At 53.8% G+C, this 119,644-nt stretch overlaps 3 protein-coding genes across 10 annotated transcripts; 1 reads left to right on the top strand and 2 right to left on the bottom strand.

Moving 5' to 3' along the window:
- Positions 1-1,970: 1,970 nt before the first annotated feature.
- CPNE5 (copine 5) lies at positions 1,971-58,953 on the bottom strand. 2 transcript variants are annotated; one of them, XM_029069733.2, is made up of 21 exons: positions 58,607-58,953; positions 42,747-42,787; positions 40,585-40,631; positions 30,182-30,285; positions 25,786-25,825; positions 24,987-25,066; positions 23,916-23,975; positions 22,181-22,244; positions 19,677-19,780; positions 18,464-18,568; positions 14,195-14,236; positions 13,491-13,566; positions 11,863-11,916; positions 11,527-11,588; positions 11,129-11,175; positions 9,929-10,110; positions 8,396-8,523; positions 7,585-7,687; positions 6,042-6,099; positions 5,602-5,675; positions 1,971-5,249 (listed from the first exon to the last, which is right to left on the bottom strand). In XM_029069733.2, the coding sequence occupies exons 1-21, from the start codon at positions 58,699-58,701 to the stop codon at positions 5,064-5,066; spliced, it is 1,752 nt and encodes a 583-aa protein (XP_028925566.1). In that variant the 5' UTR covers positions 58,702-58,953; the 3' UTR covers positions 1,971-5,063. The 2 variants fall into 2 exon arrangements, with proteins under 2 accessions (XP_028925566.1, XP_028925567.1); XM_029069734.2 differs by having other exon boundaries at positions 24,987-25,063.
- A 13,788-nt stretch (positions 58,954-72,741) lies between these two features.
- PPIL1 (peptidylprolyl isomerase like 1) lies at positions 72,742-83,491 on the bottom strand. 3 transcript variants are annotated; one of them, XM_001509015.5, is made up of 4 exons: positions 83,385-83,491; positions 80,629-80,783; positions 76,697-76,765; positions 72,742-74,061 (listed from the first exon to the last, which is right to left on the bottom strand). In XM_001509015.5, the coding sequence occupies exons 1-4, from the start codon at positions 83,438-83,440 to the stop codon at positions 73,841-73,843; spliced, it is 501 nt and encodes a 166-aa protein (XP_001509065.1). In that variant the 5' UTR covers positions 83,441-83,491; the 3' UTR covers positions 72,742-73,840. The 3 variants fall into 3 exon arrangements, with proteins under 3 accessions (XP_001509065.1, XP_039768582.1, XP_007670057.1); XM_039912648.1 differs by having other exon boundaries at positions 80,629-80,934; positions 83,385-83,466; XM_007671867.4 differs by having other exon boundaries at positions 80,629-80,815; positions 83,385-83,435.
- Positions 83,492-88,202: 4,711 nt separating this feature from the next.
- Positions 88,203-119,050, top strand: C7H6orf89 (chromosome 7 C6orf89 homolog). Of its 5 annotated transcripts, none has more exons than XM_029069757.2 (9): positions 88,207-88,263; positions 94,962-95,138; positions 97,616-97,827; positions 98,633-98,798; positions 114,242-114,396; positions 114,516-114,655; positions 115,576-115,714; positions 116,712-116,835; positions 117,531-118,824. In XM_029069757.2, exons 3-9 carry the CDS (start codon positions 97,639-97,641, stop codon positions 117,788-117,790), a joined length of 1,173 nt encoding a protein of 390 aa, XP_028925590.1. In that variant the 5' UTR covers positions 88,207-88,263; positions 94,962-95,138; positions 97,616-97,638; the 3' UTR covers positions 117,791-118,824. The 5 variants fall into 5 exon arrangements, with proteins under 5 accessions (XP_028925593.1, XP_028925590.1, XP_007670058.1 ...); XM_007671868.3 differs by lacking the exon at positions 117,531-118,824 and adding an exon at positions 118,846-119,050 and having other exon boundaries at positions 88,218-88,263; XM_029069760.2 differs by lacking the exon at positions 94,962-95,138 and having other exon boundaries at positions 88,203-88,263.
- Positions 119,051-119,644: the final 594 nt, after the last annotated feature.

The following is a 119,644-nucleotide window of genomic DNA, read 5'->3' as shown; positions in this document are numbered from 1 at the left end:
GTAGTATTACTGGTAATATTTATATATGCATAGTTATATACAGCTAGTAATGTTATTTATAAATATTTATATATACTACAACTAGAGATATTAGTAATAGTTACTAGTAAATAATTATGGCATTTGGTTAGTAATAGTAATAGTAGTCTGTCTCCCCTCCTACACTGTAAGCTTCTTGAGGGCAGGGATGATGTCTACTAACTCTATTGTACTCTTCCAAGGACTTAGCCCAGTGCTCTGCAAAGAATAAGTGCTCGGTAAATATTATTGACTGACTGATTGATAATTGCTACAGTCCAGAGGCTGCTGATGGCCAAAGGGCCATTTACAAATTCCCAGGCAACAAACTGTTGCCTAGTTGAAAGGCAGCATCTCTCGGGAAGAAGCAACCTGGTGACCTCACGGGCAGCTGAGCCAGTGCTGGCCCAGGAAGTGGGCCTGGGGGTTAGGTCCTGGGAAAAGAGTCAATTGGAAGGGAGACAGGAAATTCAAGGCCGAGGAGAATTGCAGACAGGAGGAACCGGGGAGAGAAACCAGGGGAGAGGAGTCTGCCTGTGGAGAGAGAACAAATAGCAAAGCAGGAGGCCCTGAAGCTGAGAACCCGGCCAGCTGGGTGACCTTCAAAATCTTGGGGAGTCAACCTTGAGTCAGGAGAAGCCTAGGGCAGGGAACTGGTAGAACATGGGCCTGGGAGTCAGAGGACCTGGGTTCATAATCCCAGCTCTGCTACTTGTCTGCTGCGTGATCTTGGGAAAATCACTTCACTTCTCTGTGCCTCAGTTCCCTCATCTGTAAAATGGGGATTCAATTCCTGTTCTCCCTCCTATTTACACTGTGAGCCCTTTGTGGGACCTGATTGATTATCTACCCAAAAGCTTGGCACATACCAAGAGTTTAATGAATACAATTATTAGTATTATCATTACTCTGAGTCCCGGGCCCAGCTTCTCTCCACTGGGCCACACTACTTCTCTATGGAAACCCAGGGTGCTGCCTAAATCTTCCCCCCAGATCAGAACCACTAGGCAGGCAGATTGTTGGGCAGACAGAATACAGGGCCAGGCTTCATCTCCCCTGATCTGGGGACAGCTGTTCTCCGTCTGTCTTTGCACTCCCGTCATTCATCCCTTCATTCATCCAATCGTATTTATTAAGTGTTTACTGTATGCAGAGCCTTGTGCTAAGCTAAGCACTTAGGTCTTTCCCAGATCAGCACTTATGGAAGCCTAGGATCCACGGCCCCCACTGCCTCCCGGCTGACTCATAACCTAATAATAATAATATTAATAATAATTATGGTACTCATCAAGTGCTTACTACATGTCAAACACTATTCTAAGCACTGGGGTAGATATAAGTTAATCACGTTGGACAAAGTCCCTGTCCCTTATGGAGCTCACAGTCTTAAACCCATTTTATAGATGAGGTAACCGAGGCCCAGAGAAGTGAAGTGGCTCGTCCAAGATTATACAGCAGATATGTGGCAGAGCCGTAATTAGAACGCACACCCTTCTGACTCCCAGATCTGTGGTCTATCCACTAGGTCCCCAGCTGTTCCTCCTCCAGCCATACTCTGCTCAATTTATATCCCCCAGGCCATGGCTTCGATTTGCCAGTCCCTTCAGCTCCAGCATTTTTTATGTTTCTGCCAAGTGCCAACTATGTGCCAAACACTGTACTAAGTATTAGGGTAGATACAAGGTAGTCAAGTCAGATACAGTCCCAGTTCCACACGGGCCTCACAGTCTAAGGAGGAGAGAGAAACAGGTATTTCATGCCCATTTTACAGATGGGGAAACGAAGGTACGGAGAAGTAAAGTGACTTGCTCAAGGTCACGCAGCAGATGTGTGGTGGAGCCAGGATTAGAACCCAGATTCTCTAACTCCCAAATCCATACTCCTTCCATCAGGCCACACTGCTTCCCGCCTGGCTCACCGCCAAACCCGTGCCAAGAAATGACCGGCTCCTGGCTAGTAAAAGGGCAGGGTTTATTTCAGTTTAAGGCAAATCCAAGACAGAGCAACTCACGTCAGACACTCGGCACAAGACAGGAGCGTGAGATGCCATCATCATGCACATAAAAAACAGGGGGCGGAGGGGGTGCCTGGTTCAGGCCGGCTGCCTCAGGCGATGGCACCGGGGTCTGGGGCGCGGAGTCGGCCCCGGCAGGGGGGCTCGGTCCGTCTCCCCTCGGTGCCCCTCGGCCACATGCGACGGGACAGAACTGGCATGCATCACCCAATATCTATAGGGCTGGCCGCCCCAGTGGGCTCACAGACGGTGAGTCGGGGCACGGGCTCACGCTACTTCTGGGGGTGGGGGCCGAGCCAGGCCTGAGCAGCTCTGGCCTATGACTTCTGAGAGCTGGAGCGACCTGGCCCAAGGCGATCTCAGCCCCTCCTTGAGCAGGATGAGCAGCTCGCCTGGGGCCGGATCCCTCCCCAGCCCCAGACGTGGGTGAAGGCCTCCTGGACAGCCCCGGCCCCGGAGCCCAGGTGGTGCGCTCCAGGTGTGGGAGCCACGGGAAGACTTGCTCCAGGTCTGACGTCCTACCCGTCTGGGGTCAGCTCTCCCCAGAACCACTGTCCCGGCAGCTATGCCCCCGGGGCCGGGCACGCTCTCCAACGCCGGCCAAGTCTCCAGGCTGGGGATGCTCCGTAGCTACCTCACCCCAGGGCAGGGCACCTTCCCCAGCGGCTTCGCCCCAAGGAAAGGCACTCTCCTCAGCAAACTTGCCCCTGGCAAGGTACCCTCCCCAGCAGCCAGCCCTCAGGCTGGGCATTCTCCCCAAGCAGCCTTTGCCCTGGGGCCAGGCACCCTCCCCAGTAGCTTTACCCCCAGGAAAGGGCATTCTCCTTAGCAAACTTGCCCCTGGGCAGGGCACCCTTCCCAGCAGCCTCACCCTCAGGCATGGCACTCTCCTCAGCAACCCTGCCCCTCGGGGAAGGGCACCCTCCCCAGCAGGTAGCCCTGGGGCAGGGCACTCTCCCCAGCAGCCTCACCCCGGGACCGGGCACCATCCCTAGCAGCCAGCTTCTGGTCAGGGCATCCTCCCCAGCAGCTTCACCCTCAGGCCAAACAGTTCCTCAGCAGCCACGTCCAGACCCAAGTCCAAGCCCCCGCTCAGACCCGGAGGATTTCCCACAGGAGCCGAGGCCCGGGGGGAAGCCGAACGAGGGAGTGGCCTTTCCCAGGAAAGGCCATCTGGGGACCTCTGGCCATGGCCGCCGTGGCCTCCCCCTTTTCCCTGCTCTTTCCCACCTCGTGGCTCAGCTCCTATTTCCACAGGTAACCCAGCCTTGCCCAGGCCCACCTGGACCTTGGGACCAGATATACCCTGAAAGGGTCCTGAGCTGGTCATAGCGAGTCATGTTGGGCAGCCCTTGTCCTGGGCTGGTGAGTGAAGGTCGTGGTGGAGCGGGGATTTCTTTGTTATCGTAATTCCTGCCTTGGAAGTTATATAAGTTTAGAACCTAGGTCATTTCCACTGATAATCTTCAACGGCCTCTCCCCTCTACCTCAACCCGCCTTCCTTGCTTCCTACCAACCCCCTCCTCAGAGCAACAGAGACCGCAGCTCAGCTGAGGGCAGGGAGGTTGAGAGCTCCTTATCTACTCTTCTGGGGCCTCTTCCAAGCCCGAGGCGCCCCTGACCCCTAACTAACTAAATTGTCAGAACTGCAGAACCCTACCCATCTCTGCTCCTCCCACCTCCACTGGGGAGCTTTGGGCCAATCCCACTTCAGGATTGGCAGCGGGTGCCCCTGCATTCCCAGGGCCTCTTGAGGAGGTGAGGCTGAGCCCAGAACTGGACCTGAGCCATCCTGCCCCATCGGAAGAAGGGAGAGAGAGCCTGGGTGGTTGGGGGTACACCTGAATGGTTGGGGCTGCCCCTGCAGTCGAACCTCCTCCCTGCCTCCAGGGCAGAGTAACGTCAAAGCAGCCCCAAGACCCACCTGGAGGGACGAAGCCCCCGGACTGAGTGACCGTGGAAAGATGAGATACAGGCCAGGGCCGACACTGCCCACAGTTACCGCCCTTTCCAGAGCAGGGGTCTCTGGGTACGAGGGAGTGCTGTTGGTGGGGTGGGGAGGCCTGTGGTTGTGTGGGTGTGTGAATGTCGGGGGGTGCCTGTGTGTGTCTCGAGCGTTCAGGAGCCGTGAGTGTTGGGTGAATGCTCGTGTCTACGTGGGTGGGGAGGTGGCTATCTGTAGAGCCTGTGCGTGTTGTGTATACGGGCGCACACATGTGCCTGAGAAGCTGGGTGTCTCCGTTGGATGGATCGCATGTGTGACTGAGGGCGTGGGAGGCTGTGTGTGCACATATGTGTCTGCAAATAACTGTAGGTGTAAGTGCATCAGCGTGTCCGGGTGAGGAAGTGGTGTGTGAATATCTGTGTGTCTAAGGGGGAGGCCGTGTGTGTGAGTGATTGTTTGTTAGTTAGCCATGTGGGATAGGGGTGGGGTCAAGCCTGTGTTATTAGGGTCCAAAGAAAGGATCTGGGGCAGGGTCCCCCAAGGTCTCGCCAGATCCTTATGTTTCCCTTAACCTTCTCCCTGTTGGATGCCTATAACTTGGACATGCTCCATGCTGGCCTCTCCCCTCCTGCCCCAGGATCTGCCCTCTGGCCTGGCAGCTGGGCAGCCTGGGAGACTGTGGCATCAGGAGAGGGCCCAGCCAGAGACCCTCCCGGCCCTCTGGCACCTCCCATCTCAGCAGAAGCTGATCCCCTCTCCCTCACCTCCTCCCACCCTCCCTCTTCCCCTCCCTCTGTCCCCCAGACTGCCTCAGGTGCAGAGCTGCAGATCCCAGTGTCCTCAGCCTCCAGTCTCACCCCTGTGCCCTCCTGACCAGGCTCAGTCCCTGGCTCTTCTTCCTCCTCTTGCTCTTGGGGACATTTTCTCAGTCTAATCCTCCCCCAGTTGCCCCAGGCTCTTTAGTAATCCAGCCCTGGGGTCCTGCTACCCCTGGGGCCCTGGGCTGCGGAGAGGGTGGGTTGATGGGTCCCTGGAGCCTGGATTCCCTGCCCCCATCCCCAACACCCCAGGCCCAGGGCTCAGGGCTCAGATCTGCGTGTGCAGGGGAGGCGGTTGTGGGGGGCCCGGGGAGGCGGGACCCGGCCGGATCCCCCGCCCCTTCATGTAGGAGATGAGCTGGTCGGGGATCTCCGCCAGGACGTCCTTGGCCAGCCGCGCCATGCTCAGCACGTGGTTGCCCGTGCGGTCGATGTAGTCCCGGAAGGGCACGAACTGGAGTTCGGGAGGAGGGGAGAGGGATCAGAGGGATAGGGGAGAAAGACGGGAGCGGGGGAGACCCTGAGGGTGGGATGGAGGAGGGGTGAGGTACCCCAGGGGAGGATGCAGAGCCGGCTTTCCACCACACAACCTAGGGGAAAAGCCCTGCACTGGGCTCCCAAGGCAGCAGCTGGAACTGGATGGATTTGGCTGCTGTGTCGGCTCCACCTCAGCTCCCCCTCAGCTCCCGTGCTTCCCCATCCCTTCTTCCTCCCCAACTGGGCTGTTCCACATGCTTCTCCCCAATCTCTGCTCCCTACTAGTCCCCTCCCTGCTGGGGGATGGGGCAGAGGCAAGGGAGGCTCACCTGGACGATGTCCCGCTCTGCCAGCTTCCCCCGGGAGGAGATCCGGATATCATCGCCGTCCAGCTCCACCATGGCTGTGCAGGACAGACTGTGAGCTGGGGAGACCGAGCTGGGCCGGGGGAGACTGTGAGCCGGGGAGACCGAGCTGGGTGGGGGGAAACTGGGAGCTCGGGGGAAGACCAGGACCCGGAGAGAGACTGGGAGCTGGGCAGAGATAGGGACCTGGGGGTAGACTCGGAAGCTGGGGAGACTGTCATCACTGGGGAGCGGGGGTGGTCTTTCCCTGTCCTCGTGCTGCCCATCTCCTTTGTCTCCTCTCCCTTCTCCTACCCCTGATGTTTGGTCACCAATCAGGCCCTGAGCCCCCACTCAAGTGGGGACTACCGGGGGCAGGTAGGGGAGGAGCAGGAGGGCATGGGAGAATCTGGTGGGTGTCTTACCATCAAATTCAGCCTGCCCCACCCCCACGATAATGATGGACATGGGGAGCTTGGCGGCCTGAGGAGGAGCCGGGATTGGGGCCGCAGGGAGGGTGGCGAGGGAAAAGAAGCCAGGATGGGACAGGCAAGGTAAGAGAGGGGTTGAGGGAAAAGAGACAGAGGGACAGACAGAGAGAAAGAGAGAGCGTGTGTGAAAAGAGACTCAGAAGGAGGCTGGGTCATTGACAAAGCAAGGGGATGTTTGTGCTGGAATTTGAAAAGCTGAGGCCGCGTCAGCCCCTCGCTCCTGGCACTGTGGCCTCCTTTTTGCCCCTTCCCTAGGGTTCTCCCCTCCTCCCCCCGGCCCGACTCCAAGGATGAGAGGGGCGAAGGGAGGGAAACACGAGATTGATTGCCCAGGAAGCTGTGCTGTAGAGTTTGGACAGATCCCCAGACAAACAGTCTACAGTGAGTCCCTGGAGGAAAAGTTAGGGGAAGCAGTGTGTCCTAAGAGAAAGAGCATGGGCCTGGGAGTCAGAGGATCTGGTTCTAATCCCGGCTCTGCCAGTTGCTTGCTGGGTGACCTTAGGCCAGTCACTTGACTTCTCTGAGCCTCAGTTTCCCCAAATATAAAATGGGGATTCAGTGCCAGTCTCCCCCCTAATTATACCCCATTTAGGACAGGGTCTGTGTCCGACCTGATTAACTTGTATCTAGCCCAGTGCTTAGAACGGTACTTGACAAGGAGTAAGCACTTTACAAATATAATAATGATATTAATACTATTATTATCGATAATATTCAATTATCAAAAATAATAATAAAGATGGAAAAATTGGCTATGTGAGATGGAAAAATTGGGGATATGAGATGGTCTCCCTGATCCCCTGGTTCTCCAAGCGTCTCTCCCACCTCTGCCGGCAGAGACAGAACACTGGGCTGGATAGACTTGGGTATCGGATCTGATCTGCTTATGTCTACGGATCAGATCACGCTTGGGTATCAGAAGAGAGATACCCCCTGGGCAGGCCGGAGGAGGAGGGGTTGTCGGCCTCACATCTTCCCATCCCTCCCACCCTCCCAGAATCAGCCTCACCCTCTGGAGAGAGCAATTCAATCAATCAATCAAATCAATGGTATTTATTGAGCACTTACTGTGTGCAGAGCACTGTACTAAGTGCTTGGGAAAGTACAGTAAAATAGAATTGGGTGACGTGATCCCTGCCCACAGGATGAGCACCCCTCAGACTGGACTGTCCTGGATGCAGGGGGATGGATAGGATGACCTCCGTGGACCCCACCAGGCCGGGGAACACCACAATTCTACTTTGTGGGCAGAACTGGTGACACGAGGTAGTCTAGGGCGCAGACCGGGAACATCTGCTGCTGTATCCCAAGCCTCCCAACCTCATATGGTCTTGGCCCTACTCCCATCTCGGTTCCCACCCCCGCCCCTGCCTTCGGCTTCTCCCTAACCCTCTCCCCATCCTCATTTGGTCCCTCCCCGCTGCTCCTTCAACCCGACTCCACGTCCCAGCCTCCCCCAGCCCCCGACCCTGCTCACGTTGACGATGGCCTCCTTGGTCTGGGCCATGTCAGAGATGACCCCGTCGGTGATGATGAGCAGCACGTAGTACTGGGAGCCGTCCTGCACGGCCGCGGCATACCTGCGGAGGGGAGGCCTCTTGCCGAGCCCGTCGGGAGGGCACCCGAGCCCCGCTGACGCCCGGCTCCCCCCCGGCCAGTTGTGGGGGCCACAAAGAGGGCTCACCCCGGGGCTACATAATCTGCCCCTCCCAGAGAGATCTGGAAGTCCCCAGCAGGACGGCCCGAACCCTGACCGGCTGAGTCGTGGCTTGCTCCTCAGTCACCTCCCTCCCGGTGTAGGGACGATGAGCCCAGAGGCCTGGAAGCTGAGTTCTGACTGAGGATCAGCCCCTACCCCAGAATGTGGGCCAGGGGAAGGCAGGGGAGGTGCGGAGTGGCCAAGAGGAGGCTGGGAAGATGAGGGGCAGGGATCATTCATTCCCGAGGTCACAGTGAGGCCCGTGTCCGGAAATGGGGTGGAGATAAGAGGAGCGAGGAAGGAAGATTGGCGGGGGCCACAGAGACCAATGACCCATAGGATTATCGACTCCCCAAGGAATAAGGATAGGAGGGCCTTGGTCATGGATGAGAGCGGAGAGATGAACATACCAGAGGTGGTAGAACTGGGCTTGAGGTTTCTCCAGGGATGAGGGTCTGGGCTAGCCACCCCGTAACGGGGAGACCGAGGTTTTGGGTGTCCCACCAGAGTGGCGGTCCCCACACCACCATCCCCAGCTCCTCCCAAGGGCAGTGACCAGAATATCCCAAGGTGTCGGGCGACGGCTCACCGGGCCACGTGGCTGACCACAGGGGCGAAGTTTGTGGGGCCGTAGAGCTGGACGGTGCGCAGGCTGCGGTGATAGGCCTCCAGGATGCCCTCGATTCCATTGCACGATGGGTTCTCTGCATCCCCATTCTGGAAGGGAGTGGGCAGGGTGAACACAGAACCCTTCTTCACCAGGCCGTGGGGCCCCCGACGGAGCTTGGAGGTGGCGAGACCAAAATAAACAAGAAACACTTCTTTCCCTAACAGGTGGTAAGCATGTGGAATTTGCTCCCCCAGGAACCAAAGATAGCAGTAGGTTTGAGGGATTTGGATAAATTCCCGGACGAGCTAGCCATAATGTGTTTGTTACCAGAGGGATGTTACATAGAACATGCAGAACCAAAAGGATGGGTGTCCAGAGAAGCAGTGTGGCTTAGTGGAAAGAGCCAGGGCTTGGGAGGTAGAGGTCGTGGGTTCTAATCCTGGTTCCGCCACTTATCAGCTGTGTGACTTGGGCAAGTCACAACTTCTCTGTGCTTCAGTTACCTCATCTGTAAAATGAGGATTAAGACTGTGAGCCCCACATGGGACAACCTGATGACCTTGTATCTACCCCAGAGCTTAGAACAGTGCTTGGCACATAGTAAGCGCTTAAAAAATACCATCCTCATCATCAGAAGACAACCAGTTCCTGGTTCCTCCAAGCCTGGATCATTGGTGCCACTGCTGGACACAGAATCTTGAACTGGACAGACTCTCCACCTCTCTCAAAATGGTCCTGAAGATGGTTTTATGGAAGAGGAAGAAAGCTCAGAAAGGGGGCAAATTGGGGTGGGCATGAGGAGACGGGAGCATATTTCTGGGCAAACCAGAGTGGAGCTGATGTTCTAACTGGATCTAGAGTCAACTCAGTCTCCCTGTGGTCTCTCTGGTCCAGCCTTGCATTCCAAGGATAGATAGACCCCGCCCTGGCATCTGAGGACAAGACCCGAATGGCCATTTCTCTTTCTTTCTTTCTTTCTTTCTTTCTTTCTTTCTTTCTTTCTTTCTTTCTTTCTTTCTTTCTTTCTTTCTTTCTTTCTTTCTTTCTTTCTTTTTCTTTCTTTCTTCCTTCCTTCCTTTCTTTCTTCCTTTCTTTCTTCCTTTCTTTCTCTTCCTTTCTTTCACTCTCTCTTTTCTCATTCTTTCTCTTTTTCTTTCTTCCTTTCTTTCACTTTCTTTCTCTCTCTCTCTCCCTCTTTCTCTTTCTTTTTCTCTTTTTCTCTTTCTCTCTTCCTTTCTTACTCTCTCTTTCTCTCCTCCCTCTTTCTCTCATTCTTTCTCTCTTTCTCTCCTTCCTGCAAATCAGCCTGGTCACTGGGACCCTCTCAACCTCCCCTCAGCCCCCACCCAACCCTTCCACTCCTCCACCCTCCTTCCATCATCCTCCTACCACCCTTTGCTTCTTCCTCTTCTGCTCCTTCTGTCTACCTCTTGCCCTTCCCAGCTCCACCAGCCATCTCTTCTCCCAGGGAGATCTGCTGAGAGGCTGGGGATCCAGGCGGCGAATACTCACCAGGGGGAATTCATGGGACACTTTGCCATCTGGGGGAATCTTGGCCCCGAAGCCCAGTGCAGGGAACATCTTGTCACTGTCATAGTCCTGGATGATCTCACCCACGGCCTTGAGGGCCATGGCATAGGCGTTGAGCTGGTACGGATTCATGTAGTGCAGGGAGGTAGACTGCGAAGGATTCCCTGGTTGGGAAGAGATCAGGAGTCACTCTCTGTCCCTTTCCATCTCATCCCCAAGATGATCAGAGCAAGGGGACCCAGGTTCTGGAGCAGGGAGGGTCCTCAAGAGGTCATTTACTCCACACACACCCCCCCCCCCGCCTTCAGATGAAGCTCTAAATCATCCAGGTCAGCTGAAAATCCACCCTACTTCTAATGATGCTCAAGGATGCCCATTTCTCTCGGTTCATTCATTCAACCGTAGTTACTAAATGCTGTGTGCAGGGGATTGTATTAAGCAGTTCGGAGAGTACAATGGAACAATAAACAGACACATTCCCTTCCCACAACAAACTTACAGTCTAGAGGCGGGGAGACAGACATCAATACAAATGTGGGGCTGGGAGGTGGAAGAACAGCAAAGGGAGTGAGTCAGAGAGACACAGAAGGGACTGGGAGAAGACGAAAAGGTGGCCTGGTCTGGGAAGGCCTCTTGGAGATGCGCCTTCAATAAGGCTTTGAAGTGGGGGAGAGTCACTGTCTGTCGGATTTGAGGAGGGAGGGTGTTCCGGGCCAGAGACGGGACATGGGCGAGGGACCGGTGGCGAGATAAGTGAGATCGAGGCACAGTGAGAAAGTTAGCACTAGAGGAACGAAGTGTGTGGGTTGGGTTGTAGAAGGAGAATAGTGAGGTAAGGTAGGAGGAGGCGAGGTGGTGGAGTGCTTTAAAGCCAATGGTGAGGAGTTTTTTTTTATGTTGAGGTGGGTGGGCAACCACTGGAGTTTTTTGAGGAGCAGGGTGACATGTCCTGAATGATTCTGTAGAAAAATGATCCAGTCTGGACCGCTGGAACATGCCCAAGACAGGAAGCTACATTCAGCCTTCCAGACCCACCAGATGCCCTCGTTAGAGCTCAGGCTCTGGAAAGGGAGCAGAGCCCGCCCACCCTACCGACCCCCAGCAGTGGCCATCCCTTTAGCCATCTAAACCCATCCTGTACCCCTGGGGCCTTACCCTCTAGGTTCCCTCCCCAGTACTCACCGTTGGAGGCCGTGAAATCAATGGCCACTGTAAAGTTGATCTGGGTCCTTGAAGAGACGGAACAGTGCATGGGGTGAAGAGTCCTCTCTGACAGTCCCCCTCCTCTCCCCATCCCTAGCGGAGCCTGGCTTCAGCCCCGGGGGATGCCTGGCTTCCTCCGCTGAAACAAAGGGCTCCCAGCAGCCTCTGCTGCAAGAAGTCACTCAATCTTGAGTCTCTGCGAATAGGGGGACAAGAGACCCAGCCACATGGCAGATACTCCAGACTCCCGCACCACGGGCAGCAGCAACCCATCCTCCTTGGCCTTGGGCCAGGGATGAAAACCATGGCAATTCACTCCCCCGCGACCCAGTGGGGATCCTCCCCCTTTTGCCTCCCTACCACCTCCACCGTCTCACCCTCCTTTGATGTAGTCCAGGAAGGTGCTTTCAGACTCCACCGAGAAGGAAAGCAGTGTCACCTCAGGAACAAAAGAGAGACTGAAAATTACATTCTGCCCGTCTGGCCCAGCTAGCCCAGCCCTGGCCTTGCCCACGCTTTCATCCATAGGCAAGTCCCTAGGCCCTATTTAGCTAGCCCAAGGCTGCCAGCCCCCGGGCCTGCTGGGGTCTGACCCGAAGGAGAGGAGGGGCAAGGAGAGTGGTGAGGAGAGGGGTGGGTGAGACCCTGTTCAGCAATAAGCCTGCCCTCTTGGGGCCGGCCAGTCCCAGAAGCAGCTGCCCCCGACTACTTACTGTGCCAGAGTTGGCGTACTTCTTTTTCTTCATTTTCTTTTTCGGGTTAACCACCTGCAGGGAGGCCGAGGGGAAGAGGGAGGAAGAGGTCACAACATTCAGGTCTGTGGCCAGCAGCCCAGCCAGAGGAAATTGAGAGGTAGGGTAGGGGAAGGAATGATTGGCAGAGAGGAGGGATGGCTTCTGCCTCCTGATGTCACTTCAGGGTCTCTGTCCCTTCCCTCAGGCTGGGGTCCCTCTGTGGGAGACCAGCCCAAACAGGGAGTTGGGGGACGACTTGTCCGGCCCACCCATTCCAAAAGAGTATGAGGGAATCAGCTCCCCAATTGCGCACACGTACACGCACGTATAGACACATGCCTATATCCACAGCCATAAGGATACCCTAGTAGACACAAGACACTCCCCATGGAGACACCCCCAGACCCAGCCACCCATCACAGGCAGAGGAGTCGCTCTTTGGGGATGGTTCTAAGGCAGCACCCATTAAGATGGCGCTTTGCCACAGTCTGGCGGGCAGGAATCTGTCAGCCTCGATGGCTGATGCCCCTTCCAGGCTGGAGATGGGCAACTTTTTTTATGGTTTGTTAAGCGCTTACTATGTGCAAGGCACTCTTCTAAACACTGGAGTAGATACAAGCTAATCAATTTAGACACAGTACGTGCCCGAGTGGGACTCACAGCCTAAACCCCCATTTTACAGATGAGGTAACTGAGGCTCAGAGAAGTTAAATGATTTGCTCAAAGTCACATAGTGGACAAGTGGAGGATCTGGGATTAGAACCCAGATCCTTCTGATTCCCAGACCCATACTCTATCCACTAGGCCACGCTGCTTCCCAACATTTCACCTGCTCTTGATGGGAATTCCCTGCACAGCCAAGCAGCCTCAGGTCGTTCTCGCCACCGTGTGGCTTTGGCAGTGGTTCTGTCAGTGACCAGTACGGACAGTCTCCTCTGGTCCGCCCCCCCCGACCCCCAGTCCCATTATACTGACCCTTTGGGGCCATAACCTGAAGAGAGTGAGTTCTGCCAGGGCTGGGCCGCTTGGCTGCACCGGCCAGGAAGAGAAGATTGCTGGGGAGTCCACTCCTCCCAACCCCCTTCTCTTCTTTTCCTCTTTTTTCTCCTCCACTCTGGCTTCTCCCAACTTTTTCTTGCTCTTTTTTCTTTCTGCACTTCCCCTCAGCCTTCTTCACTTCACAGCCCTGGTGTAGTTCATGCTTTGTTATCACCCAATCATTTCATTTTTTACCCATCCCTCAACCACTCTAGAAGCCACCCCGGGAGGAGATCGCCACCCATCTCATCTCCGGTCACAGGAAACCTGGTCACGTTAACTCAACTCCCCACCCAGAGATGTGAACTCAGTCACACACCCACACCCAAACACCAGCTGACCCCAAGTACCCAGATCCACAATGACCCAAACCTTATATTTTCCCCAATATGCTGTTCCCAGCTCTCCTCTTCCCTCTATATGTGGAGAGATCTGGGGTCATTCATTCACTAGTATTTATTGAGCACTTACAATGTGCAGAGCACTGTACTAAGCACTTGGAAAGTACAATTCGGCAACAGATAGAGACAATCCCTGCCCAGTGACGGGCTCACAGGGCAGACCCTCACCTCATAGACGTTGAACTGGCTCTGGCCCCGGGCCAGCTCCCGGTAGCTGGTGGTGAACTCCCCAATGAAGTCGTGGCTGGAGGAGAAGGTGGGATGGTGAGACAAATGGAACTTCCAGCATCCCTCTCCCTGCCCTCCCATTCCTTGGCCTCCTCCATTCCCTCTCCCTCCTGGAGCCCCCTGGACAAGTCTGTCCTCCCCCTCTGGCACAGAGGTCAGCATAGAGTCATGAGACGGCAGATGGGCCGGGAGCAGGAACCTCGATGCCAGATCCAGACAGCAGAACCCAAGAACACTGGCCAAATAAGCCAGGAAGCCATAAAGGAAGGGGTCAGGGAGAGGCTGGGCCCTCGGCCATGGGCCAGTCTGCCACCCTCCTCCCGGGCTTCAAAGGCAGCCCCTCTGTGACCCAGATGGTGGGCCGGAGATGGGACACTGTCCACCCTTCTCTGGCAGATAGAGGACTCTCACCCTTCAGAGTCTCATATGGCCATTTCTCTCCCCTTTGATGCACCTGCCCCTACTACGCCCAGGAATGTCTCCTCATTGACTCAGAAATGAAAACTTGAGAGGAAATGGGGGTGAATGGGAGATGGGGACCAAAGCACCCTGAGGGTGTTTTGGGGAGCAAGGAAATAGGGATTTTCTTTCCCTCAAAGTTCCCCCTGCCAGATGCTCTTCTGCATCCCCAGAGTTCCCCTTACCTGCCATCCCGGTCCCAGTCATACACCTCCACCTTGATGGTCCTAGAAAGCCAAGAGTCACATGGGGCCTGGGCATGGCCCCTGGATGGACCCAGTATGGGTCTCCTGGGCCCCTCCCTCCATCCTCATCTGGGCTGGACAACTCCCAGGGGACCCTGGCAAACGCCTTGCAGGCTACAACCTTCTAGGCTAGGAAAGCTAGGTCAGGGTAGACCAACCCTTCTCACATATTTGGCAAAGGGGAAACCCCGGGTTTTGTTACTGTGGAGAGATGGGACTGTGGGTAGCGTATGGAGGGTCAGAGGGCTGGGAGGAGAGGAGGGAGAGGGGGATCAGATGTGGAAAAATGGGAAAACCCCAGCTTGAGATTTACTGAGACAGAGATGGATCCGGGAAGGGCATGGTGGGGACTGAGCGGGGATCAGATGATTCCCCAGGCAATCCCAGGGCTGGACTCTAGGACTCCCTAGTCACTAGGATTCCCCCTGCCCTCCCTGCTGCCCCCCTGGGCCCTCAGATCTTTCTTTGATGGGTGGCTCCTCATTAAGTCCAAACAAATTATTAAAACGAGCTGCTAATTATCATTACATTTTAGCACTGTGGCTTTAATTAGTTTGTTTTGACTTCTGTGTGGGGCGCTGTGCTTTTAGAGATGACATATTTTTAGCTGGGGTTTCCATGACAACCGAAAGTGCTGGGATGAGCCAGTTTGAGCATATCGGCCTGCCCCTCGGGGAGATGGGAAGGGCTCCTTGACCCTGGTGGCTTTGGGGATGTTTGCTTTTTCAGGTGTCAGGTCCCATCCTTCCCCGGAGGTCCACAAGGGAGGGGGAGGGGGTGGTGGCTTGCAGGCCGACGGGAGAAGCCCAAGTCCTGCTCTGGGGTGTCCTAAACCGGGATCCTGGGGTGATTTGGGCTTCTGTCCCGACTCTACAGGCCTCCTCAGCAGACAGTGGCCACCTCTGAGAAGCAACGTGGCTCAGTGGAAAGAGCTCGGGAGTCAGAGGTCATGGGTTCTAATCCCGGCTCCGCCACTTGCCAGCTGTGTGGCTTTGGGCAAGTCACTTCGCTTCTCTGTACCTCAGTTACCTCATCTGTAAAATGGGGGTGAAAACTGTGAGCCCCACGCGGGGCAACCTGATCACCTTATATCCCCCAGCGCTTAGAACAGTGCTTTGCACATAGTAAGCCTTAACAAATACCACCATTATCATCATCTCTCCCATGGCACTGGGGAGGAAGGGAGAGAGACCACTTCAGTACCACCACTGTTCCATCTTCCCTGGGTCTCTTGGAAGGCTCTTCCCAGAGCCTGTAATAATGGGGAAGTTCAGGGGCAGAAAAGGTGGCCCCATCTGGGAGGGCTGCACTGTGGGAATGGACAACCTAACTGTGTCATCGTGACGGGGATGCCGACAACTCTCATGGACCCAGCCGGGTCTCAACGCATGGTCTGTAACTTCTTCTGACCGAGCATCGGCATCAGTAAACAGCAGGAGCAGGGGTACCCACCGGACCACCGGAACCGATGCCGAATGCCCAGAGGGCTAGTCCCCACGGACACTGGACACGCCATCCAGACCCCAAGAGTTCTCCAGAGAAAACGCCTCCAGTGAGATCCAAGGAGCAAGAACCAGGGGCATGAAGAGGAGGAGGAGGGGATCACGGATGCCCTGGCACCAAGGAAGGGGGAGCCCAGTGTCCCGGTAGCTTGCAAACTCTGAGCCAGTCGGATCGCTCTCCCGGTTGGAAGTCCTGGAGTCTCTTTCCAGCTCTGCCCCAATTCCCAGAGGAGCTTGGTCTCTGCTCTCCGTATGGCTCCAGGGGATGTTCCGCCCCTGCCTCCCCGCTCAGCTCGGCTCCGGGACGGGCCCGAGTTGGAGGTTCCGGACCCATCAAGAACCTTGAGCAGCGGGCACTTCCCTGCTCTCTACTTTTGATGGGGAGAGAGGGGGCATTAGGGGTACAGTGACCTCTCAGGTCCTGGGTCTCCCGTGTTCAAGCAGCAGGTGGCTGGGTGTGCTGGCAAGGTTTGGGTGCGGGTGCACAGTAAAGTATTAGGGGAAGGGGCCGGCCTCACTGGGGGCCTCTCTGGGCCCCCTCTCTTGGGCGAAGGCAGCTGCCCGAGCCTTCCAGTGACCCGATGATTAATGCCGATCAGCCGGCAGGGCCTCTCTACCTCGAGTTTCTATTCCCGGGGGGGCGGGGCGAGGGGCAGGGGGAAGCCCCTGGAGTGGCTTCAGGGGAGGGATCGAGAAGGAGAGGCTGGAGGGAAGCCCGAGGGAGGGAGGCAGAACCGAAAGGAGATGCAATGAGGGGATAGAGAGTGCTGGAAAAAGCCCCGGAAAAAGACCGGAGGGAAACTCCGAGGGGGTCACTGATCCCCAGATGGAGAAGGAGGCTGTGACCCAGAGCTGCGCCTCCATCCCCGCCCCCGCAAACCCAAGCCACTCGGGAAATCTTGGAGCCAGAGGAGGGGCGGCCGGGCACGGGGTGCGAGGGCCCCAGGGGCAGGGGCCATCCCGCCGGGCGGCGGCCCGGCTCCGGCCGGGAAGGTCGCGGGGGAGGAGACGCTCCCCACTGAACCGCCCGGCCCCTCCCCGCGGCGGCCCGGCACCCAACGGGGCCTCCCGGGACGGGGAGGCGGGGGAGGAGGGGAGGCGGGGGAGGGGGAGGAGGGAGAGGGGACGGGGAGGGTGGAGAAGAGGGGAGGGGGAGGATGGAGAAGAGGGGAGGGGGAGGATGGAGAAGAGGGGAGGGGGAGGATGGAGAAGAGGGGAGGGGAGGAGGGAGAGAAGGGGAGGGGGAGGTTGGAGAGAAGGGGAGGGGGAGGATGGGGAGGGGACGGTGAGGGTGGAGAGGAGGGGAAGGATGGAGAAGAGGGGAGGGGGAGGATGGAGAGAAGGAGAGGGGGAGGATGGGGAGGGGAAGGGTGGAGAGAAGGAGAGGGGGAGGATGGGGAGGGTAGGGGGAGGGTGGAGAGAAGGGGACGGGAAGGATGGAGAGAAGAAGAGAGGGCGGATGGAGAGGAGGGAAGGGGGAGAATGGAGAGAAAGGGAGGGGGAGGAAGGAGAGGGGAAGGGGAGAATGGAGGGAAGGGGAGGGGGCTGCTGAAGGGGAGGGAGGGGAACGATGGAGGGGGGAAGATGGAGAGGAGGGAGCAGACGGGGAGGAGAAGGGTCGGATAGAGGGGAGGGGAGGGAATGGATGGAAAGGAGGCAGTAAGGTGCAGTGGATAGAAAACGGCTCTGGGAGTCAGAGGATCACGGGTTCTATTCCCGGCTCCTCCACATGTCTGCTGTGTGACCTTGGGCCTGTCACTTCCCTTCTCTGGACCTCAATTACCTCATCTGTAAAATGGGGATTGAGACTGTGAGCCTCGTGTGGGACGGGGACTGTGTCCCACTCTATTTGCTTGTATCCACCCCAGCGCTTAGTACAGTGCCCGGAACACAGTAAGTGCTTAATAAACGCCATAATTATGATTACTATTATTAAAGGAGGGGAGGGGGCTGACGGAAGGGAAGGGGCGGACGGGGAGGAGGAGCGGGGTTGGATTAAGCCCTCCTTTTCTCTTCTCTCAGTCCTTTCTGTGTAGCTCTGTCTTGCTCCCTCTATTCATCCCCCTTCTCAGCCTCAAAGCACTTATGTCCCTATCTGTCATTTATTTATTTCTATTAATGTCTGTCTCCCCCTCTAGACTGTAAACTCACTGTGGGCAGGGAATATATCTGCTTGCTGTATTGTACTCTCCCAAGTGCTTAGTACGGTGCTGTGCACAGAGTAAGCACTCAATAAATATGATTCAATGAATGAATGGTGGATGGAGGGGGTTGAGGGGGCGGATGGGGGGGAGGGGGCAGATGAGAAGCAGCGTGGCTTAGCGGAAAGAGCACGGGCTTGGGAGACAGAGGACGTGGATTCTAATCCCGGCTCCGCCAATTGTCTGCTGTGTGACCTTGGGCAAGCCACTTTAGTTCTGTAAAATGGGGATTAAAACTGTGAGCCCCCTGTATTACCCTGTGCCAGTACCCTGATTACCCTGTATCTACCCCAGCGCTTAGAACAGTGCTTGGCACATAGTAAGTGTTTAGCAAATACCGTGATTATTATTATTATTATGAAGGGGAGAGGGAGGATAGAGGGGAGGGGAAGGCCGGAGGAGAGGAAGATCGAAAAGGAGGGGAGGGAGAGGAGCAGAGCCCAAGGATCTGGAGCGGTGGGAGCGATGGTCCGGGGGCTAGTGGAGGGGCCGGCGGAGGGGCTCACCGGTCGTAGTCGCCGTTGCAGAGCGCTCTGACGGGGATGGGGAAGGCCTGCCACACGGGATTCAGCGTATTCTTCACCACCTCCGTCTTGTGGCAAATGGTGAACCTGTGGGCCGCAGAGAGAGAGGAATGGAGGGCAATGGGCCCAGCAGGATCCAGCCTTCCACCCAGCAGACCTTTTCAGAAAATCCGCAGGCCCCCAGGCTGCAACAGCCCTCGGGCCAGCGGTTAATGTTTCTGTGAAAATTGCCCAGGGCCAAAAGGAGGGAAGTAGGGCAAAGTGAGGCGATCGATGGAAGCAGCCGGGAGAGGCGAGGAGGATCATCCATCAATCGATGATATCTATTGAGCCTTACTGTGTACAGAGCACTGTACCCACCAGGTGGGAGCTGAGCTGGCTGGTCCAGCGGCTACGGGTGCTAGGATAAAGCCGAAAGAGCCAGGGCAAATGCAAATCCCAGCACAGGGAATCCCAGCCCGGCTGCCTGATCACTCCCCTGAGGACGCCCTGCTGTTACCACTAGGCAGGAAGGGGCACGAGGATATTTGCATGCAATTTGCTTCTGTTTTATAGGCCCAGCTAGACTAAAGCCCCTTCGCTTCCCCTAGTTCATTTCAGCTGCCCACTTTGCAGCAGAGCGGAGTGCCAAAGAGAAATTGGAAAGGCCTCCCAGCAGTCCGGGCCCCAGAGTGCTGCTCCAGGCCTCTCTAACTCTCTGCCCCACCCATCCCCAGAGTCTACAGAGTTCACAGCCTGGTCTCTTGGAAAGAGCACGGCTTAAGAGTTAAGAGTCAGAGGACACGGGTTCTAATCCCGGCTCTGCCGCTTGTCTGCTGTGTGACCTTGGGCAAGCTACTTACTTCTCTCTGCCTCATTTCCCTCATCTGTAAAATGGGGATTAAGACTGTGAGCCCCCTTGGGACAACCTGATTACCTTTGTATCGCCCCCAGGGCTTACAACAGTGCTTGGCACACAGTAAGCGCTTAACAAATACCATCATTATAATATTATTATTATTACTCATAAGCTAGTCATGGGCTCAGGCAAGCCCGTCAAACGGCAGAGACTGTCTCTATCTGTTGCCGACTTGTTTATTCCAAGCGCTCGGTACGGTGCTCTGACCATAGTAAGCGCTCAATAAATACTATTGAATGAATGAATGGAGTGGTGGGGAGGGCCCTAGGGGAAAGAGCTGAAGAGAAAGAAACTCACGTTCCATCCTCGTTGCTGCGGTAAAACACCAGGAAGGGGTCTGATTTGCCGAAGAAATCCTTCTTGTCCAGTTTGTTGGCACAGAACTGCATCGTGGCTACATCCTGTGGGGCAGAGGAGGGGCGTGAGGGAGGCCCAGTTCGGATGGTGCTGGGCAGAATGTCGCCGGGAAGGGAGGGGCAGCTGGAGGCTGGGGAGGGAGGAACCCGAGCATCTGGGACAGCTGCCTCTGTCCCACCTCCAAGGGAGTAGAGCACAGATGGGGAAGCCAGGTGGGCCGCCCCTGGAACGGTGATGAGGCATAACAACCTGGGGTTAAAGTGAGGTGGCATTTGTTTCGTTAAGCACTTAGTTATGTGCCGAGCGCCGTTCTAAGCGCTGGGGTGGTTACAAGATAACCAGGTTGGCCTCAGTCCCTGTCCCATATGGAGCTCACAGTCTAAGAAGGAGGGATAAGAAGTATTTAATCCCCATTTTATCGAAGAGGAAAGTGAGACACAGAGAAGATAAGTTATTTGACTAACGTCACCCAGCAAGCAAGTAGTAGAGTCAGAATTAGAACCCAGGTCCTCTAACTCCCAGGCCTGTGCTCTTTCCACTAGGCTCACTACTTCTTAGGGGTATTTCCTCCTCTGCCCTCTTCACTGGACTCTCTCCAACGGCAGCCTCCACCCTAGCCTCTGTTCACCTTCCGCTAGGTTCTCGAATCTCCAACCCTCCCCTAATTCACCAATGACTTGGCATGGTCATTTGAGATTCCTGAGCTTGAATCTCTGCTTTCTGGTGCCTCTCCAGCATCTCCTCCTCCTCAGCCCTTCAGTTTCATCCTCTAGCCCGGCCAGGAACCCTGATCTACAGATTCCCCGCTGTCCCTGACTGCCTCTGACAGCTCGCCAGGCTTCCCTGAGGCCTGGGGGGACATCTTCCCGATTCTGTCAGCACCCTCCTCTGTATGGGGCTGAGGTCCAGGAGGGAGAGTTTGAGACTGTGGGAGGGGATGGGGAGAGAATTATATACACTTCCTCCCCTCCCACCTCCGCTGCTCGGGGTCTGTCTGCCCTTCAATCTGCCTGCCTGTTGGACTGTCCACCCCCCTCCCCCATCTGTTGCCTGTCCGTTTGGCATCCTGCTTGCCTCTACTAGTAATCGTATTTTTTATGGTATTTGTTGAGTGCTTACTATGTGCCAGACACTGTACTAAGTACTGGGTTGGTGCAAGATAATCAGGTTGGACGCAGTCCTTGTCCCATGTGGTACTCACAGTCTTCCTCTCCATTTGACAGATGAGGTAACTGAGAAGGTAAGTGAAGTGCCCAATATTTCACACCAGACAAGTTGGCAGAGCTGAAATTAGAACTCACGTCCTTCTGACTTCCAGGCCCCGGGCTCTATCCACTAGACCATGTTGCTTCTCTTACATGCTTAAGCACTTACTGTGTAGAGAGCACTGGGAGAGGGAATTTGACACAGTTTCTGGCCCTCAAGAGACTCCAATCTGTCTGCTCACCTGCCTCCCCAGGGCATGATTTCTATATAGGATTTCTGCCCAATGCATGAGGAAACCCAGTTTGGACCTTTCAAACTTGTGGCCCTCTCCCCCGTGTCACAACCCCATCCACTCTGGGCTCCAATCCTCCCAACTGACTTTCCCACACAGGGTAAGTCAGGGGTCCAAGGGGCTGGTGAGCTCTCTTGCCCGGAGCCAGTAGGACGTCTAAGGGGCTGGTGGGCTTTTCCATCCAGGGCTAGTCAGGGGTCTGAGGGGCTGGTGGGGTCTCCACCAGAGGCCAGTTGGAGGTCCAAGGACCTGGTGAGCAGATGGCGTAGTGGACAGGGCGCGGGCCTGGAATCAGGAGGTCATGGGTTTTAATCCTGGCTCTGCCCTTTGTCTGCTTTGTGATCTTGGGCAAGTCACTTCACTTCTCTGGGCCTCAGTTCCCTCACCTGTAAAACGGTGATTGAGACTGTGAGCCCAATGTGGGACAGGTACTGTGTCCAACTTAATCACCTTGTATCTACCCAAGCACTTAGAACAGTGCTTGGCATATAGTTATTCCCCACCTCTAGACTGTGAGCTCATTGTGGACAAGGATTATCACTGTTTATTGTTGTACTGTTCCTTCCCAAGTGCTTAGTACAGTGTTTTGCACATAGTAAGTGCTTAATAAATATGATTGAATGAATGAACGAATAAATGGTGAGCTCTCTGCCCAGGGCCAGTTCATTTATTCATTCAATCCTATTTATTGAGCGCTTAGGGTGTGCAGAGCATGCTACTAAGTGCTTGGGAAGTACAATTCAGCAACAAATAGAGACAATCCCTGCCTACAACAGGCTCACGGTCTAGAAGGGCGGAGACAGATATCAAAACAGGTAAACAGGCATCAGTAGCATCATTGTAAATAAATAGAATTAAAAGGGCCTGGTGGGCTCTCCCATTCAGGACCAGTCAGAGATCCATGGGGTTGGTGGGCTCTCGGCCTGAGTCCACCGGAACCACTCACCCTACAGTTGCCCAGTTCCTCAGCTGACAGGATGATGGTGCCACATTTCTTGCCTGGTATCCCTCTGGAGGAGGAGAAGATAGAGGACAGACACAGACAGACACCAATACCTAGAACCAGCCACAAGTCTGCCCCTGCTCCTGGGCCCTGGCCAGTGCTCTCCGCCCTCCAAGCTAGCCTAGCAGGCTGGCCTCCTTCAGTGGGCTGAGGGGGAAGTGTTTGGCAAGGGAGAGGGTGAGATACTGGGAATCTTATCCCCAAACCCTGGAGCTCCAGGAGGTGTGGGATGATGGGCAGCAGGGGCAGAGACAGCAGTGGGGAAGGAGAAACCACTAGAACGACACAGTGTGGGAACTGGGTAGACTGGGCTGCTTCTGGGCTCTGGCAGGATAAAATATGGAGCTCTCTACTTCCTCCTCCTCCCCCAGTCCAGAAATTGGTAATTTTCCTCCCACGGAAACTGTTGTCCGCCCCAACCCAGCTAAGATGCTGTCTGTCCCCACACCTCGGCTCATCCCATCCTAGCCCGCTCCCTTCAAACTCCACCTTTTTTGATCCCCTATGAAGAAACAAGAAGAGCCTCTCCCTTCCCCCTCTTCCCCCCTCACAATCCCTCCTCCTCCCTGGTTTTCCCACTCAGCCTGGTTTCCTGCCTTCCAGCTCACCTGCTTCCCTCCCCTCCTTTCCTCATTTTTCCCTCAGTCCCCCACACACCTTCTATTCTCTCTCTCTCGCCCTCTCTCTTCCTGTCTCTTGTTTCTATTCAGGGTTATAACCCACTAGCATTCTGCTTAATTACTCACAATGAACTGCAAATTGGATGAAACCCAGTGGGGAGAGCAGAGCAACCTAGGGGTGAACCCTCCACAACTGGGAACATCTGGAATCCCCTCCCACTTCCGCAGGGGAAGCAGCCCCAGTCACTCTAAGGGACAAGATGGGCCCTGGAAAGGACGCCAAGACAGGACGCCAGGACTACGGCAGAGATGGCTGTAGCTAGAAGTTGGAGGAAACTCCAACTCCACATCAGATCTGAGGCGGAGTGGGGAGGGGCAAAGTGGACAGAGGAGGACAGAGGTAAACTGAAAGGGCCCTGCGATCAGAGGTGCTACCAGGGGAAAGTGGGGAAGACTATATGAGCTGGGGACTGTTAGCCCTCAGGATATGAAGCAAATTTAGCAGCATGGAGAGGGGGCTCGGTATGTTCTGAGCAGGTCATTCTCCTAAGGCCAGACGGGGGACCGGGCACCTTTCCAACCTTTAAGAAGAGGGCTGAAGCATCAAGGGTCCTAGCTGGACTGTTCTCTCTGAGATCTCTGTTCCTGTGGGGACAGAGTGGGTGACCCAAACATGTCACCTCTATTCTGGACAGGCCAGGGGACTTACTGCCAACACATCAGGGTATTTATTATGCCCTTACAAGTTCTGTGCTAAGTCCTGAGACAGATGAAAAAGATCATCGGATCAGATGTGGTCCCTGAACCACCTGGGACACACGGTCTAGAAGTCGAAGATGGGGACACCGAGACATTAAGAGTCAAGTGATTTGCCCAAGGTCACCCAGAAGGCTGGAGGCAGAGCCGGGACTAGAACCCCTATCTCCTGACTTCCAGGTCTGGGCTCTTTCCACAAGGCCACATTGCCTCGCAGAATCGAGGGGCTGAGTACTCTGTCTTTGGAAGCTTGTGCCTGGGGATCAGACTGGGGCTGGGCCGTAGCCAAGGTCCTTCCTTACCCATTCGAAACAGATGGGATGGGTTTACCAGTCCGGGAGTTCAAAGTGAAGGCTCCGATCCTGCAAAGAAAGAGGAGAGACAGAGACAGAGACAGAGAGACAGAGAGAGAGACAGAGAGAGAGAGAGAGGGGAAAGGGAGGGAAAAGGGGAGAGAGGAAGAAGAGACAGAGAGAGAGAAGAATGAGGAGGGGAGAGAGAGAGGAAAGGAGAGAAGGAGTAAGAGAGAAGAAGTAGGGGAGAAAGAGAGGAAAGGGGGAAGAGAGAAGAAAGGAGGGAGGGAAAAGGGGAGAGAGGAAGAAGAGACAGAGAGAGAGAAGAAGAAGGAGGAGGGGAGAGAGAGAGGAAAGGAGAGAGGGAGAAGAGAGAAGTAGGGCAGAAAGAGAGGAAAGGGGGAAGAGAGAGGAAAGGAGGGAGAGAGAGGGAAGAGAGAGAATAAAGGAGAGAGGGAGAAGAGAAAGAGAAAAAGAAAAAGAGAGAGAGAAGCATGACCAGCTTGAACTAGCCCAGACCCACCCAGCTGGACTATCCTATTACCCCTCCAGGCCCTCCCTGCCCCCTACAAAAGCCCATTTGGCAACTGCAGCCATCCATGTGAGGATGAGGCTGGGGAGGCAGGCCGGGCCCCTACTCGTGCCTCCTGTCACAGCCCCAAGGTATGTGATTGACCGACCGTGCCCTCCTATAGGGTCTGCCTCTGGCCAGCAACCACTGTGCCTACCACCCTTCTGCCCAGCTCGGGGGCTGGCTCGGGGGGTGGCTGGGAATGGGGATCTGGAGGAGGCGCTGAGAGAATTGCTTTCTAGGCCTTGTTTGACTCCTTACTAGCCCAGCTCCGCCCTGGTCCTGCCCTCCCTCCCCCGTTCACCTCAGCCTGTCCATCCAACCCGGCCACCTGGTTTCCCCTCATGGTCCCACCCTACCCCCTGTCTCCTCCGTGGCTCCGCCCACCCTGGAGGTCTGCTTCCCCATCCCAAACCCTGCTGCCTCCCCGATCCGACCCCGAGCCTCCCCAACCCCAAGAGTCCCAACCCCAAGAGCCCCAGCCTCAGCCCTGTGGCCCACACACTTACACAAGGGGTTTCTCCAGCCGGCTCCCGGGGGAGCCCACGATCTCTCCCAGAGTGCAGAAGGCCTGGCCCAGAAAATCCTGCTAGGGAAGGGGGGAGGGGAAGGAGGTGAGGTTCTCCTGCCCCCACCCCAGCCACCCCCTCCATAGGGGCACACCCTGGGGGCAGGACCCCTAGGGAGGAGGGGGCTGTGATGTGGGGCTGACATAGCTCCTGTCCTCCAGGGTGGCCCCGGTGGAGGAAGTTAGGGCAGGGAACATGTCTGTCACTATTATATCGTACTCTCCCAAGCGCTTAGTATAGTGCTCTGCAAACAATAAGCGCTCGATAAATACTATCGAATGAATGAACAGGGCACCTCCCTAGACCCGGCTGGGTGGGGCAGAGCAGGTTAGGGAAGGGAAGGGCAGGAGTGGACAGGGCAAAGCAGGAGGGGTTTGGGGTTGGGGGAGGGGAGGGTTGTCCAAGAGAAAGGCAGACGTGGAAAACCGTGCGAGGGAAAAGGTCACTTAACCTCACCCTCAGCCCATCCTGGTCTGAAGGATCCAGTGGGCCAGGGGGCAGGCCTTCCAAGAGAGAACCTAGGGGACCCCGGGGGACCTGTGGCCTGGACAATCAGAACCTCTCCAGACTGAATCCCTGGCCCAGTCCCAACCCACCAGAGCTGGGACAGAAGGGGTGCCCCTTCAACCCAGAGGGTCTGTCTGAGACACGGTGTCCCCAGGACGGGCCTCCGTGTGGGCAGACCTGATCCCCAGCCCAAGAGCTTCCAGACCCCGATCCGGGGGCAACCAGCACTCACGTGTTTGGACAAGTCCGGGCTCTTGGAATCAACGTCATACCTGAAGGGGTGGGGAGGAAGGGGAGAGAAAGGGGGAAGGGGAGCAGCCATGAAGACTGATCCCCCACCGGCCGGCCCCCCTTCCTTCCTGTGCCGTAAGCAGAGAACGCCGCCTTGGATTCTGGCTTCTTCCGATGCCACCCGGGGTCAGGGTCCCTCTAGCCTACCTCTTCCCCACACAGTGCTTAGAACAGTGCTCCAGCATTTGGAACAGTGCTTGGCAAATAGTAAGCGCTTAACAAATACCATCATTATTATTTAGACTCCATCCAAATTCTTGTCACTGCCCTCATACTCTCCCATCACCAGCATCCACATCCAGGCCTAAGCCCTGCTTGTCACTCTCCCCCCACCCTCCTTTTTTTAAAATGGTATTTGTTAAGCACTTCTGATGCTCCGGGCACTGTACTAAGCGCTGGGGTAGATACAAATTACTCAGGTTGGATATAGTTCATTCCCGCATGGAGCTCACAGTCTTAATCCCCAATTTACAGAGGAGGTAACTGAGGCACAAAGAAGCAAAGTGATTTGCCCAAGGTCCCACAGCAAATAGACCATGCTGCTCCTCCCCTGTAACCTCAGCTCCCTGTCCTCTCTACCCTGGGCTATTTGGTGCCAGAGAGTTGGGCGTTTATCATGGCGTTGGTGGGGGAGAGGAGAAGACTGGGGAGTTTCCCTTCCACCCATATCCACTTCAGTCGATCAATCAATCGTGTTTATTGAGCATCTGTGTGCAGTGTACTATACTAAGCACTGTAGAGAGTATATGAGAGGGAGAAGACCCGATCCCCGTCCACTCCCAGTGAGACCCCCTACGCCGACTCTAGTTCATCCAGCCTCCACCTCTTCCCCCATCTCCCTTCATAACCCAGCTCCCTCCTCGGCCCCTCCTTCTCGTCCTACCACCCCCAGAACCCCCTCCCCAGTTCCTTCTCCTCCAACCACCCCCAAACTCCCCTTCTTCAGTTTCTTCTTCTCCAACCACCCCCAGGCCCCCCTCCCCAGTTCATTCTCCTTCCACTACCCCCAGGTTCCCCCTCCACAGCTGCTCATTCTCCAACCACCTCGAGACTTCCCTCCTCAGCTCCTTCTCCTCCAACCAATCCCAGGCTCCTCTCCCCGGCCCCTTCTCCCTGTTATCTTCCTCAGCACACTCCTCATCTGCTTCTCTGGTTCCCGGGGTCAGGAACCGTCCTGGCTGCTCCTGCTCTCTTCCCTTCCTCTCAGTTTTTCTTCCCAACCTGGACACTCTACTCTGAGGCTCCTCAGGTCTCGTTCATCCCCAGCCTTGGAAGCTTCCTGGGGCCCCCAAATTTGGTCTTTTTGAAAAATCGAATTTCTCTCCCTACGTCTCTCCCGTTGGCCCACCTCTCCCCCTTTCTGCCTTTCCCATCCTTTTTCTTCTTTCCTCAAGATAGACACACTCCATGTCTGCCACCCCCCATCACGCACACCCTTCTTGACACACCATTTTATACAATCCCGTCTCACACATCCAATTTCACAAATTTGGAGGCTCACCAAGGAACACGCAGGAATCAAGATGAGGGGGCACAGTCTCACACACACACACACACACTCCTACCCATACATGAGAGCATATAGACACTTGGGTAGACCCTTGTACACACATATATGAGCACACACGAACACATTTCCACATATATGCACACGTCTAGTTTTGGTGTATGTTTGCAGACACTACCCGAATAAGCCCTCTTTTCCCCTTGTCTCGTATTACTCTGTCGAGTCGTCTCCGACCCATAGCGACTTCACGGACACATCTCCCCCAGGACGTCCCACTTCTGCAATCTTTCCGGTAGTGGACCCATAGAGTAAAAATCCAGAAGTGGTTTACCACTGCCTCCTTCCACGCAGTCAACTTGAGTCTCCGCCCTCGACTCTCTCCCGTGCCGCTGCAGCCCAGCGCGGAGGAGTTTTGACTTGTAGCAGATTGCTTTCCACCAGCTAGCCACTGGCCAAGCAAGGAATGAAATGGGTAGGCCTCGGCTTGACTCTTCAAGACTGGTAGACTACTGGAAACTCTCCAGGTGCGACCCTGAGAGGATTCATTTCCCCTACTCCCTCTCCTTTCTGGGTCGCCTATGCAGTTGGATCTGTACCCTTTAAACAATTGATATTCAGCCCACCCAAGCCCCACAGCTTGAGTACATATCTGTAACTTATTTATATTAATATCTCTTTCCCTATCTAGACTGTAAGCTCTTAGTGGGTATTGAATGTGTCTACCTAGTCTGTTATATTGTGCTCTCCCAAGGGCTTAGTTCAGTGCTCTGCACACGTGGCTTAGTAGAAAAAGCCCGGGTTTGGGAGTCAGAGGTTGCGGGTTCTGATCCCAGCTCCGCCACTTGTCTGCTGTGTGACTTTGGGCAAGTCACTTCACTTCTCTGAGCCTCAGTGACCTCATCTGTAAAATGGGGATGAAGACTGTGAGCCCCACGTGGGACGACCTGATTACCCTGCATCTCCCCCAGGGCTCAGAACAGTGCTCGGCACAAAGTAAGCGCTTGACAAATACCGACATTATTGGTATTATTATTAAATATGACTGACTGATATCTATTTCCAATGTCCATCACTGTTTACAATTCACTGTCCCCGGATGGGCTCTCTCTCAAGATCACCGCCCACTAGGCTGACATCTGGCCTCAACTCCTAACCAATCTGCCTCCATGTCACTTCACTTCTTGGATTGTACTACATCATTTAAGATAGTAGTCATAGTTGTAGTAGTAAAGAATATTTATTAAGTGCCTATTGTACTACGCACTGGGAAAGAGTAAACAGTGGGAACTGGACACGGACCCTGTCGGTGAAGATGCTCGTTCTGGCTTTCCAATCACCTGTCTCCTTCCTTCAGCTCACCCTACGGCACGGCCTTGGGTATCCTGCTGTCATCCACGTGCCACACAAGGACCTGCACCTCATGCGGGTCTAAATATACACCTACACAGGTACTTGCATGCCCAGGTGCACACACGCATATACACCAATACACCTGTGCACGAACACTTACACACAGCTGTTCACGCGCACACACACACACACACACACACACATACACACACTCCTGCTCATACACATATGTTCAGCTCTTTCCCGGCCGTCTCTCCACCTGATCGCACATCCCTGTTGCCCCTACCTTATCCCTAAGACCATGGCCTGGAGGGAATCGGGCCCTGTCAGCGCAACAGGAGCAAGGACTGGGCCTGGGCAGGGGAGAAGCGGGGCCAGGATCGGAGAGGATTCAGCTCGCCTCCATTGGCCACTTTGCCCTCCCCTCAGCTCCTGAAATCGACACTGCCCTGCCATCCCCAGCAGGCCCCAGACCCTTCCGTCTCCTCCCCGCTGACCCTGCTCCCAGCTTCTTCCACGTCAAGGAGAGAGCAAACAACAGGACATGTGATGGAGCTGCCTCAGGGCTGTGAGGCTCAGGGGAGTCCAGTTCTTGTGGCTAGGACACTTCTGCAAGGCTGTGGGAGTCCAGGGCCTCTGGAGGGGGAGCGGGGAGTGGGGGGGCTATGGATGTGTCTCTGAGCAGAAAGAATGGGCTTGATGTGACCTGAAAATATCAGAAGGGCTTCCAGGTTTGGGGCTCGGAGCATGCCCGGTAGGTCTGGCACATGGGCTGTAAACTCTAGACTGTAAGTTTGTTGTGGGCAGGAAACATGTCTACCAACTCTGTTATATTGTACTCTCCCAAGCACTTAGTACGGTGCTCTGCACACAGTAAATGATCAATTAATACGATTGATTGATTGATCGAAAGGCCCAGGTCTGCAAATCAGAGAGCATCCAATGCTTACAACCTCCATCCCTTCGCCTGCCACTCCCCAAATCCCTCCCTTCCCAATGGGGCAATCCCATTCACAGGATCCTGAGGTGAGGGGGGCACTTAGGGAGACCCCAGTGTGGAATTCTACTCTGAGGACGAGAAGGCCTTGGTTCTGCCCCTCCCCCAGGTGCACCCCAACTTGGTGTCTGCTGGAACCCGCAGCTGCAGGGAGACAAGAAAGGGCGGGGAAGAGGGCAGGGAGGTAGGAGACGTGGATGTGGCCGAACCAGGGAGGGGGTGGGCAGTGGGTACCCAGAGAGAGTTAGTGGGGCTGAATCTCAGAGGGGAGAGAGCTCCCTGGGGTGGCCACCCCAGGCCTGGGCAGTGGGCACCCAGACAGTGGGTGAGGCTGACTCTGACAGGGGAGAGAGCTCCCTGGGGAAAAACCCTGGGCCTGGGCAGAGGGCACCCAGAGAGAGTGGCAAGGCTGACTCTGAGGGGTAGAGAGCTCCCTGGGGTGGCAACCACTGCCCAGCCCCCCAACAGGCATTCCCCACTTACAGGTCAAATCGCAGGTTCTGCTTCTCCTCAAAGAAATAATCCAGGATGAATTTGCGGACAAAATCTGGATTCAAGGTGTTATCGATAACTTCTGTTCTTCCGAACTGCAAGAGAGGATGGCGTGTGGGCTGAGGGAAAGGTCCTGGGGCAGGGCAAGAGAAAGCTCCTCTTCCTCTGCCCAGTCCTGCCCTCCTCCACCCAGCTTGCTTGGGACCCTTTCTCCCTTGTCCTGCCCTCCTCCACCCAGCTTGTTGGGACCCTTCCTCCCTCAGTCTAGAGTTCCCTATACATTGGTTTCTAATCCTTCTCCTCCGGGGAGTGCAGGGGGTAGACTAGACAGAAGCAGGCAGGAACACACGCAAAGGAAGGGGTGGGCCGGAGACAGCCGATCGGAGAGAATGGAGGGTGGACAAGGTGAGGACTGGAGGCTTCTGAGAGGGGATGTCGGAGTCCACAGGTGGGTGTGAGGTCACAGGGCGATGGGATGCCATGTCTGAGGACAAGAGCCTGAGAAGAGCCAAGGGGGCACGGGTGATTCCCAGAAGCTGGGGACGCCGGGCAGAGGCAAGGATTCCAGCCCGAGTAGAAGGATATCTTGCCAACCAACTGGGTTCTAATTCTGTCTCTGCCATTTGTCTGCCGTGTGACCTTGGATAAGTCACTTCACATCTCTGCGCCTCAGTTCTCTCATCTGTAAAGTGGGGATTAAGACTGTGAGCCCTATGTGGGACATGGACTGCGTCCAACTCGATTAGCTTGTATCTACTGCAGTGCTTAGTACAGTGCCTGGAACATGGTAAGCACTTAACAAATACCACTAAATACCACTAAAAAGTCAAAAACAAGCAACTCTATCATACTGTCCTCTCAAGAGCTTAGTCCAGTGCTCTGCACACAGTAAGCACTCGATGACATTTTTTTTAATGGTGTTTGTTAAGAGCTTACTACGTGCCAGGCACATACTAAGCACTGGGGTAGACGTAAGATAATCAGGTAGGACACAGTCTGTGTCTCATATGGGGCTCACAGTCTTCATCCCCATTTTACAGATGAGATAACTGGGGCCCAGAGAAGTGAAGTGACTTGCCCGAGTTCACACAGCAGACAAGTGGCAGAGCCGAGATTAGAACCCAGGTCCTTCTGCCTCCCAGACCTGTGCTCTATACACTAGACCAGGCTGCTTGCCTATCAGTTGGAACTGATTGATAAAGCCAACAGAGAAAGCTGCCTCTGAGCGGTCCTACCTTCTGCCCCGCAGCCAAAAAGGAAGGAAGAAAAGGCAAATATCTCACCTGGCACAGTCTCTATCTACTCTTTCTCTCACTCCTGACAACCCAGCACACTTCTGTCCTCACACAAAGGCTCCTCGAAGACTTTGTCCAAACTCTATGATTAAGTCCCAAGTGCATCAATTAAGTGCCCGTTAATTATACGCCATCGGTTCCACTGGGTTCCCAATAGAGATGAGGGGCTGACACTTCCGTGACCCAATTCTAATTAGTGCCTTCTGGGGGACTAAATTAAGCAGCTCCCCTCTCCCCACCCCCAGCCCCGGATACCCCACCCCTGCCCCCTGTAATGGCTGATCGAAGGCTGGGGTCATTCATTCGATAGTATTTACTGAGCGCTTACTGTGTGCAGAGCACCATACTAAGTGCTTGGGAGAGTACGATGCAACAGCAAGCAGGTGTGTTCCCTGCCCACAACAGAGTTTCCATCTGGAGTGGGGGAGACAGACATCAATACAAATAAATAAATTGCAGATATGGACATAAGTGCTGCGGGGCTGGGAGGGGAGGAGAAGAAAGGAAATAAGTCAGGGCGACACAGAAGGGAGTGGGAGAAGAGGAAAGGAGGGGCTTAGTTTGGGAAGGCCTCTTGGGTCTACCTGGGCGTCCTCTAGACTGTAAGCTCGCTGTGGGCAGGGAATACACCTACCAACTCTGTTATACTGTACTCTCCCAAGCGCTTAGTACAGTAAGCACTCAATAAATATGATTAATTGGGCCAGGTTCAGGAGCTGGGCGTTGGGGGGGAACTGGATCGGGGGAAAAGGGATCCGCTCAAATACCCACCCGGGGGGTGGGTTCCCCCTGGATCGGGGACAGGGCTGCTGTGGTGTGAGAGGACACTTTCCCCAGTGCCGGGTCCTCTGGCAAGGACGCATGGTACACATGGGCCAGGGCATGACTCAATTGGACACTCTGCTCCAACAGCGCAAATCCTGCAGAGCAGCCCCAGCTCCCTGCTCCCACCCTTCCCTTGGCTCAGCAAGAAGCCTGAGGCAGGCGGGGCCACCAGCATGAGAGCACTGGGGTGATAATACAGAGATGGTATTTGTGAATAGGCTTAATAGGTGCCAAGCGCTGGGGCAGATAGAAGATAATCCGGTCCCCAATGGGGCTCACAGTCTAAAGAGGAGGGAGAGCACGAAGTGAATCTCCATTTTGCAGATGAGGAAACTGAGGTATAGAAAAGGGAAGTGACTTATCCAAAGCCACACAGTTTGCAAGCGGTGGAGTGGAATTGGAACCCAGGTCTTCTGACTTCTGGGTTCATTCATTCATTCGTTCAATCGTACCTATTGAGCACTTACTGCGTGCGGAGCACTGTACTGAGCACTTTGGAAAGTACAACACGACAACAAACAGTGACACAACTTCCCACAACGAGCGTACAGTCTAGAGGGGGATATTTGTTAAGTGCTTCCTTTGCGTCAGGCACTGTTCTAAGCGCTGGAGTGGATACAAGTATATCAGGCTGGACACAGTTTCTGTTTCACATGGGACTCACAGTCTCAATCCCCATTTTACAGATGTGGTAACTGAGGCACAGAGAAGTCAAGTGAGTTGCCCAAGGTCACGCAGCAGACAAGTTGCAGAGCCGGAATTAGAATCCATGATCTTCTGACTCCCAGGCCTGGACTCGAGCCACTATGTGTTGGTGCTTCATTTTTTCCACCAGAAGACAAACCATTGCCCTTCTTCCCAATCTAGGTTCTCTCAGCTGTCCCCAGCTAGGCCGGGGGTGGAAAGAGGCTTCCCTGATGCTTCGGAGAGTTTTTTCTGACCTTCTCCCTTGTGCCCGCCACTTGTACCGGCTCAACAGAAAGCAGCGACGGGGTATCTGGCTCTTGTCCTTCCTCATCCCAGATGCGCAGAGCGTTTCCTGTTATCCGTGGTTAAAGCGGATCTCCCGGCAAGGACTTAACAGGTAGGATGTCTACAGAGGGACAGGAGCTCTCCCGTTTTACAGCCTGGAAAACTAAGGCTCAGAGAAGCCCCGAGATATGCCCTGATATCACACAGCAGGTCGGTGGCCAGACTCAGCCAACCTCCAAACTGTCCCCGCCCCCCGACCACCCCCGACGTGCTCCCACCCCCGCCGGCCAGATGGCCTCAGACCCCGCATCTCGCTCGGCCCGCTGATTAGCCGGGAGAAAGACAAGCCTCCGGGAGCGAGTTGACTCAGACAGTGCTCTATTTCCTCCTCTAAAATTGCTTCTCAAATCAAATTTTCCACAACATCAGGACAGATCGAGGTGCCGGGAAGGTAGCAGATTGGGTCAGATAAGACCGAGCGGCTGACTCCGGCTGGGGCCCGGGACCGGGGCTCGGAGGTTCCTGAAATTATCCTTGGCCTCCCAGCGCCCCGGGGAGAGTCGGTCTGGAAGCAAACGACCCCATGAACCCAAAGGCCGGGGCTTTTCTTTTCACCGGCCCATGTTTGCGAGGAGGAGTGCTGAGCCCATCAACTCTCGGGATGGATCCCAGCTCTCAGTCGATCGTTCAGTGGATCCCAACCCTGGGAGAGCAGGGGACAGTGGGAGGCGGGAAGTGGGCTGCCAAGAGAAGCAGTGTGGTCCAGTGGAGAGATCATGGACCTGAGAGTCCTGCGTTCTAATTCCTGCTCCGCCCCTTGTCTGCTAGGAGACCTTGGGCAAGTCACTTCACTTTTCTGGGCCTCAGTTACCTCGTCTGTCAAAGGGGGATGAAGACTGTGAACCCCATGTGGGACAGGGACTGTGTCCAACCTGATTAACTTCTATCTACTCCAGCGCTTAGTAAGGTGACTGGCACATAATAATAATAATAATAATAATGTTGGTATTTGTTAAGCGCTTACTATGTGCAGAGCACTGTTCTAAGCGCTGGGGTAGATACAGGGTCATCGGGTTGTCCCACGTGAGGCTCACAGTTAATCCCCATTTTACAGATGAGGTAACTGAAGCCCAGAGAAGTGAAGTGACTTGCCCACAGTCCCACAGCTGACAAGTGGCAGAGCCGGGAGTCGAACCCATGACATCTGACTCCGAAGCCCGGCTAAGCGCTCAATAAATGCCATTAAAAAAAGTTTTGTGAGTCCCTCTTTTGCAGTTCCAGAAAGGGGTCTGAATAGGATCCCCAGTAATGATGGTGGGATCCAGAGCCATTTGCTTTCCGGAAAGCTCTCGGGCTCCTTCCTGAAACCGCCAAGCTAATCTTCCCTCCGAGGACAGGGAGCGTCTGCCTTGTGTCAAGTGACGGGCACACCTGCTCTGACACATTCCTGGGGCACGGCCTCGAAGGCCGGGTTTCTGATAGGGTGGGGGTGGGGCCACTGAGCCTAGGGCAAGCAGTTTGTTCTAATGAATAATAGAGCACAGGCCTGGGACTCAGAAGGACTTGGTTATAATCCCGGCTCCGCCCCTTAATAATAATTATTATTATTATTATTATGATACTTGTTGAGTGCTTACTAGGCACCAAGCACTGTTCTAAGCACTGGGGTAGATTCAAGTTAGTCAGGTTGGACCCAATTCCTGTCCCACGTAAGTCTCACACTCTTACAGCGCGGAAGGAGGCCATGGTAAACCACTTCCATATTTTTACCAAGAAAACTCTCTGGATCCACTACCAGAACGATTGCAGATGGAAGTGGGGCGTCCTGGGAGAGATGCGTCCATGGCGTCACTATGGGTCGGACGTGACTCGACAGCATAAAACAACAACAACAACCCCAGCGCTTAGTACAGTGCCTGGTACTTAACAAATACTGAACTCCTCCCCCAAAAAAAGCCCTGCTGCTGCCTCCTTCCCCACTTCTCCCACCCCTCCAGCTTCTCTTCAGGGAGAGCTGTGTCCAGAGTCCAGCTCTCCACTAGCCCATTGAACTCCTCTCAGCAGCCTGGCCCATGAATCCCTCTGCTTGGAAACATTCCCCAAATCCACTATATCCAAAGGCTGAGGCTTCGCCAATGCCTCGGATATCGCACCAAGAGCTGGACGTAAGCTCCTTGTGGACAGGAAATTTGTCCACCAGATCTGTGATATTGTACTCTCCCAAATGCTTAGAATAGTGCTCTCTGCTCACAGAAAGCGCACAATAAATATCACCGATTGGCTGACTGGACGTCGATCTCCAAGTGCTAGGCCCCAGCTGCTTCCCCTCACACCGTGACCACCTTCACTTCAGCCTTGCCCCTGTCGGCCCCCAAATTCATTATGGCGGCCACGCGACTGGGCTAGGGACAGAATGGTAAGAGGAAGTTTGAGAAGGTTTGGGTGTAAGGCCGTACCCGGGGTGTCTCTCCCATCCGGTCCTGGATCCTCTCTCTGGTGGGACGTTTGGGAAACGGTCTAATTGTCGCCCAGCTGGACGTCCAACCACATGGTTCAGGATGGACCACCCAGAGACTCCAACTTCTTCCTCTAGTGATCCATCACCAAATTCCCATTTAACCCTTCTGGAACCTTTGAACCTTCAGCCACAGTCCAGTGCCCAATCCTGTCCCAGGCCAAGATCCAGGCCCCGCCCTGGCCCAAGCCCTAACCCCAACCCCAGCTTTAGTCCTCGCCCTTCAAGGCCCCAGCCTCAGGCTCGGGCCTAGCCACTGGCCCGGAAAACTTAGTCCATCTCTAGTCCGGCTAAGCCCACCACCGGCCCCCAACCTCGGGGCCTCCCTGCCTCTTTGAGATAAGCAGAGGCTCCGGTGATGCTGGCCTCAGTCCAACAAGACCCCCAGAAACGAGGCCTTCACAGCCGCGATCTGGCAAGTCGTTGACTCCCTGAGAGTGGCCCACTGCCAGCTGAACCCGAACCGGGTTTGGCCTGGGACAGTCCACCCATCCAGCCCCACGGTCTCCCAGATAGCCCCTTCCCTCCCCTTTCCCCGCCTCCGGGGATCCGCTTCTGCCGCGCACACACCCCCGTGAATGGAATACGGCTCAGAATCCACAGGGGCCTGAGGAGAAGCCAGGAAGAGGAAAAGAGAAACGACGGCTTTCGGAGAGGACTGGGGAACTCTGGCTCAAGAACCGCCTGAGCCGAGACGGTGGCATGCGGTGCGTGTCGAAATATGCAAATTGCAGGCAAATCAGCATGCAAATCCCCCAGGCCGGCCTCTCTGTTGATTTCCTTCGCTTGGACGTGAGGGAGCCACAGAGGCAGGACCGGCCTGAAGGTCTGGCCAGACCACCTAAGAGTTAACCGCTGAGGGTCTTCAGGGAAGGCAGCTGTGGGGTGGTGGCTGGCGCAGGGGCAAAAGACTGGTTGCAGGCCTTGGGGGTTCCCTTGGCGACCGGCCTCCCCGAGGAGCCAGGCCTGGCTTCTTGGGGGTGCCAGGGACTGATTAGAGTAGCCCGGCTGGCAGAGGCAGAGGGCAAGGGTGCTGAGACGGGGAGACAGAGTCCTCCCAACAGCCCCCCGCCTCTGTCTCTGCCCGTGCTCCCAGCCCCCCTTTCTCTCCCCAGCCGTCTTCCAGAGTCTTCCTCGGCCCCTGCCCACTCTGCCCATCTGGGCCCCGGCCTGCGGTACTGGCCACTTCCGGAACCCAGACGTGATCTAAATGATCTGGATCCAAATCCGCTCCGCATTTTCTCGCGCCCGGGGTGCTGCTGGTCGAGCCGGTTTCTCCATTTTTTGTTTTCTTTATCAGACTCCAAGTCGGATCTCTTGACCTTGATATGCAAATGCATGTAAACGATACGTCAATTAATGCCGCCGACGGGTGCCAACAGCCCTGGCACTTTTCTCTGGAGCTGTGTTGGCACAGGGAGGGATGGGAGGAGGGGGGCCCAATCGGGCTCCTGGGCCCCTGTGAGCTCAGAACCGAACGTGTGTGCAAATACCCGACACTCCTCCCCTCTGACTCCACCACGCACATCCACGCACATCCTCACGCATTCACCTCCCACCCCGAGACACACACACACTGCCACCCAGAATCCAAATTGGGTTCATAGAGCTGGGAGAGACAACCAGGCCCCTAATTCAGCCCTCAGGGTTCGCATGGGAAAGGTAGGGAACGTGCCTGCCAACTCTGTTATTTGTACTCTCCCAAGCGCTTAATCCGGTGCTCTGCCTACAGTAAGCACTCAATAAATATCACTGACTGATTGATTGATTGAAGTCCAAGAGTCAGAGAGACCCCAGGATGGGATGCTCCTGTCTGGAAAGCAGAGTTCCAGAGCTGTTGGGGGTTGCGGAGCTGGAGGGTAAGGCTCGGAGTTCAGGTCCGGATTGGGGAGTCCAGACTCAGAAGACGGGGACTGGTGCTGGGCCTAGGTCAGCCAAGCCCCTAACCCGTCGGTGGCCCCGGTCTGGTGGTGGTGGACAAGGACTGGCCCCTTCGGACACAGGTTGGACTTGTCCGAAAGGCACAGAGAGACAGCCCTCTCCCCCTATTCAGTGTAATTTATTGATTTATATTAATGTCTGTCTCCCCCTCTAGACGGTAAACTCACTGTGGGCAGGGAACGTGTCTGTTATATTGTTTTAGGGTACTCGTCCAAGCGGTTAGTCCAGTGCTCTGCACACAGTAAGCACTCAATAAATACAGCTGACTGATGATTGAGTGAGTGACTGAATAGAGGCAGTGAAGGCTGGCAGACAGAGTTTCAGGGACAGGAGTCAGGAGACCTAGAGTCTAATCCCAGCTCTGCCACTAACCCACACTGAGTGTCATCAGGCAAGACCCCAGCCTCCCTGGGCCTCAGTTCCCTTTTTTTTTTTTAAATAGTATTCGTTAAGCATTTATTATGTGCCAGATACTGAACTAAGCACGGGGGTTTAGGCTAATCAGTTTGGATACAATCCATGTACCACATGGGCTCACAGTCTTAATCCCTATTTTACAGGTGAGATAACTGAGGCACAGACAAATTAAGTGACTTGCCCAAGGTCACATAGCAGACAAGTGGCAGAGCCAGGATTAGAACCCAGGTTCTTCTGACTTCCAGACCCATGCTCTATCCACTAGGACAAGCTGCTTCTGTGTACAATAAAGAAAATAATCTCAGGGTGTTTCCACCTCATTAGCAAGGCCGAGAGGACTCCTTTAGACTGCAAGCTCATTGTGGGAAGGGAAAGTATCTACCAACACGGTTATATGGTACTCTCCCAAGCACTCAGTACAGTGTTCTGCACACTGCGTACTCAATAAATACCACACTGATTGATCGATTGACTCCTAATTACATAAACCCAGTGTGGCATTAATTACTCTAGGTCCTTTACCTAGAAGACAGCAGAGAAGAGATTGAAAAATTGGTAGAAGAGGTTAGGTAGAGAGGGGACAGTGTCTTAATGTCTTACTAGTTCTACTGTACTCACTCGAGTCCTTATTTTAATGCTTTGAACAGAGTAGGCGCTCAATTAATGCTACTGATTGAGCAAGTGACTTTCCACCTCCCTGCCCTGCCCTGCTCTGCCAGCATCCCCCCGCCCTATTTTTTTCCTTTTTTAGTGTTATTTGTTAAGCGCTTACTACGTGCCAGACACTCTACTAGGGGCTGGATAGTTACAAGATCATCGGAATGGACACAGTCCCTGCCCTATGTGGGGTTCACAGTCTTAATCTCTATTTTACAGATGAGGTAACTGAGGCACAGGATAGTGAAGGGACATGCCCAAGGTCACACATCAGACAAGTGGCCAAACTGTTATTCCCAGGCCTATGCTCTATCCACTAGGCAATGCTGCCCTGGTCTGAGGGGGTAAGTCCCTGAGTGGATAATGCTGCATGGGTAAAATGAGCCATTGAATTCCCTTCCTAGGGTGGCCCTAGTCACCACCTCCAACCCTGAGGAGGAACCATGTCTAATCCCCACCTGTGTATTCTTTCCCAATGCTTAGTACAGTGCTCTGCACACAGTAAAGTGCTTAATGAAGGTTATTATTTCTACTACTGTTCCCGTGTTTTTTTTTTTAAACTCTGTCCTTGTAGCATTTCATCTTCCTGCCTTCTTCAGCCATTCCCAACATGGAGACGTTCTTGACATCTCTCTCTCTCTCTTTCTCTCTCTCTCTCTCCCCCCCCCGCCCCTAATCCAACCTCCCCAGAGTTGGAGGGAACCACGCTAAGCAGCGAAGCTGGAGGAAGGGGACACAGGAACTTGGGGACAGCTGGCCTGCCCTCCCTGACTCCCCGTTCTTGATTTCCAGTTATGGTTCACCCCACACCCTTCCGGCGGGTGTTAGGCAGCTCAGCCCTCACACAGTTCCTCCAAATGCTCCCCTGGAACTGCAGCTGATGGCAGTGCGCCCTCTCCCCAACCAGAGGAACCTCTGGGCAGCTCCAGATTTGGGTCATCCAACACTTTGGGCAACAGGAAGTGCTCTGAAATTGTAGCACGGATGAGGTCAGATGGGTGCAAGAAAGAATTCCCTGACTGTCTAGCAGAAAGGACGATCAGGCCAAGTTTTGGAGGCTCCCTCCTTGGAGACCTGCAGGGTGAGCCTCAAGCTCAACCTGCCCTGAGTGGTTTAGCAGCCGGGGACGAGACAGCCAGATGGGCGGATGGATGGACTGTCCCTTGAGTTCTCTCCTGTTGTGGGCTTCGGGGACCATAGCAACCATTCAGAATCACACGGCACCCTCAAATGTACAGCCTCAAAAGGAAGGCACCCACCCACTCTCCCCACATAGGCACGCACACACATACACACACGCACACAAGACCTGATCAGGGGCTCCCACTATCCTTCTCTGATCATTTGCATTCTTGCCTCCAAATTCTGGTGGTCTCCTTAGAAGCTGCAGCGTGAAAGGTCTCGGCCGGGGGCCTCCTGACTTTAGTCCTTGCCCTTTAACATATTCGTTCTTACCCCACCCCTCGCCCCCACAGCATTCAGGTACATACCCTTATCCTCGGAGGCTTCCCTTACCTGCCACTCATTTAGTCTCCCCCACTGGACTGTAAACCCCTGGAGGGCAGGGATCTTGTCTACCATCTCTATTGTATCCCTTGGTACAGAGTTCTGCACATAATCAGCGCTCAGTAGATGCCACTGAGTGGTTGACTGAGGGAGTTGAAGGGTCAGGCAGGCAGACAGACAGACAGGCAGACAGGGAGACAGACAGGGAGACAGGCGGAGACAGACAGGTTGATGCATTTTATTTGCCAAAGAAAGGGACGACATACCTCCCGCCACTGCTTGGTCTCTATCCCCTGAGTGTACAGCACACACACTGCGAAGGAAAGACAGAACAGGCAGGCGTTAATCTTCTCAACCCGTCAATGAGAGAAGAGTGGAAAAGAGAGCAGGGAGAGGAAGGAGGGGAGATTATTCCGCACTGGGGTAGGGAACCACACCCTCTGAGGATGAGCCAATGAATCTGGGAAAGGCAGGAAGGTTTGGGGTTGGCGGAGAGCAAGTGGTGAAAGTGCATTCTGGGAGGAGCCGACTGGCGGGTTCCCTTTTTTTAATGGTACTGGCTAAGTGCTTACTATGTGCCATACGCTGTACTAAGTGCTGGGATTGATCCACGATAATTAGGTTGGACACAGTTCCTGTCCCACATGGTTCTCGCAGTCTTAAGCCCCATTTTGGGAATGAGGGAACTGAGACAGAGAAGTGAAGTGACGTGCCCAAGATCACACAGCGGACAAGTGGCAGAGAGGAATTAGAACCCAGGTCTTTCCAACTCCCATGCTCTATTCGTTAGACCACACTGCTTCTCGGAGTCTGGGAGCAGAAGAACATTTTGGGGAGTCAGTCTGGGAGGAGTCCAGGAGCAGCCGCACTCCTCAGTGGGGACGGGTGGGGGCCGAGGGGGAGTCGGTTGCAGGAAACAGACGCTCCTTTCAGACTGTAGCTCCTTCTCTAGAAGGTGAGCTCACTGTAGGCGTGGCTCAGTGGAAAGAGCACGGGCTTTGGAGTCAGGGCTCATGAGTTCGAATCCCAGCTCTGCCACTTGTCGGCTGTGTGACTGTGGGCAAGTCACTTAACTTCTCTGCGCCTCAGTTCCCTCATCTGTAAAATTGGGATGAAAACTGTGAGCCCCACGTGGGACAACCTGATTCCCCTATGTCTACCCCAGCGCTTAGAACAGTGCTCGGCACATAGTAAGCGCTTAACAAATACCAACATTAGTATTAGGCAAGGAACGTGTCTACCAATTCTGGCATACTGTACTCTCCCAAGTGTCTGGTACAGTACTCTGCACACAGTAAGCTCAATAAATACGATTGATTGATATGGTTTTTAAGACTCTCTCTCCACTGACTGCCCCTTCCCCGGCTCCTCTCCAGCTCAGGCTTCCTGCTGCTCTTCCCAAAAAAACCTCCTCACCCTTGGCTCTCCTGCCTCTGGACATTCCCTTCTGCCCTTCCACTCCTCCAAGCCTCATCCCCGACACCCGTTCTCAAAGCCCTTCTAAAAACCCATCTCCTCCTCCAGGAGGCATTCCCTGATTAACCTCTGGCCACCCGGGTCATTCTATTCCCATAGCCACTTTAGCACTCATGAATCATTGAGTGACTTTATCTACTAATTTATTTATTCACTTGTGCTTGGTATTTTTAGCTATTCTTATTTTTCGTAACTATTGCAGGTTCATTGTCCTTCTGGCCCTCTTGCCTCCCCTCTGGCAGGCCACAGTGGACTGTAAGCGCCTCAGAGGCAGGGACTGGGTCTTTTTCTTCTACTTTGAAGTCCCCAGCACCGTTCCCGGTGCTCTGCACCAGGCAAGTGTTCGATAAATACAGATGATGGAGTCCGTGGGCAGATCCAGTCTCTGGGAGAGTTTGGGGGAAGGAGTGTAAAGAGAGTCTTGGGCTGGGGGCTTTAATCTCGGAACTCTAATCAACCCATCAGATTGAGCCAGTTGCTGGATGGGATTCTGATAGGAGGAACCGGGATGGGGGTGTTGGGGGCGCTGGCCCTGGGGACAGACTAATGACCATATTTGGGATCGAGAATTGAAGCAGATAGGGAGCAGTCATCGTCTGTGGGCCAGGGACTTGGAGTGACGAAAAGGACTCCGGAAAGGATCACCTGATCTGAGAGCTGGAGTGGGGCGTGGACTGGAGGAGGGGGTTCACCCTGGCAACCCCTCAATGTTTGCTCAGGATTCAGGACCCCTGAGTTCCATCTCTGGCGTCGCCCCTCTACCTCCAAGGATGACCCCAGAGAGGGTCCCCCAGACTCTCGGTGTATCCTCAACCAAAGGAGCCTCTGGGTCTAGGGGAGGTTGTCAGAAAGTCCTTCTCTGGGGAGAATTAGGAGGGGTCCTCCTGGGGACTGTCTGGGCCCAAGACAAAACCCAAACAATACTGAGCGACCGAGTCCAGGGGACACTTACGTGGGTCCGACTTGGAGAACGTGTCTTTATCCAGCAGGTTCCTGCAGGGAAGAGAGGACAGGATATTGGAATAACATCAAGGGTTGGGCCCGGGGCAGATTTGGGTGCCTTGGGATCCGAATGGGGTGAGGGAGGGGATGTCACCGCCTATCACAGTCCTGTCACTGACCCTCCCACCGGTCATTTTGCCATGGTATAATGGATAGAACACAGGCCCGGGAGTCAGAAGGTCATGGATTCTAATCCTGCCTCAGCCTTGTGTCTGCTGTGTGACCTTGGGCAAGTTACTTCACTTCTCTGTGCCTCAGTTACCTCATTTGTAAAATGGGGGTTGAGACTGTGAGCCCCACGTGGGACAGGTACTGCATCCAATCCAGTTTACTTGAATCTACCCCAGCAATTAGGACAGTTCTTGGCACAGAGTAAGCACTTAACAAATACCAAAACTATTATCACTGTTATTATTATCATTTCTAAGAGTACAGGCTGCCTTTCTAGATGTTTGGGGGAGCCTGTGTGTCTTAGGTTCACACACTCCCCTCCCTCGACTCCACATAGGCACCTGGAGGTTCCAAATCACAGGAGATTGAGATGAAATCAACCCCTAAAGGAAGCCACAACCCATGAACTCAGGAGCCAAAAAAAAAAAATTAGAGCCTGCATTGTGTAGTACAGGGTTAATAATAATAATGTTGGTATTTGTTAAGCGCTTACTATGTGCCGAGCACTGTTCTAAGCGCTGGGGTAGACAGAGGGGAATCAGGATGTCCCACGTGGGGCTCACAGTCTTAATCCCCATTTTACAGATGAGGTAACTGAGGCACAGAGAAGTTAAGTGACTTGCCCACGGTCACACAGCTGACAGGTGGCAGAGCTGGGATTCGAACTCATGACCTCTGCCTCCAAAGCCCATGCTCTTTCCACTGAGCCACGCAGGGTTCTGCTCCCGGGTCCTCCACTAACCTGCTGAGGACTTTCTCACTACTCCCTTAACCTCCCCGAGCCTCAGTTTCAATGGGGATAATGATCCCTGCCTTTCCCTAAAATCTCATGGATGTCAAGAGGATAAAATGAAATCATTCGTTTGAAAGTGCTCTGGAAAAAATAAGAAAATGCCATGGAAATCTGAGGTGTGGTAATAAATCAAGCAGCAGAGTGAGAAAGAAACCCATTTAACCCCACCGATCTAATCCCCTTATGCTTGGTTTTCCTGAAACTGCCCCGCACTGAGGTAACCCCCAGCCTTGTGTTTTTCAAACAGTCAACTCACTTGAAATGGAAAGTCATCTGGTCGTCTTTCCGAACTCGGATGCTCTACCCCTCACTGCCCCAGCTCTGGATCGTTCCTCACACCCGCTCTCCTTCTGACCCCCAATGCCTTCTTGTAGCCTCGCCCTTTGCCCTCCCTCTTTCGCCTCCAAACTTCACCTTTTGCTTAGAAAACCCTCCCCCTCTTCTCCTTTATATTCCATGGCCACTTCCTCCTCCGGGAAGCTTTCCCGCGTTATCCCGAGCTGGCATAAGTAAGCTCCTGGAGGACTGATAGTTATTATCTGATAGACGGTGGCACGGGCCTGAGAGTCAGAGGACCTGGGTCCTAATTCCAACTCTGCCAGGGAATGTGCCTACCAATTCCGCTATATTGTACTCTCCCAAGCGCCTAGTACAGTTCTCTGCATACTGTAAATGCTCGGTTAATACAATTGATTGATTGCCGCTTACCTGCTTTGCCATCTTGGGCAAGTCATTTAACTGCTCTGTGCCTCAGTTCCCTCATCCGCAACTGGGGATTCGATACCTGTTCTACCTCCTACTAAGGCTGTGAGCCCAGTACGCTGCTTGGCAAATAGTAAGCACTAACAAATACCACATATCGTTATTATTATTGCCAATAATAATAATAATAATCAGTGGTATCAATGAAGTCCCTGATATGTGTACTTAAGTGCTTGGGAGTAGACAATGGAGACGCACCAATTTCATGATCGTTCAACATGAAAACGCCTCCATGGAGAACCTCCTCACGCTATCCCTTCTCTCCCTGCCGAGGCCACACGACACATGACCCTGGCAAGTCATTTAACTTCTCGGAGCCTCAGTTTCCTCATCTGTAAAATGGAGATTAAATATCTGCTCTCCATCCCCTTTAAATTGTGAACCCCTTTTGGGTCAGGGACTGCATCTTAACCGATTGTTTTATATCTACCCCAGTGCTTAGCACAGTCCCTGGTACATGGTAGTGCTCGACAACCACCACAATTATGGCTATTACTGTTGTCGTTATTATCATCTCACTGATGAGGAACCTCAGATGGCCATTCCCAAATCCACGATATACTTGCCCCGTCCTCTCTCCCTCCACTGCGACCCCCACTGTGCTGGACAAAGACCCCGGATTCCCCACGACCCCTCCCCCCCGACGTCCCCCTGCCTTCCCCCTGTCGTCTGGGGACACGTCCCTTCCCCGCCTGCCTTGGGACTCTGCCATATTTCATTTACTGCAGCGGTGGCTCCGAGTACTAGCCGCAAATGTGTTTCCCAAGAGAAAGGAGAGAGTCCTTTGTGCTCTTCTTCTCCACTCCCAGCTGTGGGGCTCTGGGTACCTCTAGCATGCCAATCAGGCCACTGTGGGCCATCCCACCCCCACCCTATGAGGAAGGTTCTGTCTCTCCCAAGAGCCAGTGGCAGCACAGAGCCTTTCCCAGTGCCTTTCCCCTCCTCTTCCCACCAAAACCTAGCACTCTTCAGGATTAGCCAAACACCCTCCCCGAGCTAGCTGTCACCACCCCGGGTGAGTCGTCCCCCGCCAGGTTAGGCATCGCCATCTCAGGCTAGCTATCGCTGACTCGGGTTAGCCATCCCGATCCTCGGTAACAGATAACTGTCTCAGAAGAGCTGTCACTGTCCTGTGCTAGCTGTCAGTGTCTGAGTTAATCGTCACTACCTTGGGTTAGCCGTCACTGTCCCTGGCTAGCTGAAATTGTCTGGATCAGCCAGCCCCAATCCGAGTTAGCTATCACTGTCCCGGATTAGCCATCACCGCTGTCACTGCCTGGGTTAGCTGTCCCCAGCCTGAAATAGGCATCGCTGTCCTGGGCTAGCTGAAATTGTCTGAGTCAGCCATCCCCCTCCCGAGTTAGCCATCACCACACAGGGCTAGCCACCCCTGTCTGGGTTAGCTGCGCCCATCCTGAGTTAGCCATCACCAGCCCAGCTCAGCCGTTACCGTCTGGGTTAACTGTCCCTGTCCCGGGTTAGCCCCAGTGGGCTCCAGGTGGATCTCCTCCAGATTCCCGATCCTTCCCCAAGGTCCCCGGCTCCCCGCTTCGGGGAAAGAGGAGAAGGCTCCTGCCTGGCCCCCTGACAGCCTCCTCTCCCTCCTCTTAGTACAGCGGCTCCCCCGTGCCACATCCAGCTGCAAAAATAATAACCTGCAATTTGCCGGACGTGAGACAATTGCTAGAGAGCAAGAACGAGCGAGAGAGAACACAGCATTCTCTGCGGGGCCGAGGCACGAGGGCCGGCTGCCCCGGGCCCGGGGCAAAGGGGCAGCGGGGGTGACCGCTCATTCCCTAGCAGCTGCAGGTTGTGATCTGATCCTGCTCAGCAGCCAACCCAGCAACCCTAGGGAACTACCAAAACAGGAGGTTCAGGAGGCCTGGTCCCCAGGGCTACAATCCATCCCTTCCTGGAAGCCAGTCCAGGATGGGAAGAGTCCAGCCTGGGCCCTCCTCATCCTCAAGTGGAGACCCCAGCCCAGCTGGCCAGCCCCGGAAAGATCCCTGAGAAGCAGGTCCCCGAGAAGCAGTGTGGCTTAGTGGAAAGAGCACCGGCTTGGGAGTCGGAGGACGTGGCTCCTACTCCCGGCTCCGCCGATTGTCTGCTGTGTGACTTCGGGCAAGCACTTAACTTCTCTGTGCCACAATTACCTCATCTGTAAAATGGGGATTAAGTCTGTGAGCCCCACGTGGGACAACCTGATTACCTTGTGTCTAACCCAGTGCTTAGAACAGGTCTTGACAGTTAGTAAGCACTTAACCAACCATAATAATAATTATTATTATTAGATTATTATTATTATCCCTGAAATTGGCTCAGGCTTCAGAGATCGCTCCAGAGCGGGTCCTCATGCAACTCTGGGTCTCGTCTTCCCTATAGATGGCTCCCTCCAATCCATTCTTCCCCTCTCTATTTCCCCTCTGACACTTGGATCAGAAAAAGCAGGGTCTCAGCTCTGGCCCCGACTCAGTCCTTCCTCCTGGGACAAGTCACTACTCTGCACACTGGGAGACATAATGGGTGGAGACAGGTTGCAGGTCCTGCCTCCCCCTGGGACCGGGCTGGAATGGAGGGGAAGTAGAGAATCACAGTGAATGCTTTGCCTCCAACATCTATCTTCGAGGAGCTCTAAGAGGAAATTTTTTCTGGCAAAATGAATTTTTTTTAAAAAAGGGAAAATCTGAAGCGCTCAACAGAAAGGCTTGATCATGCCCCAGTTGTTCTGTCAGTCAAGAGGCAAGGCAGAGCCGCAGTTCTGGAGGAGCAGGGGGTGGTCTGTCTCTCTCCTCAGGCCTCTCTCTCTCTCTCTCCCACCCACAGGGCCGGATTCTGAAGGAGCAGGAATGGGAGGTATGCAGAGGGGGCAGGAGACCCTCTGAGCATAAAGGCACTTTTTAATCTGAAATCCGAGGGTCTTCTGACTGGAAGGGGCTTTGGGGAAGCAGGGAGACTGTCCTTTGACTCTCTCCCATAGCCCATGAGATCAACCTGGAGTCCCTGGAGAGCTGTTAAGGAATCCCAGGCTTTCCCAGGCTGGCTGTCAGGGATTAAAGCCTGGAAGAAGAATGTTTCTCTTCTCTTGCTCATTCAACTTGCTTTTCATTATTGCCACCCCACCAAAACTGATTCAGTTTCTGGGATCCCCAAGTCCCCCAGGGTATCCTGGTCCCTTCCTCCTCTTCCTCTTCTTCCTCCTCCTTTCTGCTTCCTCTCCCTTCTGTTGGGGAATGAGGGCAGTATGGAGGAAAGGATTTGTACTTTAACACTATGACTGTGCTCCTACATCTTGGATGTCAAACACACATACACCCCCCCACACACATACACACATGCACGCAGTGATACTGGAAGTCACCTAATTAATAATGATAGTGATTATAATAATAAATTATTCAGCACTTGCCATGTGCTAAGCACTGGAATATTCAGATCAGACATGGTCCCCCTCCTACAAGGGGCTGGCAATCTAACTGGTCAGAAGAGATGATAACATCCCCATTTTACTGATGAGGAAATTGAGGCACAGATGGGTTAAGTGACTCGCCCAGAGTTCCCCAGCAGGCCAGCGGCAGAGTTGGGGTAAGAGCCACAGCCGCCTAACTCCCAGGCTCGAGCTCTTCCCTCTAGGCCACGATTCTGCCACCTCACCCACGTTTCATGTCTGCCCACGCCCAGCTCCCAGCAGAGCGGCGGAGGCCTATGGGGGATTCGTTTCAGCTTCTGGCTACTGGGGTGTGGTTCGGCACCACGCGGAAAGGGCTGAATCGGTGGGGGGGACACTGCATCTCCCTAATGGGACAAGCACCAGCCATTCCCACCAAGGGGCCGGGATATCTGCAGCCTGGAACCCTGAAATTGAACTGTAAGCTCCTGGAGCGCTGAAATGGAGCCTTGCCTTTGTTGGGGACCCCTGAGCCCGACCCCAGCTTGACTGACGTGGAGCCTGGACCCGACCGGGAACCTCTTTCTCTTTTCAGTTGGAACAAGCCGACCTGGCTGGATGACAGTCCTGAGGAGAAGAAGTGGAAGGGGTGAAGGGAACTACTGGAGGATGGAGGGTCCAGGGAGGAGAGGAGGAAGGGGTGGAGGGAGCTGCCGGAAGATGGAGGGTATGTAGAAGAGAAGGGGTGGAGGGACCTGCTGGAGGCTGGAGGGTCTGGGGAGGAGGAAGGGGTGGGGAGGAGGGAGCTGCTGGTGACAGGGGTCGGAGGACAGAGGGTCCAAGGAGGGGAAGGAGAAGGGGAAGAGGGAGTTGCTGTGGGGGGAGAGAGACAGAGGGTCCAGGGAAGATATGGGTTAAGGGGGACACAGGACTCAGGGAAGAGAAGGAGAAGGAGTGGGAAGGGGAAGCAGCATAGCTTAGTGAAGAGAGCAAGGGCCTGGGAGTCAGAAGGACCTGTGTTCTAATTCTGGCTCTGCTGTGCGATCTTGGGCAAGTCACTTAGCTTCTCTATGCCTCAGTTCCCTCATCTGTAAAATGGGGATTTGGACTCTGTCCAACCTGATTCTCTTGTATCTACCCCACACTTAGTACAGTGCGTGGCACACAGTAAGCGCTTAACAAAAACCAAAAAAAGGGGGTGGGGGTGGAGGAAGTTGCTGAGGAGCCACAGAATCTAGAAAGGAGAAGGGAGAGGGTAGAGGAGCTTTCAGCGGCCAGAGGATCGAAGAAAGGAACAGGTAAAGGGGGTGGAGGGAATTGAATGATAATAATAGAAATGATGGTATTTGTTAAGCCTTTACTATGTGCCAGACACTGTAAAATAAAAAAAAAATGTGGTATTTGTTAAGCGCTTACTATGTGCAAAGCACTGTTCTAAGCTCTGGGGGATGCAAGGTGAACAGGTTGTCCCACGTGGGGCTCACAGTTTTAATCCCCATTTGACAGATAAGGTAACTGAGGCACAGAGAAGTTAAGTGACTTGCCCAAGGTCACACAGCTAACAGCAGAGCCGGGATTAGAACCCGTGACCTCTGACTCCCAAGCCCGTGCTCTTTCCACTGAGCCACGCTGCTTCTGTACTTAGCACTGGGGTGGATACAAGCAAATCGAGTTGGACACAGTCCTTATCCCACAAAGGACTCACAGTCTTCATCCCCATTTTACAGATAAGGTAATTGAGGCTCAGACAAATGAAGTGGTTTGCCCAAGACCACACAGCAGACAAGCGGCAGAGCAGAGATTAGAACCCATGACTTTCTGACTCCCAGGCCTGTGCTCTAGCCACTACGCCATACTGCTCCTCACAGCAGGAGATCCAGGAAGGAGCAGGGTAAGGGGATGGAGGGAGCTGCAGGTGAGGGAGGTGTATTGCTTTGAATTTTCATTCATTCATTCAATCATATATATTGAGCGTTTACTGTGCGCAGAACACTGTATTAAGCGCTTGGGAACAGTAAGCAGACACATTCCCTGTCCAACTGCCCCTGGCCCCAGTCCAATCCCACTGGCTTGCTGGTAGGTGGAGGGCAGGGCAGCTTCGCCTCAGGAACTGCAGGAAAAGAGTCGAATCTTGTCCAAAACTCAAAGACTCTGCCCCGGGGGAGAGCAGCAACAGCAACAACCGCAGCCCCAGCAGTTTTGTTCACATGAAAAAAAATCAATCCGGCTCCGAGAGGGTCAGAAACAGAGGTCAGTGGGGCTCCTCTGCTCGGCAGTTAGGGGACCACTACATGGTAACACAAGAGCTGTCTCCCCCGCCCCCCCCCCATAACACAAAAGCACACGCACACACCACACTTGCGCACCAATCAATCAATCAATACTATGTAATGAGCCCCTACTGTGTGCTGAACCCCTACTGTGTGCTGAATTCTGAAGTGAGCACTTGGGAGAGTACAGTAGTAAGTAGACACCGGGACGATTACACAAAGTGCTCACGAAACTACCCAAGCACCTCCTCACACACATTTATGGGTGTTCACCATTTTGCACAAACTCATTCCCACACACACACGCACGCACGCACAGACACATGCACACACATTCACATGCTCAGATGCTCAAGGACAGTCAGACTAGGGGAAATGGGCTATCTGTTGCCGAATTGTACTTTCCAAGCGCTTAGTACACAGTAAGTGCTCAATAAATACGATTGAATGAATAAATGAATAGTGGAAATAGAACTACAGAGGGTCTCTCCAAGAATAATAATTGTAGTATTTGTTAAGCACTTCCTATGTGCCAAGCACTGTTCTAAGTGCTGAGCTGGATGCAAGCGAATCGGGTTGGACACAGTTCCTGTCCTACATGGGGCTTCCAATCTTAATCCCCATTTTACAGACGAGGGAACGGAGGTGCAGACAAGTTAGGTGGCTTGCCCAAGGTCACGCAGCAGACACGTGGTGGAGCCGGGATTAGAACCCAGATCCTTCTGACTCCCAGGCCCGTGTTCTATCCACTAGGCCGTGCTGCTTCTCCATAAAGTCCGTTCCCAGGGGGTTTCCCTTCACCAACTCCTGCACCCCAAGCTTATGCTCCCTCCCTGCCCGTGGCCTGAGGTGAGCCGTCACCACCAGCCTATGCCCGACCCTCTCTCCCCAGTGGGCACAGAGCGGGAGTGCGGGACGAGCGCAGAGAACAAGTCACATCTGCATTCCGCTCTACACTCCGCAGGCTGCAAACGGGGCAGGATAGGCTGATGCAGTGCCCTTTTCTCTGCCTTGCCAGCTCTGCCCACGGTAGGAATGGCTGGGAGCAGAAGCAGCCAAAGAGTGAAGGAAGAAAGAACACATCCAGGAGGTGGTCCCTACTCTAGACCGTAAGCTCATTGTGGGCAGGAAACATGTCTGCCAACTGTGCTTAGTACAGTGCTCTGCACACAGTAAGTGCTAGGGAGTACCACTGATTGATCGACGGGAGCTTGAAGAAATCGGATGCCATGTGATCGTGGCAAAAAAATGTTAAACAGGGGACCCACCCCAGCTCCAGCTGCACGGCCTCCATGCCGGCTGTGGTTGGGGCGAGAGGTGGACATGCTTCGAGAGGTTTTTGTTTGTCTTTTTGGAGTTTGGGGGGCATGCAGGGAGGGAGGGAACAAGAAAGGGGTGAGGAAAAAGTGGAACTAGAGAGGGCAAAGGGGTACAGTCTGGCCACAGGCTGGGGGAGCCCCCAGATTCAGTTCTTTGTGGGCAGGGAATGAGTCTGTTATATTGTTATATCGTACTCTCCCAAGAGCTTAGTACAGTGCTCCGCACATAGTAAGTGCTCAGTAGATACGATTGACTGGCTAATCAGTGGTATTTATGGAGTGCTCACTGTGTGCAGAGCACTGTACTAAGAACTTGGGAGAGTACAATACAGTGTGATCCCTGCCCTCAAGGAACTTAGAGTTTAGAAAGGGAGACGGACATTGAAGTTGATTATGAATAGGGGAGGGGAAGTTGCCAGCCCCCTCCAGCTACCACGCGGGATCCTGAACCAGAGCTGGTCTTGTCTGTCACAGCAGGAAGAGCTGAGCCAGAAGGAATATGAGGGGTGAGAGGAGGCAGGGGAGAAGGAAGAGGGGGAGGAGGCAGAAGAAGAGGAGGCTGGAGGGGAAGGAAAAGGAGGAGGTGGTGGAGGAGCAGGAGAAGAGGTAGGAGGAGAAAGGAGGAGGAACGGGAAGAAGAGGAAGGAGAAGGAGGTTGGAGGAGGAAAAGGAAGAGATGGTGAGAAGGAAGAACTGGAAGAGGAGGAAAGAAAAGAAGGATGGAGGAGGGGAGGAGCAGAAGAAGGAGGTAGGAGGAGAAAAGAGGAAGAACAGAAGGAGGAAGAAGGAGAGAAGAAGGTGGAGCAGGAGCAGGAGGAAGTAAAGGAGGAGGTGAAGGAGGTGGTGGAGGAGGTCCAGAGAAAGAGGAAGGAAAAGGAGGAGGAAAAACAGCAACAGCAGCAATTCTGGGCACCAGGCGGGAAGCCCAGGGTCCCTGGTGCCTTCTTCCCTAGACTAAGGGGCTCCTCCCAAGCCTAGCCCCTCGACCCAATACCTGTCCCTATGCCCCTGCCCATACAGAACCGCCAGGAATACAGATTTGGACTGGGGCCAAGGACGGCATGAGCGAGAGTTCCAACAAAAGTGGGAAAGTGCTGATTTAGTGTCTGGGTCTAACTTAAATCCTTCCTGCTGTAGTGGGCTGAAGAGGCCTAAAAAGTGAATTAACCCCCTCCCTACCCCCTCAGCCAATTTCTCCACCACTATCATCAGAATCAGTACGGTCTAGTGGTTAGAACAGGAGCCTGGGAGTTGGAAGGTCATGGGTTCTAATCTCAGCTCCGCCATCTGTCTGCTGGGTGAACTTGGGTAAGTCACTTCACTTCTCTGGACCTCAGTTACCTCATCTATCAAATGGGGATTGAGACTGTGAGCCCAGGACTCTGTCGAACCTGATTAACTTGTACCCACCCCAACGCTTAGAACAGTGCTTGGCAAGCTTACAGTCTAGAGGGGAAGGCATACATTAGTGTAAATAAATCATTTATAATATAAAAATTTAAGGATCTGTACATAGATGCTGTGGGGTTGAGGTGAGGTGAGGTGAAATCAAAAGCCCAAAGACCACAGATCCAACTGCACAGATGACGCGGAAGGGAGAGGGAGCCGAGGAAAAGAGGGCTTAATTGGGGAATTCGCTTGGAAGAGAAGCGATCTTAATAATGCTTTGTTGATGGGGAGAGTGCTGGTCAGGTATATATGAGGGGGAGGGCGTTCCAGGCTAGGAGGAGGAGGATGTGGGACAGGGGTCACGACCCCTGATAGATAGACCCCAAGATAGATGAGATCCAGCCACTCCTTCAGCCCAGACTCTTCTTCCCGGATGCCTCCTCTCCCCCCCGGTTCCCTGCCCTTCACCTTCTTGGCAGGCAGAAATAGATGCCCCCAGGGGGAAAAAAAAGCCACCCTTCCTCTTCCTGCCCCCAACCCCAGCCCCCTGCCCCTCTCTCCCTCCTGAGTTTCGGACCATCCCCGCCCTTCCTGCTATCTGCTCTCTCCTCCGACCTCCGGCCCCTGGGAGGCCCAGAGTGGGACGGGGGAGGCGTGGGTGCCAGGAGTCCTCCTTCCCCATCCCCTGAGCCAGACCCGACCCCAAGGAGATGGTCTGGAGTTCTACCCCGGGGAAGGGGCCCGTGAGGGTGCCAGTATCTACAGATAAACTCCCAGGAATCCTCCCAGACGGTGCTGCGGCGGCGGCGGCGGCTGCGGAGGGCAAAAATAACAGTTTGGAGGAGGACTGTTCGCCCGAGGCAGAATACGCCGCGACTGCTCCAACGCCCCAGCCCCACGGCCGGCTGGGCTGTCCCCTGAGGGCCGGACTCCCTGCTATGATGCCCCAGCCCAGTGGGCCCCTGGGCTCTCCCCAGGGGACCGGACTGGGCCAAGGCCTGAGGCATTCCCCCTCCTTCCCTCAGCCCTCCAGTCCACCCCTATCCCCAACCCACGACTGTTTTCAACCTTACTCTGCCAAGGGCAGTGGCCAATTCAACAGGTAGATGGGGGCATCACTGTGCCTCCTGTCTGTTCCTCCACGTTTCCCCCATCCCCCATCTATCGGATTCCCGCCCTTTCCGGTCTGTCTGGGGTCCCGGGGGCCCTCTCGACCTGCAGCCCGCTCCCTCCCCTGGTCCCCAACCTTTGACCAGTTCCCAGGCTCAGAAGGCCAATTTCTCTGGGTGCCCCCAGCCCGACGGGCACCCAGAGGAGGGGTTGGTCAGATGCAGGAGGAGACGGGCATGGGCACTAGCGGGTGGGAGGCCTGTGAATCGGAGCTGCCGCCCACAAGCTCAGGGTCCAGCCTGGGGCAAGCCAACATGAGGCGTCAGATCCCGAGGGAGCCCTGACAGCTTCCCCTCTTCTTCTCTCGATGGCTTCTTTCCCGGTCTCGCCACTTTCCCACTCTTCTGGAGCATCACCGCCCCCTCGACACATAGCCAGAAATGCACAGAAACACACAAACACACCCCACCCACCCCCCAAATAGAACTTTCTCTTCTCTACCACCAAGGCGCCTCCCCCCACGCTCTGATCACAGGCTGGGGAGGGGCTGGGGAAGGAGGGAGAGATCTGAGCCACTTGTCTACCTAACAGTAACGGGGCTACCTGTTCAGTGCTTACTATGTGCCGAACACTGTTCTAAGCACTAGGGTCGATATACGATGATCAGGTCAAATGAAGTCCCTGTCCCACATGGGACGGACCGTGAACTCGTCTCTAGACCGTGAGCTCGTCGTGGGTGGGAACGTGTCTCTCTGATGATATATTGTACTCTCCCAAGCGCTTAGTACAGTGCTTTGCCCACAGTAAACGCTCGATACGTACGATTGAATGAATGGGGCTCCGGGTCTAAATAGGAGGGAGAACGGGCATTGGATCCTGGTGAGGAAACTGAGGCCCAGAGAAGTGAAGTGACTTGCCCAAAGTCACACAGCAGGCAAGTGGCGGAGCTGGGATTAGAAAGAACCCAGGTGCCCTGCCTCCCAGCGCCATGCTCTTTCCTCTAGGCTTCGTTGTTTCTCAAGCCAGTCCATCAAGCCGCAGGCTTCCTCCCTCTCGGACCGCCTCCGCTTCCTCTGGACGTTGCCGGCTTGTGCTCGGTGGTCCTTCACAGGGGGCAACTGGACGACAAGGTGACCATGCGGCTGACCCTGCAGCCCCCCGCATCCAGCCCCACCTTGCTTCACCTCTCCAACCTCCCCAGCGATGGATATGCCTCAAAGAGATCTTCTTTCAGACTCCCCATTGCCGATGATGGGGGCTCATCTCACAGGGGGCTCGTCAAGGGAAAGGAAGTTTACTGAGGACTTGTCTCCAGGCCTCCAGACCCCCACCCTGGAACCCCTGAATTAGGATCCCTCCTCCAAATGGCGATGCTGGAGAATCCCACCCCCTCCAGCTGGTTCTCTGTGTTCCAGAACTCCTCTCTGTTGCTAGAGTAGGAGGAATATTTATTGAGTGCCCACTTTTTTAAATCAAATTTTTAAGTGTTTACTCTATGCCAGACACCGTACTAAGCGCTGGGGTAGATACAGGCTAACCAGGTTGGACACAGTCCCTGTCCCATGTGGGGCTCACGGCCCCTATCCCCATTTTACAGAGGAGGTAACTAGGGCCCAGAGAAGTGAAGTGACTTGCCCGAGGTCACACATCAGACAAGTGGCAGAGGCAGGATTAGAATCCAGGTCCTTCTGACTCCCAGGCCTGTGCCCCAGCCATTAGGCCACACTGCCTCTCACTTAGCACCATGCACCGTTCTAGGCACTTGGGAAGTCCAGAATGAAGAAGCGATATGTTCCCTGCCCATAAGGAGCTCCCACTCTGAGTGGGGAGACCAACACAAAAATTTTCCCAACTGGAGTCAGGGCCTTCCAGAACGCTCTGGCCCCTTGGTAGTGGAAAGTCCCCACTCTGCCCCTTTTCTCGAGCACACCCTGCTGCAACAGGCTCAGAGCGGGAAGCTCTTCCCGAAACCGGCTGTGGTTTTCTGACCCGGATTTCTGCTTGGGTCTGAGCTGAACCTGAGGATCATAGGCGATGGCATTTCTGGGGCATCGCAGAGTTCGGTCCCCGGCAGCGGCAGCACGATGCTCAGAGGAGCAGGGCGGTGCTTGTGCCTCCCCAAAGACATCCCCCCACCCCCCCCCTTCTCCCCGCAGGGTGTGACCGCACCAACTTTTATCTGCTCGTAATCCATAAATCTCCTATTGCCCATTAACCCACCTTGAGTCCTGTTAACCTACCTCCCTCGGCACCGCATCCTTCCCGGCCACCCCACCTACAAATGCCTCCTCAAAGACGGTTTCTACCGAGAAACCGTCCCCGAAATTCCTTCACTGCTGCCTTATCCCAGACGCAGAAGAAAGAAAGAGCGAGAGGGAGTGAGAGTGATGAGACAGAGACAGAGAAGAGGAAGAGGAGAAAAAGAGGGAGGGAAAGGGCTGGAAGGCCGGGAGGGAGGAGAGAGAATGGGAATAGTGGGGAAGGGGAGGGAGGAAAGAGAAAAGGAGAAGAGAGGAAGGGAGGGGAGGGGAGGTGAAAGGAAGAGAAAGGAGCGTGGCCTCTTACAGCAGTGGGGGTTCTCAGCTTTGTTCTCCGGCTCAGGCACCCACACCCACACCTCAGCAATTTTCCACGTGCACACCTACACCTGTTTACCGAAATACATCCCGGAGCAGCGCTCACGCCGACCCACCCGTCAGCCCCGAATACCAAGCACGGCGGCACTGCCAGCGTACAATCTCCCCCTGCACCCTAAGGGCTGCCGTGAGGGGCGACTCCCTCACCCTCCCCTCCTCGGAACCACCAGCCAAGATGAGGGGTGTCGAGGACTCAGCCAGGCCAGTCCGGGACCTCCTCGGCCCCTTTCCCCGGGACTTGAGATCAGACGGGGGAAGATTTCCCCTCTCCTTGATCTTTCTCTCTGTGGTGAGTTGGTCCCTGGAAGGTGGGGGGCAGGGGGCAAGGGTCAGATTCCTGACACCAAAGAAATGGGGATGCTGCTAAGGCGACTTCGCTCAGAGAGACCACTCCTCCCTGAGGATTCCTTCAGATGCGACCTACCCAGCGTGTCCACTCCACAGACCTGTTGGCCTGGGGCTTGTCCCTCCTGTCAATCAGTGTATTCGATGAGGGTTTACTAGGTTTAAAGCACTGTACTGAGCACTTGGGAGAGCATAACAGAATAGAGTTGGTAGATCCATTCCCTGCCCACAAGGAGCTCACAGCCTACAAGCTCCTACTTGGCCGAGCGCCAGACACACCTCCTTGTGTCAGCGACAAGGACATCTGGGATCTTCCCCACTTCCAAGGGGGGGGGGGTGTCTCCCTGTCCCCTCCCCTGTATACGGGTGGGGGAGGATGCAGGGCCAGTTGTCCTCTCTTGAGTGGGATTCCCATGGACCAGGTCTATGGAGCCCCGGATTCCAGGTCTGAGCATTCCCCATTCCCCTCCCACTTGCACCCTTTTGCCCACCCTACCCCAGGGGCTCCTTGGGTGGGGGTAAGTGTGGATCTCCCCCATCCTAAACCTGGGTCCCCGGAGGAGGGGAGGGAGGGGGGACGGGGAAGAGGAAGAGGCTGGAAATACAGAGTGAGAACAGGAGAGCCGATGGAAAGGGTAGTGGGAGGTGGATTGGGGAGTTCCATCGGGATCTCCCTTTGGCTCCCCTTGTAAATTAGAGCCCTAACACTCCATCTTCTTGTCCCCTCACCCCGCTTTACCCCGGGCTCCAAAATGGAGCTGTGATGAGAGAAGGAAAGGAATGTCACTCTCGAAGTTCAGAAGGGAGGGCGACGAAGCTGGGGAAAGCACTCAGTTGCCCTAACTCTCTGACTCTGCACCCCACTCTCCTCCCGCCCTGGGTGGGCACGGGTTGACCTGAGCACTGCCACCAGGGCACCTGGTGGGAAAGCCGAGCTGGTTGGTGCCTCCGGGATCTTCCCAGAGCCTTTCTCCTCTCCCGCAGCTTCCAGGGCTGCAGTAGTCCAGAACACAAACTTTCAACCATCCATCAGTTGTATTTTATAATCGTGATGATGGCATTTGTTAAGCGCTTACTATGTGCCAGGCACTGTTCTAAGCGCTGGGGTAGAGACAAGGTCATCAGGTTGTCCCACGTGGTGCTCACACCCTAAATCCCCATTTTACAGATGAGGGAACTGAGGCGCAGAGAAGTTAAGTGACTTGCCCCAGCTGAAAAGTGGCGGAGGAGGGATTAGAACCCATGACCTCTGACTCCCAAGCCCGGGCTCTTTCCACTTAGGCCACACTGCTTCACTCGCTGTAGGCAGAGCACTGTACTAAGCATTTGAGAGAGTACGATATATAACCGAGTTGGTAGATAGGAGCTACATCTTCCCCTCTTTCCCCAGTTCCCCTTTCGGACGCCCCCCACCCCTAATCTGGCTCCTTTCCCCCAGCCAGAGCTCTCCGCTCCCACTGCTCTCGGGCAGCCGAATGGAGGGTTGAAAGTTTGGGGTGTAAGGGGAGGTCTTGAGGGGGCCGTCCAGGCTGAGAGTCACGGAACTGAGCTTCGGGGGGCAGCGAGGGGGTCGGGGGGAGCCGGACCGCTCTTCCCTCCAGCTGGAGAGACGTCCCGTCCAGCCGCTTACCTGCACGACACGGTGACCTCCACCTTGGTGGCCGGGATGCTGCTGGTCAAAGAGTCAAACTCGCTTACCGACGCCATGTCCTCAGGTTGCTCCATCGCCCCCCACCACCCCACGCTCCCTCGCCCACCTCCACCCCTGGAGGGCGGGGGGTGGGGGGCGGGCGCCTCTCCCACCCCTCCAAGAAAACCCCACACCCGATCCCCCTTTTTTTGAGGGGGTGGCCGGGGATTCGGGTGAGGGGGCTGATGAGGGGGAAATCTGTGCCCCTCGGAGCGGGGGGTGAGGGGGAGAGAGGCAGGACAAAGGGGGCACAGAGGATGGGAGAGGAAGAGGGGGGCACGGGGAAAGAAGGAAGGGGAGAGAGGGAGAGGAGGACACGGGGGAGAGGAGCAGGGAACGGGAGAAAGAAAGAAGGGGAGATGAAAGAGATGGGGGGGGGGACACAGGGGAAGAGAAAGGGGACAGAGGGAGAGGGGGACACGGGGGAGAGAAGGAAGGGGAGAGAGGAAGAGGGGATCGGAGGAGAGAAGGGAGTGAGGAGCAGGGAACGAGAGAGAGAAAGAAGGGTAGAGGAAAGAGAAGGAGAAGACACGGGGGGAAGAAGGAAGGGGAGAGAGGGAGAGGGGACACCGGGGAGAGAAGGGGGTGAGGAGCGGGGAACGGGGGAGAGAAAGAAGGGGAGAGGCAAGAGATGAAGAGAGGGAGAGGGGGATACAGGGAAGAAGGATGGGAAGAGAGGGAGACACGGGGGACACGGGGGAGAGAAGGGGGTGATGAACAGGGAACGGGGGAGAGAAAGAAGGGGAGAGGCAAGAGATGAAGAGAGGGAGAGGGGGACACAGGGGAAGAAGGACGGGAAGAGAGGGAGAGGGAGACACGGGGGACACGGGGGAGAGAAGGGGGTGGGGAGCAAGGAACGGGGGAGAGACAGAAGGGGAGAGGTAAGAGATGGAGAGAGGGAGACACGGGGGCACGGGGGAGAGAAGGAGGTGAGGACCAGGGATCGGGAGAGAGAAAGAAGGGGAGAGGCAAGAGATGGAGAGAGGGAGAGGAGGACACAGGGGAAGGACGGGGAGAGAGGGAGGGGAGACGCGGGGGAAGAAGGACGGGCAGAGAGAGAGAGGGAGACGGGGTGAGAAGGGGTTGAGGAGCAGGGAACGGGAGAGAGAAAGAAGGGGAAAGAGATGGAGAGAGGAAGAGGGGGGACACGGGGGAGAGAAGGAAGGGGAGAGAGGAAGGGGGGGGACACAGGGGAAGAAGGATGGGGAGAGAGGGGGACACGGGGGAGAGAAGGGAGTGAGGAGCAGGGAACGAGAGAGAAAGAAAGGGAGAGGAAAGAGAAGGAGAGAGGGACACGGGGGAAAGAAGGAAGGGGAGAGGGGGACGCGGGAGAGAGATGGGGTGAGGAGCAGGGAACGGGAGAGAGAACGAAGGGGAAAGAGAGGGAGAGAGGGAGAAGTGGCGGTGGGGTCCGGGGAGCCGCGGGGCAGCGGGGGGACCCGGCGAGGGAGAGGATGCGCGGCCGGAGGATAACGGGGTGCGGGAAGGGGCGGGAAGAGAGGGGGGAGGCGGGGGGAGGCAGGGATGGGGACGGGATTGGGGAGGGGATGGGGAGGGGGTCGGGGGGGGGGAGCCGGCGGTGACAGATGGGGGAGGGGGGCGGGGGAGGGTCTGCGGGGCCGGGGATCCGAGTCGCCGCCCCGCTAATAACGGCGCCGGGGGGCGGGGCGGGCCGGGCCGGGAGGAGGGGCAGCCCCAGCACCCCCACCCTCCTCCTTCTCCTGCTCCCGCACACCCCGCCCCGCCCCGCCCCGAAATGCGGGATCCGCGGAGCCCGGCGGGGAGAGAGGGGGGTCCCTGTCTGGGTCTGTGGGTGTCTGGGCGAGTGCGTGCACCCCGGTGATGCCACCGTGCCCTCGCCCGTGGGGGTGAGTGTCTGTGCCTGTGTCTGGGGGGGGTGGGGGCCGCCCCCGCTGATGTGAGGGTGCCTCATGTGTGTGTGTGTGCAACTGTGTGCGTGTGCATCTGTGTGCGTGTGCACCCTGGGGATGCCACCGTGCCCTCTCCTATGGGGGGGGGTGTGTGTTGTGTGCGTGGTCCCCGGCGCTGCTGAGCGTGTCTCGTGTGTGTGTGTGCTGCCCCGCTGACCGCCCCTGCCTCGATGTGTCTGCCTGCGCGGGAGGGCGGGGGCGGGAGCCCCGGTGATGGGATCGGGTCTCCTCTCTGTCTGTCTCTGTGTGTCTGTGTCTGTCTGTGTGTCTCCGTCTGTCTGTCTGTGTGTGTGTGTCTGTGACTGTCTGTGTGTGCCTGTGTGTGTCTGTGTTTGACCCCCCCCCACACCCGGGTGTGCGCCCCTGCGCCTGAGCCCTGGTCAGCGCTTGTGCGTCTCTGTGTGCGCGTGTGTGTGCACGTGTGTGTCTGTGCACCTGTGTGTGTGTGTGTGTATGCGGGTCCTCCCCCCCCCCCGCCCCCCCAGAGCGAGCGCCCAAACCCGTGTCGACCACTGGGCCTTGGGCCGCCTCCTCCCCGTCCTCCAGGGACCCCGCCCCCGCCCCCCGGCAGCCCCAGGACCCCCGACCTCTCGCCCCCTCCCGTCTCCATCCGGGGGGCCCTTGCCATGCCTTGCTTCCAGTTAGTACAGTGCTAAGCGCTTAGTGCTGAGCGGGAGAGAGAAAGAAGGGGAGAGGCAAGAGATGGAGAGAAGGAGAGGGGAACACGGGGGAGGAAGGACGGGGAGAGGGGGCCTCAGTTCTCTCATCCGTAAAATGGGGATTGAGACCGTCCTTATGGGACAGGGACTGTGTCCGACCCGATTTGCTTGTATCCACCCCAGCGCTCAGTACAGTGCCTGGTACACAGGCAGGGCTTAACAGATACCACGGTTATTGTTAAAAGGGGGGGCAGGGGCAGAAGAGCACACCGAAGACATGTCGGACCCAGGTAGAGGGGAGGAGGGACGCTCGATCCTTCATTCAATCATATTTATTGAGAGCTTACTGTGTGCAGAGCACTATACTAAGCGCTTGGAAAGTACAATACAGAAATAAAGAGAGACGATCCCTGCCCACAACGGGTTTACAGTCTAGGGTGGGGCGGGGTGGTTGGTGGCGGGGGGGGGGGGGGACGGGCATCGATATAAGTAGGCAGGGATCAATATAAATATATAGGATTATAGATATACACATGTATACGTAAGTGCTGTGGGGCGGGGAGGGGGGGAAGAGCAAAGGGAGCGAGCCGAAATGACGCAGAAGGGAGGGGGAGCGGAGGAAAAGGGGGCTTGGTCTGGGAAGGCCTCTTGGAGGAGGTGCGCCTTCAATAATAATAATAATGTTGGTATTTCTTAAGCGCTTACTATGTGCCGAGCACTGTTCTAAGCGCTGGGGTAGACGTAGGGGAATCGGGTTGTCCCACGTGGGGCTCACAGTCTTAATCCCCATTTTACAGATGAGGGAACTGAGGCACAGAGAAGTTAAGTGACTCGCCCACAGTCACACAGCTGACAAGTGGCAGAGCTGGGATTCGAACTCATGAGCCCTGACTCCAAAGCCCGTGCTCTTTCCACTGAGCCACGCTGCTTCTCAAAGCCTTCAGTAGGGCTTTGAAGGGGGAAGAGTCACTGTTTGGCGGATATGCGGAGGGAGGGCGTTCCGGGCCGGAGGTGGGATGAGGGTCAGGGGTTGGCAGCGAGACAGGCGAGATGGAGGCCCAGTGAGAAGGTTAGCACCAGAGGAGCGGAGTGTGCTGGCTAAGATGTAGACGCTCACTCTTTGCAGGCCGTCGGGCCTCGGGCCGGGCCGGGGTCAGTGGATTTCTCCTAGTCGGGGCGTTCCGTGCCATCCAACTAAACCACTGGTGGGACGGGGATCCCTTCGGCCACCAGGATCACCCCTTTCTCCCTCCACGCCCTCTGTCTTGCTGGTCAGACAAGCTGTCCGACCTCCACCTCCGGGCTGCAGACAAGGGGCCCTGCTTCTCCCTGGGGACTCAGGGTTTGGGAAGAGCAGAGTCTCCACTCTCTTCTTCCCTACTCCCCGAGACTTTCTCCCCTCTCCCCACTCCCCAGCTCCCCTTCCGCTGGGGCAGACCAGGGGCTACTTTAGAACTGTAGCCCGGCGGACACTCCACCCTCGGTTTGCATTCCACTCCGTGGAGGTGCCGGAAGACCGGTTCCGGCCCATTTCCGTCACTGAAGTCGGCTCGAGGGAGTAGGAGATGGAGTAGGTGGAAGGACAGATCGGAGAATTAATGCTTAACTGAGGCGGCATAAAAACGTTTCAGAGGACCGATCGCAGGGCATCCTGAGGTGAGGGACTTGGTGAGCTAGGGGCTGCTGGCTGGGAGTGAGGGGGCCGAGAGAAAAAGAGAGAGAGGAATCGTCGCTCCCCCTCCCTCCATAGAGACAGAAAATGGAGGTTCCCTGCAGGACCGTGTCTTCTTCTTCCTCTCCTACCCTCAAGCATGTCACCCCTGCTAAGGGGGAGTCAAGACTTTTCTGGCCAATTTTCCCCACTCTGGGAAGTTGCTAGGTCTTAGGAAGAGTTGGGGGGGGGGGGGGGCAGGAAGGGAAGGGGAGGAAAATTTGGGAAGGGAAATCAATCTATCAATCAGTGGTATTTATCTCAGCTTAATCCCGGCTCCACCACCACTGCTGTGTGACCTTGGGCAAGTCACTTTACTTCTCTGGGCCTGTTTCCTCATCTGTAAAATGGGGATCGAGACTGTGAGCCCCACGTGGGACAAGGACTGTGTCCAACCCGATTTACTCGTATCTACCCCGGCGCTCAGTACAGTGCCTGGCACATAGTAAGCGCTTAACAAATGCTATAATTATTATTTATAGAGCGCTTACTATGTATACAGCATTGTACTAAGCGCTTGGGGGAATATATAATACAATAGAGTTAGCCAACATGTTCGCTGTCCACAACAACAAGGCAGAGGAGCCAAACAGTCTCTCACAAACCCTCCCTTATTCCTCCCTCATCACCCTACCCCAAGTAGGTTTCTGCCCCAACAGCCGGAGGGAAACAGGAGAAATCAAATACGGCAGTGTCTCAGTATAAATAGTAATGATAATTATGGTATTTAAGTGCTTACTATGTGCTAGACACTGTGCTAAGCACTGGGGTGGATACAAGCAAATTGGGTTGGACACAGTCCCTGTCCCACATGGGGCTCACAGCCTCAGACCCGTGACTTAGCGGAAAGAGCAAGGGCTTGGAAGTCAGAAATCGTGGGTTCTAATCCTGGCTCCATCACTTGCCAGCTGTGTGACTCCGGGCAAGTCACTCAATTTCTCTGAGCCTCAGTTCCCTCATCTGTAAAATGGGAATTAAGACTGTAAGCCTCACATGGGACAACCTGATCACCTCACATCTCCCCCAGCGCTTAGAACAGTGCTTGGCACATAGTAAGCGCTTAAGAAATACCATTATTCTTCTTATTTTACAGATGGGAGAACTGAGGCACAAGGAAGTGAAGTGACTTGCCCAAGGTCACACAGCAGACAAGTGGTGGAGTCTGAATTAGAGCCCATGACCTTCTGACTTCCAAACCCGTGTTCTTTCCACTACGCCATATTGCTTCCCATAAATGGTATCCTCCTCACCACACTTAACCCGGCTGTTCCCATTAAATCCTCTCCCAGTCCCCCTCCCTCTGGTTGCTATTTTCAAGGACTGCTTCCCCCGTCCTTTCCGCCCCCCATCAAGAATTTGGTCTTTGCACATAATCTGCGGAGATGTCCCTCTCTACCCGCACCTGTGTGCTGGAACTATCCCCAACTCACAGGTTGAGAGAATCTCAGAGTTCCAGAACTGGAAGGGTGTTCAATCGATCCTACCGGTTGAGCACTTCATGTGTACTTAGTACATGGTACACTTGAGCTTAATACCCTGGGCAGAACACGGTACTAAGCTTAAGCGGTCCCCTGGTCCGGCTTAGTGGCAAGAGCTCCGGCTTGGGAGTCAGAGAACGTGGGTTCTTCTCTCTTTCTACCGCCCACCCCGCACGCTCCGCGCCTCCGCCGCCCACCTCCTCACCGTCCCTCGGTCTCGCCCATCCCGCCGTCGACCCCCGGGCCGCGTCCTCCCGCGGTCCCGGAACGCCCTCCCTCCTCACCTCCGCCAAACTGATTCTCTTTCCCTCTTCGAAACCCTACTTAAAACTCACCTCCTCCAAGAGGCCTTCCCAGACTGAGCTCCCCTTCTCCCCCTACTCCCTCTACCACCTCCCCTTCACCTCTCCGCAGCTTAACCCTCTTCTCCCCCCATCTCCCTCTGCTCCTCCCCCCTCCCTTCCCATCCCCTCAGCACTGCACTCGTCCGCTCGACTGTATATATTTCCATTACCCTATTTATTTTGTTAATGAATTGTACATCGCCTCGATTCTATTTAGTCGCCATTTGTTTTTACGAGACGTTCTTCCCCTCGACTCTATTTATTGCCGTCGTTCTCGTCTGTCCGTCTCCCCCGATTAGACCGTAAGCCCGTCAAACGGCAGGGACCGTCTCTATCTGTTGCCCACTTGTTCATTCCAAGCGCTTAGTACAGTGCTCTGCACATAGTAAGCGCTCAATAAATACTATTGAATGAATGAATCCCAGCTCCGCCACGTTTCTGCTGGGTGACCTTAGGCAAGTCACTTCACTTCTCTGGGCCTCAGTTACCTCATCTGGAAAATGGGGATTAAAAGTGTGAGCCCCATGTGGGACAACCTGATTATCCTGTATCTTCCCCAGCGCTTAGAGCAGTGCTTGGCACATAGTAAACACTTAAATACCACAATTATTATTACCCGGGCACACGAATTCTTAAATATCCTGCCGTTTGGGGGCATCGAGAAGGATGTATCTCCTCCCGTTCTTCGTACCCTTCCTCAATTAAATGATCAGAAAGTTGTTCCTTAAGTCTGCCCGACTCTCTGAGCCCAACATGAGACAGGGATTGGGTCCAACTCAGCACTCGGTACAGTGCCTGGCACATAGTAAGCGCTTAACAAATAGCATCATCATCATTATTCTCTCTATGCAGTTCAAGCGCGTGTCCTCTATTGTTCGTCCTGCTATTGGCATGGAGAATGACTGGTCACCCCCACACACACACACACCCAAACCCTTTAGGTTTTTTTGGGGGGGGTTGGATGGTATTTGTTAAGCACTTACTGTGTGCCAAGCACTGTCCCCTCCCTCCAACCTTCCAGACTAACCGACTTCGATTAATTTACCCCACAGCGAACAGACAACCCCCAAGACAGTTAGGAAGAAGCAAGCCCTGCAGGGGGCTGGCTGAGGATTTTTCTTTTTCCGTTTTTAAATCGTATTAAGCTCGGAGCACAACCCTTCCCCCCCCCCCCCCCCCCCGACCTCTCCTCTCCATCCGCCCTCGTGGCCTGTCCCTGCCCATTTCCATCCACTTCTGGAAAATCCATCCTTCCTGGTTTCTGCTCCCTTTGCTGACCAGGGATTCCCCCCCAGCCAGAAGCCCAATTCCATTTCCGGGTCTGCATCCTCTCCAACTCATCATCCTTCCTCGCAGGAGGCCCGAGACACCACCTAGGGTGATGCACTGATGAAGTATTTAAAAAAAAAGAAAGAAAGAAAGAAAAACACCCAAGCCACTAATTCATTTCCATGCTAAACCGGGAGCTTGTCTGCTGACAACAAGAGAAACGTGAGCAAAATGCCATCGGACTAGGCCGCGGTGTATGGAGATGCTTCCAATTCCCCGGGCTCGCTGGCTCAGAATATTCTCTTCTTCCGCCATTATTATCTCCGCTGCCCAATTTACCGGTGTTCCTCTGGGCTGTTGGCACGGAAAAGCTCTCCAGAATCGATTCACACCTTGCCTCCTGCACCCTAACCAAGGAAAATGTTTATTGTTCTGTTCTTTGATCACCCGAGCCTCTCTGCTCTGCTCCCGGGGGGGCCTCTGCATTTCTCTGGGCTGTCACTGAAAATCCCAAATTCCCACCCCCTCCCCACTCCCTTGGCCCCTCAATCCTATTTCATTCATTCAATTGTATTTATTGAGCGCTTACTGTGTGCAGGGCACTGTACTAAGCGCTTGGAAAGTACAATTCGGCAACAGATCCCTACCCAACAATGGGCTCCCGTCGGGAAACCGGGACAAATATTTTAATAGGCCTCGGTCTCCCTGTTTTGTGAAATGGGGGCTTTTATTTAAAAATGGTATTTAAGCGCTTACTATATGCCAGGCACTCTACTAAGCGCTGCGGTGGTTACAAGCTAATCAGGTTGGACTTAGTCCATTTCCACCCTATGGGGCTCACAGTCTTAATCCCCATTGTAGAGATGAGAGAACTGAGGCATAGAGAAGTGAAATGTCTTGCCTAAAGTCACACAGCAGACAGGTGGCAGAGTCAGAATTAGAACCCAGATCAACTGCCCTCTTCCTGCCCCCCCCAGCAGCGTTAAAGAGATGAGGTGAGAAGCAGCGTGGCCTAGCGGATAGAGCACGGGCTTGGGAATCACAAGAAATGGGGTTCTAATTTTGGCTCCTCCACTTGTCCGCTGCATGACCTAGGGGAAGTCACTTCATTTCTCCGGGCCTCAGTTCCCTCATCTATAAAATGAGGGTTCCGTGAGCCCCATGGCGGCCGTGGGCTGGTTCCGACCCGATTAGCTTGTACCTACCCCGGCACTTAGAATAGTGCCCTGGCACAGAGTAAGTGCTTAACAAATACCACTAAAAAAGTTCATTACTCTCTAGACAATTCCAGGCTTAATAATGTGTAAGAAAAAAAGGGACTTTATTGCCCCTTGAAGCTTTGAGCTTCCAAGAATTCTAATGTACCCCCAAAATTCTACAAAAATGAGGGAACCTTAAAAGGGAAGCGTCTTCTCGAGGGCTAAAAATTTCCAAGAGATGAATACAAAACCCGAACTCTCTCCTTTAAGAGTGAACCCCAAGCAGTGTGTTTCTTTCTTAACTTAATAAGAAAACAGAAACCGTTAGTCATCGTTCCCCTCCCCCGCATCTGCTCCCGACGGGCTGCCGGACTCCGGGGGCTCCCAGGCTCCCAGGCCGGCCCGGTTGGCTCGAAGAAGTGCGCCGGGCCCGGCGAGTTTCCGAAGCGGCTTCTAATGGAGCTGGGGACAGACCCTTCCTGTTAGGGAGACTGTTGCTATGATATTTGCTGAGTGCTGAGGCTAATTCATTTATGATCCAATAAAAAAGGCCGATTAGGATCATTTAGGCTCCAGCTGGGCCCCTGAGCAGCCGGGGCAGAGAAGCCACCCAGGGTGGGATGTTCTCGTTGACCCTTCCGCCAACTCCCTCAGCCCTGCCCCCCGAACCCTGCCGCCCAACCCAGCCCTTCCAGGACTGAAGCTCCACCAGAACCCTTCTCGAAGATCGGTCCCTTCCACATAGGGAAAGGTCAGGCCAAGCCCTGGTCTCTGGCCTCTCCATAATAATTAATATTGATAGTACGTGTTAAGCACTCACTGGGTGCCAAGCGCTGGGATATACCCAAGATTTCATCAGGTCCCTCAGGGAGCTCACAATCTAGGAGGGCATACAAGGATCGAATCACCACTTTGCAGATGAAACAACTGAGGTCCCGGAGGATTAGACTGTTCTCCCCCGATTAGACTGTAAGCCCGTCAAAGGGCAGGGACTGTCTCTATCTGTTGCCGACTTGTTCATTCCAAGCGCTTAGTACAGTGCTCTGCACATAGTAAGCGCTCAATAAATACTATTGAATGAATGAACTCGCCCAGGGCCGCCCAGCAGGCAGATGGCGGAGCTGGGATTAATGATGGTATTTGTTAAGTGCTGAAGATGTGCCAGGCGCTGTACTAAGCACTGGGGAGGATACAAGCAAATGGAGTTGGAAACAGTCCCTGTCCTGCGTTCATTCGATCGTATTTATTGAGCGCTTACTCCGTGCAGAGCACCATACTAAGCGGTTGGGAAGTACAATTCAGCCACAGAGACAATCCCTGCCCACAATGGGCTCACGTGGGGTTCACCGTCTCGGTCCTCATTTTCAGATGAGGTAACTGGGGCACAGAGAAGAGGAGCGACTTGCCCGAGGTCACACAGCAGACAAGTGGCAGAGCCAGGTCTAGAACCCACGACCTTCTGACTCCAGGCCCGTGCTCTACCCACTCCTCCCACGCCCCTGCTCTTTTCACTAGGCCACGCTGCTTCCTTGTGCCCATCTCACCTCCGGGGAAGCCCTGGACAGGCCTTTGATTTGAGGGCTACTTTTTAGCTCCTCCCCGGGCTCCAGTCTAGCCACAAGCCCTCAGCGGGTGGACGATCAAGAACATCCCCGCGGCAGGATGAGAAAGGGCACGCCAGCCGCCCCAGCCCCACCTCCGGATCCCTGGGCAAACACCCGGGAGAGCCTCACTAAGAGCACGGGCCCGAGTGGGAAGGAGCTGCGTTCTAATCCCAGCTCTGCCACTTGCCCGTTATGTGCTCTTGGGCAAGTCACTTCACTTCTCTGGGCCTCAGTTACTTCATCTGCAAAATGGGGATTAGGACTGTGACCCTCATGAGAGACAAGGATTGTATATTCTAAGTTATTCATATTAATGTCTGATTCCCCCTCTAGATCGTGAGTAAACTCACTGTGGACAGGGAGTCTGCCGACTCTGTTGCACTGTACTCTGCCAAGGATTTAGTGCAGTGCTCTGTGCATAGTAAGTGCTCAATAAATACCACGATGAGATCTGGCCTGATTAACTTGCATCTACCCCAGTGCTTAGTACAGTGCTTGACGCTTAATATCTGGCCTGATTAACTTGCATCTACACCAGTGCTTAGTACAGTGCTCGACGCTTAGTAAGCACTTACCAAATACCATAAAACCTGCTCCCTACCCCCGGTGGGGACGCCCCTAGCTTACAAAGGCACCTCCAGCTGAATCTCATACCCTCCTACCACACCCCCTTGCCAAGCTCACGATGGACCAGCTCTCCAAAACCCGTCCGCGGCTTCTTCCTCTAGCTCGTACGATCATTCTGGGCAGGGAACACGTCCGCTAATGCCGTTGCGAGGTACTCTCCCAAGCCCTTAGTACAGAGCTCTGCCCATAACAAGCGCTCGGCAAATACCATTAATTGATACCCGCGGTGAAGCCCAAGCCGCCTGGGTAATGCAGACGTGGGATCTGCATCCTGAAGCCTTATGAATTCAGCCCCAGACTTCTCCCCAAGAAAGCTTCATTCGCTCGTTCGATTGTATTTATGGAGCGCTTACCGTGTGGAGAACACTGTACTAAGCGCTTGGGAGAGTACGTTCCTTGTCCGCTGGGCCGTTCCTGAGCCTCCGGAGAGCCACCACCTGGGGCTGAACCTCTACCGGTCTGATGGTCGATCGGGGTGGCCCTGACCGATCACTGCCTTTCCATGATGTGGCTCAATAAATCCCATCGATGAAGGCTTGATCGAAAAAGCATCTCCTCCCAGACCGTCCGGCCTTCCCGAAGCCGGAGCGGATCCGTACTGGCCTCTAGTGGGAAATCCCCTCATAGCAAACCTCGGCGGAGCTTTGGCAGACAGCGGATTTCCAAGGGATGACCCAGATTCCTTAGAAAGAGGAACTCAAGTTGAGGTAAACACTCCCTCTTACCCACGCGTCTGCCCGTCAGTCCACCCACAGAGATGCAGGTGCTCTGCTCACGGTAAGCGCTCACTAGATACCGGTGACGGAAAGGAAGGTACCTCTGTTGACCCCCGAGCTCCTTGCGGGAAGACAGGGCCCGGGACTTGGTCCGTATGTATCTGTAATTAATCTATTTACTTGTATTAATACGAATGTCCGCCTCCCCCTCTAGACTGTGAGCTCGTTGTGGGCAGGAACGTGCCTGTTTGTTGCCATATCGTACTCTCCCGAGCGCTTAATAGTGCTTTGCACGCAGGAAGCGCTTAATACGAATGAATGTGGGCTTCTTGTTTTGCATGGTTTTTTTTTTTTTCATATTTGTTAAGCGCTACTTACCGGGCGCTGTATTAAGCACTAGAGCAGCTAATCAGGTTGGACGTAGTCTTGATCCCCATTTTACAATCGGGGTAACTGAGGCCCAGAGAAGTGAAGCGACTTGCCCATGGTCACACCGCAGGCAAATGGCAGAGTCAGGATTAGAACCCATGTCCTTCTGACTCCCGGGCCTGTGTCCTATCCACTAGGCCACGCCGCTCCTTTGCTCCGATCCAACTCGGACAGATCCAGCGCGTGAACCAAAGAGGGACCTGGTTCAGTCCCCTTCTCTGTTTATTGTGCATCGGAAGCCCCCTGAAGGGCACGGACCACGTCTATAACTCTGTTGTTCTGCACTCCCCCAAGCACTCGGTACAGTGCTCTGCACACAGCAGACGCTCAATAAATACTATTCCTCCGCTCCGCACAAGTCTCTTGAGAACTGTTCAGTAGTCTGTCGCTGACGAGAGCTTTGCAACCATAAAGTGCTTTGTAAGCGGGAAAAGGATAATGATAAGACAGATGTGCTTTTCATTTCTTCCTCCTCATCTCTCAGGGAGAGCTGTTATCAACGAGAGCCATCGCAGTCATTGCGTGGCCTCACTCGAGGCCCGGCTCGTGAAATGGAAGCTGTCGATTTTCCAATTCCATCTAATTCACTCTTCCCTCCCTCACCCCGGTCCCCCGGCCCAGCACGAGCACGTACACCCACATCCCTTCGGGGATGGGTCGCCAAGGGCTAACAGAGGATAAGGATGAGCTATTCCTGCAAATGGTTTCAGGTGGAAAGGGGCCAGAAGTGGGAAACCAGAGGAAGAGATGGGGGCCGGGCAGAGATAAGAGGATGATTTCTTCTGGCTCAGATTCCACCGGCCTAGCGGCACCTACTCCAGTGGAACGCACATCCCTGGCCCGACTCCCTGCCGGGTCCCGAGAGGGCTGGGCTCAGAGAAGCAGGGCGGCCTAGTGGATAGAGCAAAAGCCGGGGAGTCGGAAGGACGTGGGTTCTAACCCCGGCTCTGCCACTCGTCTGCTGTGTGACCTTAGGCGGGTCACTTCCCTTCTCTGTTTCTCAGCAAAATGGGGATTAAGCTTGAGCGCCCCATGTGGGTCAGGGACCCCGTCCAACCTGATTATCTTGCGTCCACCGCACCGCTTAGTAGCGGCTGGCACATAGTAAGCGCTTAAGAAATACCATTAAAAAAACCCCACACTCTTTTAATGGATCTAGGTCCACAGGAGGCCCAAGGCAAGAGAGATAAAACAGAGGCAAGGGAAGGTAGCAGAAATTGCTTGGGTTCTTTCAGCCCCGGGTCGGGAGAAGCACAGCTTCCTGGGTCATGAGCCATCTATTGCCCAGAATGCAGGGAAATCACTAAAGGCTCGGTAGTTCTGGCTCAGCCTGGGGCACGGGGAGAAACAGAAACTAGACTCGTTGTGGGCAGGGAACGCCTGTTACATTGTTATATTGTACTCTCCCAAACGCTTAGGACAGTGCTCTTCACACCGTAAGCGCTCAATAAATACAACTGACTGGCTCAGGGGTTCAAGCTGAGTCCCGAGTCAGTCCTGCTCAGAATCCCGACTCCGCCACTTTTCTGCTGTGACACTCTGGGCGAATCATTCACTGCTCTGGGCCTCGGTTATCTCACCTTAAAACGGGACTAAGACTGTGAGCCCCGTGAGGGACAGAAACTGTCCAACCTCATTACCTTGTATCTAACTCCGGTGCTTAGAATAATGCTTGGCACATTGTAAGTGCTTCACAAATACCATTACAAAGGGGTGCACTTCCGGGAACCCCTCCCAGTCTCCCGAAAGGCTCCCTGGAGTTCAACATTCATTCATTCATTCAATAGTATTTATTGAGCGCTATGTGTAGAGCACTGTACTAAGCGCTTGGAATGTACAATTGGGCAACAGACAGAACAGCCGCCCCCTCCCCCGGCAACCCCCGGGCAGCTGCACGGTTTCTTCCCCAGAGGTCAGGTGAGGAGGGGGCTGGGCTGGCCTTCCTCCGGCAGCTTGCAGATGGAGCGGCTCTTGGACTCGGGAGACGCCCGTTCCTCGAGACTCCAAACCCTGAAATATACACGCTCCCACAGGCTCACGAGCAGACTCGCCAACACAGAAAGCTATGGCTAGTTCCTGGATTATCCCAAATCAGTCATTAGCACTCATTTCCATTACAGGACATTTTATTTCAGATGCTTCTTCAAAAAGGTACCTAATAAGGTTTCGAATTTCCACAAAACCACCAGGGAATAAAAAAAAAAAGGCAAAACTCAAGTGAGGAAAAGGTTCTACTTGGATTTCTAGGAAGAAATCAGGGTGTTTGCCTTTACCACCCTTGAAAAAAAAGGAGAATGTGAGAAGTTCTTGTGCACTCTGAGGATCCCAGCTCTTTCCTGGGAAACAAACTAAGAGAGCAGCTCTCCTGCTCCCTTCCACTCAGAACAAAGGACGCTTGAGCATTGCTCCTAATTTGACACCCTCTTAGAAGCCTATCCCTCTCTCCTGGAAATCTCTTCCATTTGGCAAGCGTTCAAGGTGCCTTGGCTCTGGTGGGGAGCCTCTGGGGATAGGAAACAGCCTGATTTAGAGGCAACCTCGGAGATATGCGGGCAGAGAGAGAATGCAACAGAGGGAGGATAAGAGCGAGAGCGTGTTTGGGAGATTAGGGTGGGGAGGGGAAGGGGGAAAAGAGGAAAGCTGGCAAACACATGGAACTTGGAGTCCTTCTGTAGCCAGCCTACAAAGATTGGACAATCAGGGTGGATAGGCGCCATTCTTCCCAGCAGGAAGCTGGCTGGGTTTTCTGGGGAGTGACAGGTAGTACATCCCACGAACCCTCATTCTGGTTCCATTTCTTTCCGGAAGGGTCAGCAAGGCTGAGGGACACTTAACAATGCCTACTGCGGGACTCCGTAAACACACACACACGAGCACGCACGCACACATACACCATCTCTCTCTCTCCCCCCCCTTCTCTCCCTCCCTCCCTCTCTCCGATGTTTGCCCTAGAAGAAGAAGAAGAGGCCATCGGTTTTGGTTCCTTCTCTAATGCACCCAGAAAACCCATGCCTCCGTCGGCTCGACATCCTGCGGTCCGAAGTCGAGCCTCGAGATGAACTCTACCGACGGCAGAGAGGAGACTCGGAGTCCACAGGCCTCTTCCGCCGAGAGAGCAATCCGGGGCGGGCCGGCCGGGCAGCGTCAGAGGGAATCGGAACCAAATCCTGGAGCCGGCCCAGGCCACGGTCCCCCGGGCCCCGCGTCTTAACCGGACGGGTAGGCCTTGATAATCTTCACATCATCAACTGGGCGATCCTGGGCATTCGTCTCCACCATTCCCACTCGATTCACCATCCCGATGCCCTGGCACACACGCCCAAAAATGGTGTGCTTCCCGTCCAGCCACTGGGTCGGGGCCAGAGTCACGAAGAACTGGCTGCCATTTGTGTCCGGTCCCGCGTTGGCCATGGCCAAGATTCCAGCTCCTGAGAGAGAGGAGAGATGGTTATGAAGAGAAAATGCACGGATGAGCTTCACCGCTTCCCGGTGGCCCTACTCAAAACCCGTGAGTCGATCTATCGACGACTCCTATTGAGTGCTTACTGTGTCCGCGGCACTGTGCTGAGCACGTGGGAGGGTACGGCAGTTGTTTTTTTTAATGGTATTTGTTAAGCGCTTACTCTGTGCCAGACACTGTACTTAGCGCTGGGATAGATACAAGCTAATCAGGTTGGATACAGTTCAGGTCCCACATGGATCTCACAGCCTTAATCCCCATTTTGCAGATAACAGAGGCACAGAGGAGTGAAATGACTCGGCCAAGGTCACGCAGCAGACAAGAGGCACAGCCGGGACCAGAACCCAGGTCTTTCTGACTTCTCGATCCGCTAGGCCACGCTGCTTCTCAGTCTACAGGGAGACATTAAAATAAATTACAAAGACACACAGAAGCGCGGTGGGGCTGAGGCCGGGGAGTTGGTAGACATGACCCCTGCCCTCAAGAAGCGAACCATCTCATGGGCAACACGAGTCACTCTCAGGGCCAGGACGCGGTCACCTCTCACCTGAACTCCTGGGGGTGCCTCCTTCGGCTGACTATTCCCCGGGGTCCTCCATGCCGCCACCCAAATCTATCCTTTCTTTTCTTTCTTTTAAGTGGTATCTGCTAAGCGCTCTGTTCTAAGCACTGGGATAGTCAGCAAGTTGATCAGGTTCCTGCCCCACATGTGGCTCGCAGTTTAAGTAGAAAGGAGTAGGGTTTAATCCCTGTTTTACCGGGGAGGCAGAGAGATGGCAAGCGACTCGCCCCAGGTCACACAGCAAACGACTGAAAGAGCCGGGAATAGAACCCAGGTCCTCTGCCTCCCAGGCCCGTGCACTTTCCAATATGCTGATCCAAACACTTAACCTAGCCCGCCTTGAGTGCTGCTTCAGCCTCTTCAGTGACTTCCCTACCTCCTGTCTCGACCCGCTCCAGACCTTCCTTCACTCCACTGCTCGGATCATTTTTCTAAAACACGGTTCAGTCCACGTTTCCCCACTCAAGAACTCTGGTGGTTGCCTATCAACATCCTCGTCAAATGGAAACTCCTTACCTTTGCCTTTAATAATAATAACTGTAGCAGTTGTTAGGTGTTTACTTTGTGCCAGGCACTGTACTAAGCGCTGGGGAGGAAACAAGCAAGTCGGGTTGGACGCGGTCGCTGTCCCACCCGGTCTCGATCCCCATTTTACAGATGAGGGAACTGAGGCCCAGAAGTAAAGTGACCTGCCAAGGTCACACAGCAGGCCGGTGGCAGAGCCGGGATTAGAACCCACGTCCTCTGACTCCCAAGCCCAGCCTCTTGCCGCTAAGCCACGATGCATCTCACCTTAATAATAATAACCGTGGAATTTGTTAAACGTTTACTATGTACCAGGCACTGTGGTAAGCGCTGGTGTGGATACTAGCAGATGGGGTCGGACAGAGTCCCCGTCCCCCGTGGGGCTCACAGTCTCAATCCCCATTTTATAGATGAGGCAAGTGAGGAGAAGTGAAGTGACTTGCCCAAGGACATGGCAGATGAGGGGCGGAGCTGAGATTAATAATAATAATGTTGGCATTTGTTAAGCGCTCACTATGTGCCGAGCACTGTTCTAAGCGCTGGGGTGGATACAGGGTCATCAGGTTGTCTCCCGTGAGGCTCACAGTCTTAATCCCATTTTACAGTTGAGGTCACTGAGGCACGAAGTGAAGTGACGTACCCAAGGCCACACAGAGCAGACCAGTGGCGGGGCCGGGATTAGAACTCACGTCCTATGAATCCCAAGCCCGTACTCTTGCCACTAGGCCGTGCCGCTTCTCTCACGTTACACACGGGGAGGCGGCCAAGGGAAGAGGGGCTGGGGCGTTGGCGGGCATCTCGGCCCACGCCTCGTTTGTCCCCATCTGTACCAGAGAAGTTATTGAGTTTGGGCCACTTGGGGTGTGACTACACACCTACCTGTCTGCCTGGGGAGGGGAGGAAGGAGGGCAGACCGGTGACGTGCGGGGCTCCAGGATGAGGTAATGTCCCATTTGAGGCCCAGTCCCAAGGCCTCCCCAAGCTTCCAGACCCCGTGGAACTTGTTCCGGGGTGGGACGGGGCACGACTAAACCCGGTCCCTCCCGAACACACCAGCCCACCTGGCGGGGGTGGGGGAGGGGGGGCTTCCTGTGCTGCAGCTGGACCCCCCGGGCCTCGGCGGGGCCTCTTTATGGCCGAAAGGTTGGTTGTCCTCAGGCACCAAGGCCCCGGCCCTCATCTTTCACCTTCTGAGACCAAGCACGCTCACAGCCTGTTCCCGGAGGCCCTTCGGGGGCAAATCGGGTCTCTGATGCCGGCGCTCGGTTATCTGCGGACAGGATGACGTCTCGGCTTCGCTCGACACCCTGGCTCGGCGCCAAGATACCTCGAACCTGTCCCTTCGGGGACCTCGCCGCTTCCCGCCCCGAGGCCGCTTTAGTCCCGGCTGCCCGGCTCCACCGTGGCGCCGCGGCGGGCACCCGGCCAGCCTGCCCGTCACCCGCCCCCCGAAGCCCCGCCACGCTTCTCCCAACCCGGCCCCCCTCCCTAGCCCTTCCCGCCGGGCTGCGCCAACCTGTGAATTTCAGCTCCGGGTGGAGTTCGTCTTCAAACTGTTTGCCGTAGATGGAGGCCCCTCCTCGGCCTGCCCGGATGGAAGAGGAGAAAAGTCAGCCCGGTGGCCAAGTAGGAAGGGACGGCGCCGGAGGGAGGGAAACTATGGGACGATCCAAGGTCAGGGGCTTCAGGCCCAGGGGGAAGGCAAATCATTTAATAATAACGACTATGGTATTCGTTAAGCGTTTACTACGTGCCAGGCACCGTACTGAGCCCCGGGGTGGTTACGTACAAATCGGGTTGGACGCGGTCTCTGTCCCACATGGGGCTCACAGTCTCAATCCCCATTCTGCAGATGAGGCAACTGAGGCGCAGCAAAGTGAAGGGTCTTGCCTAAGGCCACAGAGCAGACAAGTGGCAGAGCCGGGATTAGAGCCCATGACCTTCTGACTCCCAGGCTCGTGCTCTATTCACTGTGCCCGTCCCCTCATTTGTATATGTTTTTATTACCCCATTTATTTTGTTAATGAGATGTACATCCCCTTGATTCTATTTATTGCTATTGTTTCCGTCTGTCCGTCTCCCCCGATTTGACTGTAAGCCCATCAATGGGCAGGGATTGTCTCTATCTGTTGCCGAATCGTCCGTTCCAAGCGCTTAGTACGCTGCTCTGCACATAGTAAGCGCTCAATAAATACTACTGAATGAATGAATATGCCACGCTGCTTCTCTTCCCCTGCCAATGAGTTGGAGCAAAGGATGAGGGGCGGTGCTTCCCTGAAGGGAGAGAGAGGTTTCACCAGACCCCACAGCCGCCAACCCCGCCCAGCTCCCAGAAAAGCCCCCGACGGGGCCTCGGTCGGGTGAGTGGATCTCCCTGGCCCGGTGGGTAGAGCCCGGGCCTGGGAGTCAGAAGGACCTGGGTTCTAATCCCGGCTCTGCCGCGCATCTGTAGGGTGACCTTGGGCAACTCGATTCTCTGGGCCTCGGTCGCCCCATCTATAAAACGGGGATTAAGAATGTGAGCCCCATGCGGGACAGGGACCGTGGCCAATCCGCTTCGCTTGTAATCACTCCAGCGCTTACAACAGTGCCCGGCACAGAGTAAGCGCTTAACAAGTCCCACAGTTATCATCATCATCATCTCCGGATGTCCCGAGACGTGGGGCCAGGAGCCGGTTCGGCGGAGCGCAGCGTGGCAGGGTGCGCTCCCAAGTGCTGAGTACAGCGCTCTGCACACGGGAAGTGCTCAATAAATACAACTGATCGATCGGTTCTGGGAGGAGTGGAAAATAAGGAAATCAGAAAAGGAGATTTGAAGTTAGAAAAGGGCTCTAATTAGTCCATGCTTTACAGAGGCGGTCCTGCCACAGACATATTCATAGACTTGGATGCTTTTATATATACATATGTATATGTGTGTGTATATATATATTCATATATATCTATAAATCTATTTATACTGATGCCTGTTTACTTGCTTTGATGCGTATATATTCATAATTTCACTTATTTATACTGATGCCCATTTACTTGTTTTGATGTCTGTCTTCCCCCCTTCTAGACCGTAAGCCAGGTGTGGGCGGGGACCGTCTCTCTTTGTTACCGAATCCAGCCGGTGATGAGCCGAGCCGGGCAAAGCGTTGAACGGAACAGCTTGGGCTGCGCTGTCCGCTCCGGGTTTCCTCACCCTGGGCTTACAGGTCCCCTAGTTGGCTCTTCTCTCCTGCCTCTCCTCGATCCTGTCCCGCTCCAACCCTGCCCGGACGCTCTACTCGCCTAACATCAACCTCCTGACTGGGCCTCCGTCGCCCCTCTCTCGCCTCCGACTCCTCCTGCCCTTCTGCTTTGCCTCTGACGGCCTCCCGTTCTTCCCATCTTCAGAGCCCAACTAAAACCATCTCTCCTCCAGGAAGCCTTCCCTGGCTAATAACTCGTCTCCCCTGCAATCACCTATGCACTCGAGGCTCTCTGATACTCACCCCGATCCAAATCCTAGGACCCCCACAGATATAGTCATAAACTTGGATGCTTACACATGTGTGCATATATACAGATATCTAAACACATCTATATTATGTTGATGCCTGGTTGTTTTGACGTGCACATATCCATAATTCCACTTACTTATATCGACGCCCGTTTACGTGTTTTGATGTCTGTCTTCCCCCTTCTAGACTCTAAGCCAGGTGTGGGCAGGGACCGTCTCTCCTTATCACTGAACTGTACTTTCCAAGCGTTTAGTACAGTGCCCTGCACACAGTAAGCACTCATTATGACTGAATGAATGCACCCTTCCCCCATTCGACTGTAGTGAGAGCATACTGCATGCAGAGCGCTGTACCACACGCTTGGCACCGTATCGCTGATGAATTCTATTGTCTGCCTCCCAGAATAGATTGTAAGCTCCTTGTAGGCGGGGATCGTGTCTACAGTGCTCTCCCGAGCACTTAGTAGAGTGTTCTGCACACGATACCACTGACTGACATCAATCAATGGCATTTACCGAACGCTTACCGCGTGCAGGACGCTGTGCTAGGGAGAGTGCGAGACAACAGAGTTGGTAGGCGTGTTCCCTGCCCACAGCGACCTTACAAACTAGAGGGGGGGAGAGAGATTAATATAAATTGTGGATAATAATAATGTTGGTATTTGTTAAGCGCTATGTGCAGAGCACTGTTCTAAGCGCTGGGGGAGATACAGGGCCATCAGGTTGTTCCATGTGAGGCTCACAGTCTTAATCCCCATTTCACAGGTGAGGAGGCACAGAGAAGTTAAGTGACTTGCCCACGGTCACACAGCTGACATGGCTACGCACATAAGTGCTGGGGGGCTGAGGGAGGGGCGGATAGAGGGTGCGAATCCAAGCGCAGGCGAGCGGGCCAACATGGTGATGTTTCTGAATAAAAGCTAAGCCCCGAAGAGTAGACAAGTCCTGCCATTCACGGTGGAAGGGAGGAGGAAGGGGGAAAAGACCGGAGGACAAGACTGACAGATTTAATCTCACACAGTGACGAACCCAAGTCAGAAGACGCTTCCACCGCCTATCTGCGGCCTCACGAGCCAAACACAGAATCTCTGCCTCTTGAACCCAGGGACTCCAGTTAGGTCATATGTACTGAGTGCTTACCGTGTGCACTGTACTAAGCGCTTGGGGGAGGACAATATAACAGACGCATTCCCCGAGCTCACGGTCTAGAGAAGAAGTCTAGAGAAGAAGTATATATTTTGTATACATTTTTATTACCCTACTTATTTTGTTATTGAGGTGTACACCCCCTTGTTTCTATCTATCGTGATCACGTTGTCCTGTTTTTGTCCGTCTGTCTCCCCCGATTAGACTGCGAGCCCATCATTGGGCGGGGACTGTCTCTATCTGTTGCCGAACTGTCCACTCCAAGCGCTCAGTACAGTGCTCGTCACATAGGAAGCGCTCAATAAATACTATTGAATGAAAGTGAATTAATCGGCAGCAGCCGGGGGACAGCTGAACCCAGCCTCCCCGCCTCCCCCCCCCCGGCCCGCAGAGGAAAGCGCCAAATTAACGATCCCGGGAAATGCTGTCGGCTTTGGCTGCCTCCCCAGCCCCGGAGGTCAGCGGGCTCCGGGGCGGGCAGGGGGCACCCGCGAGACCCGTCCGGCGGTCCGACGTCGGTCCTGCTCAGCCCCGCCTCGGCAGCTTACGGATTTGAAGGTTTTTCTTCGACGTGAAACTCTGAGGAAGCCCTCAAACTCGGCCCGCCGGGGGCTCCTCCTTGGGGCCGCCCCACAAGTCGGTCCGTCGATCGTAATTATGGAGCGCTGACTGTGCGCAGAGCACTGGACTAAGCGCTTGGAGAGTACGACAACAGAACGGACGCGTTCCTCGCCCCCAACGAGCTGACGGTCCGGCCCCACGGGCAATGGCCTTCGGACCAGGAAAGTGGGAATCCCAGGCTGGTCGGGACTTACCTGTCCCTGTCGGATCTCCCCCTTGAACCATGAAGTCTTTGATGATCCTGTGAAACTTGGTTCCATTGTAGTAACCGCGCCGGGCCAGCTCGGCAAAGTTCTTGCAGGTCTTCGGCGCGTGTTTCCAGTACAGCTCCAGCACGACGGTCCCCATGCTACAGGGTACAGGAAAAGCACAGGTGCAGTCCTGGCCACGACCCACAATCGATCCGTCAAATCATCGCCGGGATTTACTGAGCGCTTCCTGGGTGCGGGGCACTGTCTAGACCGCAAACGCGTCGCGGGCTGGTACCGGGTCTGCTCGCTCTAAATAAATAAATGTCGGTATTTGTTAAGCGCTTACTATGTACAGAGCACTGTTCTAAGCGCTGGGGTAGATACAGGGTCATCAGGTCGTCCCACGTGAGGCTCCCAGTTAATCCCCATTTTACAGATGAGGTAACTGAGGCACAGAGAAGTTAAGTGACTCGCCCACAGTCACACAGCTGACAAGTGGCGGAGCCGGGAGTCGAACTCACGACCCCTGACTCCGAAGCCCAGGCTCTTTCCACTGAGCCACGCTCTGTTGTACTGAGAGAAGCAGCGTGGCTCAGGGACCGGGCTTGGGAGTCAGAGGTCATGGGTTCTCATCCCGGCTCCGCCGCTTGCCAGCTGTGTGACTTCGGGCGAGTCACTTAACCTTTCTGGGCCTCAGTGACCTCATCTGTCAAATGGGGATGAAGACTATGAGCCCCATGTGGGACAGTCTGATGACCCTGTATCCCCCCAGCGCTTAGAACAGTGCTGGGCACATAGTAAGCACTTAACAAATACCAACATTATTATTACTAATCCTGGCTCCGCCACTCATCGGCTGTAAGACTTTGGGCCGGTCACTTCATTTCTCCGGGCCTCGGTTACCGTATCTGGAAAATGGGGATGGAGACTGTGGGCCTCACGTGGGACAACCTGATGACGCTGTATCTCCCCCAGCGCTTAGAACAGTGCTTGGCACATAGTAAGCGCTTAGCCAATACCATTATTATTATTTCGGTGCCTCAGTGACCTCATCTGTAAAATGGGGATTAACTGTGAGCCTCACGTGGGACAACCTGATGATCCTGTGGCTCAGTGGAAAGAGCCTGGGCTTGAGAGTCAGAGGTCATGAGTTCGACTCCCGGCTCTGCCCCTTGTCAGCTGTGTGCCTGTGGGCAAGTCACTTCACTTCTCCGTGCCTCAGTTCCCTCATCTGGAAAATGGGGATGAAGCCTGTGAGCCTCACGTGGGACGACCTGATCACCCTGTATCTCCCCCAGCGCTTAGAACAGTGCTCTGCACATAGTAAGCGCTTAACAAGTACCAACGTTATTATTTATCTAGATTCTGTTTATTGCTATTGTTCTTGTCCGTCCGTCTTCCCCGATTAGACTGTTACTCTAATTATCTCTGTTACCGATTTGTCCATTCCAAGCGCGTAGTACAGTGCTCTGCACATGGTAAGCGCTCAATAAATACTCTTGAATAGAGAAGCAGCGTGGCTCAGTGGAAAGAGCCCGGGCTTTGGAGTCAGAAGTCATGGGTTCGAATCCTGCTCGGCCACTTATCAACTGTGTGACTTTGGGCAAGTCACTTCACTTCTCGGTGCCTCAGTGACCTCATCTGTAAAACGGGGATGAAGACTGCGAGCCCCACGTGGGACCACCTGATTCCCCTGTGTCTACCCCAGCGCTTAGAACAGTGCTCGGCACAGAGTAAGCGCTTAACAAATACCAACAGTATTATTATTATTATGAATGAATGAACATTATTACCACCCCCAGCGCTTAGAACAGTGCGATGCACAGAGTAAGCGCTTAACAAATGCCAACAGTATTATTATTATGAATGAACATTATTATTACCCCCAGCGCTTAGAACAGTGCTCGGCACATAGTAAGCGCTTAAATACCAACAGTATTATTATTATGAATGAATGAACATTATTATTACCCCCAGCGCTTAGAACAGTACTCTGCACAGAGTAAGTGCTTAACAAATGCCAACAGTATTATGTGGCTCAGTGGAAAGAGTCTGGGCCAGTCACTTCACTTCTCTGTGCCTCAGTTCCCTCATCTGTAAAATGGGGACGAAGACTGTGAGCCCCACGTGGGACAACCTGATTCCCCTGTGTCTACCCCCGCGCTTAGAACAGTGCTCGGCACAGAGTAAGCGCTTAACAGATACCAACATTATTATTATTATGAATGAACATTACCCCCAGCGCTTAGAACAGTGCTCTGCACAGAGTAAGCGCATAACACACCCAGACTGAGCTCCCCTTCTCCCTCTACCACCCCCCCCCTTCCCCTCTCCGCAGCTTAACCCTCTTTTCCCCCCATTTCTCTCTGCTCCTCCCCCTCTCCCTTCCCATCCCCTCAGCACTGTACTCGTCTGCTCGACTCTATATATTCTCATTACCCTATTTATTTTGTTAACGAAATGTACATCGCCTCGATTCTGTTTAGTTGCCATCGGTTTTTACGAGATGTTCTTCCCCTCGACTCTATTTATCGCCATCGTTCTTGCCTGTCCGTCTCCCCCGATCAGACCGTAAGCCCGTCAAAGGGCAGGGACTGTCTCTATCTCTTGCCCAACTGGATGGTCCAAGCGCTTAGTCCAGGGCTCTGCACATAGTAAGCGCTCAATAAATACTATTGAATGAATGAAGGAATGAACAAATCCCAGTCTTATTATTGCCCTGCCCCTCTGGCGGTCGCGGGGACGGCGGCGGCCCTCACCTGGTCTCCAAGGAGACGGTGGGCGGTTGCCAGGAGTCGGGGGGCACGGCGGCCATGGCTGCGGCCCCGCGCGCTCCCTCGGCGGCACTTCCGGGAGGGGAAGGCGTGAGGCGGCGCGCACTTCCGGGAACCCCGCACGTGACCGCCCGGCGGCGCGCGCGCAGCCCGCGGACCCTCACGAGGCCTCGGGGCGCGCGGGGAGGGGTGGGGGCGGCCACGTGACCGCCCGGCGGCGCGCGCAGCGCTTCCCCCCCCCCGACGAGGCCTTAAAGCGCGCGGGGAGGGTCACGTGACCGCCCGGCGGCGCGCGCAGCCCATCAAAGCGCGGGCGAAGAGGTGGAGACGAGGCTAATAATAATAATGATGGTATTTGTTAAGCGCTTACTGTGTGCAGAGCACTGTTCTAAGCGCTGGGGGAGACACAGGGGAATCAGGTTGTCCCACGTGGGGCTCACAGTCTTCATCCCCATTTTACAGATGAGGGAACTGAGGCCCAGAGAAGTGATTTGCCCAGTCACCCAGCTGACAAGTGGCAGAGCTGGGATACGAACCCATGACCTCGGACTCCAAAGCCCGTGCTCTTTCCACTGAGCGCTTACTCTGTGCAGAACACCGTTCTAAGCGCTGGGGGAGAGACAGGGTCATCAGGTGGTCCCACGTGAGGCTCACAGTCCCATTTTATTAATAATGTTGGCATTTGTTAAGCGCTTACTCTGTGCAGAGCACTGTTCTAAGCGCTGGGGGAGACACAGGGGAATCAGGTGGTCCCTCGTGGGGCTCACAGTCTTAATCCCCATTTTACAGATGAGGTCACTGAGGCCCAGAGAAGTGAAGTGACTTGCCCACAGTCCCACAGCTGACAAGTGGCAGAGCTGGGATTCAAACTCACGACCTCTGACTCCAAAGCCCGTGCTCTCTTCCACTGAACCGCGCTGCTTCTCATTTACAGATAAGGTCACTGAGGCACTGATAATAATAGAGGTATTTGTTAAGCGCTTACTATGTGCCAAGCACTGTTCTAAGCGCTGAGGGGGGATACAAGATGATCAGGTCGTCCCACGTGGGGCTCACAGTCTTCATCTCCATTTGACAGATGAGGTCACTGAGGCCCAGAGAAATGAAGTGACTTGCCCAAAGGCACACAACTGACAAGTGACAGAGGGAGGATTCGAACCCGTGACCTCTGACTCCCAAGCCTATGGTCATTCCACTGAACCACGCTGCTTCTCATGAGGATCAGGGCGGCCTGACCAGTAGACCTGAGTTCCAACCCCGGCTCTACAACTTTAGACCGCGAGCCCATTGTGGGGCAGGGATGGTCTCGATCTGTTGCCGAATTGTGTATTCCAAGCGCTTAGTACACTGCTCTGCACATAGTAAGCACTCCATAATTACTATTGAATGAACTCATCAACAAACTCATTCATCAATGGTATTAGAGAAGCAGCGTGGCTCAGTGGAAAAAGCCCGGGCTTAGGAGTTAGTGGTCATGGGTTCTAATCCCCACTCCACCACCTGTCAGCTGGGTGACTTTGGGCAAGTCACTTCACTCCTCTGTGCCTCAGTTACCTCATCTGTAAAATGGGATTAAGACTGTGAGCCCCACGTAGGGTGGACCCTGTATCCACCCCAGTGCTTAGCACAGTGCTTGGCCCATAGTAAGAGCTTAGCGAATACCAACATCATTATTATTTATTGAGTGCTTACTATGGGCACAGCACTGTATTAAGCGCTTGAAATGTACAATTCGGCAACAGATAGAGACAATCCCTGCCCAACAACTGGCTCACACTCTAAACGGGGAAGACGGACAACAAAACAAGTAGTCTGGCGTAAATACCATCAAGATAAATAGAATCATAGATATATACACATCTAACAAAATAAATAGAGTAATAAATAATATATACAAATATATATTTACAAATAAATATGACTGAATGAACTTATTTGCTGTGTGACCTTGGACAGGTCACTAAACTTGTCTGTGCCTCAATCATCTAATCTGCCCCCACCCAGACTGTAAACTCACTTCGGACAGGAAATGTGTCTGTCTATTGCTTTAGAGAAGCAGCGTGGCATAGGGGCAAGAGCCCGGACTTGGGAGACAGAGGTCATGGGTTCTAGCCCAGCTCCGCAACTTGTCAGCTGTGTGACTTTCAGCAAGTCACTTCACTTCTCCGTGCCTCAGTTCCCTCATCTGTAAAATGGGGATTGAGACTGTGAGCCCCAAGTTGGGAGGAATTGCGTCCACCCCAATTTGCTGTACCTAACCCCGCCCTTAGAATAGTGCCTGGCACTAAGAGCTTAACAAATGCCATTATTATTATTATTATTACAGAGCTCAGCACACTGTAAATGCTCAATAAATACGATTGAATGAATAAATCTGTTTACCGTTCTATTGTACCCTTCCAAGTACAGGGCTCTGCACATAGTAAGAGTTCAATAAATATGATTGAATAAATCTAATTGTTCTATTGTAGTCTCCCAAGAGCTTAGTACAGTGCTCTGCACACAGTACACGCTCAATAAATACGATTGAATTCATTCATTCAATCGTATTTATTGAGTGCATACCTTGTGCAGGGCACTGTACTAAGCGCTTGGAATGTACAATTCAGCAACAGATCCTTGCCCAACAATAATAATCATGGTATTTGTTAAGCACTTACTATGTGCTGAGCACTGTTCTAAGCACTGCGGTAGATACAGGGTAATCAGATTGTCCCACGTGGGGCTCACACGTTTTAATCCCTGTTTTTACAGATGAGGTAACTGAGGCACCGAGAAGTTAAGCGACTTGCTCAAGGTCTCACAGCTGACAATAATAATAATAATGTTGGTATTTGTTAAGCAATTACTATGTGCAGAGCGCTGTTCTAAGCGCTGGGGTAGATACAAGGTAATCAGGTTGTCCCATGTGGGGTTCACAGTCTTAATCAGTTACCTGATTAAGTTACCTCAGTTACCTCATCTGTAAAATGGGGATTAATTTTGAGCCTCACATGGGACAACCTGATGACCCTGTATCTCCCCCAGTGCTTAGAACAGTGCTCTGCACATAGTAAGCGTTTAAATGCCAACATTATTATCATTATTAATCCCCATTTTACAGATGAGGTAACTGAGGCCCAGAGAAGTGAATAATAATGTTGGTATTTGTTAAGCACTTACTATGTGCCGAGCACTGTTCTAAGCGCTGGGGTAGACACAGGGGTGATCAGGTTGTCCCACGTGGGGCTCACAGTCTTCATCCCCATTTTACAGATGCGGTCACTGAGGCACCGAGAAGTGAAGTGACTTGCCCAAAGTCACACAGCTGACAAGTGGCCGAGCTGGGATTCGAACCCATGACCTCTGACTCCAAAGCCCGGGCTCTTTCCCCTGAGCCACGACTTGCCCACAGTCACACAGTTGACAAGTGACAGAGTCGGGATTCGATCCCACGACCTCTGACTCCCAAGCCCGGGCTCGTTCCACTGAGCCACGCTGCTTCTCTAAAGGAAAGGACAACTTTCCTTTCCCATCCCTGCCCACCTGGCACACCTTAAGGGCTCGATAAATATGATCAATAATACTAATAATAATAATAATAACGGTAGGAGGGGTGGAATGGGGTGAGGTGAAGGAACGCAGAGCTGGAGCGGAGGGGGGTGGCGGGCTTGGGGGCCCGAAGAGGATGAGGAAGAGGAGGCCCTGGTCGCCCTCATAATGCCATCCCGGCTCTGCCCCTTGTCAGCTGTGTGACTGTGGGCAAGTCACTTCACTTCTCTGGGCCTCAGTTCCCTCCTCTGGAAAATGGGGATTAAGACTGTGAGCCTCCCGAGGAGCAACGTATTATGACGACCCCGTAATAATAATAATGATGTTGGTATTTGTTAAGCGCTAACTGTGCGGAGCACTGTTCTAAGCGCTGGGGGAGATGCAAGGTCATCAGGTTGTCCCACGTGAGGCTCACAGTCTTCAACCCCATTTTCCAGATGAGGGAACTGAGGCCCAGAGAAGTGAACGAATGAATTCATTCATTTAATGGTATTTATTGAGTGCATCCCTTGGGCAGGGCAATATACTAAGCTCTTGGAATGTGTAATTCAGCAACAGATCCCTGCCCAACAATAATAATTATGGTATTTGTTAAGTGCTTACTATGTGCTGAGCACACAGCACAAGAGTCCCAAGCCCGGACTCTTTTCACTGAGCCACGCTGCTATCATTATTATTATTATTATTATTAATAATTGTATTTATCAAGCCCTTAAGGGGTGCCAGGTGACCAGCTGACAAGTGGCAGAGTCGGGATTCGAATCCCTGACCTCTGACTCGCCAGCCCGGGCTCTTTCCACTGCGCCACGCTGCTTCTCTAAGGGAGAGATGAATTCAATAGTATTTACTGAGCGCTTACTCTGTACTAAGCGCTTGGAATGGACCGATACAGTCCCTGCCCTTCGACGGGCTTACGCTGTCTCTCCCCCAGCGCTCAGCACAGTGCTCTGCACAGACTAAACGCCTCATCCCCACCTTCCTACTACGGTCATCACGAGGCGCAGCCGAAGGCGACGACGGCCCTGAGGGGAGGGGGTTGGGAGGATCTCGCGAGAGGTGGGAGGCGGAGCCGTTGGGCGCGTCCTGCGCGCGGACGGAGGCCGCGCGACCCCGCCCCCACCCCGGCGCGAGGCGCTAATGAGCCTGCGGAGGGCGCAGCCCCGCGCGGGAGCGGAAGCCGGAAGTGGCGCGGGGGCGGGAAGGCGGCGAGGCTCGCGCCCCGTCCTCGCGCCCCGACCTCGCGCCCTCAGCTCGCGCCCCGCCCCCCGCCCCCCCCCCTCCCCCCCTTCAGGCGCCAGGGGACGCGGGGAGGCCCGCCCGGCCCAGCGTGTCTGTAAGTGTGGGCGCCTGGCCGGGCCACGGGGAGGGCGAGCGGGGCCTTCTCCTCTTCCTCCTCTTCCGTCCCCCATCCCACCCCTCCTACGGTTATCATGATTATCTTTAATCGCATTTATCAAGCCCTTAAGGTGTGCCAGGTGAGCAGGGGCGGTCGCTGTCCGTTGCCCATTTGTCCTGTCCAAGCGCTTCGTGCCGGGCTCTGCCCACAGTAACTGCTCGATAAATAATAATGATGGTAATAGTGAGGGCATTTGTTAAGCACTTACTGGGTGCCAAGCACCGTTCTAAACGCGGGGGAGGATAGGAGGCGGTTAGTTTGCCCCACGTGGGGCTCCCAGGCTGCATCCCCATTTGACAGATGATAATGTTGGTATTTGTTAAGCGCTTACTATGTGCCGAGCACTGTTCTGAGCGCTGGGGTAGACACAAGGGAATCAGGTTGGCCCACGTGGGGCTCCCAGTCTTCATCCCCATTTTACAGAGGAGGTCACTGAGGCCCAGGGAAGTGACTTGCCCACGGTCCCACAGCTGACGAGTGGCAGAGCCGGGATTCGAAGCCCTGACCCCTGACTGCTCTTTCACGCTGCTTCTAATGAGGTCACGGAGGCACAGAGAAGTGAAGGGACTTGCCCAAGTTCACACAGAAGACATGTGGCAGAGCTGGGATTCGAACCCATGACCTCTGACTCCCAAGCCCGGGCTCTTTCCACTGAGCCACGCTGCTTCTCCTAATGAGGTCACGGAGGCACAGAGAAGTGAAGGGACTTGCCCAAGTTCACATAGAAGATGTGGCAGAGCTGGGATTCGAACCCATGACCTCTGACTCCCAAGCCCGGGCTCTTTCCACTGAGCCACGCTGCTTCTCCTAATGAGGTCACGGAGGCACAGAGAAGTGAAGGGACTTGCCCAAGTTCACATAGAAGATGTGGCAGAGCTGGGATTCGAACCCATGACCTCTGAGTCCCAAGCCCGGGCTCTTTCCACTGAGCCAGGCTGCTATTATCATCATTATTAATCACATTTATCAAGCCCTTAAGGTGTGCCAGGTGAGCAGGGATGGGCTCTATCAGTTGCCCATTTGTCCTTTCCAAGCGCTTAGTACAGTGCTCTGCACACAGTAAGCGCTCAATAAATAATATTGATGGCATTTGTTAAGCACTTACTATGTGCCAAGCACCAGTCTAAACGCTGGGGAGGGTAGAAGGCGGTCAGTTTGCCCCACGTGGGGCTCGCAGGCTTCGTCCCCATTTGCCAGATGAAGGAACTGAGGCACAGAGAAGTGAAGGGACTTGCCCAAGTTCACATAGAAGACAATAATAATGTTGGTATTTGTTAAGTGCTTACTAAGTCCTGAGCACTGTTTTACACGCTGGGGTAAATACAGGGTAATCAGGTTGTTCCCCATGAGGCTCACAGTCTTAATCCCCATTTGACAGATGAGGGAACTGAGGCACAGAGAAGTGAAGTGACTTGCCCACAGTCACCCAGCTGACAAGTGGTAGAGCTGGGATTCGAACCCATGACCTCTGACTCCCCAGCCCGGGCTCTTTCCACTGACCCACGCTGCTATTATTATTATTATTATTAATAATAATAATCATATTTATCAAGCCCTTAAGGTGTGCCAGGTAGGCAGGGATGGTCTCTATCTGTTGCCCATTTGTCCTTTCCAAGCGCTTAGTACAGTGCTCTGCACACAGTAAGCGATCAGTAAATAATAATATTGATGACATTTGTTAAGTGCTTACTATGTGCCAAGCACTGTTTTAATAATAATGTTGGTATTTGTTAAGCGCTTACTATGTGCCGAGCACTGTTCTAAGCGCTGGGGTAGACATAGGGGAATCAGGTTGTCCCACGTGGGGCTCACAGTCTTCATCCCCATTTTACAGATGAGGGAACTGAGGCCCAGAGAAGTGAAGTGACTGGCCCAAGGTCACACAGCTGACAAGTGGCGGAGCAGGGATTCGAACCCAAGACCTCTGACTCCCAAGCCCGGGCTCTTTCCGCTGAGCCACGCTGCTATTATTATTATTATTTTTAATCGTATTTATCGAGCCCTTAAGGTGTGCCAGGTGGGCAGGGGTGGTCTCTATCTGTTGCCCATTTGTCCTTTTGAAGTGCTTAGTACAGTACTCTGCACACAGTAAGCATTCAATAAATAATAATGATGGTATTTGTTAAGCACTTACTATGTGCCAAGCACTGTTCTAAGCACTGGGGGGATAGAAGGTGATCAGGTTGTCCCACATAAGGCTCACAGTCTTCATCCCCATTTTACAGATGAGGTCACGGAAGCACAGAGAAGTGAAGTGACTTGCCCGAGGTCACACAGCTGACACGCTGCAGAGATGGGATTAGAACCCATGATCTCTGACTCCCAAGCCCGAGCCCTTGCCCCTAGGCTGTGCCGTGTCTCTGAATACAGCAGGTTAGCGGGGCTTCATGGAAAGAGCACAGGCCTCTAAGTCAGAAGATCATGAGTTCTAATCCCAGCTCTGCCACTTGTCTGCTGGGTGACCTTGGGCAAGTCACTTAACTTCTCTGGGCCTCAGTTCCCTCATCTGTAAAATGAGGATTAAAAGTGTGAGCCCCACGTGGAACAACCTGATTACCTTGTATCTACCAGTGCTTAGAACAGTGCTGGGCACATAGTAAGCGCTTAACAAATACCATTATTATTATTATAACACCACCCCCCCCGAACAGGTGTGTGTCCATTTGAACACCAGCTGTTGGAGGTGGGATGGGGGAGGCAGGGCTGGTCACCCCACTTTTTCCTCAGGTCAGAACCGAGGGGAACCTCGTCGTCTCCCTTCGAGCCAGGTGTTCAGCGGTGTTCAGCGCGTAGCCTCTCGCCCTGGTCATTTGGGACGCTCTTGTGGCGCTGCCATCCAGCACAATGTCAAATGTTAGTAGGCCCAATCAATCGAGCCTATTTATATGAGTGCTTACTGCGTGCTGAGTGTTGTACTAAGCACTTGGGGAGAGTACGATATAACAGAGTTGGGAGGCACGTTCCCTGCCCCGCAGTCTACAGGAGACTTATTGATGCCCTTGAGACCCTGCCTGTGATCCTGAATTGGGTCATGGAGCTAGCACTTGGAAAAAAGCAGGAGTAAAATCCTCTGACTTCAAGCAATGTGGCCTAGGCCTTGGGAATCAGAGGATTCTAATTATTATTCTGATCTCGGCTCTGCCACTTACTGGCCTGCTGTGTGACCTCGGGCAAGTCACCCAACTTCTCTGGGCCTGTAAACCTCATCTGTAAAAGGGAGGTTAAATCCTATTCCCTTCTACTAAGACTGTCAGCCCTTGTGGGACGGGGACTCTGTCTGACCCGTTATCTTGTATCCCGTTGTGTAATGCGGTGCTTGGCACTTAATAAATACCGTTATTATTAAAAGAGGACGAAATTCAGTCAGGTCAAGTGCAAGGAAACGCGGTTAGGGGCGGCAAATGCCTTAATTGCAAGATGAGGAAAGATTGGCGTGGTGCAGGTATAAACAGAAAAAGATCCAGGGTGTCAGAGTGGACCAAGAACAGTGTCAGCTAAAACTGAGCTATAACAACATGAATGTGTGAGAAGTAATAATAATAATGTTGGTATTAAATGCTTACTATGTGCCAAACACTGTTCTAAGCACTGGAGTAGATACAAGGTCATCGGGTTGTCCCACGTAGGGCTCACGGTCTTCATCCCCATTTTACAGATAACTGAGGCACAGAGAAGTGAAGTGACTTGCCCAAGGTCATACAGCGGCAGAGCGGGATTCAAACCCGTGACCTCTGACTCCCAAGCCCAGGTTCTTTCCACTAAGCCACGCTGCTGTAAGAGTCAGACAGTCCTCTCTCTGCCCTACTTAGCTCTGGTCCGACCATTCTGGTCATCACACTGTACAAAATTGTGAAGAAACTGAGAACATTCCCAGAAGGGAGGAAAGATGATTTAAGGATGAACAGGGAAGCGGTGTGACCTAATGGGTAGAGCACGGAACTGGGAGTCAGAAGGACTTGGGTTCTAATCCCGGCGCTGCCACTGTCTGAGGTGTGACCTTGAGCAAGGTCCCTTCACCTCTTTAGGCCTCAGTTTCCTCATCTGTAAAATGGGGAATAAAACTGTGAACCCCACGTGGACCAGGGACTTTGTCCAACCTGATTACCTTGAATCCACCCCAGCATTTAGAACATTCATTCATTCAGACAGTCATATTTATCGAGCGCTTACCGTGTGCAGAGCACTGTACTAAGCGCTTGGGAAGCACAATTCAGCCACAGATAGAGACAATCCTTCCCCTACAGTGGGCTCCAGTCCAGAGCAGTGCCTGGCACATTAGTAAGTGCTTAACAAAAACCAAAAAATCTGGGTAATCCTTTCCTCTGCATTTGCCACTTCAACACTTTCCAGTCGTTTATTCAGTCCTCTCGACTATAAGCTCGTTGTGGGCAGCGAATGTGTCTCCCCACTCTGTTGTACTCTCCCAAGTGCCTAGTGCAGTGCTCTGCACAGAGCAGGCGCTCAGTAAATACCACTGATGATGACTTACGCACCGAGTCCTCAATGCTAGGCAGTTTGGGTATTCCCCTGCCCTCCCATAGCACTTCAGTATGTCTCTCTGAACTCTGCTGCTTTTCCCTTCATATAGTCCGTTTACGTGTCTGCCTCCCCAGCTAGGCTATAAGGTCCCGGAGGCGGGAATCGTTTCCAGTAATAATAATGTTGGTATTTGTTAAGCGCTTACTATTTGCCGAGCACTGTTCTAAGCGCTGGGATAGATACAGGGTAATCAGGTTGTCCCACGTGAGGCTCACAGTTAATCCCCATTTTACAGATGAGGTAACTGAGGCACAGAGAAGTGAAGTGACTTGCCCACAGTCACACAGCTGACGAGTGGCAGAGCCGGGATTCGAACTCATGACCTCCGACTCCCAAGCCCGTGCTCTTTCCACTGAGCCACGCTGCTTCTCTGTGGTAGCCCTGTGGTGTTCTCCGTTGAGCTCTGCACCGAGGAGGTGCTCAGTACATACCGATAGATGGAAAATAAGTCCTTTGAGGTTGACTTGGGGAAGGACCATTGTGACCAAGACGCTGACAAATTCTTCACTGCCCCCGGAAATCGAATAAGAGGAAATAAAGGCAGGAGAGCTTTCGGTTGGATATACGGCAAAGGCTATTGAGTGAGACCGTAGACTCTTTTTTCCTGGCGTTCTCTGAAAGGAAAAGAGAAACTTCTCGGCCCTGACCTTCCCCGTTAGACCGTAAGCTCCTTGTGGGCAGAGAATATGTCTACTGACTGTCGTATTCAGCCAAGGGTTTAGTTCAGTTCTGTGCACACAGTAAGCGCTCAAAAAATACCATTGATTGATCGATCCACCTACCTAGAGAATTGCAGGGAGCTTTAAAAAATGATCTTTCAAGATCCCTTTGAGCTGTGATTTCAAGGCAGAAAACAGAAGAGAGTTCCACACCTCATTCACAAAGTCGGGAATGTCCTCTGAAATTTACAGACGGATGGTGTTGGAAAGTTTTTAGTCATCTTTCAGGAGAGGAGGTCCATGGACCCAAAAGATAATTAGTTATTTTAGTGATTTGAGCATTCTCATGTCAAGGCTGGCAAAGTCTTGTCTACATTATCATTATCGTTGTTGTTGTTATGATTTAATACTAATGTCAGGAATCCTGACCTCACACCATTCCAAAGAATCACAGAGGTGCAAAAAAGAAATATGTGGGAACCCATTAGTTTCCACAGAATTAAGCCTGCAGAAAAAGACTTAAGATACTAAAAGCGAGAGAGTTGGGAAGAAGGGAGAAAAGAGAAAGGAAAGAAAAGATGGAGTGGGAGAGGGAGCCTGCTCTTTTCATCTTCTTCCCAGGACACCCAACCCGCTAGGCAAATGAGGGGTAGTCCCTCTTTTCTTCAAAACAAGGTTTTGCCGCTCACATTCCTTTCCTACTTCGAGACCACAAGACGTCAAAATCAGCAGTTCAGCACAAAGGCCGACCTCAAGGGTTATGATATATTCACATCATAGCCTAAAGTCTCTTCACATCATAGCTAAAGTCTTCAAAGATCCAAATCCACTCAAAGCTTGGTCCCGAGGGTGGGAATTTTGAACTACTGAAGCAGTGTGTTCTTAGCAACAGGGAGAAAACTTGGCATATAACACTTCGCTTCTCGCCCTTTGCTTTTGAACATTTAAGATATGCAAAGCAGTTTGTTAAGGGGGATGATGTCCTTTTGGTGGCAAATTAGTAGCAAGACCAAGATCTGGGAAAAAATCTCAAATTACCCTTTGGCTCATCTTGCATTTTTTTTTTCATTCACTCTTTCTAGAGGCTTACTGCAGCTCAGTCATTAAACCAGAATCAAGTCATGTGGTAGTTGGGGAAACTCTTCAGGATCTCCACAAAGAATTTAGGCCATGTGGGGTTCCTAAGTGTAGAGGAAGAGGAAAATGATGGGATCTTGGATGTATCATCCTTTGTGGTTTCTACCAAGCACATTTTCCTCCTACTGTGTTCCTCCAGACTAAGCCCCCAGTAGGCAGGGATTGTGTCTGCCAAATCTGTGGCACATCTGCAAAATCTATTGTACTCTCCCTGGTGCTTAGTACAGTTCCCTGCTCCCAGTAAGTTCTTAGGAGATACTATTGATTGACTGATTTAATTCGAGCCTAGAATCTCCACAGAGCGCACCAAGGAGACAGCTCCTGCCGGCCACACGTACATCCTTCTTGCCCTGAGATTCCTGCTGAAAGCCAGAAGTCTCCCGGGCCTTTTGGACTTGCTCCAGCCTGAGCCTGAAAATCACGCCCCCAGCTAACGAAGCAGCACCTGGGCTGTTCTTCGCTTTAGGGAGCTTGGAAGTGAGTAAACTGGCCCAGCTCTGATGGGGACAGAAGAGGGATCTGACGGGTGATCTTCTTCTTCAGACCCGCTGCCTGTTCCCAGTGGACCGTTGGCTGCTTAAATCCCCAGCAGGCAGAGGCCCGGAGCAGGTGAACCATCGAAAAGGGGGGATGCGTTGAGGAAGTCAATCGACCGACCAATCAGTGGTATTTATTGAGTGCCTGCTCTGTGCAGAACACTATATTAAGTGCTCGGGAGAATACAGTACAACAGAGGTGATAGACATGTCTGCAAGGGAGTAGCGTAGACCAGTGGGAAGAGCATGGGGCCGGAAATCAGAGGATCTGGGTTCTAATTCTGGCTCCACTGTGTGTCTGCCGGGTGAATGTGGGCAAGACAGTTCACCTCTCTGTGCCCCAGTTCCCTACTACTTAGATGGTGAGCCCCCTGTGGGAAAGGGACCATGTCCGACATGGTTATCTGTATCTACTTTGGCGCTTAATAATGATAATAATAATAATGTTGGTATTTGTTAAGCGCTTATTACATGCCGAACACTCTTCTAAGCGCTGGGGTAGATGAAGGGTAGTCAGGTTGTCCCACATGAGGCTCACAGTCTTAACCCCCATTTTACAGATGAGGTAACTGAGTCACCGAGAAGTTAAGCGACCTGTCCAAAGTCACCCAGCTGACAGGTGGCGGAGCCTGGATTAGAACCCATGACCTCTGACTCCTAAATCCGTGCTCCTTCCACTGAGCCACGCTGCTTCTTTCATTCATTCATTCATTCAATAGTATTTATTGAGCACTTACTATGTGCAGAGCACTGTACTAAGCGCTTGGAATGAACAAGTCGGCAACAGATAGAGACGGTCCCTGCCGTTTGACGGGCTTACGGTCTAATCGGGGGAGACGGACAAACAAGAACAATGGCAATAAATAGAGTCAAGAGGAAGAACATCTCGTAAAAACAATGGCGACTAAATAGAATCGAGGCAATGTACAATTCATTAACAAAATAAATAGGGTAATGGAAATATATGCGGTTGAGCGGACGAGTACAGTGCTGAGGGGATGGAAAGGGAGAGGGGGAGGAGCAGAGGGAAAGGGGGAAAAGAGGGTTTAGCTGCGGAGAGGTGAAGGGGGGGTGGTAGAGGGAGTAGAGGGAGAAGAGCTCAGTCTGGGAGCTTCTGTACTGTACTGTAGCTTCTCTACAGTACAGTGCTTGGCACTTAGTAAGGACTTAGCAAATACTATAGTAACGTCATTAAAGATCTTACAGTCCAAAGGGGAGGCAGATGTTATAATAATCGCAGATTTTAGGCTGTAGACTCTAAGCTCCTTTTGGGCAGGGAATGCATCTCCCAAGCACTTAATACGCTGCTCCGTACAAAGTAAGCATTCAATAATTACAATGGCTTGATTGGATAAGTATCTGTCTTGTGGGGTGGGGTGAATATCAAGTGCCTAAAGGGGACTAATCCAAGTGCATAAGGTGACAGAAGGGAGCAGGGGAAATGAGGGCTTGGACAGTCCGGGCCCCGTCCCCGGACAGGGGACAGCGTTATGATTTTGAAATGCAATAGGCTGCTGGACATCTGCTAAGCCACCGTTCTGCTCTTCCCTAGAGAAGGCAGTAGCAGATCCTTGTGCTCACCTGTGTAACTTCGGTGACATTTTAACTTAGTAAAGCCCCCGGAGTTGGAAAACTGCCAGTACATATGAAATGTTCACCTGGGTAGCGTCGTATGAGCCGTTACAGGAATCGACTCCCTGTGGCTCCCAACAGGTCTTCCCCGGGTCGTGTCCGGATGTCCAGCCGAGCAGGGCGCTACTCCACCCTGTGACGTTAGTAATCGTGGATTCGAGAACCGAGCCCCTTCCTCCTTTCTCCTCTGAAGGATTTTCAGGGAAGGGAAACATCGATCGCTAACGTTAGGTTAGGGAAGTCCTCCAGCGCGTGCCGTTCTTGGACAATTCATGCTTCTTCTGCTGTACGGTCCGCTCCAAATACTGCAGAATGATCTGACCTGAAGAGCGCTGAAGCCATCTCTAAGTGTCACGAGTTACTCGGTTCAAAGACGTCTCATTGCGAGGCACGTAACGGATGAGGCTCGGTTGCACCCGTGGGTGCTTGTGTGTCATTGTTCTTTTGCTGTCACCAGGTTCCTCTCATAGGCCACTGAATCAGAGCACGTCTCTTACCGGTGGATTAGCCAGAGCTAATTTCTCCTTAAACATTCACATCCCTTCTTTTCGGTTGTTAGGCGGTGTATCCGAAGCTCTGGGAAGGAGCGGTCTGTCAAAAAGCCCTCTCCACACCCTTCCTTTCGATTTTACTAAATCACCTAATTGGAGCCAGAACCTCTGTCCCCTGGCAGTGCATTTTGGGGAATTCCCACTAAGAGGCAGAACTCCGTGGTGATTTGGGGGGCGGGGGGGGAAAGCATTTGGCAAGCCTCTTTCCTTTTGAACTGGTTTAATTTCATTGTAGGGATTTTTTTTTAACTGGAGACCATGGATCTCTCAGCCAGTGAGCTCAGCATTTATGACAAACTCTTAGAGACCATTAACTTGGTGAGGCAGACGGGGCACCAGTGTGGGATGTCAGAAAAGGCGATCGAGAAGTTTGTCAAACAGCTTCTGGAGAAGAATGAACCTCAGAGAGAACCCCCACGACACTTCCTGCTAATGATTGCCCACAAGGTAAAGTCACGTTTTAATCTGGAAATACGTGTGGGTGTAAAGGACGGCCTCGCCACCGAACCTCTTGGGGCCTCGGTCTCTCCGGGAGTCAGCTGGGCATCCTGTTGGCATTCGGATCCCTGGAGGGGCCTCGAAGTGCTGGGACGAAAGCCGTGGTTTATAATCGGTTGGGATATTTTGGACGGCCAAGACAAGCAGCCATTGAAGGCGGCTTCCCATCGGGAGGATAGAGAGGGAGAAGCAGGATAGTCTGGCACCCTTTTCGGGTTCTGTGCCACCGCGGTGGCCATCCCGTCCCCTTTCTCAGATTTTATTTCAACGTCCCTCCCCCCCCAGACTGAAAGCTCCTTGCAGGCAGGGATCGTGTCTACCGACTCTGGTGTATCGGCCTCTCCCAGGCGCTCGGGACAGCGCTCTGCGCACAGTGGGCGCTCAGTAAATACAGTCGATGGATGGATTGATTCTGCCGCCTAAACCCTGGAGGGGGTGGGACGGAACTTGCCGGCTTGCCAGCCCCACCCGAGTTTTTCCCCGTGTGCCACGGTGGGGGAGAGTATCCAAGTTTAAAGGTCTTAATGAACCCAGATATTGCTTCGCCAAGATCACTGAGAAGGGGTGAAGGGGATGGGGGAGGGCGCGGGCGACCAGAGTGGCAATAGATCTAAAATGATTAAGTGAGCCGGATGTGAGACTGGACGATGTGAGCCCCGGAAACTGTCGCTGGACTAGGCAGGTTTGGTTCTTCCTTGGGATTGCGCTTTGACCAGCTCGGAGTCATTAATCCTTGCCTTGCCTCTCCTTGCAGGGCCTGATCACCTTGGGGTTAATTTTGCTCGCCGCCTACTTTGCGATTCAGCTGTACAGCCCTTTACCAACGGAAACCGCCCTCTCTGGAGCTCAGTCCTGGGGCTCCCTCATCCGTCACATCAGGCTCCTGTCTCTGCCCATCGCAAAGAAGTACATGCTTGAGAGTAAGGAAATCGTGTCTTTGCCTCGCGTAAATGAGGCCCCCAGTGAAGCCGGGAACTCCCGGGAGAACCCAGTCCCCATTCTTCAGGCCAGAGCAGGCTGCGGGGCGGGCGGTGGACGGGCACCAGGTGGATTGAAAGGACAAGAATAGCTTTGGGCCAGTCTCAGTTGGGAGCAGATTTGCTACTGAGAAGGTGGGCTTTGTCTCGACAAACACGTGGTAGAGCTTCAGTCTCGCCCTCCCCGCACCCTTCCTACCCCCCTGGGCCTGCGGAGAGGTTATTTATTTTGCAGAAACACTTCTATTTCTCTTTATGAAAACCTAATGCAGCTGCAACCCTCCTTCGAGTCTGGAGCTGCTGATAATATGTGGTTTTAGTAGATGAGTTAGGAAAATGTTCACAGTGGCCCACCCGGTCGCAAAGGAGGCGGGGCAGAATCTAGGAGACCTGATTTCATTTTCTGGTAAATTCATTTTTAATTTCCTCACAGGGAGGAACGTGCGGCTCATTTGTCTTAATGGGGTTTGGATTTGGTGGAGGTGGTTTAAACAAATTTTCAAGGGTAATCTGTTTAGGGTCCCCCCCCCCCCCCACACACTAATTTGGGTTCTTAATTTCAAGCGTTTGCTCAACCACACCACTACCCATTGGTGTAGAGAGCAATTTTAAGGCTACCGTGCCTAATTTTGAGTAGCTGAATCCAGCGCCTTTCCAAAATTTAGTGATATCTTAACAATAATGATGACACTCCCATAAGGGATAAGCCAAACTGCCCTTGGGGGCTGGTTACCCAAGAAAGCGCCGGATGCTGTAGGGATTGGGGAACAGGGAACTCATTTGGGGGGGGAAAAATCACACGATTAAAAAAGACCAAATCCTGCAGAAATCACATTTCAATAAAAAAGACCAAATCCTGCAGAAATCACATTTCAAAATGCACACCATTTCTGCTGATGACAGTGGAGATACTGACAGCTCATCACACCAATATGCTCAGTTTGCCTTAACTCAATCCTAGCAGAATTAGGATGGTTTCCTGAATGTGCGAGTCCTTTTGGGGCAGTGAAGGGATTATGTGAAATGACCCTTTTTCTTTCAGGTTTGACTTTTGTGTTTTGGAAAATGAACCAGACAGGGAAGTCAGGTTAATGGAGTAAAACATTAAGAATCCAAATCCTAGCTATAAAACATGATTTGGCAAACTTTGAGGACTTAGAGAAGGTGAAGCCTTACGTCCACCTCTGCTTTAAGGAAAGAGATTTTCCCCTAGAGTGGTAGTTTTCATCAAAGACCTAGTGAGGCGAACCTCCAAATTGGAGTCGCCCCTCCGTTAAAAGTCAGGTTCGAATCGCTTTTTAAAATATCTTCTCTTCTGCTTGAGTCAGTCCTCTTTGAAAGGTTATGACAGTATCTTTGAGGAAGTTATGAGAAGCTATTTAAAACTTTCAATTTGAGGAAGGCAGCTCATTGTGAGGCAAGGACATTTTTCCTCAGCTTTAGATAGTTTTATTTTTTTCCTCTGGAGTTCATTGTGTCAAAGTTCTCTGCTCTGGACCTAACCTTCTGGCCCTAGGTGGAAAGGCTCTTTTAAAATGTCAGCATCTGGACCCAGATCCGAGGTTGCCTTCTGCCCTCAGGACAGGCGGATGCAAAGCATTTTAGGAACAAGAGTCAGGTTAGCCAGTGACTCGCCGTCCGCCGATACCCTCCCCTTGTCCTGCCTGTTTTTCTCTCCCTCCCGCCCCCTTCTCCCCTTCAGACCTCCTTGCAGTTGGCTCGGAGTCTTTGGCACTAGAGGCAGTTTGGGAGAGTTTTATGTTCTGGTCAGTGTTCATTTTCTCTTGCCCAGGTTGTCTGAAGTAAACATAAGATAGACACTTGGTTTCAGTTTTGTGGGTGAGTCAAGGCGCCAGTTATTGTGAATTCTCTGGCTTGAAAACTGGTCATCTTTGGACCAGAATTTAAAAACCAAAGCCTCCCCTCCCCCAAAAAAATATTAGCATCTGCTTTGTTGTCAGTGAGCCAGGTTATTCACCTCCCTTGTAACTGAGGACTTTGACCTAGCAGATGGAAGTAAAACAGATCCTTGGAGCTCAGTCAGGAGAGGAGCCCTCGGAAGGGTGTGGTGTGGGATTTTTGTTTGCGATGACTGGAACCCATGTGTCTGTGGACACTATACCTTGCGAGCCTAATTCTCGGATCAAATGGGCAGATAACATAGAGGCCGGGAGGCGAGATGGAGGTCCTTGATATGAAAGCAACGGGAGAGGGTACAGTAAGGTCAGATTTTGTAAATATTTGTTTAAACACCAGCCGGTGTATCTGGAGAGTTCATCCAGGTCGATGCAAACTCCATTTTCTCTGGCTTAATCTGAACCGACAGTAAGTCCATTTAGTCTGAATAATCAGCTTTCTCCTGGGTTTGGGTAGGAGGATCTATGGACAGGAGAGTACAAGATGACTTGGGAAAATGGGAATTGGGGGAAGATAGAATGTTTTCATAACCAGCGTGGCTCAGTGGAAAGAGCATGGGCTTTGGAGTCAGAGGTCATGGGTTCGAATCCCTGCTCGGCCACTTGTCAGCTGTGTGACTTTGGGCAAGTCACTTAACTTCTCGGTGCCTCAGTTACCTCATCTGTAAAATGGGGATTAAGATTGTGAGCCCCCAGTGGGACAACCTGATTCCCCTGTGTCTACCCCAGTGCTTAGAACAGTGCTCGGCACATAGTAAGCGCTTAACAAATACCAGCATTATTATTATTATTATTATAACCATCTTGTATCTGAGATCTCAATGCTGAAACCATCTCAGGTTAGGGCAGCCATTCGCAGGAATGAAAATGTACAAAAGCCCAGAAGGAAGTTGGTCAGGGAGAGATTCCGGCACTTAGAGCACGATAAGGATAGACCCTTCTCGTGTGTAAGCGCCTTGTGGGCAGGAAATATGTCCGCCAACTCTGTTGTGGTACTCTCCCGAGCACTTTTGTCCAGTGCTCTGCACACAGTAAGCACTCAACAAACTACCACTGAGTGGTTAGGGCTAGGTTGCTTCTCTTCTGAGAACTTTACACCCTCTGAGGGTTTTCATAATAGGCTCATTGACAGTAATTAGGGGAGAGGCGGGAAGGGCGGGATGAGGGCAGCAGCCCAAAGGCTAGCAGTTTGCCCATTCCCATCTCCATGACCCACTTACTGACCGCCTCACCTTGAGCTAAGGAGACCTCAACGGCCTCTGGTAGAGGCCGCCGAGTTGGAACGCGAGGCAAACAGGAGCTCTCGACTAGGCCGGCCCCCGGGACTCTGTTGGTGTTCAAACCTTGCATTCTGCCTTTCCTTTCGATTCTGGCCCCCGGGGTTTTCCTGAAGTGAATAGACGAGCATCTTGTTGGTCTGCGTGGGTGAGCTCGGCGTGGATCTGCTGCAGGCATATCGCCCTTAGGTGCGAAGCAGCAGAAGGGAGGGTAAGCGCCTGGCAGAAGTGAGCGTGGGTAGGACGGGAAAACATTTACAGGCAGGGAAAATTCAGCGTGGGACTGAAGACTCTTCAACCTATGGGCAAAGCTGAATAATTCACACAACTGAGTTTAAATGATGAAGCAGACGATAGCCTTTGCATTTTTGCTTTAGAAGAGATGGAGAAGAAGGGTTTTTTTTCCGAGGGGGGGCAGCGGGGGGAGTCGGTAAATGTTAAGTGAACTGTTTTTCCAGTCTGCTGACCAGGAAATGGTTTTAGGGGCAAGACGGAGGGAGCGATTAGCCTAAACAAGAATTGTGGGCTAAACAGGAGGTGGTGGCTTCTCCGGGATTTTGCCAGGTGGAATCTTGGCAGAGCTAACTGGCGGGCAACCTTCAAAACAAGATTGATTTACCCTCGGAGGGCATTGGGAGACACTTGGGAACTTGTAAGCAGCAGCAGAGTGATTCGGCCCGAGCTACTGGCGTACGGAGGGTGAGTGGCAACAAGGAGCAGAATGATTGGGGACCAGTGGAAGCCGGAGGCCAGCCAGAAAAAGGTTACAGGCGACCAGGTGTGAGGGGTAACCAGAACTGGGGAAAGCAGAGAGGCGAGATATTCGAGCTGGGTTGGGAAGAAGGAAGGAGCTAGACTCGGAGGAGGAAAGAGAGGCCCGGGAGGTAACCTGGAGGTTTAGAGTTTGAAGGGAAAAGTTTGACTGTTTGGACCTAAGTCTTAGAGGTCGTTCAAGGGCATCCCAATCAATGAGTGTTAATTCGTGGAGTGCTAACTGTGTGCAAAGCACTACAGAGGGAACATGCCTACCAAATCTGTGGTATTGTGCTCTCTCAAGTGCCTAGTAGAGTGCTCTGCACCCACGAAGCTCTCAATAAATGTCACTGCTTGATTATACTAAGCGCTTGGGAGAACACAGTACAGTAGATTTGGTGGACACGATCCCTGCGTTCATGGAGCTTACCCTCATCCGAAAACCATCCCTTCTCAACGTATGCTGCCATTGGCAAATTTCTGGGAAAATGTAACTTAGCCTCGTCGCCCCGGCACTCGTAAGCATTTCTACTCGGTAGATCTGTTGATGGGGGAGCTCCAGTTCCTTACTAGCAGCAAAATCCCTTTACTAAAGGGAGATGGAAAGGGCGGGGCCGTTACCGAGTCAGCAGATGCTGGAGGTCAGCGTATTCCCCGGAGACATCAGTAAAGGCACCACCCACCAGCCGGTTTCTTCACTGGAATTCGGAATTTATGCCGATTCTGGGAGAATCTGGGGAAGAGTCACATTGTTGCTGGGAAAAACAGCTTTATCCATAACTCTGGATGTATCTGAATCCGTCAAGCAGCTGTGGGCTTGGCCATTTGGCTTGTTTTTATAACTAGACGATCATTGACGACTTCAGGCAAGATCGCACTCAGCAGGAAGTTGCCAGAGAGAAAGTGCTCTGTATGCAGTGCGTGCAGTTCGGGAGAGTCCTGGCCAAGTAGTGGTGGTATTTACTGAGAGCCGACTGACTGTACTGAGTGCTTGGGGGAGTTCAAGAGAAGTAACAGGCAAGTTCTCAGCCAGGCCCGGCGCTCTCTGAGGCCGAGGGTTGGGCACGGTTAGGGTAGGTATTAGGAAGAACTTCCCGACATTGGCGTAGATGGTTGTAGAATTCCCTCTCTCCGGGACTTGGAAAAAAGGACCGGTTTTCAGTGGTCTGGAATAGTTTAAATGTGGCCCGTACATCCAAGTAGACCTTTCCGGTCACTTCTGGCAACTAGGATTTTCAGAAAAGAGCTGCCAAAGAGCCCTGGGGCTCTGCTCTGACGGAAGCCGACTACTCTGGGCTCGGATATCGCCCAGGTAACCTGGGAAGACCTCCTCCAGAACGGCACCAAGAGATCAAACCTAGTTAGAGCCATTCCGATTCGTGACGTGCCCCCGGAGGAGAGGAACCGAAAGACTGGAGGCTGAATTTGGCAGAGCTGATCTAGAGTGCGGTGTCGTGCCAATCGAAAGGTGGGTCTCCAGGGAAATCACTTGACTCGCAAGGTGGCCCGCGTGCGTGTCCGCGGTGGGCCGTTGCGCTCTGAGAGGAATTTTGGACTCCGCGTCACTGACGTTCTTCCGGACGGACCTAATTACCCCCTCGGCCGGGGCCTCTGAAACCAGCCCAGCCTGGAGGAGCCCTCCCGGGTTTCCTCAAACTCGGTCCTCGCTAGAGAGCATTTTTGCCCCAAAAGTAAGCCAGAACTACCTGGCGGCCGAGCTATTCCGAGAAGAAGCTGAGTCCGGAGGGCCCGCGGCGGGACACTCTCGGCTCCTCCGCTGGCGGCCACCTCTGGTGTGTGTCGTCAGCAGCCCTCCAACCACCTGAGACCTAATAACCTAACAGCAGGCCCTGGGTTCAGCTCCCTTTTGGTCTCCACTAAGAGGTCAGTCTGCAGAGAAGGGCGGTTTCCCTGCAGCTTTTCTCTGAGCCAAGTTCTCACAGTGGAATGGTTGTTTTTGAGGCCGAGAGGATTTGGAAGGCTGGAAGGGCCGGAGCTTTGTTTGCAATTTCATTTCGGGGGCAGCCTTCTCCGGCTGCGGGGCCCGGCTCCCCGCTTCACTTCTCCACCCGTTTCCCAGGTTCACCGGCCTTTTCCTCAGGACGGTGCTCCCGGAGTGCGCCTGCTCCTCTAGACAGTAAGCTCGTTCCGGGAAGCGAGCAGCGTGGCTCAGTGGAAAGAGCACGGGCTTGGAAGTCAGAGGTCATGGGTTTGAATCCCGGCTCTGCCACTTGTCAGCTGTGTGACTCCGGGCAAGTCACTTCACTTCTCTGGGCCTCAGTTCCCTCATTTGTCAAATGAGGATGAAGACTGGGAGCCTCACGTGGGACAACCTGATTACCCTGATTACCCCCGCGTTTAGAACAGTGCTCTGCACAGAGTAAGCGCTTAACAAATACCAACATTATTATTACAGTGTTCTGCACACAGTAGGCACTCAGTCAATGCGATTGATTGACAGAGCTGCTTGGGGGCACTGACACGGAACAAAACGTAGCCCTTCCCCACCTAGAGAACCGTAGCTCAGGGATGTGGGAGGAGGGTGGAAAGCCATCCCATTCCTGTGGGTGATAGAGTGCTCTGCCCACAGTCGATGCCCAGAAATGGGCACCGCGATGACTGATAAATTCCAATGGGACTCGACGAGTTTGGTCGTGCTGAGCTCTAAAGTAAAATACACATTCAGGAATTGAGAGGTCCTGCTCCTGGCCAGTGAATGATTGATTCTGGGGGAAAAAAAATAGTTCACGTGCAGTTTTTCAGCTTCTGATTCCATCTTCCTGGAGTTAGCGGCGTGTATCCGTTGGAAGAGGATGAGATCTATTTTGGATCACGACGTAATCATCTAAAGTTGGCATTACGCTCCCTCCAGGAGTTTTCGATCTAAAGCTGACATTTGTAGGAACAGGACTCGGGCACACATGGCAACCCAGGGAGGGACTAGCTCTGAAATTATCCCTGAGAGAAAGAAATTCTGGCCTGAACTCTAAAGGGCAGGGGTGGGGGTTTGAGCAGTGAACGAACACTGCTCTCCTTCAATCAGTCAGTCAATCGATGGTATTTATTGAGCCCTTACTGTGTGCAGAGCACTGTACTAAGCGCTTAGGACAGTGTGATACAACAGAATTGGGAGAAACGTTCCCTGCCCACCACGAGCTTGTAGTCTAAAGGGACTTTCAACCACTACTCTCTTAACTGGGTCCCAGTAGGACACCCCCCCTGCCCCCCCCCCCCCGCAAACAAGCCAGGAACTTCCTGGGAGCTGGCGTGCGGCTCGGAGGGAAACAGATCAGTCTGCCCGATTTCTCCCAGCATCCTGGTGTGCCGGGCCTATTCTGCACGCAGAACAAATTATGGGTTATTTGCAGCTGCTTAGAGACTTGGAACTAGAATATTTTGTCGGTTCAGCTTTTAGGAAAGGAAAAGGAGGATCCTTTTAAAATGGCTGAGCCGCCTCGCCCATCATCCACCTGCCCACAGTTCCCCCCCGAGGGACGTTACTCTGAGGCTTCTCCGTTCTGCCATCTTTCTTCATCCCTCAGCACGACTATGAAGACTTGGGAAGGAGAGGATAAAAGTTTCCTTGTTTCAGCTCTGTGGATAAATCCAAGGCTGAAAACAAATTAGGGTGGGTCAAAAGGAAATACGAAACACGCCCACTTACGCACTGTATCTTGACCTCTTCTATCTCATTCGATCGTATTTATTTAAGGGCTTATCGGGTGCAGAGCACTGTGTTAAGCGCTTGACCGACCCCTGGCCCACATCCTCCCTCTGGCCTGGAGCCCCCTCCCTTAATATCTGAAAGACCACCACTCTCCCCAGCTTCAAAGGCCTATTAAAACGCGTCTCCTCCGAGAGGTCTTCCCCGATAAGCCCTCGTTTCCCCTCCTCCTTCTCCCTTCTGCATTGCATAAGCACTTGAATCTGTACTCTTTAAGCAGCTAATATTCACCCCACCCTCAGCCCTGCAGCACTCATGTACTTATCTGTAATTGATTTATTTTAATGTCTGTCTCCCCCTCCAGGCTGTGAACTCCTTGTGGGCAGGGAATATGCTTGTTATATATTGTACTCTCCCAAGTACTTAGTGCTTTGCACACAGTAAGTGCTCAATAAATACCATTGATTGATTGATGAGAAGATACGGGAGAAGTCCCAGTCATTCATACTAATCCAGCACAGCCTCATGGAGAGAGCACGGGCCTGGGAATCGGGACCCCGGCTTCTGATCCCGGCCCTGCCTCTTGTATGCTGCGTGACCTCGGGCAAGTCACTTAACTTTTCTGTGCCTCAGTTACCTCATCTTGTTTTGAATCATATTTGTTAAGCGCTTACTGTGTTTCAAGTGCTCCGCTAAGCACTGGGGTGGATTCAAATGAATGAGGTTGGACATAGTCCCTGTCCCACATGGGACTCAGAGTCTACATGGGAGGGAGAACACGCATTTCATCCCCATTTTACAGTCGAGGAAACTGAGGCACAGAGACGTGAAGTGACTTGCCTGTGGTCACAAACCAGACAGATGGTGGAGCCGAGATTAGAACCCAGCTCCACCGCTTAGAACAGTGTTCCAGAGCTTAGAACTGTGCTTGCCACTTAGTAAACACTTTACAAATGTCATCATTTATTATTATTATTCTGTCCTATGACTCCCAGGCCCATACTCTTTCAGCTAGAGCCATGGTGTTTCTCATATTTTTGAAACAAAAGTAATGCTATGGAAACCCCCCCCCCCCCCCCCCGGCGAGTTTATTTATCCCCAAGAGATTCTTAGGAACAATTTGCGCACAGTAGAGAAGCTGCTAAATGAGAAGAGTGTTATTACTGCAGCTATCACACTAGCCTAAAGTTCAAGCTGTTTTAGTCACCTGGGCCAATGCAAAACATGTCAGCAAATTTATCAGCAGTGGCTGTGAGGCAGTCTTCGGGAGACGGGGTGCCGGGGAGGGAGGAAGGGAAGGAAATCCGTCCTGAGGTTGTGATGCTCAGGCGCTAATGCGTTCCTTCCCAGTCAGTTGTCGTTACTGAGCGCTTACTGTGTGCAGAGCGCTGTACTAAGGGTTTGGGAGAGTACACTCTGGCCATATAACGGTCACGTCCCCTGCCCACCGTGAGCTTACAATCGGAAGTCGGTTAATGTCTGTCTGCGTGCCGTTGGATGGAAGAATCTGGAAAGCGGGGACTGAATCCGTCCTCCCTCCAACTTGGACTGTGAGCCCTTTGCGAGGCGGGGAGTGTGGCCAACCTGATTACCTTGTATCTTCCCCAGCACTTAGTTCAGTGATTGGCAGATATAATAAGTGCTTAACTCCGTTAGCTCCCATCAGTCCTGGACTTCTTCAGCTCCCACTTAGGCCTGCTGATGATGCAGCTGTAGAAAAAAGTAGATTCAAATGATTTTGTTAGGGGGATTCATTATCAATGGTATTTATTGAGCGCTTACTGTTTGCAGATTTCCAGGTGGGCCTCCCCCCCCCACCAAAAAAACCCAGGAAAACCCAGGAAACTTGCACTTTGGTCCAAGAGAAGCAGTGTGGCCTAATGGGTAGAGCCTGGCTAGATCCTGGGCCTGGAAGACGGAAGGATCTGGGCTCTGATCCCGACTCTGCCGCTTTTCTGCTGTGTGATCTTGGGCCAGTCACTTCTGTGCGTCAGTTACCTCATCTGGAAAATGGGGATTAAGACTGAGCTCCATACGGGAAATGGAGTGTGTTCACCCTGATTTTGTTGCATCTACCCCGGTGCTTAACGGTGCCTGGCACCTACTAGGTGGTTAACAAATACCATAAAACGGAGGGGGTTGTAGATGAAAGCCAAAGATTTTGGTACAGTGGAAGTCATAGTAGCTTGGGGCACTGCCCCCGAAGTTTGGGAATTCATTAATTCAGTAGTATTTATTGAGCATTTACTGTGTGCAGAGCACTGTTCTAAGCGCTTGGAATTGACAATTTGGCAACAGATAGAGACAGTCCCTGCCCAACGACGGGCTCGCGGTCTAAACGGGGGAGACAGACAGCAAAGCAAAACAGAACAAAGCAAAAACAAGGCCACGTTATCAAGATAAATAGAATCAAGGGGATGTGCACCTCCTTAACAAAATAAACTGCAAGGCAAAGGAGGGCCAAGTTCCCTATTCACGTAGATGCTTCCTCTCGGAAGGCAAAGTTGATCCTGAAAAATAATAATTCTGGCATTTAAACGCTTACTGTATGCCAGCCTCCGTGCTAAGCACGGGGGGGGGTGGATACAAGCCAATCCAGTTAGATACAGTCCGTGTCCCACGTGGGGCTCAGTCTTCATCCCCGTTTTACAGATGAGGTCACTGAGGCACAGAGAAGTGAAGTGGCTTACCCAAGGCCACATCCTCCGACTCCCAAGCCCGGGCTCTATCCACCACGCCGGAGATCAAATCATTAGTGGGGGCAAAGTGTACCAAGCACCCCCGGGATCCTTCGTTTTGAGCATTTGATGTCGCAGTAGGAGCCCCTTCGATTCCATCTTATTTGTTGAGCACGTACTGGGTGCAGAACACTGTACTAAGCGCTTGAGAGAGAACAACAAACAGACACATTCCTTGCCCGCAATGAGGTCACCGGCTAGAGGGGGAGACAGACTTGAATATAAGTAAATGAATAAATAGTATTTATTTGCGGGCTTACTGTGTGCAGAGCACTGTGCTAAGCGCTTGGAAGAGTCCAACGCAGCCGAGTTTGGTAGATGTTTCCTGCCCACAAGGATCTGTCCCCAAGTTGTCCCTCCCCTTGGTCCTTCGAGCTTTCAAGTCAGAGATTTTTGTTAAAATGGATCTTTGGGAACAGAAAACGTGAGAAGCGCTTTTAAGCCGGCCCCAAAGCATTTCCGACTGCTTGAAACATCCCCCACCCCACCGTTGTTCGGGGAGCTTTTGAAAGCCTCTCTGAAAGGATTCCGCCTTCCACAGATGTGCAGCTGTTGTCAGATAGGATGTGCTGCTTTCGAATCCTGTCCATCCCAATCAGCGGGAATGAGTCACTCTTTTCTAGCCACGGCCGCCGCTTTTCTTTTCGGAATTGGATTCCTGAAGCCGTGCCTCGTCAAAACCAAATCGAGTTCTTCGGGGCCAGCGGCCCATCCCTGCCCTCTACTTCCCTAAGCTTCCCCGGCCCGAGCTCACGGCACCCGACCGTACCTCGCTTGGCCGGCTTTTCCCGAAGCCCAATAGACCCCCGCTCTCTTCCTCCTGATTGTGCCAGAGCGTCTGCAAGGTCAAGATGAAGACTGCAGTAAGCTCGTTGTGGGCAGGGAATGTGTCCGTTTATTGTTGTACTCTCCCAAGTGCTTAGTACAGTGCTCTGCACACACCGCTCGATAAATACGATCGAATGAACGAATGAAAGTTCTCAGATCCTGCCCACCCGCCTTAATAATAACTGTGGGATTTGTTAAGTGCTTACTGTGTACTAAGTGTTGGATTGGAAACAAGCTAATCGGGTTGGACGCAGTCCCTGCCCCACCCGGGGCTCACGGTCTCAACCCCCCATTCTACGGTCGAGGTAACTAAGGCACAGAGGAGCAAAGTGACTTGCCTAAGGTCACACAGCAAAGTGGCGGAGTTGAGGTTAGAACCCACGACCCTCTGGCTCCCAGGCCCGTACTCTCTATCCACTATGCCACGCGGCTTCCCCCCGCGCCTCCGCCAACTTTCCATTCTTCTGCTTCTGATCGTTTCGCAGAAGGCCAGCTTTCCCCAACGGCTGGTGGCCCTGTTGGAAGGACCGTATCTTCCATAATAATAATAGCGGTATTTGTTGAGCGCTTCCTGTGTGCCAGGCACTGTGCCGAACGCTGGATGCAAGCAAATCATCTTGAACACAATCCCTGTCCCGCACAGGGCTCACAGTCTCCAGGGAGGTGGCTTTAGGTTGAAAAACTGAATTGAAATGCTAAAGGCCGAGCCAGGGCTTCACCAGCCGGCAACGCGCCGCGTAGCCAGTACTTTATCCGGGGGAGGGCGGGGGGAGCTGACGCCTGAGAGCCGGTCGCTGGTGGGGCAGGGAAGGGGACGAGTATGGCCAGTGGAAGGGTCGTGCGAGAGAGAGGAGGGGGAGGCTCGGAACAGAGCCTTCAGCGTCATGTAAAGTAGAAGAAATGATCCTCGGAGCTGCCCGTTCCAGATGGTGCCCTAAGAGGTGGCGGGGGCCAGCCGTAGACCAGATTTAGCCTCAAAATTGAGTTCCACCGAGGCGTGTTGGATCGTCCGGCCTCTCCCGTATTCTGGACTTTTCCTCGGCTCGTTTCGGCGGGGACCGTCTTGTGAAATATTTGGGGCTTGGAGTATAATTCGATATGACACAGCTGCGTGCTAGAGAAGGGAAAGAAGGGAGCCGTGGAGCTGAATAGAAAATAAAAAACAATTCAGTGAAATTATAAACAAAACAGCATCTGACTGTGGGGGCAGAGGCATGCGGGGGAAGCTCGGTTTCAGCCAGGAGAGCTGCCTGACCCCGAGGGGGAAGCGTGGGGGTGTTGGAAAGCGGGGAGCCGGGGCCAGTTCAGCTCCGGAGCGGGTTGCCTCCCTCCACCCCCCCCCCCCCGATGCCAGCCTGCGTGGACACTGACCTCTCTAGAAGTCAAAGGCCAGCAAGCACCTGTCTGCTTGGCACATAATAAGTGCTTAGCAAGAACCGTTAGTATTATTATTAATAATATTATTATTGTTCGGTTCAAGAGAATGTGGTCAGAGGGAAGCCAGGTATCCGCTTCTTCCAGTCGTCGCTTGACTGCTCGGGGCCCAGTTTCCTCTTCTGTCAAATGGGGCTGCTAAGCGTGGTCTCCCTCCCGCTGATGCCGGGAGCCTCTGACCCGCTGCTCGGCACAGAATAGGCGCTTCGCAAATACCGCGGTCGTCTTCTGGAGGACGTTGCTGCTTTCAGGGCTGCAGAAGGCAATCCTCTTCCTCTTCCAATCGCCTCCGCTTGGAGCGACGCCTCCCCGGCTCCCGGCGGCGGAGGCCGGGCCCCAGCCAACGGCGGGCGTTTCATTTCCGCCCCCGGGGAGGTGCGGGCGGAAGGGGGCCCGCGCTGGCGGTAGCCTGTGCTCCTGGATGGCCCCCACAGGCCCTTCCTGGGCTTGACGGGGGCACGGAGGCTGGCCGGGGGGGCATTTGTCTGGGCCTTCCTAGGCTGCCGGCCGCTCTCGGGCAACTTTGAAGGGAAAATGTGGTCAACCAGTCGATCGCTAGTATTCCATGAGCGTTTTCTGAGTGCAGAGCACAGATCTAAGCACTTGGGAGAGTACACTACAGTAGCGTGGATAATCCGGTCCCTGCCCTCGGGAAGCTGGCAGTCAAGTTCCCGTTGCTTCCCTGATGACGAGGTGGCTGTTTTTTCATATTTGTTTTTTCTTTCTTCCCTGCCCTAGAGGGCCCAGTGGAGAAAACGGGGCAGGAAGAGCATCATCCCACCCTCAGGCCCAGGTTTTTTTTGCGGAGCCCAGCTCTCCCTTCCTTCTCCTTTACCCTTTATTTCTTCCTATTTTCCTTTCCTCCCTTCATTCCGCAGTAGACATTTGGTGAATCTTAACATGGATTTTAGAGGTTACATTGAAATGCTCACATATGGCCAGTTTTTATTTTTTTTTTTATCATTTTTGCTGCTTTTTGTTATTATCATTAGAATGCTTAGCACAGAGTAAGTGCTTGGCTTGGCAGAGAGTATGTTCTTTTTATGGTATTCGTTAAGCTCTTATTTAACTGTTAAGACACTGTTCTAAGCACTGGGATAGGTACGAGGTTGGACACAGTGTGTGTCCCACATGGGGCTCACAATCTTAATCACCATTTTGCAGATGAGTTGACTGAGGCTCAGAGAAGTGACTTGCCCAAGGTCACACAGCAGTCAAGTGATGGACCCGGGGTTAGGACAGGGATTGTCTCTATCTGTTGCCAAATTGTACATTTCGAGCGCTTAGTACAGTGCTCTGCACATAGTAAGCGCTCAGTAAATGCTAATGAATGATTAACCCAGGTCCTTTTGACTCCCAGGCCCATGGTCTATCCATGAGGCCGTGCTGCTTCCCTACTACTATTAGTAATAATATTAATAATAACATTTAAGCACTTCCTCTATGCAAGCACTGTAAACTAAGCACTGGAGTAGATACAAGATAATCAGGTCGGACGTGATCCCTGTCCCGTATGGGGCTCGCAGTCTAAGGGGGAGGGCGAACAGATGTCTTAGTCCCATTTTACAGCTGAGGAAACTGAGGCTCAGAGAAGTGAAGTGATTTTCCAAGGTCACAGAGCAGTCAAGTGCTCATTCCATTAGGCCACAGATTCAGCCCGCCCCTGTCTGGGGCCACCACACTCGAAAGACAGTGGGGCCTGAGCGACACCGTGGATTGTCCTGTTCTCCCTGCCCTTCCCGTATTCTGGGTCTCCTCTTTTTCTGCACCCCGCTCCTCCTCTTTGCATCCCTCCGGACCACCCCACCCCCAAACCCCTACCCACGCCCTTCCCCTTCACATCCCCCCTCAAATCCGCTGGATCACGGCTCTCTCCATCTGCAAAGCCCTCCTGAAAACCCACCTCCTCTGGAGGCTCCCCCTCTGGACCGGAAGCTCGTCGTGGCGGGGAACGTGTCTACCCACTCCGTAGTGCTGTCCTCTCCCACTGGCTTAGTACAGTGCTCCGCCCGTAGTAAGTGCTCAATAAATACCATCGATGATGATTTCTACCACCCTAATCCACCAGCCACCCTTACGGTTTGTGGTTTCAAAGGAGCTCATGGCCCTTATGGGTTCACCAATTTATTCCTCCGTTGGTTTTCATTTATCCTCCCACGCCCTGCCCTTACCAGTGTTAGCTTTGTTCTCTCTCCCGTTCCCACTCGTTACAAATAACCGTCATCTGGCCGGCTCCCCTAGTCGATACTAAGCTCCTCAAAGGCCAGGCCCATGCCGGCTGGCTGTGTGGTGCTCTTCCAGTGGCTTGGTACAGTGCTCTATACACGGTAGGGTTTTTTTGGTTTTTGTTTCTGCCTTGTGGTGTTCTTTTAATGGTATTGGTTAAGTGCTTTCTATGTGGCAGGCATTGTACCAAGCGCTGGGGCCGATACAAGGTACTCTCGTTGGACACAGTCCACGTCCCACACGGGGCACCCCGTAGTAATCCCCACTTTACAGTCGAGGTGACTGCGGCCTGGAGAAGTGAATCGACCTGCCCGAGGTCACACGGCAGACAGATGGCGGAGCCGGAATTAGAACCCAGGCTTTTCCGACTCCCAGACTCGGGCCCTATCCTCTAGGCCGTGCTGCTTCTCTAGTTGGTCAGTGGTTACTGTTGATAGCTTCGTCTTCAATAGCTTGCACTCCCGAGGCCTTTGGCGGGTGACGTTTTAATCTTTCTTTGCGTGTGTGTGTGTGTCTTCTCTTCCTCTCTCCTGTGCCCTTCTCCTCCTAGGGTGTCGAGACTGGTGGCTGCTCGATTGCAGGCCCAACGGTTCGTCCGTCCCCGCCAACTGTTCCGGCTGCGCCTCCGTCACGGGCCTCCGGGTGCTGACTGATATGGGGCATTTACCCGAGAAGCTGGAGAGGCTGCAGCCTCTGCTGATCAAGGTAAAGGAAAGCCCAGCCCGCCCCCGTGGCTGATCGGGGGGGGGCGAGGGGGCCCTCGCCGCACCACCGTCGCCTCCGCGGTCACCACGACTGGACGTCAGTGGTTTGTTTTGCCTCAGACAGGACGGGCTCTGACGTCCGAGGAGCTGGAGCGCTTCCACTGCCGGTACCCAGAGCTGACAGAGGTTATCGACGAAGGCGGGCCGGGCAGCTGGAGGGGTTGCTTCGCCCACCAGAGCTTTCCGTTTGCTTCCCCCCGGTGAGTTGGAGAGCGAGCGGTCCGGCGGGAGCTCAAGGGAGGGCCGGCACCGAGAGGCCGCCCCGCGGGGCGGGCAGGGGGCGGGCACTCCCTCGTTAGGGCCGAAGCCCCCTCCCCGGGCTGCCAGCACACAATCCGTCGAGGAGGTGGGACGTGCGGCATTTTCAGCACTTCGCACCGGTCCGAAGAAGGCCGGTCTCAGCCTCCAGACGCCTCCTTGGGAGAGCTCAGGTCACAGTGGGAGGGGACCGTTTCTCACCAAGGAGACTGGGGTTTTTGCCTCCTGTCCTGACCTAAATGGAACCTTCCTGTAGAGGGGTGTGAACCGAATGCTGAATCTCCCATCGCTCTCTGGCCCCAGCAATAAAGGACCCCGCCGTAGGCCCCGGACCCCTCCTTGGGAGAGGTCCGGTCACAGCGGGAGGGGACCATTTCTCACAAGGGAGGCTGAGATTTCTCCTCCCGTCACGGCCCAAGTGCAGCCTTTCTTCCCTAGAGAGCTGTGAACCGAATGCTGGATCGCCCATCACTGTCTGGCCTGAGCGATAAAGGGCTCCGATTCAGGCCGGGCGGTGTGGTCATTGTTATGGCAAATGAAAGACTCCCACCCCAGCCACTCCTTCGCTCTCACTTGTTTCCTGGATGCGATGAATAGACCGTTTTTTGCCTCTCTTTCCATGTTATTGTAGCTGGTCTTGTAAAACATCCCACCTACTCATGTGAGGCCGGGGGGTGGGGCTGTCTGTGCTTTTATTCAATAAATAATGGAGGGTGAATATTTTTCGTGGAACTAATGATTAGGAGATGCCCAGATTTTTTTTTTTCCTCTGCTCCTTCTGCCCCACCCTTGTTCGGCGGTCAGGAATTTTACAGTGATGGCTGTTTTTTCCCAGGCTAACATCTTTCTGTTTATCTTTCAGGAGAAAACCTCTGAACGGAATCAACAGGACAAGTATTCTCCACGAGCTTTTCCCCATTTTCACTTTCTTGCCATTTCCAAAAGACATCTCGGAGCTGACCTGTTTCCTCGGTCACCCCTCGGCGAAGGTGGGAAGCAAGGTGAGCAGAGTTAGGTGGGAACACCTCTCCCAGTGGGTCTTCTCCACAGGGGTCCCGGCCTGCCGCCGAGTTGGAGCCAGGGACTGGCCTGGCAATTGGAGAAGGAGAGACGGGATGTTCGGAACTCAGTTTTGCCTCCTGGAGTAACAAAGTGATCTTGGACGGATCCGCTTGGCAGCTTTTGGGCCCAAGGACCGTGCCTGGAGGCGGGTGCAAGTTTTTCATTTAATTTGGCAAAGGGCTCCGGAAGGAGATTGAGGCCCTGCAGTTTGACGGTTTCAGATGTATTAAATGAGATGATTAGATCCGGGCAGCCAGATTCCAAAACCTGGGGCCTAGCCACCGCCCCGTCCGTGAGGATGGAAACGTGGCATAATGGGATGATGTCCTATGCGCCATCATATAGAAGTACGTAGTTTGCCCAAATACGGAGCATTCCTCCGGAGAGACGCCTTCCGCCCCCACCCCCTCCATCGCTCAGCGTTACATCCCCCCGGGCGCCACATCTGAGCCACAAAACCTGCGGGCCGGAACCGTGGCCGAGTGAGGCCGGGAGCCGAAATTTCAGATGGAACGGATAATGTGCGGGGCCGATCCCGGACCTGACGGGACAGACTGGCCGAAAACCGACCCAGTCGTCCCAGTCCTGAGTCCTCTGCTGTTGAGCTTCAAGCCTGCTGAAATGCCAAAAGCCGATGGCCTTTCCGGGAGGTTTGTCCTGCTGGCTGGACAGGAATGGAGGGGGCCGAACCCCAGACTTTGAGTTTCGATTCCCACTCCATCGCTTACCACGTAGCTCCGTGCCCGAATGGGTCCAAAGCGCGATAACGGAGTGATCTGCTCCGGTGGGCAGGCCTTGCGGGAAAGTTGAAATAGCCAAGCTCGGCTCTTGAAGCCCTCGGCACTTAAGGAGGGCTAGCTACGTACTTGTCGGGAACAGCGGCGAACCTGACCCTCTCCCCCACCCCACCCCCGGGGCTTTCTCTCCCCACTGTAGACGCACAGACTGCATGATGTGTTTGTCGTCGGCAGCGGCCACGTCACCCTCAACATCACGCCTTCTGTCGAGTGCAGAGAACACTGCAGGACTCTGACCAGGGAGCTCGAGCCTGGGGACGTCGGTATGTACGAAAGAACGCTGTGTCCCAGCAGCACTCCGTTCCCCGATTGCCCACTGGGCTTCGGGGTGGGGCGGGGAGAGCCGGGACAGCTCGCTACTTCAGCCTCAGCTCGCAAGCAGGAGGGCAGGCGGTGTCGGCTCTTAAGATGCTCCGTGTCCCTCCGTTATCTCTTCGTCTCCGGAGGAAGCGAAGAAACCTGATTTGGGCAGGGGCCGAGCAGAGTTCAAAGGAAAGTGATGGAAAGTGGAGGCAGAAAAGGCCCAGAGTTGAGATCCTGGCTCTGCTGGCCTGGAGATGGTGACCCATCTTGGGGTTCGGAGAGCGGTGGCTGGTCACTCAGTGGCCTAGGTCACTCTCCGTTCACAACGACGGGTCCTGCTTTAGGATGTCCTGGGTCTTGTGCCACCCAAGCCGCCTTCCAGGGCTCATTATTCATTCAGTCGTATGTATTGAGCGCTTACTATGTGCAGAGCACTGTTCTAAGTACTTGGAACGTACAGTTCGGCAACGGATAGAAACAATCCCTGCCCGATAGCGGGCTCGCCGTCACTGGCCCTCCAACCCTTCCCCCACCCCCGAGTTCTTTCCCCATTGAGCTGTTTCCGCTTCTCTTTCTTCCCATTTCCTTCACCCTTTGAGATGGTCCCCTCGGCCTTCTTTTTAAATGTGCTCTGGTTTCTGTTTTTATGTTTAAGCTACCCCGTGTTGGCCCCTCTCTTCTGGCAGTGTGTTTGGAAGCTCGCCCCGGGTTGTCCAGAACAAGGAGGGGGAGTCCAGGTGTCCACGGGAACGTCTCAGAGGGATTGCCGGGAATGGGACTGGGGAGGAGGGGAAGGACCGGGGAAGAGCAGAGAATGATCTGAACCCTGACGCCTCTTCAGGGTTGAAGTCCGGTAAGAGACTGGGAGAAATCCCAGTGACCCAGAAGGCCGGGGCCGTTCCCGGAAGAACCTGAATTCTGCTTCCCAAGGGCAGGCAAAGCTCTCCTCGGGGACGGGACTGCGTCCAGCTGGTTGCCCACGCTGCGGTCACTCGGCTACTGCTTGTGGACTCTGCACTTTGGCTGGGAGTGAGCGAAGAGCAAGAGCAGATCTTTATTAAGCACAGCCCCCCATAGCCAAAGGGGACTCCGTGCCCCCTCTTGCCGCTCCTTCCTGTCTAGGGTCCAACAGCCAGAGTCCCAGCCAGCCCCCACCACCCAACGCCTGCCTCACCGGAGTGGCCAACTCCAGTCTTCCCGGAGGAGAATTCCCCTGCCTTCTGGGTTTGGGGGGACCCTCGGTTGCTCTCCCTAGGACTTGGGGAAGCTGGGTTCTCCTCTACGTCGAGGAAACCGCACCTCCACTGAATCTGATCTTGGCCTGTGAGGAGATGAGTCAGGCCGGTGTATGGCACCATTTTAAAAAAGGCGGGGAAGTCAAGTGAGCTGAATGGTGACCCTAAGCCTCTTTATCAGGCACTTGGAGCCCAAGACTTCTAGGGACCCAGATGCCTTTCCCATGATCCTCCTGCTTGGCGTCACCCTGGCAAGACCCTCTGGGCCTTGTCAGAACCAGACTGACAAGGAGGTAAGGCTTCAGACCCGGGCCTGGGGCTCAAGCCATATCGACTAACGATAAGCTGTGTATTTTCTAGGAACGGGTAGCCGGAGATTTCTCCGCTTCGCTTCAATACATCGACTCACCGGGTCAGAGCATCAGATAGTAAATACGTAATTCCAAATCGGGGTCGAGTAGACCGGGCACTTGGGTCTTGACAGAGATCCTTTTTGAGCTGCTGATTCTGGCCAGTGGAATTGGGCTCGGGCTTCCTCGGAGGCAGTGAGGTCAGTGGCAGGGCATTAGGAGTGGCAGAGGTAGCCATGGGAGAGGACAGCCTCGGGGTAGTTGACAGCCGACGAGCGGCCCTTTTTGCGATCCGGTCAGAGAGCGGATTGCCGACCGGGGCGTACCCCGAATAAATCAAATCTCAGGCATTTCTTTCCCCTGCCGCGGCTGTCTCTCCTTCTAGGCTACGTCAGCAGGGATCACTGGAAAATCAGCTTTGACACAAGAGGTCCCGACACCGTGATGATCTGCGACGGAACCACCGGCTCAGAAGCGTAGAGGAGTCAGGCTCCGTCCCAAAGCGGCCTCGTAGAGCCGGGGCGGCTACCGGAATGCCACGAAAATAAAAATAAAAATGCAAGAACTGGGGTGGAACCGGTCTTCAAGCAGCCTTTCGGTTCCCTCGTTGACCAGCCGTCGCGGGTTCGCCAGAGGCGGCGGGAGGCTGGGGGCGGCCCGGTCCGGCGCCCCGCCCTGGCTTTCCCCTTCGAGCTTGAAATGTCTCCTCGCTTGCTTGGGCCCCCGGGTTACTACTCAGGCTCCCTTCCGGGCCCTGCCCCGAGGGATTCCCCACGTCGGGCCAGAGCCCGACTCCCCGATGAGACCCGTCTCCTGTTGTGGGCCACTCCAGAAGTTGGGGTGCTCTTCTGTGGACCTTCCCTGCTGCTTTGGGGCAGGGAAATGGCCACGGTCCCACCCTCCGGCCTGTCTGGGAGAGCAGCAGAGTGATGGGGGGTGGGAAGTGGATGCGTGCCCCGTCCCCGGGGGCACCGCCTTGCTGTCCTGGCACTCCGAATCGGCAAGAAGGGGAGCCGGTACAATCGGAGAGCTCTTGGGGATCCCGCGGGCCTGGCTTACGCTGTCTCCTTTGCCAACTCTTGGATTGACCGGAAGCCCCTTGCAGGATTAGGCACTCGGTTTCTCCAGAGAGTTGGAATCTGCTGCTCTCCGGCTCCCATTGTGCCCCCAAGTTCCTTTCTGCT

Source organism: Ornithorhynchus anatinus, chromosome 7, assembly GCF_004115215.2.
Source record: "Ornithorhynchus anatinus isolate Pmale09 chromosome 7, mOrnAna1.pri.v4, whole genome shotgun sequence".
Classification (NCBI taxonomy): domain Eukaryota; kingdom Metazoa; phylum Chordata; class Mammalia; order Monotremata; family Ornithorhynchidae; genus Ornithorhynchus; species Ornithorhynchus anatinus.
This window is presented reverse-complemented; position numbering and strand designations above follow the sequence as displayed.

What these genes read in the sequence shown, in the direction of transcription:
- CPNE5 (XM_029069733.2), bottom strand. Translation starts at nt 58,701, where the DNA reads ATGGAGCAACCTGAGGACATGGCGTCGGTAAGCGAGTTTGACTCTTTG. An exon ending in GTTCTCCAAGTCGGACCCAC is followed by an intron (nt 40,632 to 42,746) that starts GTAAGTGTCCCC and finishes TTTCCTTCGCAG; the next exon opens with TGTGTGTGCTGTACACTCAG. An exon ending in GGGGCAGGCTGAATTTGATG is followed by an intron (nt 5,676 to 6,041) that starts GTAAGACACCCA and finishes TGTCCTGCACAG; the next exon opens with CCATGGTGGAGCTGGACGGC.
- PPIL1 (XM_001509015.5), bottom strand. Translation starts at nt 83,440, where the DNA reads ATGGCCGCCGTGCCCCCCGACTCCTGGCAACCGCCCACCGTCTCCTTG. An exon ending in ACCGTCTCCTTGGAGACCAG is followed by an intron (nt 80,784 to 83,384) that starts GTGAGGGCCGCC and finishes TGTACCCTGTAG; the next exon opens with CATGGGGACCGTCGTGCTGG. An exon ending in CCCGGAGCTGAAATTCACAG is followed by an intron (nt 74,062 to 76,696) that starts GTTGGCGCAGCC and finishes CCTCTCTCTCAG; the next exon opens with GAGCTGGAATCTTGGCCATG.
- C7H6orf89 (XM_029069760.2), top strand. Translation starts at nt 97,639, where the DNA reads ATGGATCTCTCAGCCAGTGAGCTCAGCATTTATGACAAACTCTTAGAG. An exon ending in TTTCCGTTTGCTTCCCCCCG is followed by an intron (nt 114,656 to 115,575) that starts GTGAGTTGGAGA and finishes TTTATCTTTCAG; the next exon opens with GAGAAAACCTCTGAACGGAA. An exon ending in CGGCGAAGGTGGGAAGCAAG is followed by an intron (nt 115,715 to 116,711) that starts GTGAGCAGAGTT and finishes TCCCCACTGTAG; the next exon opens with ACGCACAGACTGCATGATGT.